This window comes from Lonchura striata, chromosome 1 (assembly GCF_046129695.1).
Source record: "Lonchura striata isolate bLonStr1 chromosome 1, bLonStr1.mat, whole genome shotgun sequence".
NCBI lineage: Eukaryota > Metazoa > Chordata > Aves > Passeriformes > Estrildidae > Lonchura > Lonchura striata.
The window spans coordinates 121,343,591-121,465,486 of record NC_134603.1 but is presented as its reverse complement, the minus strand read 5'-3'; the positions used below and the strand labels follow the sequence as shown (position 1 = coordinate 121,465,486).

Here is a 121,896-nt window from a genome sequence, read left to right as displayed (position 1 = left end):
GTCACAAAGGTACGGTGGCATTGCTCTGCAGTCCATGGTAAAGCCGTGGAGCTAAGGACAGCGCTGAAAATTTATCCTGCAATCCACTGTTTTCACCACCAGTAGTATGTTGAAGGGGGATATTTATGCTGCCTTATTCAAGCTATGTAGGATAGGTATCCGATCTTTGTGCCAGCAGTTCCAGGCACAGTCAGTCAGCTCCTGAGGGCAACTGAGGGAACCTAAATTAAAAGTGTAGTGGTTTCATTCGAATATGATCTGAGTCAAGCTCCTGCATTAAGCACTTCAGCCAAATGCTGAAGGTCAGATGGTGTGGGCCATCTTAGGTGTCTCTTTGCTCAGTTTGACTCTGCACTGTTATTTCTGAGATTTCCAATTTTGCTGATGTTCTCACTGTATTGTCTCCCCAACTGACTCAATTTCTGAATTTCAAGCAAAGGGCTAAGTGCCTCAACTATGGCATTTCATTTCCCTTCATTCAACTTAATCGTGAAATATCAAGCTCTTGCAACATGCAGCTGTGTTATGAGGTATAAATAAATATGTGGCTTTCTGAATTACTGCTCTTCCTCCAAGTCCCTCCTGTTTGTCTCATAGCAAACCTAGACGAGTGTATATGGGGTATGGGAGGGTACTCCGGCCGAGAACGCTGTGCTGCGGACACGAGCGAAGGTAACCATCGAGTGCAGTTTCCGTCAAGCTTTTAATATTCCAGCACTCCATCACATTCGTTCCTTTACTAATTAACGGTTCTAGTTGGACTAATTGGGCTCTCATTGGGCTGCCAGCGCCCGATAGGGCGCGGGAACAGCCGGTCCACCGCCGCCCGCCGCCCGCCGCCCTTCCTGCCCGCCCGAGCGGCCGCAGCCCTCGGGTGGGCAGGGCGGGTGAAGGGCCCGGGGCCCCGACGGGAGGGGCGGGAGGAGCCGGGCGGAGGATGCAGCCGGGCGCGGGGGCCCGGGGAGCGGGCTCCTTTGTGGCGGCCCGGAGCCCGGGCGGGAGGCGCGGGGCGGGAGCGCTCGGAGGAACGCTCCGGTGAGCGCGGGGCGCGGAAGGGGCGGCGCGGAGCTGCCCTCGGGCGGAGCGCCCCGCGCTGCCGCAGGGGGTGCTGGCGGCGGGGCCGCCCATCCGCGCGGGGCCGGCCCTGCACCGGCGGCGGCGGGAGGGGGCTGCCCGGATCGCTCGCTCTGCCTTCTCCGGAGAGTTTCCTCGCGGGGGCGGCCGGGGCTGCCGCTCCCCTCGGCGCTGCCGGCGTTTCCCCCCACGGGACTGCTGCCGAGCATTGGGCCAGGGAAGGCGGCGGCGGCGGCAGCAGTAGCAGCGGAGAGCGAGAGAAGCAGCCACATGAATCAGTTTCTCTCTGTATCCGGCTCCGGGCAGAGGCGGCGACCATAGCGAGGAGGAGGGGAGAGGGGGGAAAGCGGCTCCTGCAGCAGCGGCAGCCGGGGCTCGGCTCGCCGCCGAGGTGGGTAGCGGGGCCGCAGCGTGCGGGCGGGGGGCGGCTGCGGCCGAGGATGCCGCGGGGGCCGGGGTGCCGCTGCCCGGCCGAGCTGCCTCGGCTCCAGAGCGGCTGGATGTCGGTAGGCAGCGGGAAGGGAGAAAAGTTGCCGAGGGCGCCCCGGGGCTGCCCCGCGGGGCGGCGACGGCGCCCCAGCTCCCGTTCCGCCGCGTCTCGCCGGCGCTCGTGGCCGGAGAGGGGCTGCGGCGGACCGTCCCCGCCGTGCGTGGGACGGGCTTTCCCCCGGGCCGGAGCCGGAGGTTTTGGGGCGTGTTGTTCTGCAAGTTCTCTTTTCGCTCCCGCTTCGTTGCTTCAGCGATTGTGGGTGTCGCTGTGTCCGGGTGAGAAAATACCGCCATCAACGCCTCTCGTTTTTCCCGGCTGAACAGCCCCAAAAGCGCAGTTCCTTCGGTCCCCTCCAGCCTCCGCCGCCCCGTGGCGGCCAGGGCGGGCGGGCTGGTCCCTGTCCCCGCGGCGGGGCTGCGCTCTGCCCGCTCGGTGGCCCCGGCGGGTCGCGCCTGTGCGGGCGGGGACCCGGGCAGCCCCTCTCCTCCCACGCGTGTCCGTGTCTGCGCGCAGGGCAGCGCGCCGCGATGCGACGCTCCCCCGCCTCGTGTGAGGACCACTTGTCACGTTTCGTCTCCTTTTCCCTCCCCAGGTGCTGCGGGACTGGTGCTCGCCGAGCCGCCACCGACACGTTTCGTCCGTCCCCCCTCCCCTCTCGGAGCTACGCGGCCTCGGCTGCCAGATGCGCGGGGGAGAGAGACTTAGGCTCGAAATCCCCCGATCGTAAATAGAGAGAAAGCGGAAGGAGAGCCACCGGCGAGCGGCCGCGGGAGGAGGGGAGGGGGGCAGCGGTGGTGCTCCTGCCGTAGCCAGGGAGGCTGATGGCGGAGTTTGGCAGCGGTGGCGGCACCGGCGGCGGGGGGCTGCCCTCCTCCCCGGGGCCGGTCCAAGGCAAGGTGGCGTTCAAGGCAGGAGATGGGGAAGGAGGAGGAGGCGGCGGCGGGAGATCCCGCTTTGACAGTGCGGGCAGCCGGGTTTCCAACGGGGACTGTGCCCAGCCGGGAGCCGGTGAGGAGCCGGGATCAGCTCCTCCTGCAAGCCCGGAGAGCAGCAGCAGCAAAGAAAGAGGATTTTCCACCAGTCAACAACGAGAAGGCAAACCCGGCATCCCCCGGAGGAGCAGCATAATTAAGGTAAGAGCTCTTGCTCCTTTCCATCGGGGTCTTTTTCTCTGTGACAGAGGCAGGGAGATAGATGCAGGCAAGACATCGGGTTCACAGAGCCTTGGCTCTAGATGAAAGGACAGGCAGCTTTTTTCTTTCTCTTTTTTTCCTCCCCCCTGTGGTGAGGGGACTTGATTTTTCCTTTGTCAGAAGTGGACAACAGTGAGAGGATGTCTTTGTATATGTCCATGCTTGTGGGTAGCAGGGCGTCATGATTTGAGATTTATTAAAGTAGAAGGCTCTAACTCCTGTTAGGAAAGGTGAGGGAAACTAGCTGGCTTGTGACAAGACAACATGGGCACCAGGCTGGCAGAGAAAGACATGAATTGCACAGTAAGCTTGTTATTTGGGATGCACCTGTGCAGAGCAATTTAGTGGCTCCATTGGCTTGTGTGTGTGACAGGCACACAGCAGGTGATGAGAGATTCAGGATCTCATTGGGCTGGGGGTGGGAGAAGGTATAATAGGGAACATTCTTCTTGTTAAAAATGACAGCTCGTTTAGCAGTAGGCTGAGTTGTACTTCACCTATAGAAACATCTTTATACATAGCTGCATATTCTGAATGCTTATGTTTCAGCTTGAAAAGTAGGGGGAGCATTAGTGGTAGAATGTAGCTTGGGCAAAAAGGAATGGGATTTTTTAAAAAAATACAATTATTTCTACAAATATGCTCGTTTTGGTTTCTTAAATCCACAATTCCTGAGATATTGGGTTAGATTTCCCAGTTTCCAATGAAAATGTTGAGAGAACATAGAGAAATTGCTCCAATGGTATAACAGCTGTGAAATGAGGCACAACTTCAAGTACTTAGGATCTGAGTTTAATCAAGATCAGCTAGATCTAAATTAAGCTAGATGTGTTGTCTTCTTAGATATTTATATGCTTCCAAAATCAGCTATGGTAGGATGACCTTGGCTGTTTTCCAGACACCCACCAAAGCCACTCTATCTCTCCCCTTCTCAGCTGGACAGGGAAGAGGAGATAGAATGAAAGGCTGAAAGGCTCATGGGTTGAGATAAGGACAGGGAGCAATCTCTCAGAAATTATTGTCAAGGACAAAACGTGACAGTAATTTGTTAATTACAGTTAATTTGGGGAAGTTAATTTGTTACTAATCAAATCAGTATTGGATAATAATTAAAACCAAATCTTAAAAGTACTTTCCTTCCATTCTGCCCCTCTCCTCTGGTGCAGGGGAATGAGGAAAGGGGGTTGTGGTCAATTTGTCACATACTTTTGCTGTTCCTTCCTCCTTATGGGAGGACTCCTCACGTTTTTACCCTACTCCAGCATTGGCTCTCCTCCCATGGGAGGGACCATGAACTTCTATAGCCTGAGTCTTACCCACAGGGTGTAGTTCTTCATGAACTCCTCCAGTGTGGCTCCCACATGGGATCACAAATCCTTCCAGGAGCCCTCTCCAGTCTGGGTTTCCCACAGGGCTGCAGACCTTTTCATGCATCAACCTCCTCTGCTGTGGAGTTCTCCACGGGCTGCTAGGGGACAGCCTGTCTCAGCATGGTCTTCTCTGTGGGCTGCAGGGAAATCTCAGCTCCAGCGCCTGGGGCACCTCCTCCCACCCCTTCACTGACCTTGGTGTCTGAAATATTGTTTCACTTGTGTATTCTCTCCCCTTTCTCTGGCTGAAATTGCTTCTGATCAGTTTTTTTCCCCTGCCCTGTTAAGTATTATCCCAGGGCACTACCACAGTCACTGTGGGGCTGGCTTGGCCATCTGGGAGCTGGTTGGCATTGGTTATGTCGGTCACAGGTGAAGCCACTGGCAGCTTCTCACAAGAAGCCACCCCACTGCTACCAAAATCTTGTCATGCAAAACCAGGAGACATTCTACCCCTTATCACCTCATCCATCATACAATCTTCACAAATTTCAGTGAAATCAACAAAAAATAATTCTCCATGCCAAAATCAAAAACAACACCATCACAACACCAAACAAAACACACAAATCACCACAATTAGAACATAAATTTCATGCAATCAGTCCTTGTTTTACCCGTTATCTCTGTTCTGTTGCTTGGCTGATAGAAGACTAGTAGTGTATTGAATGTTGTGTTACTGTCTCCTGGGCCTTGCTGTAAAAACCAAGGGGAGAGCAAGGGCAGTGAGCAGTGGAACACATTTGACAGGCTGTACCCACCCTTCCTGTTTGAGCAGTGATGCTGGGTGTGTGTGTGTGTGTGTGTGTGCTAAAGAAATCATAACAATGGACAGGGGGCAGCTGAGTTCGGTATTGGAATAGCTTCATATTTGCTGGATTTGCCAGTGATATTTTTTTTACAGGTCTGATAGTTTTTAACAATTTCTTGATTCTTCTGTGGTAGCCCAAGGAAGACAGTAGTGTTGTTTGCAGTATGTACCATGCTGTTCTACTACTTTGTAGTGTATGATTTAATTATGCTGCAACCTTCTGCCTCTCTGGGGACCAAGCAAGGTCACAGTACCTAGGGATTTGTGATATATTAAGATCAAGAAGCATGAGATAAGGAAATAGGTTTTGAATTACATTTCATGGCTACTGAGTCAAGGTTCTTAGTTTCTACAGCAATGATAGCACTTTGGAATACAAAATTATTCAACTTTCTGCTATTATTGCTGCTGAATACTGTTTTGCAGATGTGAACAGTAATCTGTGCAGCAGCCAAGAACTGATTACTAAAACTTTCTGTTATTATTTGAATACTTATTTCGAGTGGAAAAATGTGACAACACTGAATTTAAAGTTATGTGGTCCATATTTATTTTAGATATGACTGTTTTTATACTTCTGGGAAAAATCACTTGTCTAAATATATTCTGAATATGATTCTGCCTTCTTAGTTCAGCAGTTCAGGTGGTTTGAGTCCAGGTGTGTTGGTGCCTGGTTTTCACTTGAAGGCTTCTGGAACATCTGGCATGGGTAGTAAGCCTGAAGATGTTTCTTTCCTGCTCTTGCAGAGCAGAAGTCTGTAAAGAGTGGAGAAAGTAAGATGTAATATGCTTTTGGAAAGTGTTCCTGGAGTTATAATAGCTTATAACCGCTGAGAAGATACAAAGTAACCTTAAGGAACAGGTCTATTCCATGCAGATATAGATTTCATGTGATCATGAAAAACATGACTTTATAGTTGACCTGTAAAATGCACCTTTATGGAATATCTAATACTGCCAATTACTGTGTAGGTGCTTCGGTCACAAAGGGAAAATTGACATTTGAATAATAGTTCTAGTTCAGATTAAATTCTTTAGAACCATATGTTTGTGCATGAAAATCAGGAGCACAGATCCATGTTTTATTTTGGTTTCAGTCTGTGCTTCCATTGGCTGTCTATTTTCATAACTCTGAGAAGAGCAGTTGCTGCCTTTTTCCCTTTCCTTTCTTACTTGCAGTCTCTGTTCCCTTTTTCCAGTAGCTCCATATTTTTTTCTGTCTTATTTATTTTGTGCACCTGCTAATTTTGACTTTTTCTTTCTTGTTTGGTATAAGATGATGTACTCTTCGAGACTGAGGTGTCACCTAGGATGATGACAGGTGGTACAGCCGCTGTTACTGGAAAAAGTAACACAGTCTTTATACATAGCAGTTTACTTGGCCTTTCACTCTCATGTATCAGCTGTGTTTAGGCTGAAAGGATTAAAGATTGTCCTCTTCATTTGTAGCAATTTTTATAGAATTGACTGTTTTATTGATTGCCTTTGTTGAACCAAATTTGAGGGCCGGGACTACATATGTGTGTTTATAGAGACTTTCTGTTTCTTATTCTGTATTTATGAGATTCTGATTTTTCAAGAGGCAATAGTGATGATACATTGTGCATCCCTGGGATTAAGGTTCTTGGATGCCTGACTTGTGAACTAATTTATATACCACTTGTTTGTATGTAGTGGGTTTTGGGGTGCCTGTTTTGTTTTTCCATAATATTTTCCTTGGTGCAGCTATCTGTGATTTTCTATTATGTAATTTCCTACAACATTTCCTATAATATTCTGTGCAATTAATTTACATCTTGCAGTTCAAAGTGGGTTTAAGCATCCTGTGAACTTTTCTTAGCTCCTCTGACAGTTGGCAGTGAGCTTGTTTTATTTTTGTGCGAGGTTCCTCCACGCCTTTCTTAAAGAGACTTTAAGGTGGTAAGTGTTTGAGAATCTTTTAAGGCAGCAAGTGACTTGTGTATGGGCATGTTTCCTCAGAGCTGCCTGCTTCCAGGGGTGTCCAATAAATGCTTACAAAACATGATGGTTTCCCAAAGCTATAGACCTAGACAGAAAGAGATCCATGGGGATAAATATGTCTTTATTAGGAGACAGGTTGCAGTAATAAAATGAGAAGAGATACACTTAGGAGAGACTGCAGTTATTTAGGAAGGCAGCAGTGAGAAACACATGGAGGAAGGTGGCTTTAGCATTCTGTGAGCAGAAGTGTTTTTATCAACATGTCTGTGGAAGCAAAGTCCAGGGTGGTTTTTTTGCATATACCAATACTGATCTCAGTGTCAATAAATTTATTGCCTGATAACTTAAACAAATTTGCATAGTTCTTTTTTTCTTAGGTGTCTACAATCAAGTTTTCATTCTGTAAATTCATGTACTCTCTGAGCATTGTAAACTCCTAACTTTCAAAGCCTGGATGAAGAGAGGAACCAGATTTAACAGGTAGATACTCTAGGGTATAATTTTCAGCAGAGCTTTGCTTTGAAATGAGACATATCCGTGTCTTTCTGTGACAAGGGATTTAGACAGCATGTACATCAAGATCTTCTTTCTTGTTAGAATAGCAGTAGATGTTGCTAACTTGTTCAGTCTTCTGTGATCTCTAGTTCATACTGTAAACCCATTTGTATCAGGTGTAAAAAATATGAAATATGAAAAATGTTGGAAAGTGTTTTCTCAACTATGATTGTTTTAAAGGCTTTAATATAAACCCTTTTGCATTCCTGGTAAACGCCAATGTAACATTTTCAGTGGACTTAGGTTCTCTGCAGTCTTAAATTATCTTAGCCACAATGTTTGCAAGTCTTCATGGAGGCCCAGGAGTAGGTCATACATATTTGAATTCCATCTGAAAGAATATCAAGGAATTAGGTTGCTGGACTCGTTTGATGTATATGAAATTCTTAATTTTCAATTATTTTTCATATTGCAAAGAAACTTGTGTAATGATGCAAATAAACTTGATTAAGCAGTCTTTGGCCCAAAGAGCTAAGATTCCTTAAGTCTGAAGAAAACAGCCATGAAGAGGGAAGAAGGAAAAAAACATATTTGGTTTACTCATGCCCTTTCCCTTGGAAACAAAATACGACACTATAAGTGGAATTTCTTCTAGTTACACAAGATTTTTGGAAGAAGGTCGTGGATGTCCTAGCAGTAAAAGATATTTTGCCTAGAGCACATGTGCTAATTGACACCAAAAATGACAGCACAAAAAAAGCATTTATTTAGGAAAGAAGGCTGTGATAGTTGAGCTCCCACTGCATCTTTCCCTGTACAGCCATTCAACTACACAGCCAAACTAGGTTTTTCTGAGAGGCAGTTTCTGGATTTGTTTTTGTTTTTGTTGTTTTTTTTTTTTTCTTAGTTTTTTTCTTTTTGTTTCAATGCAGATCTGTCTTATCTCTTTGATTTGTCAGTATGAGAGACCTGAATAGCTGCTTGCAGCTCCATGAGTCCTGGGGCTGTCTTAGAGGATGCTGTCTCTGTGATTTGTTAGACTTTCAGCTAGATTATAGAAGGTTACCAGCACCTATCCATATTTGTATTCCTTCTCCATCCTCTACTACTGATTGTGTATTGGTTTCCTATTTTTTTAAAAATAGAATATAAAAAAAAATATATTTAACACCATAAAGAGCATATCCTCTGTGATACAAAAGCTGCATAACTTAATATATATACATTAGACTTATGTATCAGGCAGTTTTCTTCTTGTTAAGTGTGACACTATGCCACAGCCACTGAGTGGGTATGTTGTGCAATCTAGTTTTTTTGCATGAGTAATTTCTGTAGACCACAGTAATCAAAATTTTATTTGAAGATATGCAACACATAAAAAAAAGTTGTTTGTAGAAATGTATACGTGAGGATACTGCCTGTGATTTAGTTAGCTTATGTATTACACCCCACAAAGAGAAGTACTTTTTCCAAAAGCTGACTTGGAGTGGAAGCTTAATTTAGATGAATTTAGCTTCTCTGACTTCTCTTCTGGAAGAGCTTGTCTGTCTATTTCTCTTGACTGAGTAAAGAGCTTGGCTCGTGTGAATAATAGCAACTCGTTCACCCCCTCTGCCCACAAAAACTTAGACTATCCACAAAACATGTTCAGTCTGTTCAGTAGTGAAAAATTAATTAGTGGAATTAAAAATCATTATGAATACCATTATGAAGAGGAAATGATAAAATTGTGATAAAATCAGCATTGTGTATGTGTTGAAGGAGGTTTAAAAATAGGGCTGGAAGAGACCTCAAGAGGTCAGTGTACTCTGCTCCACTGCTCTGCTACAGGATCAACTGTTAATAAATTTCAGTATGATGCTTTTGTCTTTTAATCACCTTTTCATTATGATCCTTCTATGCAGGCTGCTGCCCGATTGTTCCCCTTTGTAATGGGCAAAAGCAATCATGTGCAAAAAGCTTGTACTTGTCCTACTAACTGCATTCTAATTATTTCAGATTATACCTTCAACTTGCCAGTTTCTTTCTGGTTTTAACTTACCTTCTAACATGCATGCAGCTCTTCCACCTTCAGGTAGACATTCTGTTTTAACTATGCTCTCATTTTATCACACGTGGTATGTGATTTTTTTTGTTTTTTGTTTTGTAGTTGTTGTTAAGTGATTGTACATTTCCGTACAAGATCAAATTATATATTCCATGGTTAAAATAAAAATGGGTTATATTTATTCTTTACCACCTTTGAATAGAGCAATACGATGTTGCAGAATCTATTAAAAAATACAATTTATGAGAAAATATTGTTCATTCTAAATATATTAAAATAATATATATTAATATATATTAATATATATTGGCAAGTACAAATTGATATTATTATTATTATTACTGGATTGCAGCACTGGCACAAAAAGGACCCTTTGAAAGGAGCTGGTTTATTTGTCTTTAAGGAGAGTAAGTAGCAAGTGGCCTTTTTCCCTGCTGTGCAGCTGTGTTTATGAAGAGTATTGTTACTGTTTTACAGTCAATCTTCGCATCTGGCATGCCTTTTAAACAAGGGGCAGTGCCACACTGCACTTTTCCCTGTTGTGGAAGACTGTGCATGAAGCAGTCCTTTGAAAGGATTGTTGCCTATCCTCTTGACTGCAGTACATCTCTTAATATCTGCTTAAATGGCTTCTTTTCCAGAGCCGTCTGTATAGACTCGTCTGTCCCTTGTTTCTGAAGAGGAACATCCCTGATCCACTCACCTGTTCCCCCCTAGACCACAAAACATGAATGTTCAAAACACTGAAGGGTGCACTACAGCAAGTGACTGGAAATTGGCAATACTGAGGCTCACAGTGTTACCTGGTGTAGCCTTGGGAAAGTAAAATAGCTGTGATTCATTTCTGCCTCTCTTGGGATTCCTTTTAATGTCATTAGGTCTTTTGGATTAAGTAATAAAATATCCCTGAGTACTTCAGATTGTATACCATGCTCAGGGATCTTTTCAGATACCAAATATTCACATTCTGGAAATAATGGCATGCAGACAGGAAGTATCTTTAAACAAACAAACCAACTCCTTTTCAGAATAGCAGCTGACAGTTTTCTAAAGTGAACAATAAAAAATAGCAAGATATTAAGCTGGATTTCAAAATAAAGTATAAATATCCTTAAAAAATGAAACTTATTTAGGTGTTTCATTTTGGTATAAGAAATGGGCACCTTACAAGTATATGGCAGATACCTGATATCATGCCTATTAGTGTAATGAATGTCCTAATGCCTTTGCTAGAATTGATTAAAATGGTTTGATATTTTCTTTAAATGATGAGATAATCAGTATTGCAGAAGAAAAAGAACTGCTGCTTTTTTTTTTTTTTTTTTTTGGTAAAAAACACATCCACAGAATTTTCAAGATCTTTTTATGGCTGAGTTTCTGTGATTATAACTTTCCCTGCCTATTTTCTTATATTTGTTTTTTTTTTCCTTACCAGCATTATTATTTTGCTTACACTTAAAAAAGGCAGACCATTATAGAGCTCTGTGTGTGCTTTGATGTTTTAGCATCTGTGAATATATCCCCATCCTTTACTGCCCTTTTTAGTGTGGGATGGGAGAGGAAGAAGCAGCAGCAGAGTGGTTTCTGTTATGTGGAGTACCTCTTATGATGGAATATCCAGGATGCTTTATATATTTAATTACCTAGTTCCTTGTGATAAAAGAGTTTGATGCTGTCAACTGTTTGCTGTAGCTGCATTCTATAAAATAAAATGTAAATGACTGCTTATTTAGAAAAATATAATTCCATTGCTTTGTATTACCAAAGCGTAGTTTCGACTAAAAGGAAAGGAATTCAGCTTGTATTGAAGCTTTTGTTAAGAATGTTTTCTTTCTATTGTTGGGGGGTTTTAGGATAGGCAGTTATTTATTGATTTTAAGTAACTCCTGTGAACACCAAAAAAATGCAAGACAGTGACTTTGTATACTCTACCATGCTTCTTTTTTAGTCAATTTAAACAGAATGAATCTCTTTCATGCATATTGTAGCAAATGTTAGTTTCAGAATTTCTGAAATAATACTTGCATCATTGCAATATTCATGTTTGCAATATAAATACATACATTTTTACTACATAAGGCAGGAAAAATTCAGTAATAGTTGGAAATAAATCACTTCAGGAAATAGCTTGAATCAACTGAAATGTATTTTGCTGTTTACAGAGGATGGTCCCTAAATATATATATGTTTTTGAGATATATTGATGGCAGTTTATTACAAAAAGTCAGTGTTAATTCTAGAGTTCAAGACTAATACTTATGTGAAATGAGAATGTATTTAGTCATGGCACATTACTACCACATAGTGGAGAAAGCTAGGTCAGACATGAGTAGTTTGAGTCCCTGTAGTAATAAGTTTCCTTGGTTTTGAAGACCCCCTCAAGAGCTCTACATGGCTTATTGGATGTACTACATTTGTTAAACCCAAGTGTCCTTTAATTTCCCGTTGTTCTTTCTAGTCGTGTTAGTTGCAGAGATGTGTTTCACAAGCATTGTTTGAGGTTAGCACTTTTCAGCTTAAATAATGTCTTCCATGTGCCTCCTGCATGGTCCTTCTTCAGGGGGCAGCCAGCCCAGGCTGGAATCTGCTCTGAGTGGTGTATAGTATGAAGGCACCAAATGCTTTCAGTTGGTATAAGAATTATCTCGTGGTATTTTGTAGATTTAGAAAGATGCTGTGGAATTTCCAGTGTTGGTCTTTCACTAGCCTGCTTGGCCTGGATCTGGTTTGTGTCTGTCACCTCATCTGTTGTGTCACCCTGCCTGCTTGTCCCTCCTTTTCTTGGCTCTCTCTGCATCCTTCTTACAGCTTGGCCTTCCTGCCTCAGCACTGACAGCCTGGCCACACTCTGCTTTTTGTCTGGAACAGCTGGTGGAGAACCTTTTATTCCCAGCACAGGGCTGGAGCAGGGCAGAACTCGGTGTGCTCTGTGCAGTACTTGGTGTCTGCTTGTGGATCCCCAGAAGAGGAGTGATGAAAAGGGAGTGCAGATTCCAGTGCAGGGTGCCCAACCTTCTCAGTGGGTCGGAGTCCCGCGGGCTTTGGGGCTTGAACCTGTCTGTGATGAAGGCTGACTGCACAGCTTGGGGTAAAGGCATCTGTTTCCCCCAGCCTTCAAAAGCTCCCAGCCCTTGTGAATTTTAAGGATGGCTGCTGGGGTCAGGCTGAAAAGTCCACTTGGCTCATGATGCTGCCTCCAACAGGAAGAATGGAAAAAGTCTCCTTTCCTGACATTTGCTTCCAGCCTTAAGTGATCTGTGGCTAAGGCGCATTTAATCCTTACAGGTAGTTTTTCCCTACCATTAATTGTAAAAGGCCAGTTTGACTTTTGGAGGATTTTAACATCCTATGGCAGTTTCTTGACTAAGTGTTGTGTAAAGAAGTCCTCTTTTTCCCTCTTTCTTCTTTTTCTTTGCATGGTTTTACTAGGCAGCTGTTTACTTGTTTACCTGATATCCTCTGGTTCTTATGTTAGAACAACATTTTCTCTTTTCCACAGAGGAGCTGAGAGGTGTTCCTCACATTTGCCTTACGTATTTTTTTTTCTGAGCTAAAAAATATTGATGTTTTAGTGATGTTTTAGTTGTTCCACCTATTGAAACTTTTCTATGCTTTTTTAATTTACTCTGGTGCTCATATATTTTTTTTTTCCTTCCATTTTATTAATTTTTTGCAGTGCAGGACTAAAATGGTATTCCAAATGTGTGCCAGTCAAATATGTAAATCCATTATGACATAATGAATGTTTAGCAATATTGTGATACTAAATTGGACCTTAATTTATTTATTTTTAGTGTTGTTATCATCAAATATTTAAATGGTATCACTGCTGCTAATTGGCAGTGGGAGAGTGCTGTTAAAACCTTTTGCTAAATATTTAAAACCTTTTTAAAGAACTGTGTAAGAAGGGCAATGCTGCTGCTGATACTTTTGTTGGAAGTGGCTGCCATTAACTTCTTTGCAGGAGACAGTTCTGTTAGAAGACTTATAATGTGTTACAAAGTCTTTTCATGGTGCTGGTGACACCATTGCTGATTAGCACATTGAGCTTCTTGCTGTGGTTGACTTTCCAGGTTCTTGTCCAGCACTCATGTTAATGGATTTTTTAATTCAAGCTTTTATTTCTTTTGCTTTATAGTGTCTGAGGCTCTTGTGAATGCCTGTGTCAGAATCCAGAAGAGTCAAGAAGGCATTTTTATTCTTTAGAAAACTCACACAAAGTATATCAATGAGATCTGATAGCTTTCTGAAAATAGAATTTTTAAAGTTTCACTTCACTTCATTCAACCAAGGATTAAAAAGATTATTAAATACAGTAAGCAATGAAGGACAAAGATAACTAGAAGTTTCTGTGTCCCACAAGATTGATACAACAACATTATCTTGGAAGGAAATCCCAACATTGTTGCTTGTCTGTCTTTCTCCTTTGATGAAGAAAACTGGTTTTCCTTTCCCTTCTTCTTTACTTTCTTACTACTGAGAAGGAAGTTTCACTTCAGAGAATTATTCAACCAAGGATTAAAAAGATTATTGAATACAGTAAGCAATGAAGGACAAAGATAACTAGAAGTTTCTGTGTCCCACAAGATTGATACAACAACATTATCTTGGAAGGAAATCCCAACATTGTTGTTTGTCTGTCTTTCTCCTTTGTTGAAGGAAACTGGTTTTCCTTTCCCTTCTTCTTTACTTTCTTACTACTGAGAAGGAAAGTAATCCTTGTTTCCTTCTCAGTTGGGCTGCTGTGTTGACACATACCTTTGTTATTACTGAATTCCTGAGGATTTTTGAATTCTCATGCTTTTGTGTGACCATTTTGTGACAAGAGTCCAATGTCTGACTTAAAATTTCTGAGCATCCCTGTCAGCAGCATTATCTTTATGGAATTAAGTCTAAAAGCTTCAGTTCATTCTCCTGCTTGTTCTAAAATGTCTAATTATGTGCTATTTTTTTTGTGTAAATGACATACACTCAGCTGGAGTAGCAAGAATAGAATGTGACATGGCTTTTCATTTTTTCACATGTGGAAATTAATATTTCTGTCCATAAATATTGAGCTTAACCTCCAAAAATAGTAGTTTAGGAGTTCTTGCCTTGCTGGGAGAAAACTCACGGTTTTTTGTCCTCATAATTGCTGATGAATTTTTATATTAGTTGGAAATCATAGCTCAACTTTCAGTGGGTTCAGCTGCAGAAAAAATATTTTTTTCTTCTATATCTAATCCCAAATTCAACTCAGTCCTTAGTGAATATATAAAATTCACCATAATAATTTGAATGCCTTGTGATTAAAGCTTTGGCCAATAATAATGATTTACAAGATTAACCACTCGCCATATACCTAAGAATCTTGAAATAACTTTAAAAAAATATTCTAATTTATAATACAATCTTGCAAGCCATTTTTTCATGTATTAGAAGTATTCTGAAGTGAATTTATTGAATTACTGAATTCATTTCAGTTATTTCTCTCTTTTTCTGGTGAATTTAGTAAAATTACTTTAAGGGCTGCCATTAACTAAATGCATCTTTTGCTGGGAAAAACCTGTCACCTGGTGATGTAATGTAGTGCCTGATTATCCACCATCACAGAGGCTTTACGTAAATCTGCTCAGTGTACTTTATCAAATGGTGCCTTTGGCTGAGGTGATGGAGAAAGAAAAAATTTCTGATCATTCTGTTAAAATATAGTGTAGATGATAAATGTTTAAAAAGTTTTTGTGTGAAATAAATACAAATAATTTTTTTTAGTATATGAGACAAAGAGAGAATACTATTAATGAATCATGGTAAAAACTACTCCCTCCTTTTTTTTTTCCTCTTATAATTTAAACTATTTAGAATGCAGTTCTGTATTCTAGAAATGTACACCCTATGATTCTTTCTTATTCTAAATGTCTCATCTGCACTGCTTACAATACTTGATGGGAATAAGTCATGGACATCTGCTGAAAACTTCTCTTGGCTGCTTTTATCATAAGCAAGGTGGGCTTTTGTGTTTGCTTCTTTATTCCAGGATTTTTTTAAAATATAATACAGACTTAACTCTAGGTCCAAGAAATCTTATGTAGTTGTTAACATTGTACTTGCATAAACCTTCCTCTTTTTACTTGCTTAGGAGACTTTGGTGACAAACTTCTGGGAGTCCTTCTAGGACAAAGTAAATTGTATTGGTCTTCCTCTGATCAGGTGCTTATACAGTTAAAGATTCTTAAAATGATGTTGTTGACAGATAAAACTTCATAAAAAAAGAGCAAGGCCTCATTTCAAAGCTCTCAATTTATTATACTAGGAAGGATGAATAAAAGTTCTGTATTATTTCAGGCCAACAACTTGGCAAGAATTTAAATCTGAGTCCAAGGTTCCTGAAACCAGAGGCATGAGAATGCAAGCAGGTTGTAGGGGAAATACAATGAATTCACAGACAGCTGAGATATCACAGTCACAATGTTTAAAGGTGTTATTTGGAAAATCTAATATTCCATATGACAACAAACAGAAAGAGGTATGTTAGGTGTGGAATATGTTCCTTTCTGCTAAGTAGAGCAGTTTTTGAAAGCTGGTGGAAAAAAGAATGGATTTTTGGTTGTAGGTTAGGATGAGTTTTATGCAAAGAATAACATGACTGAAGGAGGCAAAATATTTTTGTGTCCTTTTCATACAGCTTTGGTAGCTCACAGTTTTCACAGATTTTAGCACCGTACAGCATTGTGGAAAGCTTGTATGTACTAGTATTTTGCAGTGGTGTTTTTTAAATTTTTTTTTTTCTTTGTGGAATATCAATCAATTTCTTGCTGGGAGGTGTCTTGGGAGATCTTATTGTGAAGCGCACTGTTGAGCACCAGCAAAATCCCTCTGTGGCCTATCAAATCTTTCAACACTACGGTGTATGAAATGAATGTGACATTTCTTAACCCTCTTTCTGGAAATATGATTCTTTTAATTATGGTTCTTAGTTTATAAGATTTCTTTTTTAATATAGACAGAATGAAATTTGTGTCTAATATTTTTGTTTTGTTACTTCCCTGTTTTTAATAAAAGTTACGGTCATCTTGGGGAGCAGGCTTCTTCCAGTGGGAAAACAAAACAAGACTGCCATTCTTGCACCTGCTATGTTGAGGAAAGGGAGAGAGGCAACATTTTAGAGAAAATAAAATATGTTTGAACTTGTGTCTTGCATTATACTACTGCTAAGAAATATTCTCATCCAGCTGTGTTCAGGTGATACAGGAGACCTCTCTTCACTATGTCTGTGGTCATTCTGTGCCTTACATTAGCTGCAGTTCTGTGAGGCAGAAATTGTACTGCTTAAAACTTCATTTCCATCTCTGTTATCTTTGTAGCTTGCCAAACTCATTACTTGTTTTAAATAAGCAATGAAAAGCCATTTCTTCTTGCCTCCAGGAAATCTTTGTTTTAATGTAATTTGTTACTGTAAAACACAATAAGAAATGTACTAAAACTCTAGGAGACTTTGAACCAAACTGTTACTGAAAAATTCACTTACTTCACATTATGCCTTTTCTTTCAGTATTCACAATAGATGACTGGGAGAAGGTGACATCTGCTAGAATTTTATAACACTGTTTTGCTTACATGTAAAAATTTAGAACTACCCCCTCCCTCTTCCCCAAAACATAAACCCCACATTTTAAGCTGTAACTGGAAAGATTTCAGAGGTTATGGGTAGCTTTTCTCGAGTTAGTTGCCCAAATTATTTTGGAATTCTTTACTGTAGATACTTGTTATACTTAGCTGTCATAAGTTGTTTTCCTTCAGTTATTGCAGAGATTTTCAGGTCTGAGACATTTGTTTTTCACTTGTGTATGGTAGAGAAACAAGATCTCAGAAATCTATGTCAGGGGCAGAAGCGTCATTAAGAAAATCTTTCCCAACAAATGCTTCAGAAAGAAATGGGGCAGTTTTCCAACTAGAGGAAATAAGCAAATGATGCAGAAAGCTGACTTTTAAGGTGGCATAATGTAAATCCTTCACTTTTAATTCTGTCCATGTTACCCTTCCGCTTTTTCGTGATTTTGGGGTTTTATGTTTTTGGGGTTTTTTTGTGTATGTGAGACTGGGAGGTCTCTTGTATGGCCCAAGTGTTATGTGAGTGCTAGTAGTTGACCTGTGTTGGTAGTGAAGAACAACTAATAGAGTAATTTTATTTATCTCTACTATAGCATTATTTTATTATATGTGGTTCTTGATTTTCTAGCATGTATATTCACTGTGTATCACCCCATGTTTTTGAAACATTTTCTTTAAAGGTAGTTGCATAAGGTGGTGTTACTTTCTTGGGTTAAACTTGTAAGCTTATTCTGTTTAGTGTGATGTGCAGGATTAATTGAATAGACTAGTTTTAGTTTGGTGGATATATATATATATAAAATATATATATAAGGGGAAGATGAATTTACCAGGAAGACAAAATACTCAGTTTAATATGAATAAACCAGAATTGTAGTTTTCATTATATTTTTTCTTGATTCATAGGAATGTTCCTGCTTCATAGGGTTCACTGGAAGAGCCAGATGTGGGAATAAAACAGAATTCCACTTGCATTTAAATGTGTCAGTATAAGCTTAAAAGCAGAGATATTTAAACTATTCCTTATTTAATTTGAGACTAATTAAAAATAGTTACTTTTGGGGTTTATTTCATGGCTTGGAGGTTATTAAGTACACGGGAAGAGAATATTGAATTGCTGTGATGTTCCTAATGGGCCAAGCAGCATCATGTCTATTTCGGTACCAGTTTGCTGTTCCAATAAGTTTGTATTGTTAAAAAACCATGCAACAAAGCAGATCACAGCCTTAAGGGAGAGTGCTTATTTAAAGGAAAGAGAGAAAGTTAGAGTACTGAAATTTCACATCTTTTGTTCTCAAGTTCTTTAACATTTCATTTTACTTTAGACTTTCAAGCAGCCAAGGATAAAGGATGGAAAATATCTCAAAACTACCCTTGAGCTACAAGGTGGAATGGTTTTAAATGAAAAGAGATGTAGAGTAGATGCTATGAAGAAATTCTTTATTCTGAGGGTGGTGAGGCACAGGAAAGGGTTGCCCAGAGAAGTTGTGGATGCCCCGTTCCCAGAAGTGTTCAAGGCCAGTCTGGATGGGTCTTTGTGAACCATATCTAGTGGGTGGCATCCCTGCCCATAATGGTGGTATTTAAGGTCCCTTCCATTGTCAGCCATTCTGTGATTATATATTCCTCTTGGGGCCATCCACAAAGGTGGTGGTATGATTGTTACCATGATTTGCTGCAAAGGCTCTCTATGCAGGTTCCTCAGTAAAATGCTTCTGCCTAGCTTGTGTTACTGTTGGAAAACAGAAGGTGGATTTTGGAAGCTCCTAAACTGGTAGTCATGAGCTGCTGTTCATTGGTGTGCTGTAAAGCTGGCATGGTGTTGCAACAATCTGCATAGTCTGAAATGGATCAGAGACTTAAAAACTGGAATATAAATTAAAGTCAAATACACAAATAAACAAATTCCTACATACACATAATTTCATAAGCTGTGTGAAGTCTTCTGTTAAGAATGGCCTTTTTACATCCAGCCCATCATCCTATCTCCAGCGGGCCTGCAGCGGAGTGCTTGAATGTGGGCTCTGAGAAGCATGGAAAGGAGACAAAGCTGAAGGTTGTTTAGGCAAAGGATAAGCAAGAAGACAGAATGAACTGATGCGTGTGCCCACTAAATAGATGCTAGATGGGGAAACTGCTCAGAAGAGTACAGGGAATGCAGTTGCATGGCTTGGTAAAGGCAGAACTCTCAAGAACTGAGAAAGGTAATAACTCAGTGCTGAACGTCCAGGCTTCACTGTCCCCAGTCCACAGGTGCTGGCTGGATTCTAGCCCTGGGAAGGACAAGGTATCACATTTAAGCCCCTCTAGACCCAGGTGCTTCCCAGTGGGGTCACCCTGAGGATACGGTCGGGCTGGAGCCGCGGCAGCCATCCCTCACTGCTGCCTTTGCCTCCTTGGCTGTTGATGGAGCCGAGGCTGCCAGCACAGGGCTCTGAGAGCTGCAGGAGCAGCCGAGCATGCAGCTGTGCAGCCTCACCACCGGTGTGCCTGAGAGGAGCTGCCCAGGCTGTAACAGCCTCAGCAGGAAGCAAGGACACCAGCCCCTGTTGTCCCAGAAGCCTCAGGGGGCACAAAGGAGGAGACAGGCAGTGAAGTGCTTTTACTTTTCATTACTCAAGTTTATTGTTTCCCCCTGCTCTGCTTTTTGCAGGGAGAAGTGCAAGGATGGACTAACCTGTATCATTATCCCTCAATATTGACCTAGTAGTTTTCAGTGACCTATTGCTCAAGGGTTCTTGGGGTCAGCAGTGGTATTCTCATATTTAGTATGTACATTTAAAGGATTGGTTTTGCTCCCATTTTTTTCCCAGTTTCTTTTTCAACCCTGTACACTTTGGCATCTGTGGCACAGCCCATGGCTCAGGGTTTTGTGTCTTGGGTATGCTGGTGAGGAAAAGGTACCCACTCTTCTTTATTTTGAATTTGCAACCTGCTAATTTCATTTGATGTATCTTTATTCTCTTTATAGGGTGAGATGGTGAGAATTAATTCCTTATTGTTCTTTGTTTTGCTTTGTATTCTGATGTCATGTTTGCTCTCCTATGAAGTAGTTAGGTATGATGTATAGATAAAAGATTTCTTAAGACTTCGGCATCTTATTTGAAACTGCCCTGTCTACTTTGAAAACATTGAAATATTTTATCAATAATGTGCTGTGTCCCTCAGCCTCTTTTTCCTCAATATGTGAAAGTAGATTGGTCACACTTGAAATCTCAATGCATAGGGATCTTGTAATATGTTTTGATGGAGTTAGTTTATCTGATTTAACTGTAAGGCACCTTTCATGGATAGCAGAACCCTCTACACTAACTTGTTTTGACTTTATGAACTTTTGTGCTGGCAGTAATTTCCTAGCGATAACCTTCATTACCTGGAGTTTCTGAAACATCTGCCACATCAACATCCTCATTTAAGTTTTGACATTCCTGTTTCTCCATCTTGTTTGTCTGCATTATTTAAATATCTCTTTCTGTTTTATCCTCTGTCTCTACTGAAATATAGTCACTTTCTATCCTCTCTCTTGAATATATAGTGTTAGTGTGGTTATTCCACAAAGGATTCATAAACTGTGATCTATTGAATCCTTCACAGCTTTTCTCAGGTATTAAAATTTAAAAGGTCACAGGAAAGTATTGAATTAATTCACTGTCACTGCTCTTTTTTGGTTTAGAGGAATCCTTCTTCTAGCATGTGTTCACTGTTTTCCAATTTCAGCAAATCTACTTGGAATTATTCTTCCTGGAATTGGACTCTCTCAGGAGATGGTATATTACTTATTCTCCTCCCTTTCCCTTCACCTCTTTCACCCATATAAGAAAAAAGCCCTTAGCTCTGAAAATGATTGGAACAATTTGATGTCTTCTGTGTGTGGGAGAGAGGAAAGTTATTTTCTTCATTCTTGATGCCTTTTTCTCTTTTTGAGGAGTTCAAGCTGGTCTTTTGTTAACAGAAATTGCTTGCTGCTTGAATCCATTAGCAAAGTTCTTGCATTGAACTTAAGGATACCTGTGGCAGTCTCATGGTGGGTACTGAAATTATTCCTTCACACTCAGCAGAAGTGGGAAATGTGGTGTGTACAAGAGAGGAAAATGAGCAGAAAATCTTTGGTGGTTGTCCATGGTGTTTAGTAATATATTGGTGGGAATTGATAAAATCCAGTTGATCTGAAGGGTCCTTAGGTCAATCTGAATTATTTGGAACTGAAGACTATTCCTCAGAGGTGACAGTTCTCAGTGTTCATCCCTAAAAACGGAGGCTGCAAGAGAAGTTTTCTTCCACAACTCCTGATAAGGATTCAGGCTTTAATGCTGCTGTGTATTTACTATGTGAACAAAAAAAGATATAAGAACTATTTATGGTATTTTTGTGCTTTTTAAAAACCAGTATTTTTTATTTTTAATTGTAATTCTAAGTTAAAAAACAGAATTAAACACACATCTCAGAATTGTAAGGAAGATGACCTTGTAAGTCTGTTTGCTTATAATGCCAGTTTCTGCCTGCAGGATTCTTAGGAGTTACAGTTTTGCTTTCAAATGAGAAATTTTTTTGTTACTTTTGAAACTAGTTGAATGCTTTGAACTCCAATCTATGTCAAGAAGTTTGGGAGAACCGTCCTTTCCTCCCAAGGGAAATACAGAGAATGGATAGTTCGTCAGAAGATTGTTGGACATGTTTTCTGTCTAGAGTACTAGAAACCAGAGATAATTTGGAAGTAGGATCTAGAAAAAGCAATCTGGACTGTGACTGGTTAGATTAAACAAATGGTAGTTTCTGTGGTACTGAGAAAAAAAATGGAAATGCTTTGGCAACACAGCTGTTGAATGGCATGGTAAAATGTCTCCTTCTAACTTAAGGATCTAAAATTATTTCCCTGACTTATAGAAATAGATAAAGGTTTAATATCAAAGTAATGAGAAGAAATTGAAGAAATGAGTTGGTAAGTTTTCTTAGTCAGATACTTACCCATTTTGTTATTTCTCAGCAGCATTTTTCTTGGCTGTTTTTTTCTCCATGTTTTTTTTCTCTATATATTGGTATTTTAAATACAAGAGGAGAGTGTTATTAATCCCAAGAAGATGCCAGTGGTGATCCTTTTTGCAGAAGTCAGGGTTGAAAAGGATCTTAAACTTACCACATGTAGTGGGTTGGTTGACCTTGGAGGGCAGCCAAGCACCCACACAGTTGCTCACTTGCCTGTCCGTCCCATGACTACAAAAGCAAAAAAAACTGCTGGTTTAAGAGAAAGACAGTGTAACAAGTGAAAAAAAGAGGAAAGAAAAAGAAGGGATGCAAAGGAAATTGCTTTCTACCTCCTGCAAGCATCTTGGTAGCTCTCAGCAGTCAGACCCTTCCTTACTGCTACCTGAGATTTGTGGCTGAGCATGAGGTTATATATGGTGTGTAATATCCTTTTGACCAGCTCAGGTAATTTCTTCTGTCTTTTTTCCCTCCCAGTTTTTTGTCCACCCCTAGCCCATTTGCTGGAATGGTGGCAGAGTGAGGGGGTGAAAAAGGATCCCTAAGACTGTGTAAGCACTATCCAGCAGCAGCCAAAGCATTGCTCTTATCCACACCCTTTTAAACACAGGTTTAAAACACAGCTCCATACAGGCTGTAGAGAAAATCAACACTGTCAGCCAGACCATGAGTTTCCCATGTGCCAGGGTGGAATCATCAGAGTAAAACAAGTCCTTAAAATAAATACATGATTGTATGGTCTGGAGTTTTTCTCTGCATATTTCAGTTTGGCACACTGATGTCTTTTAAATAAATCTCTTCTGGTGGTTTGATGTTGGTGAATGTAAAGGAGTATGATAGAACCTTTGTACAGCTACTATGGCTTTGAAAAGTGATGGCGTTTAAATGCTCAACAGCCCTCAGAATACTTAATTTTTTAGGTATTACATACATTAATTAAAGATTTTGACTCAATCTGTCATGGAGATTGAAAGCTAGGGCAGTGTGCAGGCCATCAAGCCTGGCTTTATAACTGCTCTGTCTTCAAACTTCCCTGGCTGCTGCCAATACCATTTTCTGTCTCGTCTGCAGTCATAGATGCATCTTCCTGTCATTTTGCCAGTTCAGGAGAGTGGCATTCATAACAAAAAAACTCTTGAGTCTGTTGTATATTTTCAGCCTTAACAAGAAAAAAAAAGACAGATGTTGGTCATTTGGAAAGGGGTAGTTTCATTCCTTTCAGTGCCAGAGAGCTAAAATCTTCATAGATTTTCAAAGTACTAGTTTTGTTAAGAGTAACAAGGGGAGACTTTGATCAGTTCTACGTTTCATTTCACAATCTATTGAGTTCGTCAAACTTCCTTATAACTTCAGAAATCATATGTCGGTTTTTAAGAATGTAGGTCAAAAAGTCTGATAAGATAATATTTTAATAGCATTGTAAAACAATTGCTTCTGAACGATAAAAATTTGTCTTGAATTCTAAGAGGAGGTGCTATGCCTTGTAATCTAAAGTACTTATTTTTGGGAAAAGTAAGCTTATCTTTCACATAAAAACTGTTGCACAGAAACTGTAGAGAAATGTTCATAATTATTGTTCCATTGTTCAGGCTGATTTATATCCTTTTTTATTATTATTCAGCTTAGCAGGAGTTAGAGAAATAGGTCCTGGATTTTGTATCTCCTGTTTTTCTTTTTTTGTGTATAGATATTTACAATAGAACCTTAAGTTGACTGGTACTGAATGCCCTTGTGTATTTTAGTTTGCATAAAAGTTTGGTTTAGGTGGTCGACTTAATATAACTTACAGTTAAAACCAAAAGTTTCTATCTTTGTGTAAAAACAACTAATGATTTCTGATTCTCTTAGTTATTCTTCAGCCTATATGGGTTTTTATAAAAGTATTATACACTTAGAGAAAATGCAAAGCTTGACTTGAAGCTGTAACTTAACTACATTGGCACAAATAGGTGCAATTTTATACATGAATGGTTTTGAATTAAATGAGAGATAGACCAAGTGCTAAATTAGCATTAATTGAATTGGCAGACATCTATTACTACTTTCTGTAGCCATCAGAATATTGCCAGCTAAAGTGCTCTTTGCTTGACATGTGAATGCATATTGTACACTCTCTGCTTAATGTTCCTTTGAATATTTTACAAAACAAGGCAGTGCTAATTTTACCTCTGTTTTGTTACAGAGCTCAGTGTGTGAGTGCCCTTAAGCACCTCAGGCTCTTCTTGTGCTTTTGTACAACACAGATGGGGGAATGGGAAAGCCCTTTTGCCTGATCTTGCACTTTGGTTTGCTGTGCAGCACTCTGGCTGTGCTGAACAGGCCAGCAAGCAGCTCATCGGGAGGCTTGAGAAGCAGACCAGGAAGGCAGCCGGACTCTGCGCTGTTACCGATGGAAAAGTACATTCCCGAGGCTGTCACAGCCAAAAACATCTGTGAATGCTCTGTCTGAAACAGTAGGGAGGAAAGGTTAAAAAGAAGCACAGTAATAATACTAGAAGCAGGAGAAAGCTGTGCCAAGACAGTGTTGGATTTATCCTCTGGTCAGTTGTCTTTCTCTCTGCAGTAGTGGTAGGACAGGGTGTGAGATGCAGACTGTGTTTCATTTACACCACACAGAAGCTGCAGGGACAGGAGTGCTGAGCTATCAAACAAGTTTTGATCAACTGTCTCTACAATGACAGATAGTTGGGGTTTTTTTTTGTGCATTGTTAGGAAAAGTCCTTTACTCCTACTAAGGCATGTTGGTCCTATTAAGCTTGGTGTCTTCAAACTGTAAAAGAGAAACTGCTCTTGTTTTAAGATTTGGGAACAGAGCAGTATTGTTAATGCTGGAACCAAGAACATTACACTGTTAAAAACAATACTTTGAAGTTGGTATTTTTATCATGTATTTCCTTGGCATTTTTACACTTACTCCTTAGTTGTTGCAACTTAACATATAAAACTTACCAAAGTTAAAGACTGTGGGAAGAGCATGGTTCTTAATTAGCATCCATTTAGAAGTTAGGGAACAGTGGTGGGGAGGAAAAATTTACTTTGCAGAATCTAATAGTTCTTCTGGATTCTAATACTTATATGCGTTACTGTGTTCAGTCTTTGAAGTATAAGATAATGTTGGTTTTTTTTTTTTAAATGCTTGGAAGCTTAAAAATAGAAAAAGATTACATTTAATAGATGAAGGTAGAAAGGATTTGTGAGATGTTGTTGCATGTTACACAGCCAGCTGCATTTTTTCTTGGTGGAGTGCTCTAATGAAGACAAACCTTACTTACATTGCACTTGGCACTCACTAAAGCACAAGTAAGTGGCTGTTATATGGCTCAGTGCTAAACATATTAGTGCAAGGGTCATACCAGTAAAAGCAAAAAATTAACTTCTGGTGTAGGGTACAAGAATTTTTGCTCATGCTGTTCTGAAAACGAGATTGGACCTGAAAGGTAGTGTTTGCTAATTTTAAACAATGAGATAATCATCACACTTTTCTGCATTGCCTCCAAAAGGTGTCACTGTGAGTAGCTGGCTCCCCCGTACTTCATTAAGCTTACCCGTGCAAGGAACCTTTCTTCTAGATTCTGAGGTCATCTGAACAGCACTGCTTTTTTGACTTGTAGTCAGAAACAATAAAAAAATTGCAGATAAGCTTCAGTACTTTAAAATAATTGCATGAGCAAAACCATTTCTCTGAGTTGCAGGAGTATGTAGTTTGAAGATAAATGAAATTAAAAATACAACTTTTCAATTTCTTTTCAACTTTTATCAGACTGCTTGTAGTATTTAGACAAGGAGCAGTATGTTAAAACACAGTAAAACAATAGCAGAATCATGCAAGCTTGAAAATAGATGGTTGATTCTTAGGTTTCTTGGATATAATTAATAAAGACAAGATTGCAGAAATACACAAATAAAATGACCACTTTCGGAATCTTTTGCATAAAGCTTTGTACTCCTGCAGAGACAATAGCAGGCCACAGCAGCCTGATTTGGTCTGCCTAATGCTATCTGATCTTGGTCACTGTATAAATATACCTTTTGAAAGGAGTAAGAAAGGAGGAATCTTTAGTTGGAGACCTACTCATTTAAGATGCAGATGTTTAAAACTACTGATTATTAATGATAATGGTTTTTAATGCTATTAATAATAGTTAATATCCTCATTCCAAGGAATAAGAAGGAAAATAGTTCTGTATTGTCATGTCTAAATGTGCCTGCACAACACCATTCTGAGGCTGGTGCATTTACTTTGAAAGGGACTTGTGTGCTGGGGAAGGAGTATTATCTCTGTCCTGAGGACATAGTTTCTTGGGACTGAGTTTCTTTCCACTGCTGCAATGTTTTTCAGTAAAAAGTGGCCCAAAGGTGATAGGTTAGTTACCATGTGAAATGTTGCTCACGAGTCACCACCTCCTTTCTTCCTTACCCTCTTTTCCTTGTAAGGCTTCTTCAGGCTGCCTTTGCCTTTTCCTTGAGTTCCATGGTCTTGCAGGTCAAGCAGAACTTTCCAATCTTCATCAACTGGCACAAAATCCAGTCCTAATTTCTTAAAATCAATCAAACAAAAACACTACAGAAGTAATGTGACTTTTGCCTTCTTCACCAGTGCTGATTGTTTTCCTCTGGTTGCCCTCATTATGCTACTTTCTATGGTATATAATAACAATACCTTGGTGTTTCCCTCACTTCTCTGTGCATTATTTTCCTTTTATTTGGCCTTTCTTTAGGTTCTACCTGGTTTTATCCTATTTCCCTAGGTTTTATTCCATTGGGGCACTCTCAAGGACTCTTACCTTGCTAATTGCAAATGCTGTTTTATTCCCTCTGTGCTGTTCATTCTGTGTGCCCTGTCAGCGGTGAAAGGCAGTATATCTGTACATGATTTAATATTGAAGGATCTGGTAGCTCAGTGTATGAAAAAAAAATCCCAATATTTTAATGACACATTCAGCCTTGTTGTTCAGCAGTTTGTAGACTCCAGAGCAAAACATATGGACTCTTGATTTATTTCTGTAAACTCTGAAACCGGCAGTGTCTAATAACTATATTCAGGTGCCTTTCCTAACTGCGCCTCTGGCATTATCACAACATACTGTAGTAATTGTTTAACTGACATAGTTTTGCATCCACTTCTGTTCAAACTTTGGAGGTCAGCGTAGAGGTTATGTCTCTTCCTACTGCTGGCCTTCAGGAATTAGTGAAATGTGTGCAAACATGTGTAATCTCTCACCCAAGAGCAGAATAAATTTCCTGGGATAAATCTGTAGTTAGTATGCTTGCAGTAGCTGTTAGTGTTTGCTTAGATTTTATGGCATGGCAGCTAGAAATGTGGGTATGTAACTAACAGAAATTAGTTAATTACCAAGCAGCAGCTTCTACCAATTGTAAACAATGATAGGTGTAGAGTGCAGCACTGCCATTAGCAGCCTGTTTTTGTGACATGTATGCATAAGTACACAATCCACATTTTATAATTTAGTAAAGCTTAAAATATTTATATTTGCCCTACTGACATCACAGTTTCCTGGTGTTTATTTCAGTATGTATGTGGTTTAAAAGAAGTTCATGTGAGATAATGGCTAAGACTGTTTTGAAAGCTACTCCTACTATTCATATAGAATGTCATCTTTCACTGAGGACTTTGTGGGTAGAGAATGCTAACGTTACAGATCACAAGGTAATCGTAATAAGGGCTTGAATTTGCTAATGTTATATACAGTGCGATGGCAGAAGAATGGGTAAGATATTGACTTTCAAGTTTCCAGGTATAATGAACAAATGCAAATCAATGTTATCCATTGTTATTAAGGCCTGTAATAGCAAACTTCCAAATCAATATAGGTGTTTAAATAGCTTCATTAGAAATCAGAACTTGAAAAGTATTTTGTGAGTGGTGTTGACATTTTAAGGTATGCTGGGTTACACCTAACCATTAATATAATGTTGTGACATATACTTAGTAAATGCAGAGTATCAAGCACATTCCTTACTGCTTTATTGAGAAGCAGAAGGATTTTTTTTTGGTATGTTTGATTGTCAGTGGTCACACAAAGTAACCCTCTCAACCAAAGCAATACCACATTTGGCATTGAAAGTTGCCTGAATTGCCCCAATATCTGAAAGACTGTTTGATACAGAATAAATTTTTGTTTATCAGATCTGTATTGTTTGTTTATTATGATCTATGTCATTAGAAGAACCATGTAATTGTTTTCATGCATTGATTGTGTCTGCAACCCTTGTGTTACTGTAAATAGGAGATATAATACTGAAAGTGAAGTGTGTGAAGTGCTGATTGCTTAATAAACATTATTACTTCAATTACTTATATTTATCTGGGTACTTGACTGTGCTGCTGATGCAGTCACAAGTTTAATAATATCTAAATGTGTTTACATTCTGTATAGACAAATATAGAATGGGAGAAGAGATCCCTGAGAAACATGATATAAATTAATTGCTAATGTAGATATTACTAAAATCGCTATAAAATGCGTTGAAGTTAAAGGTATCATTTTAGTGTTCACTGGGTTCTAAAGTCTTTCAGAGATATTCTGAAGTATTTCACATGATTGTCCTGGTAGGGATTGCATTCTGCTGCAACATTCAAATCTTGTTGGACTGGGTTGCCCGAGGAAATTTTTTTTCGAATGTAAACATACACCAAAAGATGAGTCTGCAGTTTTTTTACATTTCAAGTAGTAAGGTGCCTGGCCAACAAGAAGTCTTGATGCCTATGTGCTTCTTAATTGGTGAACTTTTGTAGGCTCATGTAAGAGTACATGAAAATGAAGTTTCATTTTGACCATACAGCCAAGAAAAACACAGAAATTGCAACTTGTTGCAAGAAGAGGTAACAACAACTGTTGACTTTGCCAAATTCAGGAGGTAATCGCAAATAACCATTTTGCTACATTTTCAGAATATGATGTCCTCACTGGCAAATAATATTTAAAGGGAAGAAATATATATTACTTTTTGATTTTTGGAAAGTAAAATCGAAAGAGCATTTCAAAGTGGTGTGATGTAAGTTTTGGTTCAGGTTCTATTTTTAGAAGCACTGTGTATATATAAGATTTCTATACATTTATGTGTGCATGGGAAGAGATAGAAATGAATAGAAAACATGTAAAAGCTGTACAGTAAAAACAGTGTAATGGCTGTTGGTATGTTTGGACTCAGCTTATACCCCCCCCTACTCCCTATTCCCCTGACTGAGATTAAAGTCAGGATTCTTTAAGGGACTCATGCTGAATTGTTCTTGAAGCTGTCTTGTATTTAATATATCTCATTACCTACCAACAGTGATCAAACCTCAGATGTACTATTTTCTGCTCTGAATAAGTAGCACTAGCTTTTAAAAGCATGGAGCTAATTTATTCTGCAAACCAAATCAGGTCATCAGTTTTCATTATTTTTATTCTTAGCTGACTGCAATTCTGTAAAATTCAAAATATGCCCATAATAGCAGTAGTAGGACAAAAGATGCTTTAAAAACTGCATTAGTAAATTGAGAAATTCTAGTTTAAAATTGAAAATGCATAAGTTACAGATGAATCAGACATTTTTTCTATGTCTGATAGAATATGATGTAGAAATATGTTGTATTCTATCAGACATAGAATATGCATTAACTTTGTCATAAAAATACTTCACTCAAAATATATGAGATATAAGTTTTGGCAGCATTGTATCTTTCTGAGTATTCTATAATCCAAATAAACTTCCAAAGTTCCATAATCAGTTGTACAGCCTGGGAGAAAAGGGTATGCCTTATTTATAGGATGATATAGCATGAGGATATTCTGGGGCTGATGAGAGATTTCTGATTACCATCTGCTACAACTACTCAAGTTTCAGAGTGGATTAACTCTGTATACCAAGACCTTAAGATCTTAAATCCAGCTGTAGGCTGTTTATCAGTAGTGGTAGACTATGTAAAATCTCCTTTAGTAGAGTGTCTGAGCCCTTGTCTACAGCAAAAGAAGCTTGGCTGTTGGAAGTCAGTGTTAATGAAATGGTTTTTCAGGCAAAACTCAGATTTTTATTTCTTGAATGCCACTTTTCCATTTTGGAGAAGATGAAACTGGAAATGTAATCAGTTTGGTCTAAAGGTGAGACACTGGCCAAAATGACATTGCAGGAGTTTGCCAAATCAGCAGCTACAGTTTTGCTGTCTAAAGATGCTGAAGATGAGTGCAGAATATGCCTTTGTTTGAAATTCTGAGTCTGAGACATCTGATTCAGTGCAGATCTTGAGATTCTTGAACACTTGTGCATCTTTCTGTTTAGGAACACAAGGTGTTTTACAGTTGAAGAAATGAGTCTTTACAAAAGTAATTGTAAAGTTTGATAGCTATCTTCAGGGAGCAGAGAACTTTAAGAACATGATGGTGAAGTTCTCATGTTAAGCCCCATTCTTGAAGAGGCAGCTGTATTAGGTAGCTATATATTGGCCAGCTGGGTGATAGCTTTTCATGGGCATCTTAATTTTGCCCACTTTTTCTCCCTCTTTTTCACACCAACCTTTAGGAAAACCACTGCAATAAAATAATGTTAAGATAGCTGTTTCCTTTTTCAGATTTCTTTAGCATAGGCTAATACATTTAAAAGCTCTAGGTAGGGTACTACAAGAGGAGGAGACAGACAGCTAGGTAGACATTTAAAGTATTTACTGATGATCTGTGTGTTCTTAGAGAAAGTCAGTTTAAAATATAGAATTACCTGTGTCTAAAGGAAGACACTTGATTGCATCAATAAGGATAAAAACCCCTTTCTTTGGAAGAATGCCAAGCCCTGATGTGACTTCCCTTGTGCTTCAGTTGTCAGTCTGTCATAAACTTCCTGCCTGACATTCTTCTGTAGGAATTGGCTTTCGTTTTAGGGAAGCTTTTTGCTATGGCTATATGATTGCAATATAACTCTGGTACTCCTCATGCTAAATAATTTTTTAATGTACTGTAGTTTGTAACTGTAGCCTGGCTGAAGAAGCTTCCTAGTTGAATACATTTTGCATTCCTTCAATCTGCTGCATCCTCTCTAACTCCTGATGCAAGGTTCCTCTGTCATTTGAACCCTACAGCCTGGGAAGTGGGGGCAGGGGAGCTTCTTAATTATTCTTGAAACAGCTGCAGCAGCAAAGAGAATAAACTGTACTTAAACTCTTTTTGGCCCAGTGCTTTACCAAGCTAATCTTAGTAAACATGTTTTGTAAAGCCCATAAAATTAAAATGCATGTTCCAAGAGGGTTTTTTTTTTGTGTGTGTGTGTGGGTTGATTTTTTTTCTTTTATTTTTTTAATTGCAGTGGTTGATTAATTAATGTTTGTGGTACAGTCAGTGGCCTTATGAGCGGTAGTTAGAGGATCTTGTGGTTGGGGACTTGGCAAATAATTCTAAATGAAAAACACTTGCTAGTTTTTGCAAAATGGGTGGTAATCTTTCTGGCAATCTAAAGTAGCATTATTAGATGAAAAAGCACATTTTCGCTGTTTACTGAAGAATTTGCTTTCTAACTCTATGTTATCCCTGGATTAATACAAAATTGGTTTTACTCTTTCTTGTCTTTTTATCTGCCAAGTCTTTCTTGTCTTTTTATCTGAAAAGTACACAATTGTGACATTTCACAAAACATAAAGGACCATGTTTAGGAAATTATGAGTAATTTTGACTTTCTCTATCATGATTATTGTTGTTGGAATGCATGCTGTGAACACTTTTTTAGTGTCTGCAAGGGAAAAAACCCCACACATGAACCAAAATGTGCATAGTAGAATAAGCTTCCTACAAAGTTATGTAAGGAAGTCCATGGAGTCTGTGAACAATAGGATCACCAGTTATGTTCTGAAATGTCTAGAACAAGCTAGTTCTAGTGTAATTTTAAGGCTGTTCAGTCAAATTCTGCTTACTTGTAGTGCATTGCAAAACCAGAGTACTTGGTTTTAACATTTGGTTTAAAAGCAGGTCAATAAGGGAAATTTGGTTGCTATTCTGCAGGTAGTAGTTAGAGAGTGCCTGAGCCGAGAATGTTTCCCTTGGGGAAATTAGAGACAGTCATCAATTTTGGAAAAGAAAATTATTATTAAAATAGCATTACAATTTCTTTTTCTCTTGTTTTCTAATTTCTACTTGATTTTTTCAGTTTTTGCCTGAATATTTTTATAACATTATTTCATGTGCTTTACAGTAACTCCTAGAAGACTTCAGGCATGTTTTAATTTTGCACATTGCTAGCACTTAAGAAATTCAGTTGAAGGCAAATAATATGTGTAATAAAAAGAGGGGAAGATACCATTGTTTGATTCATATAAAAATGTGATAGTATATTTGATTAGAAATGCAGCTTTTATTTTTTGCTGTATAAGAGGTAATTTTTTCACAGATAGTCATTATTATAACTGTTTCTTACTCCACTGTGTTTTCTGCTAATTTATGGATGTTGACTTCAGAGGTTTAGAATCAGTTGCAAGGATGGGTTGCAGAGTAGACATGATCTTCATTCTCTGGCATTGTCTGCTTTGTCTGAACTGGATAAACTTATTTTTAGTAATCTATAAGTTTTCAGTTTTGCCTGTTTTTACACACAAAGTTTATTCAGGTTAAACCTACAGAGTCATGTAGACATGGCTCCAAGCAGACATAAAGAATCCAAGAATTACCTGTATCATAGAAACTCCAAATCAGTCCCTTATGTATGTGTTTGTATATATGCTATGGCTTTCTAAATGCAAATGTTTCTAGAGGAGATTAGAAAACAATTGTGATTCAGAAGTACATGGATCAAAATATTCTTCCCTCTTTCCAGTCAGAATGTGTAGCTAATGCCCTTCAAAATGTTTGTTCTGAAAGTACAGGATGTTCCTTTGGGAGTAATTCACTACTCACTTGATAGTAATTGAATATGTCTTAAAATGTTTGCATTGAAATGTGAAGGGCTAACACTCTCTGGGAGGAATTTCAAGACTTAGAGAATGTTGAGAATGTCACTTTTTGCAAGAGCAAAGGAGCTTCTGCTTCATTCTGCTATAGGTATGATCACTTGACTGTGCATTCAGAAGTAAGGAAATGCCTGGGAAAGTTTTCTGACTCTTGCTCCTGAGAACAATATTACACATTTTCATTGTTATAAAATGTGAAGAATGTACTGTACAGATGTAAAGACATAGCGAGTATGTCTGGGTAATAGTTGGAGACCAATCTAAACAAACATTTATAATTCTGTTTTCATTTTCATTCCTTTTTGGTACATTTCACTGAACTTTCAGAATGAATACCAGCTATTGTTTTTTGTTTCCCACTCATATAGTACGTGCAATATTTTATGCATCATTTGGGCCTCAGATGTTGTGGGTGAACCTTGTAATTCAAATAACATTTTTCATTGGAAGGAAAGTACATTGTTTCTAGAAACTCTTGTAAACAGTTTTTTCCAGTGCTTATCTATATAATTTATTGAATGCACTCCCCCATAATTTTTAGATCTGGATAATTCTTACTAATTGTAAAGCACTGAAAAATCAGGTTGAAATGTGTTGTTTAAGTTTTGAAAGCTTGTTGCTCTGAAATTGGGGCACTTCTGCATATGACAAATGGTATAGAAACATTCTGATTCAATCAAAGCACATAGGGCAGAATATGTGTAATGCAGGTGGCAACATTCGATGGAATGCAGGATGCAGGGCCTTGTGCTTCTTTTCAAAGTAGTAACTATATGAGACTGGAAGATGGCTATTTGCCCATTCTGTTTGACTTTTTGTGTTTACCAGTATTTATATCTACACAGCCAGTATCCCCAAAATTTCTCTCCCCTTCCAGGTAGAATAATTTTTTTTTTTCAGTACAGTTGTAGATTAATTTATTAGAGCATGTGATAAGCAATGATTGGGAATCATGGCTTGGTTCCACTGGAAAAATAGGTACTTTTTCAGAAATTTGAACCTTTACTGTGAAGTGTTTTTAACTCTAGAAAATAAGATATATATAAGACATTATTTTAATATTGAAAATAAAGTGTATAAGAAAGCCAAAGTATAAGAAAGTAGTTAGTCCTTTTTTTTTTTTTGAATTCTCAAAAGCATATTACTTTTTAAATGAAAAAATTCTGAGAACGTTCAAAATTTTTATATAGATTTTAAATTCTTAATATATTGTGGAGGGTTTTTTGCTTTGTTTTTGGTTTTTTTTAGGCATCAGGTTTGGAGAGTGTGATGATCAGTTTTTCATCTGTTACCACTGTGCTGAAGAGGAATAGGGACAGCTATTTTGAAAGTGGTTCAGAGCTGTGCTTTATTCTGTCTGGAATACTGAGCTTGGAGGATGATGCCAAAACTCTTACTGATCATCTGAATGTGTTTTGTTGAAAGAATATATAGATAATGGAAGTCCACTGGCTTTTTTACTGACTGATGGCATCTTCTAGAAATGACCTTTTTTTTTTATTCTGCAGGCTGGCTTGTCTAGTCTCCTTCCAAAAACAGGACATCACAAAGAGCAGATACTCTTCTATATTGCTGATTAAAAATTGTAGCAAAATGTTTATAAACGAAACTAAATAGAAAGCTGTCATACTTTCAGAGAATAGTGCAAATTAGTTTCAAATGTAAGAGTGAGTATAGTAAAGTAAACAAATTAGAAAGTTCTGTGTGGCAGCATGACTTACTGTATGTGAATGGAAACATTTTTGATAAATGAGAAAACACCCAGGTTTTGCTGTGTTTTCTCCAAGCCTGTAGTCTTTTCTATAAAATATATCTGTTTTTTATAAAGCCAGCAGGAGACAGATCTTTTGTATGTGCTTCCTGTCTGAAGGGCTTAGACAATATGTTTGCCATATAATGTGTTTTCCCTTTAATGATCCAGAGATTCAGACAGATCTCTTTACTTAGCTGAGGGAAAAAAAAAAAGCCAAAAGAGGCAGTATTTATTTTTCATGGCAATAACTTGGGGAAAATGCAGTCACTATCTGTTCTGTCAGCATTGATGTACTGAGCAGGTGCCAGGTCTGCATTGCCAGGACTTCCAGCCCAGATGTTGTTCCAAGTGAGCTGCAACAGTCTCTTGGCTGTCCTGCAAGCCATGCAAGCAATGGAAAGCGTCAGGATTTGCATGAGCCAGGTTAGGAGCATTGCTGGAGTTGGGAGGGGACCATACAAGATGGGAAGAGGTTGGTGGAGAGGAGTGAGCATGCTTGGCAAAATCAAGAATATGGTCAAACTCAAGGCTTAGTGTGACATGAGACCATTGTGGAATCTGGTGATGCAAGAGGACATGGCTCAGGCAGTGGTCAGGTGTGTTGAGGCTGAGAATTACTGTTTCCCTCCCCATGTTCCCCTCTGTTACTTTTGTTGACAGGAATTCTCCCTGAAGCACCCTTTTGGACTTGGGCTGTCTTGTAGGGCTGCAGCAGCTGCGTGGGTTCGATGCAGTGCCGTGGGTCGCAGTCATGCATGGTACATGCAATTTTAACATAAAGTGTTAAAATTGTGTCTTGAAACTTCTGTAACTTACAGTAGCTTGTGTGACCTCAGAGGTTGCCCTGGTAACTGGTGTCCCAGGAGCCTCTGGAAATACACTTGAAAAATGTCTCAAAGTCTACATGCCAATGTCTAAAAATATTAATTATGTTTATATTTAAAACTGGTTATCAAGGTGGTTTTGGTAGCAGACTTCCCCAATATAAAATAAGAAAGATTGCATGCACTTCAAAGTTATGCGGCTTAAAAATTCCTAAAAAGGCATCATGAGCACTCTCTGAAATGATAAACCATTATTTGATGATGCCTTCTACTTTAATAACATAACTAAATAATTGAATTAGTGTAGTATTCATTAGAAGAATGAATTCTGCCTTCATATGACATGAAAAGGAGATGTGTGGATTAAAGTACTTTAATACTGTTGGTCTCTAAAAGAAGGAAGGCAAGAGGATACAATTTTTTGACTGGGAGACAACAATAATGCTGCCTTAAGCGCTTCTTTTATAAAAGCTTCAGTAGAAAACAGTTATGCAATGGCAGAATGTTCAACCTCTCTTCATCTTAAGGAATAATTCTCATAATTTTAAGCATTTCTTCCCTTTCTTTGCCTCCCACTCTCTTAGTTGCAGACCTGGAGCATAAACTGACTTAGCAGTGTTGGCAGCTTGCATTTGTTTATGCAGTTCAGAGGAAGTTTGAGCTGTGTTAGTACCAGCTTTTAGTTGGAAGGTGCTGAAGTCATAGAATGCCTGCTCTCTCATAGTTACCTTGGCTTCTAAAATGCTTTTTTTTTTTTTTTTTTTTTTTTTTTTTTTTTTTTTGGTTTTTCATGATGAGCTATAAATAAAAATGGTAGAAAGAAGTCTAGTTTGTTCCATGTAAGAAAAAGTGGGACTTCTGAATCCTTACTTAAATCTTGACATGTGGTGAGGATTTAAATTTAGTCACTGTACAGCTTGGTTTCAAAACATACCTCAATTGAATTTCCTTAGTAAAACAAGAATTTAGACTAGTTCTACTGTAATCTCAATAAAATAAGAAAACCAGAAAAGTATACACTGCTGACAATTATTGGATGGTGAATAAAAGAATTGAACAACAATGTTAAAATATCAAAGGGTGTAACAGTGTATGCAGCCAATATGTTTTTGCATTTTGTAGTAAAGTGAGAGTGGTCCATTCCTGAAGGAAGTGCTGGTTTATTTTTCAAAGGGCATCAAAGTGATATTCTTTAAACCAGTTTGTGGTTGCACAAGTAATTTGTACTAAATACTGTCTTTAAATAAATGAATAATCTTACCAGGTGAATGTTATGACTGTATTCAAACAAGCTTCACAATGTTACTCATTCTATAAATACCGGCCTGCTGGGATAACATGGAAATGAATGAAAGAAAAACATATACAAAAGTACTATTCATCTCTGTTGCTATATTTTAGGGAGATGACTATAGGTACAGAATATATGATCAAACTCTTTGTATTTCATGTTCCTGAATCTTTGTCTTATCTCTATATTTTTCATCATCTTTGTCATTCTTTGTCTGATGACAGCAAGTGACCCATTTTCCTCAAACTTTGGCTACAGTAGTAGCATTTAAAGTTAGTTAAAACAAGTGAATCTTACACAGTGAGGCAGAGTTGCAGTCTGAATTTGGAACATTTTCCTGAAACTGGTTAAAGTCTTAGGATGAGAAGCATCCAAAAGATTTGCTGTTGTTTAGCCTTCGGGTTCAGCTGTTCAGTTTGTTTCTGGAAGCAGCCAGCGGATGTGTCTTCAGTCTCACCAGCAGCACTTGCTGCCTTCCAGTCACACATTCTTGAGTTTTCCACACACTGCCAGATCCAGAGCTGTGACAAGTCTGCCAGGTTTGCTTGAGGAGTCTTGCATTGCTAATGTGTATCTTGTTCAGTTATGTCCGCGACAAAATGATATGTATGGCTGACTTGCTATTCATAAAGTTATGTTTATACCTGGAGTGGGGTTTTGGATACAGTAATTTATTTCTAATCTCAGGCAGAATTGCAGCCCTATTACCATACAACATAGAATTTTAGGAAGGTTGCCTGTGTAAACATTTCTTGTTAGCCACCAGTGTCTTATAAATCAGTGAATAATATACTTGCGTACATCCATAAAACGTATCTGTTTTCTCTGCATAACATTTTTTATATCTAGCATATGAGAACAAAACTAAAATTATATTTCTGTAGCTGTGATACATTCACACGAAGTGCAGTGAATAGCTAAATGGAGGAGAAAATTTTTGGATATGTTTTCGTGCATCTTAAAATATAATACTGTTGGTATGATGTTACTTCACCTACTATTAGTTAGTTAGGAACTGAAAAAGGATTACAGTCCTGTAAGATTTGCTTGAAATCGAACGTGCATTAATGAGGAACTGATGATGATGTTGGACTGTTCACTTTGGGGTTCCTTAAAAGAGTGACTGATTATTGCCAGGGGTCAGGAAAATGGATCATTTAAAAAGCTTTGCTGGAAGAGCTGAAAGTTGAACTCCAAAAATAAATAGTTGTTCCAGAAAGTTATGGTCTATGTAATAACAATAACATTTTGGAACTTTCTCATGGGTTTTTAAGTGTATTTTAGTATTGTCTAGCTTATAGCCATCCAGAGTTACCTGGTAGTGTTATACTAGGGAAAGTTGGTGCACGTGGTGCTACTTTGTGTTTTCTGTATTGCTTAGAAATTAACCAGAAACTCTGGGAGAAGCATAGACTGTAAGTCATAAGTCTTGAAGAGCACAGAAGATAATATCTTGAAGTTTTCAGAATGTTTATAATCATCATTAACAAGCTAATCAGTAAACTGTGGTATGTATAGTATGGCTTTTAAGGATTTTTCAACACTGTGTCTTTTGTTGTTTTCTCATTAACCAGCAGGAAGGTTGTGTGCTCAAAGGGTATCTTTTCTCTCTAATATACAGAATATAGAGATATTTATGTGCCTTAACTGATCATTGGACAGGTCTGAAGGGTGGTGATGAATGGAATTATATCCATCTGGTGGCTGATCTCAAGTGGCATTGCCCAGGGCTGAGTATTGGGTCAGCTCTGTTTAATATGTTTATCCATGATCTGGATGGGGGATGGAGTGCACCCTCAGTAAATTTGCAGGTGATGGATGCCAAGCTGGGGAGGAGCGTTGATCTTCTGGAAGGTGGGAAGGCTCTGCAGAGAGATCTGGACAGGCTGGATCAATGGACTAAGGCCAGTCATGAGAGGTTCAACAAGGCCAAGTGGTGGGTCCTGCATTTGGGGCACATCATCCCCAGGCAGTGCTAAAGGCTGGGGCAGAGTGGCTGGAAAGCTGCCCAGCAGAAAAGGACCTGGGGTGCTGGTCAACAGCAGCTGAACATGAGCCAGGAGCAATCCCAGGTAGCCAAATAGGCCAGTGGCAGCCTGGCCTGTATCAGCAGTTGTGTGGCCAGCAGGACCAGGGCAATGATTGTACCCCTGCATTGGGTAGGCTGATAATGATTAGTGAAACAAGTTATTAAACAATAAGCAAAGAGGTTTGTAACAATGGATAAAGAAGCTGTGGCCAGCATTGGCACTTTGTTGAGAACACAAACAACTGCTAAATTATACTGAAATTATAATAGGTTGCAGCCAATAAAAACCTTCTGCATAATGGATTTTCATTCAGTTTATGCCACTGAGCACACTATCTTTAGGACCAAACCTCCTAAAATGAACTGTATTTAAAACAAACAAATTACACGGAAATGGTTCTAAGTTGTGATAAAAATGATCAATAGTACCTGTATCACTAGCGTGTTAACTTTTCTTTTTCCAGTTGACAGTCCTTTAGCTATTTTTAAGACCTATCGATGAAAACTGTTCATACTTTGCTGAGGAGGACCTTAGGGTCCTGGTGGATGAGAATCTGACATTTGGTCAGCAATTCACCTTTCCAGCAGAGGGCTAATGGTATCCTGTATGTATTGGGTAGAGTGCTGTCAGCAGGTCAAGGGAGATGTCAGCTTAATTTATTGATTACTAAGTGTTCTTGGTATATTTGAGGCACAAATTGTGCAGGATTATCTATCAGCATGTAAAGAGCTCTCCAGTTACTGTTATCCTTTGAACAGATGTGCACTGAATTGTCTTAACAATCAGTCATCAGTAAATGTGATTCTGAGTATCCCGAGGCTCAAAGCCCCCTGCCCCAGAGGAGCAGTCTGCAGAAGACTGCTCCAGTCACCCTCGTATGGAGCTCTGATCTCCCTGAAGAAAATAAATCAATTGAGATTAGGGTAATCTGAGGAGAAGGAGAATTTCTGAAATCTTGTGGTTTAATTCGGGTGTTGCAACACAGATGAAAGTGTTTTCATACAAGGAAGTTTCATGACTTGCTTGTGTCTGTCACCTGTCAGTATCTGCTAAGGGCACTGGAATGGCTGGTTTTGGTCAGATGCAATTTGCAGCTATCTTGGTAGAAAAAGAAGGTGAGGAGTACAATGCTGGTTTTAAGCACTTCAGGCAGTACGTGAATTTCCTACATTGAAAAAGACACTGTTTACAACAGTGGGGATTTTGACACAGGTTAAGATCTCTTCTGAAACCTTTCCTGTTTTCTTTCAAAATTGCTGGGAACTTCTGTGGGAAGACAGCAGGTCAGGCTCTGATGAGATAAGCTTCTCTGCTGTCTTCCCTAGAAGCGATAAGGAATCTTAGTCTGTGTAGTAGCAGAGAACTTTTTTGTCTTTAAAGAGGCAGGTACTCTACACCTGCCCTTCTTGGAGCAGGGTTTGATTGATAAGTTAAACAACAAGCTTTTGTTTTTCTTATCCAGCCCTCAGGAGTTCTCAGCTGTGCTGTAATGTCTGCTGAGGAAATCTCAGTGAGAGGCAATAAAGACTTCAGATGTTTAGATCTCAACATCATATATCCGTTCCATTTAAGTGAAGCCAGAATGAAAAAAATTGAAGGGAAAAAATTTTACATTGTGGAAAGTACAAGGTGATACCAGCTCCAGTAGGATTGTGTTTTGTGGGTTGACTTGAGGATTGAAGGAGGCATGAACTTTTGATCTATGCTTTTTTTAATAATCTGAATTTTACTGATTCATTTTTTATTTCCAACTGTCTGGTTTTGGCAAGTCTATGGATCATCTTTAGATCTCCACTTTTATCAGATTTATTTGAAATAAAGAAATAAGTTTTAAAGTTAGGAGAATGTGTGTCTCTTATGCATTCTTAGATGATGTGATCCCTAGGATTATTTTCCTAGGAAACCATCTAAAACATAATATATGGTTCATTGGTAGCCCTGGAAACAGCCTGCTTCTGTCTCAATCACTTCTATCATCATGGAGCTTACTCTGCCACGATTTCCTTCCTTTTCATAAATCTTTTAAGAAATATTTTTTATTGTAACTAAATGCCATTGTACGAAGTGTGCAAATACTGTGGTAGGGGAATGATTCTGTATAAACTGGGACATTTCTGCTGTATTTGAGAGCAGATAATTTAACAGAGATATCTGAAGGTTCAGTTCCTTAACATTCTGGAAATAATATTGTGCTGGATGAGACTGGCAGAAGATGATAGGTATTTAAAAGAAGGGTATTTATAATAAATTACTGAGGCAAAAATTTATTCTTTATTATGTCATGTGTGCAACTAGAACTGTTCTTAAAAAATGTTAAAGTAAATAATCCAATGCAACAAGCTGGGACCAAATTGTTGTTGATTTTCCAAATTTGTAAAGTTTGTGTAATATTTCTGCAGGTTTAAATAGCTTATTTACACTTGGTTGGAAGATTGAGATAGAGTTGCAGCATAAAACAAGGTGCTGAAATAAGCATTCAACATATATTGAATGAGAAGTTATCAAATGTCAGTGTGAAATAGTTATACCACTTATTGTTTGTTCCTTTCTACTGCACTATACTGCCAATTAAAATCTAGTGATTAGATAAAACTGGCCAGCAACAAGCTTTTGCAACCAGGAATAGACAGTACTTCAATATTGCCAGAATATTTTTGCTGTGTTCAGTTAACTTTTTGTCTCAGAGAATTGATTGATTTATAGTATTTTCAATGATAATGTGACTATTTTTAGTTCAGGATTCAAAGTGGGAAATAGATACTGAATTATATATTCACATTTGTATATGTGTATAAAATGAAGTATTCAAATAATAAATATTTGAAAAGCTAACTTTTCAATTAGCTATTGCATCAAGTTAGTTCAGCATATGATTTTCCTTTGGATGTGTTTTTTCTGTTCTTAGTACAGAAATCTAAATCTTCCAAAGCAGCATTCCTTTAATGGCACATCTGCTTCCTCTCACTTCTTATGCTTCCCTTTAGCCCTTCTGTAGTTTTAAACTTCAATTCTGTTGAGTCCAATGGGGCAAGTCATGTTGTAGTATGAATTTACAGAAACATGTGGAAATATGGGTAAAGCTGGTTGAAGATGTGCTTCTAAAGTGTTTTGCATATAATCTATTTCTAAAGAAAACATTAAACCCCAAAAGTTTTGAATTTTAATGTCAGTGCTATTTGTTGCCTTTAAAAAAAATTAATAATCTCTCTGCTTTGGTAAGAAGTTAAGGATTTACTATTTTAGTTTTTATATCAGTTAAACTATTTGGAGGGTTCTTAAATATATAAAATGTTGTTCCTTCAGATTTCATTATGGCATTTGAATGCTTGCCTTTCTTTTCAGGGTTCAAGAGTAAGTAGTAATACCAAAGGCTTGTCTGCTTTTGACTAGATTTATTGGTGTAGGTGACACGAGGGCTGGCTCCATTTTTAGGGACCACACAAATTCTAAGAGCAGGCTTTTTTTCTTGGCATAATTCAACTACTGGGAGGAGTAAGGCAGGTAACCAAAAGACACTTTTGCAGATATAACTGTGTCCATTCTAGTACTTTTCCTGGTACACTGGTGACATTTACAGCTAGGATTTTCTTTACATTACTGTCCACTGTACAGACAAACTTTGAAGTACAATCTAAATATACTCTCCACCACATCTGCATTAAACTATCAGCATGCTTTAGGTACACAAGTGGCTCCTGTGACACATTTTCAGTTCTGATTAACAGTTTTAGGAAAAGAAAACATTTTTTTCACAAAGGTTTCCATGTTGAAGATGAATGTTTAAAAAATAAAACATGAACTATTCAAATAATATGTCTGGAAAGTGTTGTATAACCAGTAGTTATAACAAAAGAGAAGTTGGAAGCTTGGAGAGTGAGGGTGTTGACTGTAAGAGAACAGTTCTAGTTTCTGTCTCTCTGTTGCATCAAACAAGAATAAAACTTCTCTCCTTAATCATTTAATCACTGTGAGTTTTCATGGTGAGTGGCTATAATGTTGAGATAAGGAAAATTTATATAGTTTCTAAGGATTATCTAAACTTTCCTTCTTCAGCCTTTTCTTGCCTACCCCTGGCATGCACATTTTTTCATGTTGATTTAGGCAGGGGAGTCTTCATGGTGGGACCCTGAGCTGATTTCAGAGGACAGGGATAGCTGTGAACAGAATCAGTGGAGGCCTTTGGTTTCAGAGTGAGCAGAAAGTAATTAAATTTGAGGAAAATAGATGAGATCGTTGTTTTGCTTCTGTGATTGGTTTTAGTTTTGGATATCATGGGGATTAATTTTTATGCTCTACACTGTAACTTTTTGAGTATTTGTTATATGTAAGGAATTAAGAAACCTGCATACAGGGTACTGAGATGTGGTATGTGAACATAGTAATGAAAGATTAATGATATTTCCCTTGTATGACTTAGTGGTTTAAAACAGGAATCTTGTTTTCCTAGTAATATTTTTTCCTCCACAGAAAACAATTATGGTACTAACATATTTTCATTATTGCCTGTACCAAATATTAAATACAGCGAGTTTTGAAAATTTAAAGTTGGATTTTTTTTTGTCTCACATGTTATAATGAAGTTTGAGTGCACACTGTATCCTTAGCCTTCCTCCACAACTAGAAGGGTTATAAACTGTATTTGATAATATTTTTAAGTTCTTTTATACTCTTTTACCACCCCAAGTGCTGTAATTCTAATTTATATTAAGAATTTCTCAGCAGCTACTTGCTGAGATGCTGCTGTTGTAGATGAGAATTTAAAAATTGTCTTCAGTGTATTTGCTCTTGACTCTTGCATCCTTTAATATCTTGGAACTGTAATGTCCTGTAGTGATACTTCTTCAGCATTCCTCACAAGGAAACTTGTAGCAAGCAATCAAAATAGATCCCTTTAAAATACCAAAAGTCTGAAGAAAACTGGTATACCTGCCAATTTTTATTTTTTTGGTTGTAATTATTTGATAAAACATGCTGACAGCTTATTAGGTTTGATTTGTCAAAGCTATGAACATTTATATAAATATAAAGATCGCCTGCCTTGCTTTTTATTTTGCTAAGGATAAACAAATACTTTATTTGATTTTTGTAGTCTCTCTCATGTCTTTCTGTTACAGGCATCTTGTATTAAATATTTATAGTTCACTGTTCTTTCCTAAGTGCCTGTAACTGTTATGAATAATTAAAGTTCTCCCCCCCGAGTTAAGGGGGGGAGAAGGGCATTGATGTAGCATTCAGCATGAGAATTTCCTGTAATTTTTTGACAACTCTAAATTTCATACACCTGAAAATCAGCAAGGAAAACAAGAAACAGCCTTATGTGGTTAGAAAAGGTACTTGGGTACTCATGTCTTGTCTGCCCATGTGATAACCTAGTAAGTGTATTGTATCTATATCATAAGAATTGTCCTTATAAATCAACAGCTAGTTATCACTGTTTAATTATCATTGCCACCTAAGTAATAAGGCTGAAGTAGCAACCCAACAATTTGCAAGACAATATTAGTTTAGCAAGCTGCACGTTTCTAAAAGTTCCAATTTTTGTATTTCATTTAATACTGAATTATTCACATGAACTCTCTGTAGTGTTGAAGAGTTAATATTGGTAATAGTCACTCTCCTAATTGACAAAAAGGAGCTTAACTCAAACCACACAAGGAGAACAACTCAGTCTGTGAAGTTCCATTTCTTTCTTTAATGTTATTTTGTGATATTTGCTAATCCAATTAAAATTAGTCCAGAAGCAAATCTGAAGACGCCATTCATCAGTCACTAGAGTGAAGAAAATCAGTTGATGAGTTGAAAGCTGCAGGGCAGTGGTAATGATAGTTTTTAGAATGAAAAAGAAATTTACATTTTATTACTCTATATCCTGAATGTCTGACTTGGAATAAATAACCTATATATGATAGTTTTACTTCCTGTTGTTCCCTGGAAAACACTCAGCGACAGGAAAGGACACAAAAACACCAGGAGCTTTCCAAGAGAACAGATGACATTTAGTTTGAAATTTGGACAAAATACAGAAATTGATAGTACAGGTGGAAGTGAATGTTTTGCCACATCAGGGAAGGTAAAAATGCATCATTTAGTCATAATATTGACCTGTAGGGATGTGTGAAAAAGCCATTCCTGTAAATCAGATAGCACATTTGTGGTCAATCTGCTGTATATTTTTTGTCAGCAAGAGATGCTGACAGTTAAGGGAATATCATGTAGACTTCCTCTTACAGTAAAGGAGAGAGACGAGGTATTTTTCTGCTTTCTGACTAAATTTGTCAGTCATAACAAACACAATTATTTTCATTTGTTGGCTGCATATGCAGCATTGAAAATAAGAATCTTGTCTGCATGGAGTAAGGCATTGTTTTCTATATTATAGGGTTTTTTTAGTATTTAAATTTATGTAATTTCATGGAGCACATACCTGTAGTGACATCCTAAGGTGTACACTCTAGAAGCTTGTTTTTGTCAGGTAGTTTGTTCTGGGTTGTTTTGAATCAGGTAGGATAGAGTCTTGGCCTGCTATGCAGGAAAGTTGGTAAAAAAACAAGTAAACCAAAGCCAGCACTTTGTGGGAAAATCTGGAAAAGCTGCTGAGAAGGCTTTCCCAAGAGTGGAAAAGGGTTGGGAGTCTTGAGCCAGTGCTCAGTCTCACCTCTTGCTGGTGATGCTGTTGGCTTCTCTTTCCCTATAACACTGAAGGGCAGCAGCAGAGGGAGAGGTGAAGCAGCTTTCTGCAGAACCTGCATCTGAAATTACAGAAATCTTAAACATAGTTATTCTGTTATATTTCAGAGTCACCCACATGCTGTACTTTTTCTTTAAAGGCTGACAGCTGTGCTACATATTTTACCAATTTGGTCAAATTGCTGATTATTACTGAAACAAGAAATGGAAAAATGCCATTTTTCCAGTACCAGTGGAACAAACATGCAGCTAGGAATTCTTGAAGGGGATCTGATACTCAATTTCAGAGTGCTGCATATTAAATCTTGTAGATATGTCTTGATTAGAATGCCCCGAATGTATCTTAGCTATAATGTTTGGATACATAAAATGTTATCAAAGACCTGAAAATGAAAATGCTCAGTGTTTAAATAGGTGTGCATGTGTGCAGAAAGAGCATCTTGCTGGTCTTGGGGATAACTGGGAAAACTCAGAGCCTTCTTCTCTCCTGAGTTGTGCTGAAACATGTTGAACCTTTTTGTTGAGCCAGTTTCAAATCCTTTAGTACCATTACATGCAGCATCAGCTTTGACATCTTCAGTTATTATTCCAGCTAAAAGCATCTGTACCTTCTATTACTTTTCATGATAACTGATGGCAGAAAAAATAAATGGTTATAATAAACGTAAGTTTATTGGTAGTAGTTAAAATTACCTGTTTATCATAGTTTAGATATAATTTCTTAGTATGTGAGAAATTAGAAACCTAAAAAGCTCTCTACTTACTTACCTAGGGTTAAAACTCTTCATGCCATCAATGAATTTTTAACAGCTTTCTGTCAGTGCAGTTTCCTCAGTTTAAGGCTAAGGACTTACTAACAGCAGTTTTTCATAAATTATTATTGCAGTTTATATGGATTTTGTTAAGATGTTGGTTATTTGGATCTGAAATATGCATGTTCTGTTTTTGTTTGAGTTTGTGAAGCTGGGATACCTCTTTTGCTTCGTTGGAAATGCTCCCAAGAAGGCTGAACTGTAACCGATTCAGTGACACTGAGAACCAGACATTCATGCCAAGCCCAACTCAGGCCTTGGCTCTTTCAGTGCTCACAGCAGTCTGGGGAGTTTCCTTAAATGCTTCTTATTTATTTCCTTTTCAGATCAGACTTTTTTTCCCCACTTGCCCCTGCTAATCTGTATTGGAAATTAACCTCTGAAACCAAATGACCCTTCATTTTAATTTCATAAATATGCAGGTGAACTCATACAAGAAAGAATGCCTCAATAGTGTTTGAATTTTTGTTTTGCTACTGCGTTTTAATGTGCAGATATAATATTGTGTATACAATATATTAATGTGTTGTAGAATTATAATGCCATACATAGTATAATATAATTAAATTATAAAATTGTTATAAAATGACAGAAACTTAGAATAGTATATCCTAGTATTCCTGCTAGAATGCCAACATAAATGGCATAATGGAACTGCAGAATGTGGAAGTCTTAGTTGCCATAGACTTTTTAAAATTTAGGTCAAAGTCAAACATAGTAAAAGTAGCTCCAAGTCCTTTATTTTCAGCAGAGTAGGCAATATCAGATTGTTTACTTTCTCTTCAAAAGAATATGGAGTGGATTTGTGTTAGAGCCGAGTGAGAAGTGAGCAACATCATCATGCCCGTGGATGTCTTTGGCATATTTGTGGAAGAAGTGTCTGCCTTGGGCTTGATGATCCTTGTGGGTCCCTTCAAAACCAGAATATTCTGTGAAACTGTATCTGTGCCGTGGAGCACAGGGAAAGCTCCCCTGTGACATCCTGTGAGAGCACTTGAATAATGAAAAACCTGAAGATACTTGACACATCAACATAAACTTATTAAAAGATGGTTTCTTTACTCTTGGTAAGCTGATCAAATGACTAAATAAGCTCTCCTGTAGGAAGTTTTGCAAAGAAAGCCTTTAGTCTAGACTATATTTGCAAAACCATATGCAGTTATTTCTTGGCTCGTCACAGTCTTTTGAGTTAAATTGCTGCTATAACAGCAGCAAGGCCAGCACAGGCTGCTGTTTTTCTCTGCTGTTTCTAATAGGTGGTGTGAAAGTAATTTCTCTCATGTCATTGAATCATAAACTTTCTGGTGTCCTATTTTCTTGAAATGAGGCAGAACAAAATGAGTCCAAGAGCCTGAGAACCTCAATTCTGTCAGTTTATGATGCTGGCAGTTCTTTCTTAAAGCTTGTATTTATGTTTTATGTATTTGTGAAATTGTTGCTGTACTCTGTGAGGTGGACCAAGATGAGAGATTTTGTTTTCCCTAAAAGAATTATGTTGGAAAAGACCCTCAAGATTATTGAGTCCACCACAGAACCTAATGACATAAAACTCTACTGTCAGTTCACGTAGGATTGGATTTCAACAGAAGAGTTTCAGCTACATTGATTTTAATTGAATTAATTTCTTGATAAATTGAGTGATTCTGTTATTTCCTTCCATTTTTGATTGGTTCCTTGCTTCTAGTGGTTAATTTGAACCAGTTCTGATACTTAGCTGGTCACATGGAAAATTGTTTCAGCTCACTAAAATTGCAGAAAACTAATTTGGAAGAAAATAGATTTTTTGTTTCCTGAGGTAGTGAAGTAAATTAACTTACTGTGTGTTAGACAGCTGCTAATGAGGGCCTGAGGAGCTGAACTGGGGAGAAGGGAGATGCAACTGGGGCAGGAGGAGGAAGAGGCAGGACAGAAAATTAATGTTTTGAAGAGGGGCTGAAGAGAGAATTGGTTTAACTGTATCATGAACCATGCAGTTTGCTCATCTGAAATAATATAGGTCATTTTTGTTTGAATATTGAGCATCTGCATCCTTATTCCTTTAATCACAGAATTACTTTACTAAAAAAAACCACAAAGCCAAAACCAAACCAAAACAAAAAAACTCCAACCAAACAAAAAACAACAACAAAAAAGTCAACCCGGTATTGTTACTTCAACTAATCACAGTTTTGTTCCTCCTCATTGTTATTTATAACATGGTGTAACTTGTGTCTGGCTGGGGTCAACCTGCCACACATTAGAAAAATATGTTCCTCTTCAAAGATTTCTGCAAACAACAGATATGTCACGAGTACCAGTTTTTGGGGAAATATTTAAATGCTGAGCGCAAATATAGTGATTCACAACAAGTGGGAGGACTTGTGTTTTCCAAATAGCTGATGTTTTGTCTCTCCTCAGATAGCTGTTGTTCCAGTGGAGGACTCTGCTTTGTTGTGCACTGCTCGCAGCTGTGTGCAGTTGAGCAGCGGCTGCTCAATCTCTTGGCCACAATCTGATTTAACACGTGCCCGTTCTGGAGTGTTTGGGATCCTGTCAGCTGAGCTGCTGATTACTTGGAGAGTGTTTCCTTGTTCTGGTTCCCGCATGCTCTGGAAGCTTTGGGCAGCTGGCACAGCATTAAAAAGAACGTGCCTTTTCCTGAGTGTGGGTCACTGGGTTAGTGAGAATCTCCAGTAATGGCAAATGGAAAGGTGCTGACTGGGAAGAGAGGATGCTTGACTGGAGGAGAGGGGCTGAGTGGTGGCTCTCAGCAGATTCTTCTGCTGAGTTGTTGATTCCAGGAGAATTAGGCTGAGAGAGAGAGGGTGCATCGAAGACAAGGATGTAGAGCTCCAAGCTCCTGCCTTTGGGGATGTGGGTCCTGATGGTGAAGCGCCTTTTCTGCACCACCACCTCTCTCCTTCCTCCTCCCAGCTCTTTTCTCCCTTTTCCTCTGCATTCTTCCAAGGAAGAGTCTCACTCTGCCTTGAGCTGCATGTAACTTCTGAAGTCAGGGCTAAATTTAATTACCAGATATTTTCCTTCCTTTCTTCCTATTGCCTCTTTTACACAAAAACTTGCTTAGCTTCTTTTATAATGCTGTATTCTGTGTTGCAGAATGAGTTGGCAACTGTGCATCGGTAAACTATATATAATATGATTTTTTTTTTTTGTACATGTTGGTAAAAACAAGTGGTCCTGTTCATCATTGCTGTTTCAGTTACAGGTGTTTTTTTCAAAGAAAACCCTAAATATTTTGTGCTAAAAATATTTATAAAGATGATATGATATTGACATTGCTTTTGTAGTTAATTTGCTCATGTACACTAGCATTTATATCTCTAAAATCACAAGTAAAACCTTGGAAAAGACTAAGTTACTAATATTATAATACTTTTAAGAAAATGCATTAAGAAAATTAATATTTTAATGAACTAATTTAAAGATGTGCTTTTTTCCCCTTTGAGTAGACTTAATTATGTATAGATATGCTTCCTTAAATATCAGGAAAATCTATAAATTTCAAAGTTTTTGTTTTGAAGAAAAATGCTTAAGAATCTTAATTAAATAAACAAAGCACCAATTGTATTTTTTTAACTTACCACTTCCTGAAACAGGCTTGTTATACATCATGTCTTCAAGCTAGGTGATTTTGCAATTACTGCTGAATTGCATTTGATGAAAACAGCCAGTTCTTGTACTCAAATTGGCTACATGAGTATCACATCTACTATAAAAAAAAAGAAATCCATGAGTTGCATAGTGTCAGAAGAGTCGTGCACTCTGTGTTCATTATGTAGATCATCAGGCTGCCTGTTCCCATCATAAAGTATTGAATTTTACTGAAACTGTTGGCTACAGAGGTACATTAAATTGCATCAAAATAGCTTTCATGCTGTATTATATGAAATAATGGTGTAATTTGATAAAAATGAAAATTACCACACTTAGGTCTGGCCTTTCTTCTCACCTGCTCACCTGTAATTGCTCAGTGTTAGCACACCACTGGCCTTATATGCAAAAAAAAAAAAATAAAAAAAAAAATTGAAAACTCTTGAGATGCTGTACATGATTGCAGTCTTATTACTACATCTCTGTGCAGACCTTTCTAGGCTGAATGGTTCACATTTATCTTGTTTCTAAGCCTGTTTGGGATGAACTAAGTAGGCATTCTTGAGACTGTAGCTCCTACAGGCAATGTGCCATCATTGCCTCAAGGTGTGTGAGTTTTATCAGAGGTTGTCAAAGCTCAGCCCTTGGCAATCAAAAATCCTGCAGTGAGGCACTGCACTTCAGGGGGTGTGTTTCGTATTCTTGTTTTGTGTTCTTGTTTTTTGTGTAATTGCTTGGCTGGCAGAGCACCCAGCTACTTGTGGAGTGGCCGGGCTCTGTCCCCTCTGCCTGGGCATCTGTCCCCTCAGCCACATGCTTGAGGGCACTCAAGATGAGCACGGGCTTTCCATGCTTTGGTGCACTTCTGGTATATAGAAATGCATCTTTATGGTTAGAGCATAAACAAGCAGCCGCAGGACCTGTCGCCTGGGGAGGTGTGTATTGAGTGAAAAAAATTTTCAGTGTTCAGGTCCTTGCTACGTGGACTGAATTTTGCATTCAGGGTCACCAAGAGAAAAGTTTGTTTTGTGACATCAGGGACTTTCACTTCCTAGATGAGTGCTCAAAATCTTTCATTGTGTCACTTCCTCTTGTTACCATTGTCTTTTCTGTTTGAAGTCCTCTGTTCTGAAAAAAGCAGATGTCTTTAGTCATGGAGAGAGGCAGGATCACAGGCACCCATCTCCAAAGTTTGCATGGGCTGGTGTGAGGAGCATTCTGTACTGGCAGGTGGAAGGAGTGTCCTGCACTGTGCTCCAGCTGCAGCCCCACACTTGCTACTTTGAGGGGGTTGGCAAGCCCCTGCTTTGGGTTGTGTTCTTAATTTCACTGGACCAAGTGGTACCTAAACATCTTGGCAACTCAGTTTAAATATTTTTTAAGTACTGCTTCTGGGGCATGATTTTTTTGGGCATTTACAGGTCATAAAGTTCTTTCTCTTTTTCCTTTCCTCTGGGAGGTATTTACAAACCATACACTACTCAGCATTTCCTCTATCATCCTGATCTGTTACATTATCTGCTTGAACTCTGCCCCTATCAGTAGCAGTGGTTATTGCCTTTTAGTAATTTTATCATAAAGTTGCATAAATTAAAAGCATTGCAGTTAAGGAATGATGTGCATCTCTCTTTCAATGTCTGATTCAAGATTCTTTTTTGTCTCCAGAATTCTATTTTGTACGTAGTACTGTCTTAGTCACACAGCTATTTTTTTTGTTGGTACCTTGAGAGGAATAAAAAAGTGTTATCATGGATTTATTCTTCCTTCCTTGTGCTTTTGATGCATTTTCTCCAGCTGTCTCTGTCTCTTAAGTGCCACAGGTGACAGCTGGGATTATTTCTGTTTTTTAAACTGCTAGATGCTTTTCTTTCTGTCACTAGGAACTCCTGGATAAACTTTGTGTGGTTGCTTGTAGTGGTTAGGAGCAATGTTTCAAAACAGTTTTATCTGTGGTCTTGTCTGTTCCTCAAAACGTCTTGCAGGTGACCTTGGCTGGGGCACAAATAGCATCAGGAAATGTGTTGATGAGGTGGTTGTTCTGGTTTCAGTGATTAAGTCTTATGAAACACAGACAAGTCTTATGGGGAAATCCTGTAATGATGACAGGACATGCTATAAACTGTAGATAGACATGGTTCTTCATTGTGTGAGAGATCCTAGAATGACTGGAAGTTGTTTCAGCACAAAAGTTGTTGCTGCTGCCTTGGACTGAATTATGCATCTGTGCTGTAGAGTCAGCGTCACTTTGAGCATGTTGAACAGCAAGAACCCTGTAAGTCTTACGAATGCCAAGAAATCACTCCTGGGTTTGTTCAGATACATGCAGTTTTCTGCTGTGCTATTCTTTTTGATTCAAGGTAGACCTAAGGCCATGACTTTACCCAGTTCATGAATGCCACCTCACTTTTGGGGTGAAATCCTCCACATCTTAGAGCAGAATAAATATGTCTCCTCCATGCCAGACTATATTGCCAAGGCTCACAAGTGATTTTCAGACAGTTTGTGCATGCTCTATGCAATTGTGTTCTTAGCTTGTAGAATGAGAGTTTCTTTTCTGTGTTTTTTTCAGTCAGGTGGGTAATTCAGACAGGTGAACTCTTCTCAACAGTGTCTTTTATAAAATATCCTTGAGGTTACTCTCATCACACAGAGATTGATCATGACTTCCATGTCTCAGTCAGGGTGGGGTCTTGGCACAGACAATCTGGTAGTTCAGGATTATTGATATCTGGAGAAACAAAAATTTATGAAGGGTGTTCTGGAGCTCAGAATGTTTTCACAGTAATTCACACTGTGGTGCTGCCTTTATATAAATAATCGGAGTGGCTATACTCCTTTACCCTGCAAAAATGAAGAGTACTGCTGAACTGGCTGTGAATTCATCTGGCAGGTGGCAAGATAACTTTTCAGGTGATATATTGAATGGCTTCTCTGATCCACATGCATGAGCTCCAAGTAACCAGAACTGGCAGTGGAACTGCCTTGAGATGGGCTTGTTTACATCAGATGGCATCAAGGAATAGAAGATATTTCTTTTCTTTTGTGGTTCAGTGGCTTGGATCGGATATGGTCCTGATCATAGAGAAAGGTGTAGACCTTTCTTCTGTTTGTGGTCAGGTAAGGTAATACTTGCCAGGTCTTGATGGTTCTGGTGTCAGGAGGTTGTCTATCAGCTATCTCTCAATCAACAGTATTCCTCCCCCAGGTCTGTGGCTGAGAAATCTGGAGCATTAAGGAGTTCCAAAATGCTTAATTCCTAGTCCTGAATGTCATTGCTCATTTATGTGGGACTGTCCTTTGCCACTTTTTCAGATTAGGAGATATAAATAGGTAGACAAAAAAATTAGGCTCAAAATAGAACAAAAACCTCTGTAAACAAAAATCACTTTTTTTTTTTTTTAAAGTTAAGGAAATTTGCTGTTGTTTGAAAACAACCCTTATGCCTAAACTACATGTAATGAGATTCTGAGAGTCAACCCTGTGCAGTATACATTGCAGGGTTTGATCTGCAGTTGGAATTAAAACAGTCCTCTGCAGGGTTATTCACTTTTACTGGTCTCCTGAGAACTTGAACAAAGCAAATTCTGCTGTCATTAAAGGTACAAGAATAGTATGGTTGATTAATTTTCTCAAACACAGAACATCAAATATTAAGGCTGCTCACTTTACTAATCATTGTTTTCAGTGAAAGACTTTTCAGATGCTTATAAATTAAATTACAAAACCATGACTCTGCATTTTTAATTTAATGAAATTAAGCATACAGCACATGTGTACTGAGCTGGAAATGAATTTTGTAATAGATGGTTTTTATTTGAACATCTGTTCAGCATAGCAATCTTTAAAAATATTCTTTCACTTTCTACCGTTTAAGCAATGCTGATTTGCACTGGAATATACTTCAAATGGAAAACCATTTCAAAAAATATAAATTTTTAAAAATAAAGCTGGAAAACTAATTTTTTGTGTTGTGCTGGTTTATAAGAAGAACACTTCTAGTTAAGATATCTAATATAAAAATATTTTAATGCAAGTGTTATATTAGACTAAAAGTTAGGTCCTCAAGACACATTGCTTTCAGAAGAAAAATCCTAGCATTTTTCAGTCTCAGAAAATGCAGATAGTGAAACCACACAAGTTTCTTAAATTCAGTTGTTAGGAAATTGATTATACTTTAGTCATGACTTGCTGATTTATTTGCACTTGTTTTAATTAATATAAATAGGTACAATAAAGTTAGCTAAATTACCTTTCCCCACCTTTTTTATGCTTATATATTCTTATATACCCAAGCTTTCTCTAGGAAAGTAAGACCTCTGGGTTATCTTATTGCTTTAACAGCAATAGCAATGGTAAATCACTTTTGCTTCCCTTCCTGACCAGGTCTTCTATTCAAGTTCTTTCTAATGACATGAAGATTCTTTGGAAACAGTTAAACTTAAACTGTCTCAGAAGTTCCCTTCTGAGTCACTGCTGTATTTTCTGAGACTCAGAACTTGCAGAGTTACATCTACTCCAGTCCAGTTCCTTGTGTTTCAGTGCAGCTTCTTTAGACTGTCATGGGTATTTTCTTGCTAACGGGCAGGATGTGCGAGTGCTGTGGGCAGTCTGTAGGAAGAACATGAGTGGGTGCTCTGGTGAAGGGAGCTTTGCATAAAGAAGTGCTTGCTATGTCTTGTATGCTTAGATTAGGGCCATGTCCTATGGATTTTATGTAGTTAATTAATAATTAATAATAATATAATTAATAGTGACATAATTAATATTTCTCTGGTGTTCACAAGGGCCATGGTATTAAAGCATTATATTCTGTACTGACAGGTGCAGCAAGTATTTGTAGGAGACGGTGTAAGGACTAAGAGAAAAGCTTGCTTTCTACTGCATTGACTTTAAAGCCTGTTTCTCTCTAAGTAGGATACAACTAATAAAATAAAATGCATACATGTATGCAATAATGCAGCATTATTATTTTTGTTAGCATTCAAAACTCATTTTTTAAAGTTCTGTGTCCATCAAAAGTAGTAAAAATAAACTCTGGCAGATTACTTACGGAAGCAAGAGCAAATATTAAGGCATTATTAGTATTTTCATTGTGATATTGACAGTAAGAATTTCCATCTTACTGGTCATCACACAGACTTTATTGAGCCTCTCGATGAACTTTCAGCTTTAAGTTGAAACCTATTTCAATGTTGAGAAAAATCACACTGATAGATTGTTTTTTTCTCCCCCCCCTCCTTGTTTACCAGGATGGTACGAAACAGAAGCGAGAAAGGAAGAAGACTGTGTCATTCAGCAGCATGCCCACAGAGAAAAAGATAAGCAGTGCAAGTGACTGTATCAATGCCATGGTGGAAGGCTCCGAGCTCAAAAAGGTTCGATCTAACTCCAGGGTGTATCACCGATACTTCCTTTTAGATGCTGACATGCAGTCTCTGCGTTGGGAGCCTTCGAAAAAGGATTCTGAGAAAGCAAAGATTGATATCAAGTCAATCAAAGAAGTAAGAACAGGAAAAAATACGGATATCTTTCGCAGCAATGGAATATATGACCAGATATCAGAAGATTGTGCTTTTTCAATTATATATGGAGAAAATTATGAGTCGCTAGATCTGGTTGCTAACTCAGCAGACGTTGCAAATATTTGGGTTACTGGCTTAAGATACCTGATTTCTTATGGAAAACATACTCTAGATATGTTAGGAACTACTCAAGATAACATGCGGACTTCATGGCTTTCACAAATGTTCAGTGAATCAGACGTAGATAATTTGGGACATATACCCCTATGTAATGCTGTACAATTTATAAAAGACTTAAACCCTGGTTTAAAAACTAATAAAATTGAATTAAAATTCAAGGAGTTACATAGATCCAGGGAAAAAGCTAGTACTGAAGTAACAAAAGAAGAATTTATTGAAGTTTTTCATGAGCTTTGTACCAGACCTGAAATCTATTTCCTGTTAGTTCAGTTTTCAAGCAATAAAGAATTTCTAGATACCAAGGACCTCATGATGTTTTTGGAAGCAGAGCAGGGTATGGCACAGGTCACAGAAGAAATAAGCCTTGAAATTATTCAGAAATATGAGCCAGCCAAAGAGGGCCAGGAAAAGGGTTGTCTTTCTATAGATGGGTTTACGAATTACCTTACTTCACCAGACTGCCACATATTTGATCCAGAGCATAAAAAAGTTTGTCAAGATATGAAACAACCTTTATCTCATTATTTTATAAATTCATCTCATAACACATACTTGATAGAGGATCAGTTTCGAGGGCCTTCTGACATCACGGGTTACATTCGTGCTCTAAAAATGGGTTGTCGAAGTGTTGAACTGGATGTATGGGATGGTCCAGATAATGAGCCCGTGATTTACACAGGGCATACAATGACATCACAAATTGTCTTCCGTAGTGTGATTGACATTATTAACAAGTATGCCTTTTTTGCTTCAGAATACCCTCTTATTTTGTGTTTAGAAAATCATTGTTCTATTAAGCAGCAGAAAGTGATGGTACAGCACATGAAGAAAATTTTGGGGGACAAACTGCATACACAGTCTCCAAACATTGAAGAGTCTTACCTACCATCACCAGAATCACTTAAAGGGAAAATACTAATTAAAGCAAAGAAACTTTCTGCTAATTGTTCTGGACTAGAGGGAGATGTTACAGATGAAGACGAAGGAGCAGAAATGTCACAGAGGGTGGCGAAAGAAGGGGTAGAACAGCAAAACTCAATGACAGGGAAAAGATTCCAGCTCTGCAAAGATCTCTCTGAGCTGGTAAGCATATGTAAATCAGTTCAGTTCAAAGAGTTTCAAGTTTCATTTCAGCTTCAGAAGTACTGGGAAGTGTGCTCTTTTAATGAAGTGCTTGCTAGCAAATATGCCAACGAAAACCCAGGAGACTTTGTAAATTATAACAAACGTTTTCTCGCAAGAGTTTTTCCCAGTCCTATGAGGATTGACTCTAGTAATATGAATCCCCAGGACTTTTGGAAATGTGGTTGTCAGATAGTAGCAATGAACTTTCAGACACCTGGCTTAATGATGGACCTCAACATTGGTTGGTTTCGACAAAATGGAAACTGTGGCTACGTCCTTCGTCCTGCTATCATGAGAGAAGAAGTTTCCTTCTTTAGCGCGAATACAAAAGACACTGTGCCTGGAGTTTCACCTCAGCTGCTTCATATTAAAATCATTAGTGGGCAAAACTTTCCTAAACCCAAAGGATCAGGTGCCAAAGGTGATGTTGTGGATCCTTATGTCTATGTTGAAATACATGGAATCCCTGCTGACTGTGCTGAGCAAAGGACGAAAACGATGCATCAGAACGGGGATAATCCAATTTTTGATGAAAGCTTTGAGTTTCAAATAAATTTACCAGAACTAGCTATGGTGCGTTTTGTAGTATTGGATGATGATTACATTGGGGACGAGTTTATTGGGCAGTACACTATTCCCTTTGAGTGTCTCCAGACTGGTTATCGGCACGTTCCTCTGCAGTCATTGACTGGTGAAAGTTTAGCTCATGCTTCCTTGTTTGTGCATGTGGCCATTACTAATCGAAGGGGTGGTGGGAAACCTCATAAGAGGGGCCTCTCTGTGAGGAAGGGCAAGAAATCAAGGGAATATGCTTCTATGAGAACATTATGGATTAAAACAGTAGATGAAGTATTCAAGAATGCCCTCCAACCTATTCGGGATGCTACGGATTTGAGAGAAAATATGCAGGTACAGTTTTATAATCAATTTATTGGTCCATATGTGTTCCTTTGTATTATGATGCATATAGAATACCTGCTTCTTTAAGTATCTTGTATGTTGAACTATTTTAGTCTAATTCTGAACAGCTTTAAGAATGGATCATGTCAGAGCAGCCTTTTAGGTGAACTGTCTACTGATGCAACCTTAAATGCACACATGTATTTTGTTGAATGTGAAGTGGAAGTATGACTCCAGTGTTAGAACTCAACCATCATCCTATATTGTTGGAAGGAATATTAAAAATACACTAAAAGTATGGCGATATTTTAGTCTTAAAAAATTAAGTAAACATGTGGGAAGAATATACAACAGATAGAAAAGGGATTTTAGTGCTTGTCAGAGACTTTATTTGTACATCTAAGAATGTTTAGCATAGTTTCACCAAAGCTATGGTTTTTATTTAGCCCCAAATAAAAGGCAGTATTTTCAAGAAGGATCTATTTGCTTTCCAAGATTCTTCCTAGTTATGTTGGAAATACATGGCATCAGTACTAAGGTGTTAGAAGGCATCTTCCAGAAGAAGTTGTCCTACTTTAGATGTCATGTTAGTAAACACATTGAATTTAGGGAAAAAGTGCAGTCTGAGGTGCTTTGTTTTGTGGAAGTCAAGAGATCTCCATTCAAAAAATGTCTTACTTGGAGAGTAAAATAGTTACTTTTAACTATTATGAACTTCTGATGGAATATTAGCAGTGATCAACACAATTAACAATTGTAATTTCAAATGGACTGACTTACAAATCCTCTTGGTGTTATACAGTGTTAAAGGAAAAGAGATTACAGGAAACGTCTGAGACCTGATCCTGGATTTTAAAGGCGCATCAGTGTATACAAATTTCCTTAATTAATAATCTTATATTAAAAAGATTCTAATAGTAATACAATTTAAAGCTAATTTTATATGAAAGAAGACATTAGTACATCATGCAGCTCTCCCATTCCACTTGGTATATAAATTTGCTCTTTTAAAAGATAATTTAAAAGATACAGGGGTGATAATTTTAATTCATAAATGTTTCATATTAGAGGGTGCAATGAACTTTACTAGTAGTTAACCTACTGAAGGCTAGAATTCTGTCATGAAGAATACTGTATTTTAAGATACTTTTCAAAGAAGAACTGAATTGAGGAAGCAGTGAAAACATAGAATTTTGTGTAGCTATATTAACTCTTGAATGTGCATGCTGCAGTATGCACAGTATAACGATACATTGCAAACAGACTCTACAGTGGGCTTTCTTTGACCATGAAATAGTAAAAGGTATTTTATGTATGTTATTCTGTCAGTTGGAAAGATGTGCTATCAACTAAATTAATAATTATCTCAAAAAGCTATCAAGATGATATTTTAGGCACATGAGGGAAGATTAGTTTTTCTTAACTTTGCTAACGAATTATATAATGTGAACCATTTAAACTGTGTAACTAAGTTCTTGCAACTAATAAAAGCAAATAAACCACTCAATTAAAATAAGTACCAATATATGCCAGGGAATGTGAAATTTACTAATTTCTGTATTACTGAAATGTTGTGTTATAAATTGTTATGATTTTTATGGCCATTATATCCTCAGAAGCCAGATTATAAAGGGCAAAGATGGTTAGTTTGATTTTTTTTTAATATTAAGATGGAATAAGAGGAAAAAAGAAAATGTGCAGTAGCGAGCTTAATAGTTTCTCTAAATCTGTATAAGAATAGCCTTTTTTGTTATTTTGTTTCTATATTACCATGACAAAAGCTGATGTCATAACTTTTTACATATTAATCACTGACAAAAGTATAATATGGGTAATTGAACTGGATGTGATGTTACATGTTTAAGTTATTTAACAGTATGAGGAATAGCCTCTGGATACAGAACTGGAAGTCCAAAGGCAGGAGTTACAGCAGTAGTACATATTAGCCCTCTCCTGCCTGTCATTAATGAATATATACAATCCCTGGGTCCTCATTAATCTCTCTGTAAAATGGTTGTTCATAATGGCTTATCCATGGTACTTGTCTCTAGTAAAATCTGTTTGAATGGATTTCCCAATGTCTGTCTCTTGAGCTGTGTAATTATTGTGTTATTGAAATGTACATCAGTTGTTAAAAAAAGTTTCTGTTTCCTGGACATTTACTAAAAGTACACTCTTAAGTGACTGGGTAGGTGCAATTTAGTGTTCACATAATTTTGCATTAATATGCTGTATATAGATATTTGGAAGTCTGCTTTGGTATTTTGTTTGATAAAGGGACAGCAAAATACTTCACATTTGATTCCTGTTTGAGTTAAGGTTGTCATTATGTCTTCCTAGGAGACATGTCCACAAATGAGTCTTACCATGCCAGCAAGATGGAAAGTAATTTGGATTAAAACAAAAATTTGTACCAGATCCTTTGCCTGAGTGCAGCATGAGAGAAAGGAGCACTGAGCACATTTGTAACTTAAATATACCATATTTTTGTTTTTATTTCCTACAGGATCACAAACTCCAGACCTGCCATAGATCACCAGTTCCCAATTGGTACAAAAATCCTAAGTTCTGTACAGTGCTGACAATATTCTCATCATGAAATGTCAGTGGCTACTTGGAGTCACACTGTATTTCTAATGCTGTAAACTTTCTTTGAGTTTAAACTTACGGCTTTATATTCTACCATACTGGATATAACATATGAAGAAAAAAATCTTAGGGCAAGGTGCAGAATCAGTATTTAAGTTAAAGTACCTTAAAAAATTCACTCTATGATAGGAATACTTCAATAGTGGCGTGCTGGGTTTGTGAATCACACCAAATGGGAGCCCGCACATCTACAGCACGTCTGGACTGTAGTTCAGGTATGTTTAAAGTTACAAATGTGCTGAATTCCTCCCTCTGCTTCACTTTGCTTAATTGAGACATTCAACATAGATTTTTTTTTTCTCTTTGTGGCATTTTAAAAATGTCTCAAAAATTTTCAAAATATATGCCCACTATGTTTTAGAATTTGTTTATTCCCCTGGTTAATGCTAGCCATGATAGAGAGGAGGTATACTTGTTCTAAATGTTCTAAATAGATGTTTTTTTCTGCATTCCTTGAATTTTTAACATTTTTGTAAAATGTATGTGTAATATTGGTTCGTTTCGAAAATGCCAGTTCTTCAGGGATAAGCTGTGGTAATTGTAGCTCAACCATTGTAGCTCAAGTATAACAGTAAAGCATTTCATCCTGAAATGACAAGACTTTAAATTTCATATTTAACTGTAAAGGAAACTCTTTCTTTCCTTTTTGCAGAATGCAGTAGTTTCATTCAAAGAATTATGTGGCCTCTCTCCTGTAGCAAATCTTATGCAGTGCATTTTGGCTGTGTCTATGCACTTGGTTGGGCCTGATAATACCCCTTTGGTGGTAATGAATCTCAGTGATCAGTATCCCACCATGGAGCTCCAAGGAATTGTTCCAGAGGTCTTGAAAAAGATTGTAACAGCATATGAAATGGTGAGTAATTTTTCGTGGTTGTCTTATATTGTCTGTTTGAAAGACTTTTAAAATACATGTGTAATATACTGTACCATGCCTGTTTTAAAAGTAATTTTAACCTGTGACTTCCTATTTTGTGCTTCATTACTTGTGCTTGAGTGATTCCCATGAATGTACAGCAATGGAAATTTTCATACAGAGTAAAACATAGAGATTATTAATATACTGCATGCAAACATGTGCTTGTACACTTCAGAAGGTAAAGTGGTTATAATAAAGGGGATTTAACATGAAGAAGAGGATGTATTGATTTACCTGTTTTTCAGTAGTTTAAAACTTACTTTGTATCTATAAACCTCTTACTACTTTACATTTTCCACTTCGGGGACCTTGGTTTATTTTGGCTTTGACTCCACTGAATACAAAAATGTCAGGCATTTTACGCATTGTAGTTTTATAAGCACCTTGGCATGTAAAATTTGACACATGCTCTTTTATTTTCCTTTTCTCTATTTTTCTTACAGATGTCATTTGATTAGCCATTTTTACATATGTAAGCAACTGTAACTTTAACTTCAGACATTAAGTTTCAGTAAATACATAAACTGTGTCTTTAGAGACGGGAAATTAAACACGTTGCAAGAAAAAAGGAAGGAAGAACTAATATGCCAATAAATACTGATTTACATCTGCTTTGCATTAATTTAAGATGTGGAAAAAAGATCAAGAAGAGTGTGATTTGCAATGTCCTCCTTACTTCCACTGAAGTTATATGGCAGAATGTGATTGATTATTTATTCTTTTATTTAATCCTGTATTTGGTGGTGATAATTTTGCAACAATTTTGTGTGCTAAAATGAGAAACCTCACCTGGCAGCATCAAATCACTTGCCAGAAAAAAAAAAAAAAAGAGAAAAATTAACCAGTATCCCAGTTTCATACGTATCTTGTAACTAGCTTTCTAACAAAAAAATAGCTTTAGAATTATGCTATACCAAGGTAAAAAAACCACTCATTGATAATTAGCAATTTAGGCAGAGTTTGTCTAGTTCAGTGGTGCCATAAATACAAGAAAATCTGGTTGGAATGATAGCACAGCTACAAGAAGATAGTATATATCCTCTTAGTGGTGACTTACAGGGTATCGCTATAATTAGGATGTAAAGAAGCTTGACTATTGGGATTATAGCTGCAACACATAAAGTTCTGTTTTCTTGCTGGACATATCTCTACCTGCAGTTTGTTCTGATGTGGTGGTGCTGCTTGTTAGTTATTAAGCTAGTCTAAGTACTTAAAATTTTAGTTCTAAGTCTGAAGTACATTTTTTTTTTAATATCACTTAGTCAAAGGTGACTTGTGATTCCAGAAATCGTTACAATCTAAGTTTGGCTTGTTCTTTGGCTCTCACATATGTTTTTTTTCCCACACACACCTTATACTCTATATATGATTTAAATATTTGTGTACTTGAGAAATCTATACTTCACTTATACATGTGAAAGTAATTGAACATTTTTTACTGGGGAAAAAAAAAGAGCAATTTTTTTATCTTCTTGTCCCTAAAATATAAATACTCAGTTTCAAACAAAGAGTATGATAGTGCTTCCAGTTCTAAATGATATTGAAGATAAATAAATTTAAGGTTCTTTTAATCAAATATAAGTTATAAGTTAAAACAATGAGATGAGTTTAAATTTGTGACATTTGAGTTTTGCCATTACTCTGTTCAGTTTGACAAATGATTTTAGGCAATTAAAATCTGTAGGGTATGCTGGAAAATGAAGTCAGCCATGGGAGACATATTCCCATGCTCTTATTTCTGAAAGCACATTGTGAAATATGTCAAATGCTTTCCTCAAAGAGAGAAGAAGAAATGTGACAGTGTTTAGTTCATAAAATGATATTTGCTATAGTGGCAGATGTTTAGAGCCTGACAGTTCTATAGACTGTGGTGGGGGTTGTATGATTTTGGTGTGTATTTGTATAATGAGCCCTCAAAATGAGAAATCTTACGTCATTGGTTTTGACTTGGGATATTTTTGTCACTGCTAATTAATACGTGGGTGTAAAATTCTGCTTAATAGTAAGAGTTCTTTATGCCAAATTGAGAAAGGGTAGATGTACTCTGAAAGTAATGATTACCCACTTGTCTTATCTTTCTGCTGGCTTAGGCCTCAGTACAGATCAGAATAATGTAACTGTGTCAGGTTTTGGTATGAAATCATGTGGATAACAAAGATAGAGCTCAATGTTTTTGAAACTAACCTGGGTTGGTATATCAAAAATATATGCATAGGCCTTGTGTGTCCTTTCAATGTGGCACATGTAATGGCATTCTCAAAGTGTGATTGTGTCAGGTTTATGATATTTTTAGCTAATGAAAGGATTCTTATGTGTCAGAAATACTGTCTTTCCAATAAAATTATAATAAACATAGGAAGTAATATTTACTGTTTTAATTGTTTAGAATTTGTTTACATTGGGGGTGTTTGAAGGACTTGTTGCTCTGTCAAGCGAGAAAGGATGCAAGACGTTAACAGCAGGACAGTCAGTCCACCTTGAAATAATTGCAAATAAGTGCAATACTGCAGGGGCACATTGAAAGGAAAAAGTATCTTCAGTGTAACGTAGGTTTTTTTAAAGAAACAATGTGGTAAATGATAATAAAATAGTGTATTAGTAGATATTTGGGGTTTTTATCTTTAAGCCAATAGCACATAGTGCTTTCTTAAATTATCTGCATTAACTTAATGGAGAAGCTGTTAAGTGATCAAGGCTAGTAGTTGTCATGGGTTGAAAAACCCTCCTACCCATGTTATAGGAACTGGAATGTCATTTCTGGATAATAAAAATCAAATATAGCTAGGAATTTTTGAGAAAGGCAAAAGTTTTAGGTGTGTATTTTTATTTAGCTACTCCATCCTCCTGAGTATTTTTCATCCTACCATCTTTTCAGTGTTTAACAATGTTTTATTTTTTCCTCTTGTTCATGAACTTCAGCTTCCTTTATGTGATACTTCAGCATGCACTCTGTTGGTGTCATCACACCCATCACTGATCAGTGCTGCAGACTGAAGCTTGGAGTTAAGGCAAGTGCCTCTTCCACACCATTGCATGTTTTTTAAAATGTCTTATAACCTTTAAGATAAACAGTAAGTAAACCTTAAAGTCATACTATGGAAAGAGAAAAAATTATCTCACCCTCAGTCTGCAGCATTATTCAGTGATGAGTATAAGAGCACGTCAAAGATATACTAGAGTACCATTCAAATAAAGCTAGATACTGTTGAGAACTTAACTGTCTCTGTGTGCCCTTAGTGGAGGATGAAATGTCCCATCTGCTGAGAATAAGATTTTCTGAACCTTTCAAGCACGCATTTACTTCTAAGAGAAAAACTAACACAGAACAGGCAGGTAACTGTACCTGTGTGAGAAGGCAGTAGTGCTGCTACAGTAATTATGATTAGATGTTATTAAATCCTAATTAGATAATGCTGCTAGTTCCAAATTTTTTTCAGTTTATGGGGGTGGTTTTAAATATTTTTTTTTTTCATTTTGAGGTGATTTTGTAATTCAGAATGTCTGCAGAATGCAGTAGTGGTCTGTAGTTGATTTAAATGAAATCAAACGAGATAAATAGATTTTGTATATACGCCCTAGGGAAGGACTTGAAAGCAGGTTGTGTTTATTGGTGGTGGGGGTTGTGAGATAATGAGAATGAGAAGTATTAAAAGAGAGTGACACTATTAAATTGGAAAACACCTTATCATTGGGGATGAGCAGTGCTGTAGTAAGCTTAAATCTGGTTACCTTATTTTTGGCTCTTTCCAGCTACTGACTCAATACAGCAGATTGCAGGTGCAATCGTGCAGAAGTTCATGTTACAGAGCTGGAAATTTCGGCAATAAGATAAACTAAATAAAGCTGTATTTTGAGCTTGAACTGGAAAGCAAATAATTTGACACTATACCTGGTAGAGTTACAGTCTGGACTGATACGAATAAGGCTTATTAAAAGCCTATCTGAAAAGGACTTATTGTCAAGGTTTTGGTAAAATTTTAGTAGTCCTCTCAAACTTCAGCTACTGCTTAAAACTTTAAATATTCTTCACTTTTTAAACTCATCTTGATATTAATATAGATTAATTGAGTGGAGCACTTCTTTGTTGGGTATGGTGGATTGAACTTCATAATTCTGAAGGAAGCAAAGAGTATATCCATTGCCTCTTTCATTTGGCTTAAGAGTGATTAGCAGATCTGTTTTGATTTACATTTAGCTCGTAAAATCTGTATTGGTTTCCTGTTGTTGATGTAGGTCCTTGGTTATGGTTACTGTGCAAATACGGTGAGAATGATTACAGTCATGCTGTGATTATAGATTTGAGAAACAAGTAGAGCAAGACTTTTCTATTGCAACTCAGCCTACTAATTTGTCAGAGTTATTCAGCTGAGAAGCCTTAATTCCCCAAATTAGCCTTTGAAGTTGCAAACTTCTGGGGCAGCCAAAAAATGCTGGATCCAGTGCTGGTAATTCTCTCCTAAAACTGAGTATGTTGCTTCAACTCATGCACAGGCCAAAATACTCAGTTTCTGGTGGTGTCAGGGGATGCTGAGTTCAGTGTCACCAATCTCCTGTAGTAGAATCCAGTCTCTGGATATTAAATGTTTATAAATCACATGATAACATCTACTCACCAATTGCATTGTACACTTGAAGAAAATTCAGATTTGTCCATATAGTACCTTTCCTGAGGAATATGTGACTGGCATAGACCATGATGTTCTATGTGTTCTGTGCCCTGTTGGTTCAGAATCTTGTCACTGAGCCCATGACTGTTCCATGTTACAATTTACCTCTTAGCATTATCTGGCTTATGAAGAAGAGAATTTAATGCTTTGAACAGAAGATTGAAAAGCTATTATTCCTTGCTTTTATATTTGAGAGCATAACTACAGAAAACAAAACAAAAAGATTAAAGAAGTAGTCAAAAGAACAGACATCACAGATGCTAAAGATACTGCCTGGGGAGTTTGAAGCAAATATGTACCACTTATCAAAAAACACCTGGGGAGAACAAAATGGAGGAGGTTCTCATGAAAAGAAGGCATCTTCCAAATAGCTGAAGTCACATGCAAATGGGGAAGACAGGATCCATATTTAAGCCTGCCATGGTTAAATAAGAAATAAAAGAAAATTGAGAGTGAAGAATTCAAAAAATTATCTGCACAGACTTAAAAATAACACTAACCTCTTTTCTGGAAAAGCAGAAACAGAAGTCAAAGATTATGTAAGTTCACTAGCTGATCAACATTTAAAAGAAAGACGCAGCTAAAGAGGCAAAGCCACAACACTTAATTAGTTTTTGCATCCATATACCTATAGAGATCAAGGTTTCACATGAAACGCTTCTTTATGAAAGACTAATTGCAGAATTCATCTGTAACTGAAATGCTGGCAGAAGATATTACATAGGAATGGCAAAAGACTGGGAAAATAATACATCAGAAAGAGGATATTTTATATATATATATATTATATATAAAATATATAATTATATATATATATATTTATATTTAAGAGTTCTGAAAGATCTCAAGAGTTGATGTATCAAGACTGCTAATTGTTGTGTGTATTCTCTTGCTTGAAACTGACTATCAAAGTTGTTTGTGTGGTATCAGTGTTTTAAGAGATTTCCAGGGAAGATGATGAAATTACAGATCAGACAGGCTGACATGCTGACATCTGTACTGTGAAAATGAGTAGAAACTGTTTTGAAGAAGAAAATTAGAGGAAACGTGGAGAAATGTGTCATACTGGGGAAGAGTCAATGCAGCTTTTATAAAATGAAGGGCTCATTAATCCCTTGAAGTTCTTTGTTGTCATAAAGCATGTAGACACAGCAGATCTGTCTGGTTAGATTTTCCAAAGCATCTGACAAAGTTTCCTTTCAAATGCTCATATTAGAATAAAGTCGCCATTAAATGTTTAGGCTTTTAAAGTTATTAGATATTTTCTGATAGCTAAAGTGAATGTTGGACTCAACCTGGTGCTCCAGCAGGAAAGGAACTATTAAAGACAGTTTCTTGTGTTGATTTTTGCATTAAAGGTGTGTTTTTCCAGTAAATGGATTAGAGATAGTAGGTACATCTGCAACTTTGATCAGGCTCAAGTAGCTAAGCACTCTGGAAGCTGTATGAAATAATGCTGCCCCCAGATTTGCAAAGATCATTGAGGTGTGAGGTATGTAGCTGCTTAGACTTTCGACAACTTTCTCAGTCTTAGTGGTAGTTATAACATGTGTTAAAACAGTAAATTTCAGAGTTGGCAACACAAATGCAATATTTAAACTGTGATAACACACAGTGTCTCACTGTTTCTATTATTGCCTCTGGCTTTCTACAGTCTTGCTTACTTTCATTATCAGTCTCTGCAGAATAGAACTGTCTTTATTTAAGTAATAAATGGATATAGTTTGGTGGTGAAGAGATCTAAGGGAAAACATACATCATTCATTGCAATTTAGTATATCAAATAGCCCAGGTAGTGTTTTTTTGCCATGTTTAATAAATTATAGTAATTGTACATTCTGGTTTTTGAGATGAATTGAAATAGTTACTGATTGTTTAGCTGTTAGTCTATCACATAAACTGAAAACAAAGCATTCATGGAAAATATAGTGAATAGCTTGGACAGTTTCTTCAGAAAGAGTTGTGTTGCTTATTATCAGTTTTTATTTTCCTGTTTTATAACAGCATGAAGGTTGTAATTATGCTTCCAAAAACAGAGCTACAGATGATAACCTTAGCTTGTGCTGAGTTTTTTCAGTCCACAAAGCAAATGTCTAATTTTGGATACTCAAGACTCCAGTGCCAAATGTTGTAAATTAGGAGCTGTTTTGCATTGATTGAAAAGCTCTGATAATGACAATTTAATGCTTCTGTGAAGTCAAGATTTCTGCATTTCTTGTTGAGAGCATGAACAGTGAAGCTTTTTGTGTCCTCTCACTAATCCCATTATGTCTAATGGCTGACTCACAGTATTCATAAGAGCATAAAATAATATGGCTACTTAGAAGAGGAGTGAGTGTAGCTTTCTGTCCTGTTTTAATGTAGTCCAATGAAATGTTTATGAAAGAACATAAAAATAGGTCAGATGCATAGCAACTTCTCATATGTATTACATATTTCCAACAGGAGTTTTCTTTCTCAATAAATTTTAAATTTGGTTTTTTTGTCTTTTTGATTCCATCTGTGTGAAGAAAAAATTGTGGCTATTAGAGCTGCTACTGATAGTTCTCATTTCAGAAATAGCCTATTAACTACCTATTAATTTTTTCACACAGATGATAGATTTTTGCTTCTTATACAGATAGAGAATATTTTCATTTCATATACATGGTCTTACTTATTGTCCACTTTTCATGTGGTTTTTAATTCTATCAGCTTTAGTTTTAAAAATATGAAAATAATTTTGCTACAAAAACCAGACTATCAGGAAAGTGAAAAGCAGTGACTGTTGGATTTAAAGAGTTTGTTGTCCTTGGGTGCATAGTTTGGAAAAGCGCTGCTGATTATTAAATTTACTCTGTCTTCAACCTAGTCTTCCTCATATACTTGACTAACGAGCAATCAAGAACAAATAGAAGACTCTTTAATGGAGAACTTGTGGACTGTTTGTTCCTTTAGTAGATTTTCTTAAACTGGGGGAAATTAATTCATTTTGGGATACTGCAGAATTAAGAACAGATTATGTCCTATTTTTTCTAATCCCTGCAAGAATTAGTTTTGGTAAGTGGATTTCATATCTTTTGATCCTGCAAAATATTATGTCATAATCTTGTCTTGCTTCTTTCTGGAGAAAAAAAACATTTTCCATGTATGTGTTTTCTAGACTATAAGACATTTCAAAAAGAGGTGAGAGAGAGGAAAGGTAGGCTGGAAAAGTTAAACCATGAGTCTGTTCCTATGTTTTTCCCACATAAATGGACAAACTGCCACTGTCAGGTACAGCAGTACATTTTATTCATAATGTGCCAGTGAATTCAGTAAGCATAATGGAAATTTCATCTGCTTTTTTTTTTTTTTTTTTTTTTTGGAAGAGGGCAGCAGTTTAAAGAGAAAGATAATACTTGATTACATCATAAGTTATGCTGGAGAGGAAGTGATTCTTCTCTTCCATTCAGTGCTGTGTCTTGTCATGGGTTCCCCAGTGCTAGGGAGGCAAGGATGTGCTGAAGAGTCAAACACAGGGCCAATAAGGTGATGGAGCATCTCCTACACAGAAAGGCTGGGAGAGCTGGGACTGTTTAGTCTGCAGAAAAGAAGGCTGAGGGGGATCTCATCAATGTCTATAAGTGCCTGAGGAGAGGGTGCAAAGAAGCCAGAGAGAGGCTTTTTCCATTGGTACCCAGTGGCAGGAGAAAAGGCATGAAATGAAAAATAGGAGGCTTTGTCAGAACATCAGGTAACACTTTTTGGCTGTAAGGGTGACTGAACATTGGAACAGGTTGTCCAGAGAGATTGTGGAGTCTCCAGCTTTGGAGATACTCAAAAGCCATCTGGACATGGCCCTGGGCACCCAGCCATGGTAAGTGGCCCTGCATGAGCAAGGGGGTTTGAACCAGATGACCTCCTGACGTCCCTTCTAACTTCAGTAACTCTGTGCTTCTGTGCTAAATTTACTTTCTTGTATAGTTGAAGAAATATTTTTTAACTTAGACAATACATTTGCTAAAAATCTTAGTGTTTTGAAGGAAATTTGGCTTGATGTGATGAATCCTCTGTGTGTAGAGAAGTACCAGCTAGCAGCTTGATTTTCTTACCTTGGTACTTTGGACTGTATTTGGTAGGGGAAAGATCACCTTTTGTTTATAGAGCTTTGAACTTTCTGTGCAAAACTACACACACACACACACACACACAGATATATACATATATATGTATGTATATATATATATATATATGTATATATTTTTTTTTTTAAATCAATAATGAGGTTATTATTGATTGTTGTCTTGAGCCAGAAAGCTCAATTCTTTTGACTAGATGTCAACTTTACTATAATTCTTTTTTACATAGTCATTTAGGTTGGAAGGCAACTCTCGAGATCATCTAACCCCAACCACCCCTTGCTCAAAACAGGACCAGACAGACCAGGTTGCCCAGGACTGTCTAGTTGAATAAGCTGTTGGATATCATCAAGGGTGGAGACTCCACAGTCAAACTGGAAAATCCCTTCCAGTGTTTGACCACCTAAGATTTCCCCTGAGCCTTCCCTGCTCCAGGCTGACCAGTCCCAGCCCTCTAAGATTCTCTCATATAAAAGGAGTTTATATGAGGACTCCAGTTCCTTAAATCTGTGGCTTTGTGCTGGACAGTAGTCCGTATATTTATTGTACTGAAAAACCCCAAACTGGGATGGATGGTCCAGCTGTGGCCTCCACAAGAAAGAGACTGGAAAAACTCAGCATAGGTTTACAAAAGGGAAATCAGGGTTAGCCAATGTGTAGCCTTCTACAATGTGGTGACAGTCCTGGCAGAGCAGAGGAAAGCTGTGAATGTTTTTTTCTTGGTACAAGTTGGCTTCTGTTGTTAATGGTGGTCCTGCTAGAAGCTGGATGTTTCAAAATTCTTTCTGTGTGGTGTCCACACTGTTAGAACAATTCATTCGAGCTGTGAGGTTTGCAGTCTGATTTTACAATAGTTTCCTTTCTTATTTGGAATAACATCATTCTTCTCCAGCAGAAAATAAAGGCAGGACATACAGTTTAAAACAACTCCTTATGCAGCTGCATGGCAAGCTGACCATGGCAGTTGTTAGTGAAAGGACTAAGAACAGTTCTTCTGCTTGTTCTAGTGCCACAACAAAGATGCCTTCTGGTGCATTGACATTGAATACTGGACTGCTTGGGTACAATTTATACAGACATCCTATTAGTGCTGACCATATTTTGTTTGAGGTCCTGGTACCTATAATGGTTCTTAAAGGGCATAGAGTTTATAAGGAGTCCCTACCAGAGTTCCTTTCCTTGCTGTTACTGCTTGGGGCAATGGTGGCAGCTTCTGATCCTCACTGTGTAACACATCTTTTGAAGTAGGGCAGATGATATTAGCACTTTGGGATGCCCTGTGTTTGGTTTCCTATTTTTGTGAAGTGCTGTTTGATATTTGTGCTATTTGTACCATCCTGGACTTAATAAAATGTCTGGAAAATGCAAATTACATGTTTATTACTGCTGTTAAGAGCTCCAGTTTGTCTTCTGAATATTAAAGATACATACATTTATTAGAAGTGGTGTAGTTTGTGATTTCAGAAATATATCTAATATGCAGAGGTTTGGATGAAAGTAGAATGTGAGAGCCATTTTAATGAAGATTTGATTTATACCTACTGTAAGTATAGTTTCAGTTTTTCTGTTGTAGTGTAGATCCAGTTGTATTGGCAAACACGTCTACAGATTTTGAAATTTAAATGTGTGGTGTGCTTTTCTTGCTAAAAATAACATTTGTCCTTGGTGTTGCAGTTGTGTCAGTGAAGGTGTTGTCACTCACTGAGTTCCATCCAACACAGTTTATAGTTGGTCGATTTTTCCATTTTAAAATACAACTGATGCCTCCTTGGAACTGCTACCAAGCAGTTCCACATGCAGAGGATTGGATATCCTGGGGTTTTGGAAAGATTTCTTTCCCAAGGCCTGTGTTAAATGTGATATTTAAAATATTTATAGCTGAGTTCAGTTATATATTTTCCACAAGTTGAAGGCATAAACAGAATGTTTTATCTTCTACCAGAAGACCTGTCTGTGTTAACCTAGTAGAAATAGATCTTGTTCCAATTCATCTGAAATGAAATAAATGGTTTCAAATACATTCATGTTTACATACATGTGAGCACTTGCATTGATCTGCATGATTTAACTCTTTCATAAAACAGCAAATCAGACTAAACTTTGAAAAATAAAAAAAACTTATCTTAAAAGTGTAGTCCAGACAATTATATATATAATTATAAGTAACCATTTTAATGGGAGAGTTCTGTTTTGCTGAGAAGGAGGATGGATATTTTTTCAGTATATGAGTTTTTCATTTGGTTTGTGAGGACAGCATCATGTAAGTGATGAACTGTTAACAATGCAGCTCCATCTGTTTGAAGCAACAATTGTGATTTCTAATCATCATAATTGGCTTTTTAAGGCAGGAACAAGATATATCATAATACAGATCTCCAGTCCTCACGGAGAATTCTGGACTGATAATTTAGTGTTTATTTCTGAACCCCCCTTAATATTAATAATAATTTAATTAAAAATATATTTCATAACATTTATCCATTTGTTAGAATAACTAAGTAAAATACATGATTTAACCACTAGAGTTTATAGAATATAACAAACAGATTAAACTATTAACCTGGCCTCTGCAAAAATGTGATGACTGCAAGGCACATAAAGCATACCATTCTGCATTGCCCAATTTCCACTGACCATCAGCAAAAATAGGATAGTCCAGTCTGTAATGCATACCTGAGAAATTCTCTGGTTGTGCTGAGGTTGGGGTGTTGTGGTGGGGTGGGAATTGAAAGGAGAGTTGAAGCAATTTCAGCACTATATCTTGTAAGTTCTATATTTAAAATACATTTTGGATCTTCTTTGAATCTTTACTTCCAGAAAAAAGCAACATAGGTCATAAATGTGAATCAGTATTGTAAAAGACTTTCTAGAAAATATAGCTTACTAAGCTTCATGTAGCATGTGTTCTTTTCTTAAATATGCATTGGCTAATTTGCAATACATTTTTAATGATCAGGTGGTAAGTGCTTGTTCCCTATTACATTTGTTTCCATTTCTCTTTCCAGATTTGTCACTGATAATATTGTAGAAGTTAGATGTGGTTAGAAAATACCTGCTTATTGATTGCCTTGTTCAATATAGACTAGATTAGTGAAGAGCAGATTCTACCTGGTCTTTCTCCTCAATTTCCATGACTAATTTGCCTTGGGATTTCCATGTCTTACTCTGCTACAGATGTAGTGTTTTTCAGACTGAAGCTGTTGCTTACTCATCATTTTCTATTTCATTTTTATATCAATCAGACATATACATACCAGTACCATGTGGATTAGGCTAATTTTCTGTTTAAATATAGCCATCTATACATAGTTTTTCCATATGCTATGTCTGCCAAAAGTCTTTCAGTCTCTGTGAATGTCAACATGATTGTTTTCATGAGGTTATAACTTTGGCTTGAACACCAGAAAGAATTCATATGTTCAGACACTCAATAAGAGTAATCTAACAAATAGCTGAATCTATACTAAAAGATGACTGCGTGGTGGAGAGCAATGTAAGAATAAAATTATAACGAACTTTATTAATCAAGCACAACTAGAAGGTGACACTCTTGCACACAGCATACTGCTCATACTAATGCACACAGCATACTACTGCTATTTTCTTAGGGAAGGACATAAGAAAATTGGGGTGTTCCATAATAGTGACTGAATGTTAGTTGCAGTCAACCCCAGAATTATTGCTAGCTCAGCCAGTTTTGCTCTGCAGTGCTTTTAATTTTAAATACAGCTTTGTACATATTTTAGAGACCAAAGATAATGAAAGTAACTGTTGCTGGTCTTGATAATATAAAAGTGGATATTAGAATAATTTCTGCCACATGAAATGCATTGCCATTTTTCTTCAGAAGTTGCAAAGAGGGCATTCCGTTATATCTGGGAGTATTTAGCAGCTTTCCATTCTGGAACTGTGTAATATGAAATTGGGATGTTATTATAAATTCTTCAGCGTTAGCCTGACCATGATGAAAGAACACTGATACAGTGATTAGTTTCTTTTCCTTTCATCTACAGAACTAGTAAAACTTTCTTGTTTTGTCAATACAGAAAGTAAACAAAAAAGCAGTAATGTAAGCATTTTTATTCATCTTAGAATTCTCTTATTTCTGAAAATCAGTGCAGTGTCTCAGAGCAAGTTTTCTAATCAGCTGAGACTGGTTCTCCGCTGCTTCTAAATTGTCTGATGTTCATGTAGGGTATATGAAGGAAGAAGAGCAGATAGATATGTTCTGTGTCTGGAATAGGACCTAGCTTAGATGACTTAGAAATTAGGTTATTAAACACAAGGGGTCAGGAAAACAGAGTAGGGCAGTTGTAATATTTCTTACAATTCCTTCGAAACAAATACCATGAACAGGCAACACAGTTGTTCTCTTTTTCTTATGAACTCCAGTCAAAAGAGTGCTCAGGTGAAAGGACTCATATTGATAGGAAATCCCTCTCTTATTATTGTGTATTAACATCCTAGAAAACCCCAAGAGTCATATGTGCTCAGCATTTCATTTTTCAAGGTGATTTTCAATTCAGAAAAACCTGCTTTACAGTTTCAGCTAGTTAGCAAAATAACATCAGCTGCTGGAAGTATACATCACAGCTGACATCAGCTGTGTTTTGGTTCTCCCCATTTAAGTTAATTGCAGAAACAAATGTGTTATGTGACGTACATATTGAAACAGGTAAATCCTTGCCTGTCAAGCAAATTTACAGTGATCTTATTTCAATTTATGAATTCTCTTTTAGAGACTGAATAGTAATGAAACACAGTGAAATGGGGCTTTCCCCTTGACTGATTAGAAATAGTCAGTTTGCAGTGCTCCCTATATGGATGAGATACAATATTCTCTTACTTAAATTGTCTTAAATTTGTTACACTTAAATAGTGATCAGCATAATTCTATTTATAGAATTATGGTAGTTTCTGCTTGAGTGAAAATTGATATTTATATTCAAAGAACAATCCAGTTAAAAATGTGGTAAGCTAAAGGTTTTCATTTGCAGCTTAGCAACCTGATTTTTACTTCATATATTATAATTTACATTTATTTAAAGTAACCCCGACAGCTGACATAATATATATCAGGCTAAGTAGGTACTTTAAATAGAGATTAATTGGGATGTGAGGATTAAATTAAATTATCCAGTGTGATGACCTCCACATACTTTAAAGTTGCTTTTTCACATGCTGTTTGTGTGTAGCATGAGTAAAAATTCAGGGTTTGCATAATTTTCTTTATTGGTTCAAACTGAAATAATAGAAATAGAACTAGAATTATTTTTAAATGCTTTGTTATTTGTTTAAACCAGATTTTTGTGCTGCTGACAGTTACAGAAGCCTGTAGATTAGTTTGTCTGTGCAGGTGTTTTTACTCCTCACTTGCTTGCACACTTGTCACGATCAAAAATCTGAGACTTGCTTGCCTGCTTCTCACAATTGATTTATGCCTCACTTGGAGCAATGTTCAGAAAAACAGCCTCAATGTCATTCAGCTGGAGAAGGTTCCTTCTAATACGTGTGAGGAAGTCATGCCTCTGACAGTAATTTTTATCTAAGGAAGAGTGTTAGAGAGGTGTGGGCTTTTTTTCCCCTGTAACATTCCTTTTACCCTGTAAAATGCTTTTATGAGGAGAAGTGTTCCTCCTCATAAAAGCAAATTGTGATCTCCTAAGGAAAAGCAAATTCCACATGAACATCCACATAAGTAACATGTCAAAAATTTAGTCATTGTTTTAGTGGAGAGAAAATTGTCTGCTGGAGTGGAAACCGGAGACATCAGTGGGTAAGGTGTGAAGCAAAGTTGTTACTTCCCAGTACATACCCTAGGCTGAAAATTCTGCATGGTTCCATCTCAGTAACTGTGCATTCAGCTGGGATTCCCTAAAAGGCTTTTTGCTCAGAAAGATCAGCTAAAGGAATAATTTATTTTTCCTATCCTCCACTACCAGCCTCAAGTGATTTGTTTTCTTCCATAAAGCATTGTCTCATACATATGTGCAGGTCTAGCCACAAAAAGGAAGACGTAGAGGAAAAAAATCTGGAAAAGAAATGGAATGATGCCTAGGAAAAAGGACACACTGGGTGATGAGTGATCATCATCCTGAATGTTGCAATGAACGAGGAAGAAATAAATTGCATCCAGGTTATCTCACCCAGGCTACCAAAAGTGAATTGCCTGGTTTATCATTTCCAGTTCTTTGATAGGCAGTGAGCTGTGGAGTAGACATTTTGCTCTGGTATTCACAGATCCCAGCCCAAGACTGTTGTATTTTTTATGCCTTTATGCTACGTTTAGGGCACATCTCTGCCTCGTTATGAGCAGGAAAAAGAGTGTATTCATTATGTTAACAATAAATATTAGTTTATTCATTTCAGTTCAATTGTAAGCATCATTTACAGATTAAAAATTTTAATTAAAAATTTAATTTTACTGATATTCTGTATATTTTCATTTACTTTCTCTACAGATGATTCACACCATCAGGACTCTGGTTGAAAATACAGATAGCTTATATGAGAAGATAGTGCAGTGTCAGAAAGCAGGTAAGTACAAACTGTTTTTAAAAAATATTATACAGAACTTGCAGCAATTTTTTTATTTTCCAAAACTTATAATCAATATTCAACTATAGCAAAAAGCCCCCCCAAGCAGCCAAAACTCAACAACCAAACAACAAAAAACCTCATACAAAAAAAAAAGGATTATTGTAATTTTGGCACATCCAGTAAGAGTGAAATGCATTTCAAACCATAGAAAGCAAAGATTCATAGAAGTACATCTTGAATTTAGAAGTTGCAAGTATTTTACACATGGACAGTAGCTTATCATTTCCATAAATGAAAACACAAGGTTACAGGAAGCAAAGAGAATGATCTTTCTTCACACTGAAATTTTTTAACCATTTCCTCTTCTTTCTCTATGTGAGAACTTTTCTTCTTCTGTTGTGGTAGTCCAATGTCTTCAAGAGCCTTGTTGAAGCTTGAATTGTCAGAGGAACATTGCCTTCTGACAATTATGTGACGGTAGTTCAGGTGTTGGGTTCCTGTATTTCTTTAGATCTGTTGGGTGGATGCCCTCAGGTTCTGTGTTGTTCCCACAAGTTCTCTGAAATGTTTCCTGGGTCTGATATATATTTGAAATAGATGGTATAAGTACTTCTTGACCCCTTCACAAACTGACCCCTTTTTAATATGATATTTTGTAATTTTGTATTTTTGTCATTTGGACACAACTGAGTTTTGAAGGTTTCCTGCTTGTTTTGATAGCATATCTGACCTTGTTTTTTAAGCATGCTTGTTTTCTTTTGAACTTTTAACTGTTTTATAAATAATGTTACAAATTTGCTCAGTGTGATGCATCATATTTTGCATCAGAAACAGGAATGCTGCCAAGATTCAGCCAAAGCATTTACAGCTATGTCTTGCATGACTCAGTTGGAACAAAAGCTTTTTATATACAAATACATTTTTATCTATGTGATATTTAGCATCCTGTAGCTCCTGTTATCTTCCATGATTTTGTCCCGTTCTTTGATTTGCTTCTCTGCTCTCCTACAAATTCCAGTCCCTTTGTTTTGTTTCTTTTCCCAAAAAAGAAAAAAAATAATGCTCTTACACTCTGTCTTCCTTTACAAACTCTCTCCTATTAACAGTGGCTTTCAGATCAGCAGCAAGGAAGGTTTACCCTCTCAGAATTTCTAGATCTCCCCTGGATTCACAGCATATACTCCTCGGACACTGTGAACTTTAGTCAAACCATAGGACTGTCAAAATACCTGAAAATTTTAAGTTGCCCTATTTGCTTGAAGTTGTCAAACATAAATACCAAACATAAATACCATGAGTGACAAAATACTACTTCACATATCTTATTGATAGTTGCAGAGATTTATCTAAAATACTGTGGTGGTTTTGGCTGGGATAGTTATTTTTCTTCCTAGTAGCAGGTATGGGGCTGTGTTATGGAGTGCTTTAAAATGGGGCTGATAATGCAGAGATGTTTTTTGTTGCTGCTGAGCAGTGCTTACATAGGATGATGTGTGCACAGCTTTTGCTTTACCCATTTAAATGTCTGTATCTCAACCCACGAGCTTTCTCACTTTTACTCTTTCGATTCTCTTCCCCATCCCAGCCAGCAGGAGTGAGCAAATGTGCAGCACTTGTTGCTGGCTGGGGTTAAACCACAGCAGTACTGAACACAAAATGTATTGTGCTGTTCTAAGGATATTGCCTGGTAGATGTGTGTGCTTGCTTCTTAAATCATCTCCCAATTATGGGGTGAGAGTGTGCCTTTATTTTTTAGTGGCACCAGTATCTTAAGCAGTTTAGATCCTTGGTTTGAAGTAAGGCAAAAGCTAGTTGCCCAAATTTTTTTACTTTAGGACTGTTGCTCTTCAGAAAAGTTTGCTTTCTACTAGCTTATATGGATTCCTGTAAACTTCCATATATCTGACTTTCTTGAGTCTTACCACTTTATTTTACATGGGGGACATTGGGTCCAGGAATTCTTTGCTTAAGAATGCTAAAGACTTAAAGCTTGTGCTAAATAGTGGAGATTTTGATCTCCTTCAAATGAGAACCCTCCAGCATGGTGACATAAGCCTAAGTATGGATTATGTAATAGATCCTGCTATTTAGGGCAGCTTTAGCCCTGCAGGGTCAAGGCATTTTTTAAGATGAATGAGCTGAACTGAATTACCTTTTAGTATCAATGGGTTTTGAAGATTATTTTATGACTAATTGATCTCATTATCTCAGTAGATGCTACCCTAATTACGAGTAAAAGATTATACATTTTCCTATGTAGTTTCTTGATAAGGAAAAAGCAAAATCGTGCCTTTGTCTGGGGTTTTTTCTGCTGTGGCTCCAAGAGTGAAAAAGCTGCTAAAATAAGAAGTACACAAGCTGCCAGTAAGCAGTAAATTTTTGTTGTCATAACCAGGCTTATAAGATAATTGTGTTAAATAGGCAAAGTGGATTCACTCTATTGAACTGTTTTCTATCTTAAGTTTAATAATAAGACTTTTGACCTCCTATAGAATTCAGACCTATTTTGGAAATAAATGCAGTATTATTTCCTTGGTTGACAGTCTTTTGGACAAGCAAAGATACAATTACTGAGATTGCTATTTTCAGAATTCAGGTTTTTTGCTATTAATATTCTCTGAGCGCATTTAACTATAAACATCTCTCCTCATTTTGGTTCTTTAAAATTAAACTGTATTAAAAACCTCTCTGTTTTCTTCATACCAGCATATTAATTTCAGCTCAACACATTCTATTCTTATTTAAATAGCTATTGAAAGTATTTTAGATACATGAATAATGAAAAGATATGGGAACATGATATTGCTTTGCTTCCCAGTGAGCTTTTCTTCTTTTCAAAATTAAAAAATATCCAGATAACTTCAAGATGACTAAAGTGCCATTTATTTTGTTGCTATTAAGCCAGTTAAAGATGCTGCAAGAAAATAGAATCTAGGTGCTTAAAGGGAATTTGAAGATAATCTGGTCCATTCCCTGAATCTCTTAGAGTCCTAAAATGCTCCTGTATCTTTGGTAGAGTAAAGAATCTGAATGTTCAGGTCACCCTACCCCATTTATAGCCTCCTTTGTATTCAAATCACATAATTCCTTAACTCCTCTTACTGTCTGAGCTCATCCTTGGTTAAAAGACAGAACCATGACTTAGGAATTCATTTTGTGTTCAGCAGTGGAAGCTCGGAAGAATATTCCAAATATTCATTAAATTATGGGGAGTGATAGTTACTAAACACAGCTTGCTGGTGACAAAGAACTACTGAACTTAATCAAATGTAGATATGACTGGAGTATTTTTGATTCTATAATCTTAAAAAATACAAAATCAGTAATGGTAAATTAATGAGTGTTGGGGAAAAGACAGCCTTGACAGTACCTGCAAGGAATGGTCTCTGAGATTTCTGTTTTATTTCAGAAAATTAAGTTATTGTATAGAGTTCTAGCAGTGTTAGTTTAGTGTTAATATGATGCATAAATGTGTATTTCAGCAGTTTGCTCAAACTAAGGATAAATTCATTTTAAAGAATTCAGATTCATAAAAAACATACCTATTTCTTTCCATATGGTTTTTTACAGGCATAACATTCCATAGGCATCTGTGCAGCCAGAATTCTTTTTCAGATTCTTATTTTCTGGGATCTCAGCTACACTATCCTTTCTCTGCATTTGACCATCCTAGTTTTGCCTTATGCATGTCATTTTCCTGGTGTTGTTTTGATGATGTCTGTCCCTGGATGGATTTTTACACTTTTTTCCTCATTTTGTGTCAGGACCGAGCTGCTTTCACTTTTCTTGTGTTGGCTCATTTGGTAGCAAGACTTCCCAGTGCCTACTGGATTTTCAGTCCATGTCATGTTGTCCCACAGGCTCTCTGTAAACATCTACCAGGCTACTTCATTTGAATTTGTTTTTAAAATTATCCCACAAATATAGCTGATTGACACAAGTCCTCCTACCACCTTAACCAGAATAGTTTTCATTGTACTCCCCACTCTTCCTGTATCCATCTGTTCTCTTTCTTCCTGATACTTTGATTCTGAGTTGTTGGAGCAAAGTCTGTCTTATTTATCCCATTCTGTACAGTGTCTGACTTTATTTAATAATGTCAGTAATGAATGGCATAGAAGGAGTATATTTTCTAACATGTACTTCAAAGCAGTGTCAGTAACAGGATATGGTTTCAAGAAAGGAAGTATCCAGCCATTCTGGATGCCATTAAAGATAAACACAGTACATAGTATCTATTGGCAAAAGGTTAATCTGAGCTGCTTGCAGATAAATACTGGGATGATGGCCATACAAACACTTCAAATGCTTCTGGTAGTTGAAAATTAAAGGAGTAAAATCAAATTTGTTTGAATAGTTGGAATTATTACTTCCCCTCTGTTACTATATAAACTTTCCAGCAAATTGACACTTCTACTGAGCTGTTGAGCTTTTTTTTCTTGCTATTTGTTCAGGTTATTTGTATTCTAAGTAGGTTTTTGACTCAGGTTCACCAAAATAAAACATGTGAGGAAAAGTAATATTCTGGCAGATTAGGTAATCCACTAACAGATCAAAAGACATACTCAATTATTGAGAAGCACTTTTGGTATATAGGTAGGCAATTGAGTTTTTATTTAAACTGTGAAAGGCAATGACTATGTTCCCAATATTTCTGCAGTTATCCCTGACTTGAAAGAGAATTTATGGTTTTTATGGTTTTGGTACTATGGAGTTTAGCAGAACATGTAAATCCATGTCTTCTGAAATACTTCCTCTCATCAGTAGGTCTTGACTCGTGGTTAGAAGCCATTGCATTTAAACCACTGTTCTGTAACTAGGGAGTGAAGGAATGCCTCTCTGTTATTGTTGGACTTTGCACCTGAGAATATTTAGGTTTTTTAACTGCCATCAGTAGGACATGCTGATCTTCAAGTTACATCTTAGAATTGGATCTGTTACTGTATTTTTCATGAGGTCAAAATAAAGCAATCTATAATATTTATCACCATCACATAAACTCCAATGTCACCTAAAAGATTACTTGGAGACTCCTCTCAGCCAGTCTGCATGCTTTTGAAATACTTGCTTATTGTAAATGCAGGCGAACCCAATGGGAAGAAATGACGATGTCTGACTCAATTCAGAAGGCTGAATAATTTCTTTATTATAACTATGACTAAAATACATTAATATACTATATAAAAAGGAAGAGACTAAAACTACATACTACTCTATCTGTCGCTCTTAACACAACTTGTGACTCTCTCTTGAGAGTCTGGACACAGGCAGATAGGATTGGCCATCAGGCTCAAACAATCCTCACCAGAATCTAATTAAGCACTCACTCCAGGTAAACAATTCTCCAAACACATTCTATATAGGAAAAACAAGGAGTGTTTTCTCTTTCATTTCTCTCTGTGTACTTCTATGAAAAATCTTTAGAGGGAGAGAAATGTGCATACTACACTTGCTCTTTCTTGTTTTTTCTATGTCCCTATTTTTTAATAAGCCAGTTAGCAAATTGTTTTAACTCCTTTCTCCACACTTGTCACAACATCATTTTCAATGTTTATTAGCACAATAGACTTTTCCTGGCAGTTAAGGGAAAAAGGGTGTATTCAAGTTACTCCCTTTCTTTGTTTCTAAACTTTCTGTATTGTGTCCATCATTTTTACCTATTTTTTTTCTTGTATGCTCTTTGTCCTTTCTACTCCTTTCTTCTGTATTTTTTTCTTCCTATTTGTCCTTCCTCCTCAAATAACTCCACTAAGCCTCTCTCTCCAGGTACAGCTTCACAGCAGCTCAGATTATACTGTCATTGCCTGTACTCCCTGGGTCTGTAAACCTGTTTTTCTCCTGTGCCTTGAATAGTCTTGAAACCACATTCTGCTGGGGAGGAGGGGAAATAAAGAATTGCACTAAGATCAACTTAAATAGTATTAGTGAGTAGGTGATGAGTCATTTTTCTTTATGCTCACATGTTTGTCACCATAGTTATTCACACCAGTCATACACCACATTTTTCCTGTATTACTTCTCATACATAGCTTCGTGTAATACCTTGGATGGCATTGGATTTTTTTGTGAATCTGATATATTTTTTGGGTGGATGATTCCTAGGAGACATCTCACATACTTCTTAATGATCTCACTCATTGGTACAAGGGCAAATACTTGACCAGCACAGACTTTCGCATTACTCTCTTGAGTTTGCCTTTCACGTGAAGCCTTTTCCCCCCCCTTCTGTTAATGTAATGCTAGAAGAGAAAGATTTCAGTGCAAGTGTAAGAGATTCATTACTATTGCCAGTGAAACAATGTGGGCTCAGCCAAATCTGAACACTGGGATAAAATTACCGTGTGCCATAAATCAGTATCTTTGTTAAGTCTTCATTCTAACATTCAATAAAATCTCGTTGGTCTCCCTTGAGTATCAAGACTGATAAACAAAAGATGGAAACAGCAGTCTGTGGAAAAAAGAAAAATCCTTTCCTTTGTACCTCCCATGTGTTTATGCCCTTTATTGGCAGTCTTAATTCTTCATATATGGAGTGGCTAAACTTGACCCCCATTCAGAAATCTCATCTGTCTTCACACAGGAGTATATTTGTGGAATAAAGTTTTCTGTACATTGGGGGTGGAATACCATGAGTCAGTTTTCCAGAACAACTGTTTTATTATGTGAAGGTCTGCTTCTGTGTGAATTTTGTAGAAGCATTGTTTTGGAGGAACAGGAAAAGTGTTGGTGTGGGTTTTATGAGTTTTGTCAGTTGATACTGTTTTTGTTGACTCTGGTATGTAGAAGGGTAATTTTACATAGGATTGTTCTTGAAAGTGTTTGGAAGGGTGGAGTTGGTTTCTTAACTTTTGGAAGTAACAAAGTTGTAGCATAGTTGTTACACATTTGCTCTTTTCAACTTCATTTGGTAGTGCAGCTACTTTGAATCTATTCTGATGGTGTTTCTTGAAGAATTTAGTGAGCATCTGAAGTCCTCAGTGGCTCTCCAGCATTAAAGCCTCTTACATGGAGAGCTGGATTACTGTGATTGCCCATGAGACTGCGCGAGTCTGGACTGGAAGACTAAATACTAATTTAAAGGAAAGGATGGTGCTCGGCAGGCTGTGATGCCATTGTTGTTTGGGATGTTGGAATAAGAAAGTTCTCTTAAGTATGCAATTTGTCTTTACTGTTTTTCAAGAATAATAGGGCACTGAGCACCAAACAGTTTTTAACCACTTAAGTAGAGGCAGTACCTACATGTCTGTCTGTGTCTGAGGAACCTTTCCACTTACTACAGAGATAGTGCACAGTGCCAAAGAAGTCAAAGTAATTAAAAACTACTGAACAACTAATTAAGGTACTGTATTATTTTGTCAAGTAATTATCTGAATATATTGAATGCAAATAATTCATGCCTTGAGCATCTTAAATCTGCAGCAAAATATTCTTTGAATCTGCCAAGAAATTTTGATTCTCTAGTTATGGCGTGACATTTTTTCAGTTTTTCATTTTTTCAGACTCCATTTTTGCAGTTAGTAATGACTTTTTAAAAATACAGAGGTACGCTAAGCATTAGTTTATGAAGGTTCATTTTAAATCTTTGTGTGAATAGTGTTTTGTAAGCAAAATAGATGAGAATTTACAAGTATAGTGACTTCTAATGCTTCTCTAACGTGATGGATTTGATTTATTGTTGATATGGTCTGGTAGCCAGCCTCTTTCTCCAATCTCATTTTCTGATAAAATGAATTTTAAGAGGAAATTGTTTGTGAGGCTGAAATAGCTGACTGTTTAAGGAATATAATCTAAAATAAAAATATGAAGAAACACACTTAATGCTGTAAAAAATTAAAGCTGTGGTTTTCAAAGAAGTGGCAAAGAGTAGCAGCTGTATAAGCAAATTAAATATTTATATGTGAAATGAATACTTACAGCCTAAATCCTTTCCTAGAATTTTTCATTTCCTTTATTACCATTTAACCTACACAGTGGAAGAAGAAATATTTGAATATATTAACTGATTTCTTAGATTTTTTTTTTCTTGTAAAGGACAAATTGGTATATGCAAATTATTCACAGCATCTTTGTAAGTGTTTGAGTTGAGTCTACATAGTAGTAGACCTGCAAGGTGTGGTAATCTAATTAAAAACTGAAAGGTTTTAAATGTAAGGTATTTTCCTTACATTTAAAAATTCGTAATATTTATTTAATTTTATTTTGTATTTATAACTCTTATAGAAAGTATTTGATTTGATTTTAAATCAAAGAGCTCTGTGAGAAATGAAATAAACTATATTTGGCTTGACTGAATTTAAGTGCTTCATACCTGGAATATTACCAGTGTTTATTTCATATAGATGTAGTCAAATTTTGTTTGTTACTAATTTCATGTTAGGCGTACTCAGTATATGCATTGATTGCCAGAGTTTCATCACTGTGCTATTTCACTGATAAAGTTCTTTTTTAAGAGAAAAACATTGAAGGAGAAGCCCACCTGCTGTGTAGTCATGTCTCAGCTAGGTTATAAATCATCTCTTGGCAAGAAAGCTTTCCTCAAAGAAAACAAATGAGCATGTCAGGGAAAGATTTGGCTTTAGAAATACAGCTAAGCAAGTGTTGTGCTGGCTGTTTTGCTAAAGATTCCTTGAAAAATTAGTATCTTGGTTCTCAGTTAAAGAAAAGGTGTGAATTTTTTTGCTATAAACTGAGATTGACTGCCAGGGCTTTGTGATATGCCAGGGCTTTGTGATAGGAGTTCTTACGAAAGCAAACAAATCTCAGAGTTCCAAATGTTCCTGAACTTGTACTGTACAGGTTTGTACTCCAGTTTTCCATGTTTCAGTTTCTTTTCACATCTTGATTTTAATAAATATGTAATTATCATCAGACAGTTCAAACAAAGATACATATATTGTATGTAAAACCAAAATTACATGCAGCTCAGTGACCAAAGGCTACTTTCCTTTTTAATATATGCTTCTTAACTAGTTTAAAAATAGCAGAATCACTTATGCTGCTTTATATAGCACATTTTAATGAATATCTTAAATATGGTGCTTTGGAGCTATAGTGAGAGCCCAGTAGTGGGAGGAATTGCTAACCAGCTTCCAACAGGTGTCATTTTCTAGTTAGTAATTACGGATAATGAATTTCATATGAAGTAGCTTCATTTTAAAGAAAGTGTTTTTTCAAGCTAAATACAGTTGAAGATGAGTGTTCTTTATTAGTATTGTTACAGATAAAAATTGATCTAGCTAAATTAAAAAATAAAAATAAAAATTTTATTACAGCAATCAAATTCTCTCTGAGCTAGCCACAAGGAAAAGGACAATGCCGAGGCTGGGATCCACGCTGGGTGTGTCACAGAATGACAGCCTCAGCAGAGGGTCACCCTATGCACACACATCACCCTTCTAGTACAAGTGTTTTTTCTAGGGAATATTTCACCTGAAGCTGGGATTTTGGCAATCAGCCTTTTCTTTCCGTTCAAAGTCCTACACATTCATAAAGTCTCTTTTCTCTGCACTGGGTTGGAACAATTCGGTGTCAGGTGGTGATGAAACTCCCTGATGTAGTCACAGGAACATGCATTCAGATGGATCAACCCAGAGGGTTTCAGTGGCCAGGGATGGTCAATGCCTGGGCGTTCCTGTATCACCTAAAGGAACGACCCATCTCTGGACAAGCCACAGGTATTAGCTTGCAAATGAGGTTTTGTCAGAGACTGGTTTTCGAGTATGTGGGGGCAACTCCCAGTACCTACTTGTGCATATTCCAACAATATCAAATATTACATACATCATATTATACTGGCGTGAATTATATTCATTACACATAACAGTATCAAAAATGTTGCTTTTGAGGTATATCACCAAATAATATTTTTTGATGAAAATACAATGTTGGGATTACAACAATATGCAGGGCATCTTTGTTCTATCATTTCAAGCATCAGTAGAACAGTGACACATATTTTAAGCTCATATAAACGTTTTAAGTTCTGAATGGTTTTGTATCTACTGAACATCTTTGTGAAAAATTAAACACTAAGAATCCAGAACATAAAGCAAAGCTGAAGTTCCAGTCTAGAAGCTATTCTAACAGGGCATGACTGAAAATTATTGTCCTGTCAAGGCAATTATATTGCCTTGTATGTTTTATTTAGGAAAATTTCTTGTTATTAAAGTATGTCATAGCAATAAGGCACCTTGCTCTCTGTACTGTCATTTAGTCCTTGTTGAGAATATAAACATAAATGTTCCATCAGAATATGGCAAGCATAAATACAGGTTTGACATCCTATGCATGTAACACTGTAGGTCATCCTGCAGCTGGTTGAGAAAACACAGGACTGTAGGGTCCTTAAGTCTGCTTCCCAGTATACCTCTTGGAAATTGATCATGTTGAGCTGTATTTTAAAATGAATATGAGGTTTTGATCTGAATAATTTTCTCATTTTAAAATTGATCACATACCTACATCTACAATGGTAGTATATTTTACATAAATTCTGATTTTTCTGGTGAATATCCATCCTAATACTGTCCTTTAGCTGCAATGATCCTTTGAGGTCCGAGGTCTTACCTGACTGGTCTAGAGTATCTAGGGAGCAATTGCTCCTCTTTTGGTTTTCTTTTTGCAAGACTAACCAAGCAAATTTTTGTTAGTCTTCTCAATGATACATGGTTCTTACTGCATCAAGTAGCCTCCTAGTGCTTCTGTTTTCTTCATGTCATTTGAAGTTATTGAAAATGGGAGAAGAGAATTGTGTGTAAAATTTCAGAGTGGCATCTTGAATGTAAGGTATTCCTGGGGGAATGAAGAAGTGTTAAAGCCATCTAATGCATTCCAGGGCTGTGGGAATGGGTCTGAGAGAGCTGGAAAAGCTGAGACAATTCAAACTAACCAGAATTCACTGGGGAACCAGAGATTCAGCACTGATGGGGAAAATATTATTTAGAAATACTGAGGGATTGCTTATGAGAATGCTTTAGAATAAGCAAGTGTACTGCAGAGAAGAATATGCTGTGAAATCTCTGGTTATGATGAGGAAAATTTGTTGTCAGTGTTTTGTTCACCGTTTGTTCACAAACCTGCTGTTGAATCATGCTATTGCTGTTTTGCTACATGTATTACAGTGTATTTACATGCCTTTTGAAAGTTGGGATGAATGTTTCACTGGAAAGCTGCTCTTTTTAATGTGGAAGACTTGAATCAATTATCATTTTGCAAATGCTTAGGAAATTGTGTGGCTTCTGTCAACTCACCCTTACTTACGCAGTGATGACCAGGCTTCTTAATACAGGTTATGCAAACTAAGTGCCCATAGTACCCCCAAGCAGAAACTCAGAAGGAGATCAAATAATGATGTTTGAAACCTCATCACACTGTCATAAGCAGTAGAGTGAGCACAGACAAACAAGTTAAAGAAAGCTAGAAAATAGGACTAATCCAGTCAGCTTCACTTCAGTGGAACAAAAGGTGGGATATCCACCCTCAGTGATATTGAACAGCCACCTCAACAGGGTCCTGGGCCACCTGTTCTCTCTGATCCTGATTCTGAGCAATGGGGTCGGTCCAGAGCTGCCTTTCAACCTCAGTGATTCTATGCAAATAAGGATTTTAGTAAAGAGTTTCCAGTCAAAAGAGCTTTTTAGATCTGAGCTTTCCAGCTCAAGGCAACAATCAGTAATAATTTCCTTGTAAATAAATACATTTATCCAGTGTGCAAAAATTAAAACACAGAAAATACCATCCAAATAGAAGAGCACACATCCTATGTATTCTTCATGGTCACTCAGAAAGTTGTGAATAATATCTTCCTTAACATCTACCACAATAAATGGAAACTATGACTAACTTGTGCTTTCTTTGATTGAGGTGGTATACGCAAAAATATAATGGATGATACATCAGGTTAATAGTATGCCTGTTATCATTCAAGAGCTCTCAGGCAGTTAAAAATTACTAATTGACTAATAAATCTGGAAGCAATTAAGGCTCATAAAAGTGACTTGTTTGCTATATCTTAATGAGAGTGAGAGCTGAATTTTTATTTGCAAGGAGACAAAATTGTGTATATAAAAAAGTAATTTAACATTGAGTTTTCTTTGTAAGCATATCCTAAAGGCATGTTTACATGGGTTTATATGGACATGTAATTTATTTTATTAATTTAGCTGTACATGAGGGTGTTTTTCCTCTTTTTTCATTTTTCTGTTATCTTGTAACAAGTTTAATTTTGGAATTTGACACTTGTGTTATTCCTTTGTCATAGTTAATGCATGAAATAATTCCAAGGCAAAGTGGAAGAAAACCAAGTGACAACATACAAGAAGAATGCCAAGAGGGACATAGTCAACAGTTAAATGTTGTACTGCATTCATACTCTAAAGTTTAATTGTCCATATATTGCGTAGCAAATACAATTAATTCCTTGCAGCAGATGGAAACACTGAGACAAAGAGATTAAATAATTCATTTCAATTAATCAGGCAAGAGCTAGTAATGGAAGCAGAAGTAAAATTCAAATCTGCTTGTCCCTGCTTGTATGTTTATGGTTAGTGTAGCATGATGATGAGGAGTTGGCCAGTCTGTGAGAGATGTTGAGGAGGCCCCTATCAGTGTCAGTGATCAGTGATGTTTAAGCAGGAGGCACCTGTTAGCTGAGGGTTTACATGTGTGTGCCCTGCTAGGATGATATGACTGTTTCATTTTCTGAAGAGGGGTGATGAGATGTTCCTGCCAACTTCCAAGTGCACTTAGCTGTGGTGGAATGGCTTTGGCAGGGCAGAAATGTATCATAGCATGAGTGTAGACTGGGAAGAGCATCACCACAGAAGGTTATTGGTGAACATAAAGGAGCTTTTCTGGCTGGCAGAATACACTGTCACCATTGTGTCCACATCTGTGATATCAGGATCTTCATATACATCAAAATAATCTGAAACCTACGGAGCACCAATTCCACATTTAACATGCAGGCACTCAGCATTATTCTTAGTATATCTCTGAGTGGCTTTAATTCAAGCTATTATCGATTGCCAGTGTCCACTGACTTAAAAAGCAGTAATTGTTAAGATGGAAATGAGGTGCAGAACTTCAAAAGTTTGCCAGTACATCTCAGAATTCATTGTACAGATCAGAAAATCTGTACTGTTGTGATGGCTCTAGAAGTGTAATACTGTAAATAGAGATCTGTGTATAATCTTGCCATAATCATATTGGGAATTTATTATTTTGGTTGATGTGAACAGGAAGTGGATACTTACAACAATGATGGGTTTATGTACTTTAATTTCTCTCCTGTTATTTTGGGGAAATACAACGTGAACATTATATTTGATACTGGAGAGGCAGAGCTATAGAAGAGTGATTGAAATAAAAATGTTACAGTATGTTAATTCAGGGAAAATATTTGCCATTTATTTTTCTTGTAGCAAAATTTAAAATAGCAAGAAAAGGTAGAATGAACAATTTTGCCTTTCAAATGAATCTATGAATACTTTTTAAAATGTGTGTGTGCATGTGTGGGAGTAAGGTAAGGGAGTGTACAATGAAAACATTCAGTCATCTCTCTTTCTTTTAATGAGACATGAGTGTAGGATAGAGAGATTATGAAGAAGAGATAATGTCCTTAAAAGCCAGTCTTCTCTCAGATTGACAGCCAACCCAAGTTTATGTGCTTATTCATGGTAATCAAGTACATATAAATTTAGAAGTACATACACTCCCTGGGCAAATAGAAGATCACAACCAACATAGTTAAAATTATAATTTGTGCTTTAACTATTTTGTTCATAGGTGTATGTCACAACCACTTGCCAACTTTTGACCTCAAAATACCCTTTACATTATTAATGATAGAGATCCTGGGAACACAACTGAGCTATGACTTTCATAATCCATGAAATCTATGTTAAGTAATCCATGTTAGGTCACTCTGTGTACCCATGGAAGCACATTTGACTTCTCCTGAGTAAAGGAAACTCTTTAAAGTTTATTTTTATATGGCTCGTAACAGCAGCATAGAAAACAAATTGTTTCTGCTATCTTTGCAGTGTAAAAACAAACTTTGGTTGGTCTGCTTAGTGCTTAGATCACATTAATCTGAATTTTACCAATAATTTTTGATTTGGAGATTGTCAGATACAGGTTTTATAGACACAGTAGTTTACATGCTGTGGTAAAATGTTGTTGGCATTCCTTGGCAAGTTCACTTGCCATTCCTCCTTCACAGTTACTCCTTTATTCTGTGGGATAAGGTTAAGTGTTTATTTTCTGGCATGTTTACATGACAAACTCCACCATGTAAACTGTAAGCTGGATAACTGTGATGTACATGCATAAAAGAGCAAAGCACAAAATAAATTTATTGGGCTGGAGTGGTTAATAAAATTGCTGTTTCCATCCTATAGCAACTACAAAAGGGTTTTTACATGTGGTACAACACATTCAGTTGTGCTTGGAGATTACATTTCTATAGGAAATAATTGCTGGGCTCCATCTTTGTATAGCAATCACCTAACAGGTGCTTCGGTGGATTTTGACTTAAGAGAGATTTGTATATATTGACATGTTGTAAAACATTGCATCTTACTAAATCAGATAGATTTGTGCTGGAAGAATAAAAATTCTGAAGCTTTTTCACTGTCTTTTTGCCTTATTAATTTCAAGTTCTATCTCTCTATGATCACAAAAATGCACTAAAATAGACACTATATTTGTCCCTCTTTTATTTTCTACAGCAATGGAGTTTCATGAAAACCTGCACAATATAGGAGCAAGAGAAGGCCTAAAAGAAAGAAAACTGCAAAAATCAGTAGAAAGTTTTACGTGGAACATTACAATTTTAAAGGTAATGTGCCTTCCTTTAGTTTGTTACTGTATTTTTCTGTTCAGAACTGTCCTTCTAATATTGTTACTGGTCATTACTGTGTGTCACAATTCAACTGGGTTTATTCACTTCTATAATCATAGTCAGTTAGGTTTATATAACCTGAAACACAGCAGAGTCTCAATGTGACTTGTTATTCTCGTGTAGTGTTATGGAAGCTTATTTAATTTAGGTTGTCTGACATTTTCTTCTTGCAATCTTTTAACATTGCAGGATCCTTCGTAATCTTTAATACCTGGCTGACTTTTGCAAAGTGGCTCATGCTGGAAGGCAGCTATGCCATTGTTTAAACCCTGTTCTGTGATTTGAAGGGGAATAAGTGTTAAGGTTAATGCAGTTACTGAAAAACAAAAGGGAAACTGTTACTGCTGCAGTCAGTGATTAATGTAAGAAGCAAACTATGTTCATAATCCAGGCTGGAATAAATTGCCTGTATGAGGTAGAGTCTCTCTTGACATTTTGTCCAGCACATTTGCTTACATTTTGATAAAAGAGTAAATGGTAAAGTAAAAGAAAAGCTTTCGGCCAGAGACCTTCAGGAAACTAGAACATGGAGCAGTTCAGGTTTCTTATTGGTGATCTTTGATCTCAGCAGAATATATCAAAATTTGTAGAGATAGCAAAACTGCCTCCCTTAATTTATTCCCTCAACTCTAGCTCAAATTATTCAAGTTTGATGTTTACATCCACTAATGAGTTCTTCTCTCCCACTCAATCAAATACTTCTTCACTACATTAAACTATAAACTCTGTTTTAATTATAAAGAAAATAATTTCTCCCACCTAGTTTTTATTTTTAGCTCTTCTTGACAATACAGTTCCATACTGCCTCTTCTTACAGTGAACTATGAAAGAATAGCAGTAATGCATATGTATTTTTCCAGCTTTCCATGTTGGTTTGAACTGTTAAGCTTTTCATGAGATCACTTGGTACTCCAATCCCTCTTGTGTTATACTGCACAAATCCAATGCGGGGGAGAGTCAAAAAGTGGTGAAATTTGCTACAGCATGTACAGTTAATACATTCTAAAAATATGCATGCAGGTTCTGCTTATAGGTAAAGGACCAGAATATGATATTTCCTGTATCAGAACAGAGTTTCCTGAAGGCAGTGTATGGGATGTGTCATGTATCAGTCCTGTGCTTCTGAGAGGATAGAGAAGAGTTAGTTCAGTGGCTTTGAGCAAATGTCAAAGAAATAAATTCCTATCCCTCTTTTTCTGTCAAAGGTGTCAGATACCAGCTTGGATAGGCAAATCTATTTTAATGCTTCCTGAAACAGCAGTACCTTTGCTTTGCATCTCTGCTTTACATTCTGAACATAAGGGTTGGTGGGGGGGAGGTTTGCAGTTGGTGAGTGACTGAATGTGAAGTCGTGATTTCTGCGTTCGCCAGGAACTGGAGAAGCCACATGGTAGGTCTGGCTCTGAGGAGCACTGAAGGGCTTGTATACATGTCCTTAGGATAAGCATAATTATGATGTTAGAAGGCCTTCCTTTTGAAGAGATTATTGAGAAAATCTCATCAACAGTCATTGGGTGGTATTTTTCTACTCAGAGATTAACATCCTTTCTTTTGGAAGGCACGATTTGTCCCATAATTAATACTTCAGTTAAAAAAATTGGCGAGATTTTAAGCAGCCTGTTGTTGAAACTTTAACAGGAGGCATTACAGAACATCTTTAAAGTTATTTACAGGTACTGCAGTTCAGATAGACATCTGCTAAGTGCTGTTGCTCATGTTTAGATGTACAGAAAGTTAAAGTCTGAAATTTATTTCAAGTGACACACTGAGGTCTAAACTCTTTAACTGTGGGCTATACCCATACTTTCGTGTCATATAGTTAAACAATTTCTAATATATTATACTTCCTGTCTGGAGAAAAAGATCTGCAATCATAATTTTGATCTCACTGTCTTTCCATTGCCATGTTCCCAGTTCTCAAAAAAGTATGAGAGAACAGGGATGAAAAGTGAACATCTACATTTGAGTAGAAATTGAGCAGAAGAGCAACAATCTGAACCACTTTAAGTATTTCTTTTATGTGTTGAATTCCCTGCCTTCTTCAAATTAACTTCCTTCTCAAATAGTACAAAAATGAATGTGAAAATACACAATAAATATGTGGACTCTTAGTTGTGATATAGGAATTATTGTGGGGCTCTGAACAGCCTTACTAAATAATCCTACATGAGTGCCATCCTCAGCTCCTGCACAGCAGATTCATGGCATGCTCACATGGTGTGGCTAATGTATTTTCCAAACTGATCAAGCTGCATTTTACCCTCGAGATACATATTGATTGTTCTCTTTCAGTTGGGACATTTTGACTGCAGTTGATGCAATGGAAAGTTTGATAAAATAGCAAAATTGACAGCTTAATTCTAGGTAAACTTTGTTTAGAACATCTGATGCAGTTATTGAGTATCTCTATGTGTTTTGCATGCACATGCATTACAGTTACTTCTTTAAAGGATTTAATTTTTCTTAATTTGAAGCCATGTGGCCAAATTTATGAGTGGTAGTATATTTGAATTCAGCTGAAATACTTCCATCCAATTTGTGTATGTGTGTATGCACACATGCCCATTCTTATTCACCCCATATATGTACACAGATAGATTTAACTTCACAATATCACTTGGAGTAAATTTGGTCTGTTGCCTGTCTCAGAGGTTGTAAAATGCTAGAATATTAATCTCTTTCAATTAGACATTTATTTGCTAGTAATTTATTTATTGTTACTACTTAGGCTGATAGAATTCATATTTTCTAAACATAGATAATCACATTTTCTGCCAAAAGTACACTGTTGTAGGAGGAAAATCACTCTTATGTGCTGTTGTAGGAAACTCCTACAACTTACTGTAAAAATTTATGGACTTATCTGGCATAGAAAAACTTTGATAAAAACCTTCTATAAGGCTCAGAATTTGAGATGCCCATAGGAAGAAGATAGCAGCAACTGTAAATTAGTCTTGGCAATGAACAGCTGCTCTAAACACAAAGGGAGAGGTGAATGGAAATATCTGGAATTAACGTGGGACTCCTAACTTCAGCATTTGCTAGATGTTTCTTGTTGGCTATGAGCTTTTAGGCATGTCACATTATATGATGTGCATTACTTTCTCTTTCAAGGCATGCAGTCCATGGCATCTGTTATCTCTGTAATAGCATTAGTTCTGTACCTACAGTATTTAAAAAAATGTATTTATAAATGGCACATTCAAAGCACTTACAAGACTGCAGCTTCTTACTATTTAAAAAATAATCTGAACATTTTCAATCAAATTTCCAAGTGAAGTCTGGCAGCCACGGAGCATTCATAAAGACTCTGAGAGTTGCTGGCTGGTCCTGTAGGTCCTCAGAAGACATCCCAGTTCAGTTTTAATATCTGAAGCTACTAGTCTCTTGATGTTGCTGGACTGATGGGATTTTGTCTCCTAATTAACCCCTTATTTAGAAGTTAGGAAGCTAAGGCCTTTTGTCCTGATTCCAAAACTGCACTCAGATCACATCAGCTGGGCATAGAGCATTGTAGCATGTCACAGAATAATAGAATGGCTGGGGTTGGAAAGAACCTTGAAGGTCATCAGTTTCAGCCCTGCTGCCATTGGCAGGGACACCTCCCACTCCACCAGGTTGCTCAAAGCAATGTTCTGTTGTGCTCTGAGGAGCACTTTGAGAAAGGAATAGTGGCTTCTTAAATTTCCTGATAGGAGCTTTGGGTTACAGATCCTTAATTGGTTTACAATCATTAATTGGTTTACAATCATTAATTGGTTAATTAATTGGATTGGGTTACAATCATTAATTATAGAGTTTCTTGGGATTTTTTGGGGGAAAGGGTGCTCATGCTCATTTTAAATGTCATCTGTGCAATTTTACTTTCAGTGTGAACTTTCAGGTTCACATAATTAGTGAAGAAACAGTTGATCAAAAATCATAAGTGAATACATAATAGTTTATGAAGGTAGCTGTGCTGAGACATTCTAATTGATTCTGTATCTGTCTGACTCTGAAATGGTACCTCATTTTGGATGTACAAGAACTGATAAGGACCATTTTAAATTTGTTTTCAGTTACTGTTATGGAGCTATGATATAAAAACACTACCTCTTAGCCAAAAGTTTCAAAACAAACAGAATGTTTTTAACAATGATTTAAGAAACAATAAACCAGACTAGATGACACAGACAAACTGTGCCAGAGAGATTTAAAGGGTACTGAGTTTGGCTTCCAAATTAATCCATATTCTTTATTGCTGCTGTTTACTAAAAGCTTTTGAATGAATATCAGTTTTGTTCTTTGACTTCTTTAAGGTCTTTTTCTGTGTCTGCCTAGAAAACAACTTTTTCTGCAATCTGTAAACAGGAAATATTCAAGTTACATAGTGCTCAGTTCTGTAACTGAATTGTGACCATGGTGAAGGAAAGGGAGCCATGGTTGCCTTGTGCTGCTGTGAGGAGAGCCCTCTCCCAGTGCTCTGCGAGGCTCAGATCCATCCTGCTCCCAGCTGGGAATTACCACAAGCTGCCTGATAACCACAGTGCTGGTTTTTTTTGTGTGCTTGGCAGGCAACACTAAGGGCTAAATTAGTTTACATTTTGACCTAATCTGAGGTGAAAGCCTTGTGAAGACAGCCCTTCCACAGGCAGAAACACACCGATTTGCTTTACAACTGCTTCAGATCCCAGTATTGAGTTCTCTGTGCAAACCAGCTTTGTTTCTTGGAATGTGGATATTTTGGGACTCCCTTAAGATAAATCTGCTTGCCTAAAATTTGAGCTCTTTGAAATTCTCTTGTATTGACTTTACAATATGCATTTTATCAAAGCAAGTTGCTACAGTCATTTGGGTCTGCTAAGAACGGGAAAGAGCCCCGAGTAGTCCACAGATCTGAGAGATTCCCATGTTCCAGCTTGCAGTCAGCTGACCTTCCTATTAAGTCAACAGCATCCACTGTGAAAATCAAGATGCATAAAATAGAAAGAATTGAAACTGAATCTTGAGAGCCCTTGGAGAAGAGATATTTGATACCTAACTAGAAAGAAAGCCGTTGCAATTGTTAGATGGCAGTTTTTTTCCAGATCTGGATGACTTTTTAAATTTTATGCCGTTCTGATGCATTGTATTGCTTTTCAGTGGTGTTCACTTGAATCTTTGAGGTGCATGCTGTTTCATTTCCCCAGCATATGTCTTCATGATGGTGTATCAACAGAACTAGGCACTTCATGTGAATTGTGCAGAGCTCTCTCACTTGAGCTCATGGCATTTTTGGTAGTAGTGGTTGGCTCTTGTTTTATCTTGAGATCAGGATATATCAGCAGATAATGGCAACGCAGGTGGGTTTACAAACATTTTTTGAGTTCAACAGCATTCAGAAATAAATTCTGAGCATTGGAGAAGGGGGTAATGAGCACTGATACATTTTTCTATTTCACCCTGGTCTAAACATGATGCCACTTGGTCAACAGTGTTTAGTCTGAACACTTTGTCTGCAATAATCCAGGCTTTATCCTAGATCCTGTTTTGTCTTCAAAGTTCATCTTCCCTGATTGGAATTGTCCAGACACTCACAGTTCCCTGCTGAAAACCAGCCATTCCTGCTAACCCCTGATTCCTTCTTCCCCACTTCCCTATAGACACTATTCTGTTTCCACTTGGTGCCTAATATTTTCTTCTTCCTCCTTGCCACCTCTAGAGATCCTTCCCAATGAGTGTTAATTTTCATTTTCTCATCACCTTACTGAATTTGTTGCATTCAGCAGCCTTCTCCCTGCTCATTGTTTTTGTTTCTCTTTCTCACCAGCTTTTATTCTCATTACCAATCTCTTGCTCTTTTTGAGTTGTTAGTCCTACTTGTATATAATTTTCAGGCTACTTTCAATGTGGTGAATTTTGTCAATCTGTTTTCTTTCTGTATTCCAATCCCAAATGTTGCCTCAGTCTTTCCCTTTCTCTACTCACCTGTCAGATCCAAATTTAGTGTTGTCACGCTGTGTGTGTTTCACAATCTCCTCTTGCAGTAAGATCTAGCATTTGCCTTGTATAATGCAGTCCAGTTTCCCTTTCAGCAGCCCTAGGCCTCTTGCCAGGTCAGTCCCAGAGAATGCTCTTGCAATCCTTTTCCCCATCCACTTCTTCTCCAGTCTGTCTCAGGCTCTTCTTTCCTCCCCTCTGGTCTGGCTTTCACCCTGCTGGCATTGCAGCCCAATGTTGGTGGCTTGGAGAAGCCATCCAGGAAAAAAACCCAGCTTTTTTCCTAATGCACATTCATTATCCTGTGGAAATGGAATACTGTATTGCCACATTGCTGGAGCTGTCAAGAGATGAAGGATGATCAGGAGTGGAATCCTCAGTGATTTTACTAACCACATTCAAAATCTGATTTTTGTTTATTAAAAGCTCATAACTTGGATCTACTCCCCTGTAGTAAATTAGAAGTCCCTACCCCAAAAGAGAGTAGGGAAGTAAGTATAGAAGATTGTTAACAAACTTCTGATGGCAATTCTCCATTTTTATTCTCAGAACTGAATGAACCATATGGATGAGGTTAAAGAATAATATTAAGCAGAAATAATAATAAAATATGCCAAATCTGCCAATGGCAAGAATCCTACACAGAAAGTGTCAGCTTCAGTAGTTAAAAGTTTGGCAAGCATATAAGCAACTGAAAGTGGGGTGGTTTTTTTAACTGAGAAGTTTTGGGCAACCTTATGAATAGACTGTTTGCTAGCAGCTCTGACTGTAATAAACAACTTGATTAAAATTCCAGAACTATATTCTACTAATCCATGTAAACCAGAACTTGGGTTAGAAACAGATGCACTCCAGATATGACTCATTTAGTGTGCTGGAGTGTTTTAAATTAGCTTTTAGTTATTTGTTAGTTTGGAAAAAAAGTAAGTGAATTTAAAAAAAAAAAGTAGCCCAGTTTTCTTTAGAAGAAAATATTACTGAGGCTTGTGCTATGATTGATGACATTCTAGATTTTTTTCCTCTCTGGTAATCAGAAGGAAAGACTTTGGCTATTATAGTCTTGGGTGAGGAGATGGGGAAACATTATTTCTTTGAAGAAAGTAAAATTTGTTTTCAATTTGTGTGTCTCAAATATATAATTCTACTCACTTCATTAGATAGTATTTATGTTCTGAATTGCTGAAGATGCATCAGAAGTACCACACCATGAGTGCACATGTTTTTGTCTGTCTGCTATTCTATCTCTACTCCTATATTTTTAAAATCAAGAGGTAAAGGTGCATTTCAACCTTATTTGGCAGAGGAGAGGCAGTGTATTATCTTTGAAAAAGATACTAGCATGTTGTCAAGAGAAGTGTTTGTCAGGAGGCAGAATTTACCCAGGATGGACAGACATGACAGGAGAAGGTACAGTCAGTGTTCATCCCTCATTGGACACTGGTACTGGCAGTCCCCAGGAACTACAGTACCTGGACTTTTTTTGTGTGTGTGTGTGTGTAATTTCTCCCCTTCAGGTATGCATGTCTCTCCTTTAGATATTTTCCTGTGAGCTGTGAGCAGTTCTCCCTCAGGAGCACGGGCACAGCACAATCACTTTGGCCCTTGCAGACTTGCTTTTCCTGTTTTTGAACTTCTCTGTGCACACCAGTAAGACAGACATGCTCACCATGTGCTACAGCCTCACTCATTCGCTGCAGGTGGGCAGGGTGGGCAGAAACCAGCTGCAGGGAAGGCTGTCCACAGTCTCCCAGTGAGAGCTGTTGCTATTAGAGGGCTTTAACCAATATGAAGAGATGGAGGACTGTAGAACAAGAGCCAAATGACCTAAGCCTGGGACAATTTCTCTTACAGCTTTGCTTATAACTTAATTGCTATGAAGAGGAAGATTGATGTGGCTCTTAAGGACATGGTTTAGTGGTGGACTTGGCAGTGTTAGGTTAATGGTTGGACCTGATGGTCTTAAAGGGCTTTTCCAACCTAAACAATTCTATAATTTTGATAAGGGATAGCGATAGTGCTGAACTGCAGACAGCCCTGTGAAGTCTTTGTCATCACTGTCCTTTTTATGTATTGCTTGCCAGCCTGTGTTTTCATGTGGCATGCATTGACAAGCATTGGTCCTTTACCATCCTGCTATTGAGTAAATCACATAGCTAAGGAAAAAAAAATCCCTAGGAACCAAAAAAACAGGAAAGCTTTAAATGCCTGTCTGAGGTATTAAAATCAATCGTCACAATTTTCATTATGCAGAAGCATTTATAGTCCCCATGGATTAAAAATACAGCACAGATTACTTTCTTGAAAACTGTTGGGCAGAAATTGCCCCTACCCCATTTGCTGATGCCATTGATTGGCTTCAGAGAAAACAAAGAGCTTGATTCTTTCTAACACTAAATTATCAGTATTTGAGTTTTGTTTTGGTTTTTGAGGAATTTTTTGTTTGTTTCATTGGTTGGTTTTGTTTTTGGTCTTTCTTTTTTTGTTTGTTGGTTTTTTTTAGCAGGACAACTATACTTTTGATCTGAAACAAGCAGAAGGGTAAAAGAGAAAAGAATGATGTTATCAAATGTGTATTCTGACTGCATTTTTTTCCTTACAGGGACAGGCTGATCTTCTCAAATATGCTAAAAATGAAGCACTGGAGAATCTGAAGCAAATCCATTATGCCACTCTTTCATGTGGACTTAATAAGCCAGGCACTGAAAATGCAGAAATCTCAAAGCCTCGTCGAAGTCTGGAAGTCATACCTGAAAAAGCAGGTGATGAAAATGGAGAATGAGAGAAGGCTCTTCTCGTAATTTTGGAGTTTATAACTCTGTGACCAATTGTAGCTGCATAGGACATTTGCTTTGCACTTACTGTTGGAAAATATTCGGAATTTTTAAAGCACAACTGGAGAAGCTAATTACAATCTATTGAAACTGTGAATGTATGTAGCAACTCTGCTTGTGAAGGCAATGATTTTGTGTAACATGGAAATTACATTATTGGCCTAAATATAGCATATATATGTAAAAGATACTGTAATTCAGTAATTGCGTGCTGAAAAGTTCATTGTAGTGCCATCAGGAAATGAACATTTTTAAAATGATCTAGCAGGAAATCAGTTGACAGAATTTGGCAAGATGCCTTGATTTTCAAACCAATTCAATTCAAAGGTTGTTTCTTTCTTTGCACAGTTTGCTAATTGTGCTAGTGAGATATATAATTCTTTTGAAAATCAGGTCTAAAAAAGTGGAATCCACAAGTTTCACACTATATGTAATTCAGCCGCTTGGATATTTGGGTTTGAAGTGGTATTGATTTTATTGTTGAGCCATAAATTAAAATGAGAATGTAATTAGACAGTGATCACTGACTTCAGTGCACTATAGGAGAGCCATTATGTAAAAGGAAAATGTGCAATCAATCTGATAGCCTATGTCAGAAGAAGATACCTATTTTGCCTAAGATCTTCTGCAAATGTGTGTAGATAATGTGACCAAACCGCAAGCAAAATGATGTAAATAGTTTTTCATTTTGTGAAGTGAAGTGCTCATATTAAAAAGAGTTTTATGAGATTGCTCCCAAACAAGTAAAGCTTTTAACTAAATTTTAACTTTTTTATTTTTTGAGTATTTTCTTCCTTACAGAATAGGTGATATCTCAATAAGCAGGTTTGTCAAAAAATAAATCAATTGCTGTTCTGATCTTTTTTGGTTTTCTGACAACATTAGGTAAAGGTATTGTAGCTGATATGCTCATTGTAAAATGACTATACCAACCTAGAGTGTTCTCTTACTGTTTCTGATTTAACAATAAAATGGACTATATATAATTACAGAAGCTAATAAATTTGAAGAAAAACAAGTGAAATCCTCTGGAGATCAAAATGTGCTTTTTGTTCAGTTGTGGGGGAAAAGAGAAGATGGTGATGGTTGTTGAAAAGCATTCTTTTAAGTAGTAGTCTTCAAGACATGCATTCTACATGGATTTTTGTTTTAACCAGTTCAAGATGCTCTTTCTGCACTTAGAGTGTAATGAAATCCACGTAGGTTTAACATCCCATAAAAGTCAATGGAGCTCTGAACAAGAACGCCGTTACGCTTGCACCTCATTGAATTATTAGGGACTTCATTTGTTTTCTAGTCATTATAAAATTAAAGTGGGGATGGGGTGGGATGAAAACAGTTTGCATACTAAATGTCACATCTTGAGCCTGCACTTTTAAATGTCAAACTGTATGGGTTAGGAGCAGTTTTAGAAGGTGCTAAGCTCTTTCAGTGTCTAGTTACAGACTGTGTGCCCTAATGTTAGGATCTTGCTAGGAGTGAGTTCTATTCTGTGTAGTACAAAATGAAGCTTTTTAGGCAGTCCTTTTCTGTGTTGGCAGCTGAAAGTCTTCTGATGGAACCTGAAGTTGATGGGAAACAACTTGAAATTCACATTGTTAACTGTGTTCTAAGCCACTGTGAAATTAGTCTTCCAGGACCAAATATATCACATCTAAATCTGTTTTAGGGTCAGATTTAAATTTATCTACAGCCAAACAACTGCTTTGGATCAAGATCCATCTGTACCATAAATATGCAAGGTCAGTTTCACTTAATCAGAAATTCCAAAACCTAGGCTGCTGGAATTTTATTTCTGAACTTAAGTCCTAACTGAAAGATGTAGGCTGTGGGAAGATGTCATCACTGTTCACATTATGTTTCAGAGAGACCTAAAAACCAGTAAGGCCCCTTTTGCAGTCCTGCCCCAGCACTGTTTTTATGGCATTTACAGAATGACATAATTTATATCACAAATGAAGCATTTCTGTAAGAGTCTCTTCCTCCAGCCAGGTTATCAGAACTGATGTCTTGGGCATTCTTAGCATTGACATATTTCTGTTTAGCACATTACAACCTGAACAGAGGTGAGGGAACATTGAAAGGGTTCAACACAATTTGATGGTTTTTCCTTTGTCTTAAGGCAAAAAGTAGTAAGTGAAAATTGATTATCACATAGACAAGATTTTGCATGTTCCACTCTTACAATATATGTAATTGTTGATTACAAAACGGATCATGTTCTGCATTGTTGTATAATTTTTGAGCAATATAGATGCATAATATATATTTTTAAAAAGTTAAAATACATGCATTTAGCTAACTGACCCTTTAAATCTGTTAGCATCTGATTTTAGTGCTGATTCCTTAAAATGGAAGTCACTTTTGTGCATTATTCATTCTCGATCCAAAACTGTATGTACTATAAAATCATAAAATGAGCTGTCATCATCTTTCTGAAAGATGATGTGTAGCTAAAAGTGCTTCAGGAAGTTTACATGTTGCATGTTAAAAGAGTTGGATAATCACTTGCAAGCAAAGTATCTGGCTCTATTGTTAGTCCAGTGATGATGATTTCAACACCAAATGTATGTCTGGTTTTTTCAGTTGTATTTTCTTAAAGCATTCTTTGCATCCATATTATTAGTCCATTTTTTTTACAATGTTTATTTTAGGATATATAGAGAGATGCAACCAAGCCCCAGCAAAGTATTCAAAACAAAATTAAACACAGATTGACTTTGCACTTTTTGGGGGGTCTTTATTTTCTTAAAAGTGTAATGCAGTTGAACTGTTTACGTAGTCTTTAGCTGTGGAAGATTGATCCAAAAGATGAGTGACTGTTTACATGACTGCCTTTTAGCTTTTGTTTGGCTTCAATAATCATTGAGTGACTACAGGTATATGTCAATATATAACTCAATTTAAAATTAAAGGGCAATTGGGAAAGGAAAATTCACATACAGATTAATCATATAGACACTAATAGTTAAATCTTTTTTTGAACACAAGAAAAAGTTTAAACAGTGCCTGTTTGAAAAATGAGCACCTCCAAACCTCATCTGCATTCTTCCTCCCTTCCTCATTGGTTTTGCTTGGTGTGGTACATAGCAGCCATTGGATATTTAACCACAGAGCCAGGACCATGCCTTCCATCCTCTGTACACACCAGCCAGCTATAGCAGACAACTCTGTTCTCCAGGCATTCCCCCAGCAGCAGTTACCAAGGGGCACTCCTGAGCCTAGTGATGCCACCAAAACTGTGACAGCCTTCAAAGCAGAGCTGAGGGCAAGGCTGTACTGTTGAAGCTGTGGCCTTTCTGATGCCAGTGGTGCTCTTTACTCAAGTCAGTATGACTGGAATTTAAGTGTAGTTTTGCAAAATTTCCCCTTTTTCTCTACTCCTTTCTTTTTACACCTTCATGTTGTTCTGTTGCTGAACAAAGAATGCTAGAATGGTGCCCTGCACAATTTCACAAGCTGGCCCATTCAGCTTGAGAAGATGCTGTATGAGTCAACCATTTTTTCAGCTACTTTGTACAGCACAAGAATAATTTTATAAGACTCCATGGCTGGTTACTGTAGTCACTTTCTCCTGTTTTGAAGTTGAAACAGCAGAGAGAGACGATTAAGAGTTGCCAGGATGAAAAATGGAAGTGAGTTCCAAAAATTTTAACACCGGTCTATTAATTAAATAAACTAATCTGAAAGGACCCAATCCTTTGCCCTTTTAGTGCTTGAGTATCCCTTCCATTTATATGATTTCCTGGTACAGTTTTCTCTGGCATGGATTTTAAAAGTAATGCTGATTTCTTCTTGCTATATCCATTTGCTGCACAGATCAGGGAAGCTCCTGAGTGTCCTGTGCAGGGTGTAATAATCTTCAAATAAGCTTTAGCCTACCTAGGTTTGCATTTGTGTCAACTGAAGGTTAAAAACTAATACAAAGAGTGATATTTGCAGCTTAGAAGGGTAATCATACAGCCATAATCATGGCACAGTGTGCCCTTGCAAAGGCATGTTCTTCACTGTGAAATCATTTTATGCTTATATAGCTAAGAGTTGGAGTGCTGCTGCTGAAGGATGATGAGCGCATGGGGTTTTGATACCATGAGCAGAATTCTGAAACTGGTGATGTCCCCAGCTAGCTTCTTTTGACTTTACCGCATTTTTTTTCTCTATTCACACCTACTCATTCTGACCAGTTAAATTTTCTAAACTGAGTATCTAACAACTTGGTTTAAAGATTAATAGATCTGCATGTATCCTATAAAGGACCTTCAGTCTTTTGAGTTCCTTTAAATACGTCAATGAAACTCTCCACTGTTCTCAACACTCCCTGATTCCTGTTGCTCTCAGTATTATGAAAGCAGCTGTGGGACAGATCAGTTTGATAGTTTTCAAAACTAATCTGTGTGATGTTCTTTAGTCATTACAACTTGTTTGTTCTCAATCAGAAAAAGGCAGTAAACTACCTAAGTAAAACTCCTGAGGTTTTCTTGTTATTTCTGTTTTAGGACCCTATTAAACTTCCCTTTCTGACTCATCACCTCTTCTGTGGGTGGCTGAGGAAACACAGGGTAGCAAAAAGGAGTACAACAGAAAGATTAGAAATAGGACAGTATACAAGAGAACAACAAGTCATCACAGGCTTGGGGAAACATCCATTGTAGTCAACCAAAGTGAACAGCACTTAAGAATTGAAAGGCAGCATTGAGGAAGAGAAAGACAAGCAGAACTGGATGTTAAAAAAAAAATTAGTCCGGAGGTGTGGGTAGCCAGAGGATGGTATGGTCCCAGTACCATCCTGACAGATCCCTAATGTTTCCCATTGGTTTCTGGTACTTTGAGACAAAAGATAGTGTTTCTTCCTCTTACAGTATCATCTAGTGTGCTAAAGAGAGCAGTGATGCTGGGAGAGTGGTCAGGTACAAACACCAGACTTAATTTCTCTTTTTGGGCTTAGGTGAATGCACTGCTATGAGGTTCATACTTTTGCCACTTGAGCTCATAGGACTTCTCACTGTGTGCCACTTTGGCACAGCAGAGTTGAGAGGAAGGAGGATGTGTGTGTCTGTGATCAGGAGGAGGGTGTTCAAGAGGTGGTGTGGGAGAGTGGTATGAAAGGAGGCAGCTTGAGCTGGAGTGGGAGTAGCATGACCAAAGAGTGATTCAGCTGTCATGAACCTCTCCTGTTTGTCAAGAGCAATCCGGCCTCATTAAGCTATCTGCAGTCTGTGGAAGAGCTTTCTGAGTAAGCTTGGGTGTTTAATTAGTTACCTCTCTTCCATGGAGATAAATGTGGGGGAGCAGAGGCTCTTCTTGGCTGGCTGCAGCGTTGGCTTGTGTGCTGGGGACTGTCTGGGAGGGGGAAGCCGCACGGCCAGGAAACAGTGCGGGAACTCGAAGCCCTGTGCTTTGTTCTCCGGCCCTCAGCTTCCTCCATTGATAAATTGGAGGAAATGACATCTACCACTTTTTAAAGTAGCAGGAGGAACATACTGTGTAATGGCAGAAAAAACCAGCCCCCTCAGGAGGAGGCTGGGAGGGAAATAAACTGACACATAAATAAGTGCTTTGCGGGAAGGCAGCACTCTGTGTTTGAATGCTGTGTACACCAGGTTTCACTAGATCCTGGTTTACAGAGTGCATTAATGCCCACGTAGCTGTTCCGTGGCATGTACTGAGCAGGCACTCTTAAACTGCTGCTGATTGGTGAAGAGGGTTTTGAAATACAAATCCTATCAGTTGATTACAAACTAAGCATGTCTGTGTGGGGTCCCAGGTCCTGGAGAGTTCCAATATTTTTCCTGTCTATGAAGAGAGTAAAAAAGAATTTGTTATACTCTTATAATACAGACTTTAGGCTGTGGCTCACGGCATGATCACTTCTTTTTTTCTCAGATGTGTTATTCTCTGAATAAAAAACCCAAAAGCTCACAAAAATCTTGGAAAAAGCCTTAGGATTCAGCTGTCTCTGTTATGAATTCCAGATTAATGCTGTGATTTGGGTATGTCCTTATCCAAATAATGATTAAATTTTTCAACTATTAATATTTAACAAAATATTCAAATATTTTTTATATTACTGATGCTGTCACTTGTGCCAGGATTACTGAAAAAAAAGCAATTTTGTTGGATGGAGAAATAAAGATCCCATCTTGGACCAGAAGTCTAATTGTGGAGGAGAGTAGTGAATTTCCCAGGAGAGTGATGGCTGCTGCTGCTGTTCAGAGCCCCATGGCTGTCAGGGAGCAGTCAGCAAGCAGGACTGGAAACAGCATTTCACAAACAGCATTCTCTAGAGTACAATATTTTCAATATTTTTTGTTTACATTTATTGGCACACAATTATACAGAAGCATACACCTCACTGGTTTTTGTTTTTGTAGGTTTTTTTTTGTTGTTGTTTTGTTTTGTTTGTTTGTTTGTTTGTTTTGAGCCTGGATTCATAACCAATATTTAAAGTTTATCTGCTTGGAGAATGTTGGATTGGTTTGCTAACTGGATATTTTTACACCACTGTTTCCAACATGATTTTAACAGCTAATAGCTGACAAGTAGTAAGAGCTGGAGTGCATGAAGAGCACTGGTGATGTCAACATTGTGACAACACATAGTTCTGGACTAAAAATCTGGTCACTATAATGTGAGCACAGCCTAATGCTCAGGGAGGCTGCACTGGAGATATTAACTGAGGAGACCCACTAGCCCATGATGGGGAGGTGGCAGCTGTTACGAGATTAAGGAGAGAAGTGGGTATAAGAGATATGTTCAGTCCTGGGAGAGGAATCAGCTACTAAATTCAGCTCCTTCCACTACCCCATGTCACAGCCAAGATTTCTCAGACACGACACTTCAAGATAAAAACTCAATTTTGTATTGGAGATAACTCTCTGTAAGTGATGATCTGTCACATGTGATGGAGCACTCTGACAGCATCTCCCCAGAAGAATTCTAGCAAAAGAAAAATGGCATTTTCTACCTACATAAAAGATCTGCTACAGCTCAAAACCCAGAGGAAAACTACAAGAACAATGATTAAATATGAACAGTGTTTCAAGCTAATCAGTGATGTACTTTGTCTACCATAGCTACATTACCAAAAGTAGAATGATCCAAGAGTAGGACCCTGAAAGAAAACTTACACCTATAAAGGTGGAGATGCACATGATGGGTGGGAGCACTATGTGCTCTATAGTCCATCACCTCCACAGTTTTCATAATCCACACAGAAAAAGCCAACCCCAACCCAGTTTTCTGCAGTGCTATATTTGCCATGCACTTACTTCCTTGTATAGACACAAGCTAGAAAGTAGCTAATAAATAACACTATAATAAGAAGGCTGGAATTGCAGCTTTTGTAGATTGCCTAAGTGTATAACATGGAAATGACATTGGTGCAATTCCCCCAAGTGCTGAATCTCTGAAAATTAGACCCTCACATTTAAGATTCTGTTCACAAACTATTCATTAGGGGAGCCAGATTAAAATTACCTTATGATCTGTGCTGCAAGTAATAGTATCTGTAATGCTGTAAGAATTGCTGTATTTGATACTCAATATTGCTGTTTCATAGGTTCTGTGAGCTGTTTCAGATACAGATAAAGTAAGTAAATGGTGAAACATTAATGAAATAAAAGGCTGCAAAATACTGAAATCCATAAAGGATTTCTTCATAGTAGCTAGTAGTCACAAGCCACAGGATTTCATTGAGGCTTAGCAAGCTCAACAAGGATACCACACAACTTATGCAGAATAACAGAGTTATAGTGTGTTGCACTAAATAAAGAATGATTATATGTCATGCACTAGGGCCTTAAATAATCTCTATTTCATCATATTTGAGAGGACTTTAGGCTATCTACTGAAACAACTAGTACATGTCAAGGGTCATGCCAGTGAGATCTCCTGCTGCAGGAGATCTTCTGTTTTCTGTATAGGTATTTCTGTGTCACATTTAGCACATAACTTGCAGTTATAGTTTTTGTACCTTAAACATATTGAAAACAAGGCTCCCTCCTCCAGCATCAGTGACAGGAGGTGGGACTTCCCACAGATTTCAGGTCCTTTCAGAAGCACATGATTGCACTGAGTCCCATGAGTTCTGCCTGTACAGTGGAATTCAGAGACCAGGTTGTGTATTTAAATGTGTTTCCCAGTGGTATAGCAAAGCATCCATGAAACACCTGACATCAAGAGACGTCTTTAGCTTAGCAGGGCTGCTGATGGCTGCTGTGTACAGACTCTTCTCATAGACCTCAGAAACATGATTTGGTCACATTCTTTTTTTCCCCAATGCCAGTAGCTTCCAAAACTGCCGTTTCCATTGTGGTTACTGTTCTTTCCTGCAACAACTAGCGCTGACCTGGTGTGGGCTGCAGCAGGGCTCAAAACACCCTGCAGAGCAGTTTTGAGGCAGAGTAGAGCAGTTTTTGAGTTGTAGAGATGAACTATGGTTTTCATGAGCTGCTGCTAAACTGTGGGTTCCAGCAAATGCAGCTTTATCCCAAGGCCCTGGAGGCAAGAGAGAAAGTCTGCAGAAAGGAAGACTTTTCCTTGGTTGAGGAGGATTGGGTTAGAGATCATTTAGGCAAACTTGATCTCACAAATCCATGGCATACGCACATGAGTGCTAAGGGAGCTAGATGTTAAACACTGTCACCTTTGAGGGGTCATGGAGAACTGGAGAAATGCCTGAGGGCTGGAGGAAAAAGAGTGTCAGCCCAGTCTTCAAGAAGAGTAAAAAGGACCCAGAAAACTACAGGCCAGTTACCTTATCTCAATCCCTGGAAAGGTGATGGAACCTGTATGTCATCTCTTTTCAGTGGTTCCTGTGATGGGACAAGTCACAATGGGCACAAACTGGAACACAGGAAGTTCCACCTGAACATAAGGAGGGATTTCTTTCCTGTGAGGGTGACAGTGCACTGGGACAGATTGCCCATAGAGGCTGGAGCTATTCAATAGTCATCTCAACATGATCCTGTCCAAGCTGCCCTAGGTGAACCTGCTTTAGCAGAGGTGTTGGAGTAGATGACCTCCAGAGGTCTCATTCAACCCAGCCATTCTGTGATTCTGTGATCAGCCGCAGGATGGACTGTTCTGCAAGATCTGAGAAAGAAAGGGGCTAGGGACAGTGAAAGCACTTCTGAGACAGGAGTGAGGAAACCCTGCAGTATGAAGGAGCAGAGGGTCACACAGAAAGGCATGTGAAATCTAGTGCTCTTCAGATGCCCTTCTGAACCTTTCTTCTCAGTGTCAGTATGTATTCAGAGGCTTGTAATATCTTTGTTTAGTCTGGAGGGAAGACTAATAATTTTTGAATAATCAATCCAGAAGAAAAACAAATTATATTTGGTAATGCAAAAAACAAGATAAAAATACTTTTATATATAATCATATTTATATTTATGATGTTCCTATATGGATATAATTAAAAAACCAGAAAGGGATGAGAATGATCCTGACCATACATTTGCAGTGTGATGTGGCACATTCATAGCTTGGACTTAACTATGGTTTAGGGAAAGACCCTAAAGAGAAATTTATCACATTCTGTCTTTCCAGGCGAAATCAACACCTAGATACAGATAACCATTTTTTGTCAAAATCAGGCAACAACTTTGGCCTGGGTAATTTCTAGCTGTTTTAGACTGAGCATGGAGAAAATAACAAATCCTTTTGCAGTAATTTGTTCTGCTACTGTACTTATCCCCACTTTTCTGAACTGTCAAGCCTCATTTCTTCTGTTATGTAGATTGACAGTCCTCTCCATAGTAATTCTCATTATGGTTTGAAGGACACCATGGTCTACTTTTCTGGGGTAAGCACTGACCAAGGGAATTGTAACCATTGTCCATGGTGTTCTGTAATGCTGGTAGTGATATTTGGTTCCTTCTTCTATGCTGGCAATTTGCTAGACAGGACGATTCACAGAGCTGTAATTCATCAGCCAAAAGCTTGGGTGTAATAGACTGTGACAAGGTGACAAGTGTCCCAGTGCAGCTGATTCAAGCTGATAAAAACAGGGGGATTTCAAAGGTGCAGCTGCTGTTTTAATGTATTTGATGCAACCACTTTGAATAATAATGCACTCAGGATTACAAAGGGATGTAAAAGGATGGGTTGCTGAAGAGAGAGGAGGAACTTCCACTAAACCATGTGGTGGAAAGCAGGGTTTTCTCTGTGCTTGTCAGTCTCCTCTGAAATTATATCCTTCATGGAGTTCTATAAATTCATTACTAATTCAATATGAAAAAGGTTATGTTTCCAGCAAGCCTTTTATTCTTTAATTAGATTTTTCTGTTATTGATGCTCTCATAATAAAGGTTATATTTGAATGGAATTTATACACTTACATGACATTTAAAACTTCATAGAAACTGTGTGAAGTAATTGCATGCAAAAGTGCTATTAACTGCATGTCAGCATCAAATAAACTTTTAATCCTTTTTTAAGATCTTGAAGTTTATCTGATGTAGTGACATTTTATGGCATTTAAATGTCTCATCAGTAGGACTTTTCTCATGCACACAGCTCTTCCAGGACTGAAAGAGCAAAAGACATTGCAGATGAAGCAGGGAAGATGACAAAATAGGATGGATTGCCAACTGTTTCTCAAGTAAATTGTTGTACTCAGCTGAACTGCAAACATAAGCTGAAAGCTCAGGCTTCTCCAGAGGTTTGAAGCATGCTGAGGTGAGTTGGAAGGATGCTTATGCTGAAACCAAAGTTAAATTTACATTCAGCTGGAAGGCCTAAAGAGCAGAAATATAAAACATTAGTCTTGGTACCATAAAGCCATATTACCACATACTGTATGATCCATTGTGAAACTGTTCTCAAAAGTTTCAAACTGCCAACTGGTTTCAGGCACAATATAAAATGAAACCTGACACATGTGAAAATAGTTTAAATGACTGAGAAACAGAATGAACTGATTTTATTAACTGTTTTCCCTGCAGTGCTTCAAACTCTAATGTCACAGCAGTGGGCAGGTGAGCAAGGAGCCCAAACCCCAGCCCCAGCACAGCAGCTGCCTCTGCATCCAGCACACGCACGGAGCGAGTGGAGAGCAGGGCAGGAGAGTGGCCAGGTCTTTCCCCTTTGGTAACACAGGGAATGGGATTGGATATTTTACAAGTCACTGTTCTGTCACTGACTCCACACACTTGTTGCGAACACACTCCCCACCAACACCAGAGTTTTTGGCTTGGTGCTGTCAGAAGCTCACACGTGTGTGGTCTGTCTTCCACCAGGCCACGTACGGTCTCAGGTAGGGAGGACTGCGACCAACCAGCTCATCCATCCTGTGCTGCACCTCGACCTCACAGCCATACAGAGGACTCAGTGAAGGAGGAGCAGTTAATAGAAAGTGCAATGAATTCAAAAGAGTCACAGAGTCACAGCAATGGTTGTCTTTGTTACTTGGGTGCTTTCCTTGGTTTGTTCTGCCAAGCTGGATGCTGGTGTGCAGCACTGATGAAGGAGAGGATGTTGAGGCTTGTTGGACCTGGCCTGCCCCTAATTAAAGGAGCTTCTAATATATAATCTGTGCAAATTCATAGGAACATGAGATGGGTATGAGCAGACCTTGTGCACGGGTCTTGCACATATCATGTGCATCAGAGATATTTTGAGGTGCAATCCTCTATGTGTTCTTCCTAGTTTCCATGTCTGCCAGCTCATTGCAGAGCTGTCTGTCTCCAGAGACCTTCAAATGCTTGCACTGGTTTATTGCTTGTCCTGTTACTAAGCCAGAAAAGCTCTGAAATCAAATGGTTTTGTCTCATAAAGAGTGGCCAACACCCTTCTAAGAAACAGAATTTCATCTTTTTCCACGTAGTGTAAATTTTGTGCTTGCTGAGCTCAGCCTCCAAATTGCTTCCCTGAGGAAGCCAATCACACGTAAAGAAAGAGTTGTTTAGTGCCTGTAATTGAGAGGAGAAATGAGATCTCAGGGGTATTTGGAGACTGAACTGAGGCTGGTCTGGCCTGGAATATTTTGAGAAAAAAATATACTTTTGTAGACCTCAAACCATACCGTGTTGTTGAGCCCAGCTGAACACATGACTGAGTGTCTGTGGGACTGAATATAGGTGTGCTGGCATCCTGGGATGTGGCAGGAAGGCTCTGTATGATTTATGTGCAACATGTTACTTGGGGTACACCACAATCTATTTATGGCTACCCTGTGGCAGAGCTGTGGATTGTTTCCCTGAGGATACTTAACAAAACTAAACAACTTCCTCACTCACTGAGAGAGGTCATGTGCTATTTAGAAGGAACTCAGCTCTAGGTGAGCAAAAGCTGGGTCAGATAGATGTCATCACTGCTGTTGGGAATGGCTATACACAGACCAAAAATTCTCAAAATGGAGAAGCATCACTGAATATTAGGGTTTGTGGGGCTACACTTCTGGGACCCCATCTTTGAAATTTATTTGCATCAAGTCATGATGCAAATAGCCATCAGATGTTTTCCCTGGGATGCTTTACTCATGTAAAACATCCTGACTTTAGCCACTGACACCTATTTATATTCCAATTTTACCACACATTTTGTGTAAATATTAGTCTGTGGTCCAGGCTGAGGCTGTTTCTAACTTTGTCTCAGTTGGTTTGCCTGCCCCTATTTATAACATTCTTGCCTCCTTCCCTGAAAGTTGCCACACAGCTAAATTTATGATATGACAAGCCACTGTTTACTCTGCACCTCTGCAGAAAAGGTAAGAAAACATCACAGCTCCATCTCCTCAGCTCCATCCCTCATGAGGGATGCCACAATGCAGGCTTAAGTTGGTCTCAGATCCACTTTACTGAAAATTTCTGGCAAATATCCTTTCAATACATGAGAAAAAGAGGTATTCAGAAATTTAGGTTGAGACACTTCAGGTAATTTAGTCTGCCTAACACCACATATAAACACCAGTTCACCTAGTTTTCCTGCCTAGATTCTTCACCTGCAGCAGTTTTTTGAATCTACATCCCTTCCTTCATCAGAACTCTGAAACAATGAAAATTAAAAACGGAAGAATTTTTGTAGGTTATGTTTTTCAAAGGCTAGTTTTTCTCATGGTAGAATTTGCACTTTGAGATTGAGTTTGTCTGCCTTGAGCTTTCACTCATCCACCAAGATCACAGTTCCCTCTATAATCTGAAATCTTTCCTGTAGTTTAACCATGATGGAACATGTATTGTGTATCAGATTGAAGCATCTCACTGAAGTGCATTGTCAATGCCTCAAGTCACTCTTTTGCTTTCATTATTAATCCTTTTGGATCTCTCACCATAAATTTTTGATCTCTCAGCATAAATTTTGGTGTTGACACTATCAAAATGTTTTCAGAAATGACAGAGACATGATCCCTGCTAGAAATATATCACATGAGCTTCCATTACTAGTCACAAAGTTTTTCCTTTTGTAGATGTGTTTAATGATGTGATGTAGTCAAGTGATATAAATCCATCTGTACACATGATTTCATCTTACTTTCATTTACACTTATTTACACAGTTATATTTGTTCTCTGTAAATAGGATATTTGATTATATTGTTTTTCAGATCAGTATAAAGAAACTGAAAACAACCATCAGGAACTACATGGCACTCATCCAGAGAAACACTCCTCAGTGGTGTCTACCTATTTGAAATTAATTACATATCAGTGTCATTAAATTAATTTCATATTGATTAAAACTGAAGAGATTAGGCATACCATGGAGCATAGTAAAAAAATTACCAAGTTAAAATTGTATCAAAGAAGAATGTAAGCATACTTGACATTTTGCTTGGTAAAATACCTTTAACTGAAATCAAGTAAGTTGTCACTCTTCGATTGCTCCTCTATCCCCCTACCCAGCTGACCAATGTAAATAACACATTATGTTTTTTTCCATTATGGCCCAGATAATGAAAATTTCTATGTTTACTCATTTGGAATACTACAGGTCTTCTGGCTTTTCTGTCCTGGGAAAATTATCAGCTTACTACACTTAGTCATAAACAAAGTCAAATGTTCAGAAAGTTTCTGAACAAATCTTTTAATATTTCTACATAAAGAAAGAGATCCAAATCTATCTTTCTTACTTAAAGGGTACCACTTCTTTAGTAATAAACATTTGGTTGAAGTAATGTTGTATGGAAACATTGATTGACACAGTAAAAACAGATGGCATCTTCAGTGTGAAACAGGAGTTTATGCTCAATAAACAAAGCACAGACCAGGACTTGGGTTTTGCTGCTGAACATCATGTGAGTGTTGATGCTCCCCAGCAGGAAATATGAAACATAACATTGACTCACTTTGGTGTGTACTGCAAACCCACAAAACATTATTCTTTGAGTCTCACACGTCTCCGGCTTGGCAAAGACCACCAATTTATGCGCTTCTTTCATTTTTTGAAGATTGTTTTTTCTGAAGAAATCAGTAAAGCTTCTGCTGGCAAAGGGCTATGATGCTGAGAAACTGTCAAAACCACCTCATTGCCTCATGCTACCTCCCTTTACAGCACCCCTCTGTTTAAGGATGGAGTCATTGCCCTGAAACACTACCCTTTGGAAGGACAGAAACAAGCAATCCTAAGTTATATTCATTGCAAGTATCCATCAAAAAAAGAGAAGTTTTTGAAACCTATTTTTCTGATTTCAGAATAGACATGAAAACAAATTTTTAATTATCAAACCACAGCAGTTACCAGTTAGTATTTAATGAGTGACAGGTTTCATTCAGACTAATGTACGTGATTTTTTTTGTCTTTTTTCCCCCCTCCTTCCTTTCTGGCGCTGAAATACAGAGCCAGACTCTTTATGATAACTCTGTTTTGCTAATGAATCTAATTAAGTGCTGTATGTAATTTTGCAGAGTAGAGCAAGCTATTCAAGATTGTCATCATTAGGTTAAAGAGCTGACAATTGATGGAGATAATTTTTTCTTAACAGGCTGTAACCTTTCTGCAGGCAACCCCCTCCCCCAGGGGAGTTCTTCAATTAAATCAATAATGCTTCTGGGGAGAAAGAAGAACTTTGCTTTTTAAGAATCATGTAAACAGATCTTCAGCAGCTTCTCATTGCTTTTCTTGAGAAGAAAAGCAACAGCTGCCTATTAATACCTGCTGTGCTTTGACGAGTTTGCCTTGAAGAATAGCAACTAGTATCTAGGTATGGTGCAAGCTGGGAAGTAAAGGTTTTGAATGTATTGTGTGGGGTCTGGAGAAACCTCAGCAAAATAAAACAGCTTCTGGATTAGGTAAATGTCAGGACTTGGAGTGGTTTGTAGGCAGGCTGGGGAAATGAGTTTTAAACTGCTGGCATATTTGTTATTGTTTGGATACAAGAAGGCCTGACAAGAAGATAAATGTTACTGGAGGAAGAAGTGGGAAAAGCTCATTGTGATGACTTTTTCCAGCCTTAAGGCTTTAATAAGCAGGATGTGGTTGAGGCTTTTTTGGTTTTTTTTTAACACAATTCCCAAATGGCATTGTTTTGCCTGCAGAATACCCAGTGGGCTCAGAAGTCCTGGAGGACTGAGCATTCCTCTGTCCCTACAGGAAGGAGTCCCTCAGTCCTCAGTGATGACAAAATGCTGATGTCCCTGGTCTAAGCAAGCTCTAGGCAAGTTCAGTGGTGACTTCATGCAGGCAGGACAGAGCTGTGCCCATGGAGTGACCAAACCTCCATGTGCTTCTGATGGCTCTGGGGGCCTCTGTAAATGGAGGCACCTGTAGCAGCCAGAGGGAGATTTTCTTGTGCTTAGTCTAGTTAAGATGCCTGGTTATCTTCTCTGAGAAAAGGGTGTGTAACAGCTTGCTGTGGCTAGGTTTCCCCTCTTTTCCTTGGCTCTACTCCTTTCCTCTGCTGGCTCAGGGTGTCCTGAGGATGTGGCCACAGAGATGCCTCTGTCTCCCTCTCTGCACAGCCTGACCTCACTGGTAAAAAGCTTATCTTTGATAGCTCCTTCTTTTGTGTGAAATATCCCCTTGCTTGTAGCAAGGATGGCTACTTTATCTCTCTTACTTCCCAGCCTGATCCTTTAACCACAACAGTTCTCAGGCTGTCAGGCACTGGAGCTGTGTCTGCTGCAGAGCCCATTCTCCTCAGTGGACAGGTGCCAGCTCTGTTGCACAAGGATTTCACCAGTTTGGAGAAGTACACAGGGGAGAAAAGCTCACATGAAGTAATAGGTAACAACAAAACTTGGGCTACAAGAAGCAAGCCTGGAATACCACAGTAGCTTTTGGTTTTGGTCCATTTCGTACCATGTTACCCTTAGCTTGTTTGAGGCAGGTATCTGTCATCTCCACTTAATACTGTTCATTAAAAACTCCATCAATATGATGTGGGGTACACCATGCTCTATAAAAGGTCTCTAAGTATGGGTTCCCAATACTGAAAAAGGAAAGTTAAATGAAAGTCCAGACCAGTGCTAAACTAGTGTTCAGGGATCCCATTGAGCAGGGAATATTTGGATTAAATTAATTTGGAGAATTTTTACTATGAATTCAGAGACTGTTTTCATTTGAATCCTTGTACCTTGATCTATTGAACAAATTTCTAGCAGGTGCCTCAACTCAAAAGATTGGGCTTTATTTTTTTGCTATGTCTGCAACCATGAATACTACAATAGGTAATATACCGAAGCATGCCATTGTTTCTTGTTCATTTGTTAAATTGGAATTTGACTCTGTTAAGGACATTAGAAGTATTCCATTCCCTGTGTCATACAATTAAAGTAGTTTTTATTTTATTTGGTTTCTGTCCTTGGATGTTAGAGCTAGAAATTTACTTCATGTAATAAGGAAAGAGAATTACAGCTTAAAATGAGAAACCAATTTTATAAGGGTTTTGAAGGTTTTATTCAAGTCCTTACTACATTACCTTCACAGTATTCAGCTAAATTTCTCCTACAGATGCACACAGCAGATTGATCATAGAGGTGATGTCCCAGCAAAGCTGACTGTATCACCAAGAGAGGCAATGGCACAATGTAACTTCTATGTGACTACTATGCTATGGTGCCAACTGAAAGATTTCTGTTTGCATCCAAAAGAAAGTCTGGTCATAAAAATTAGGAAAAAACCCTCAACCACTTACTTTTCTGTTGCTGTTGTGTGTTCAGTGTGGTTTTAGGGACACAAGGACTATTGACAAAACTCAGAACTGATATCACAAGAGGTTCTTCATGCAGCAAATGTGGTACCATTAGCCAAAAGAATGATACTGAATCTGAAATGTTTTTGGGACTGAAAAGTGGGACTGCAAGTTGTGCACTGGACACCACTTCTCCTATGGGACATTTCCACTAAGTGCAACTGTAACTGTGCTCAGCATTGTTTCTGCTGAGGGATTGAATCATGAGCTTGTCAGAGCACAAGTGCTGCTGCAAGGCTGTTTGTGTAGCTCCTTGTCTGTGACAGATGCAGCGAAGGAAAGGGGCTGCTTTGATCTCAGGCGGGAGCAGAGTGGCGCACACGCGAGACACGAGCTCTCTTCCTGGCGTTGTCATTCAGCGCGTCAAATTGCGCCGGGCAAATCAGCTTCCGTATGTCTCTGCCTCAAAAGTGAAACAGATGGGCTGTATCAGCTTCCTCCCTCTGTTACATGAGGATGAAGCACAAACTGATGAAAACTCCCCCTGGGCAGATAACTTTGAGAGCTACAGGCTCCAAGGAGCACAAAAGGGTTAACCTTATAGAAAGGTGACTTTTTCCTGTGCTGTGCTTTTAATTTAACAAGAAGGGACATTTATTTTTAATAATTTTCTATTTAGATTTTGTCTTAGATTAGGTTTTGAGGATGGATCTACATTAACAGAATGTTCATCATGGTCACTGCACATGGCCACACAGACAATTTTGCCTTTAGGAGGAGGCAGCACATAAATGGCAGCACTCACTGGACATTTCTTCTGCTGTACTGGGGTTACAAAAGTGAAAACTCATGCCTCTGTGTGTGATGCTGTGTGTGATTTATGGGGAGCTAGATGGACATCAGTTTTTAAAATCCAGTTCTTTGTAAAACATAATTTTAGTAAGAAAATAACATCCGATACAAGTCAGAAACCAATTCAAGTCAAAATTAATCTAGAGATCATAGGTCTATACTACATAGTGATCTTGAAATAGACAAAGCAGCAGTGTAGATTTATACATTCATGTATCTTGCTTAACACTGTTTACTTCCTCTAATGACTTCAGTTTACTCAATCAATTTTCCTCCAGCATGGCTTATGGCTGCAGGGTGTTTTGGACTTATTCAAGCATCTCAAAATACTTTACAAATAACACAGAGGCAACTGACCGTAAAGCATATTATATTACCAGTGGTGTTATTAATATTTTCTCAACAGAAGTGATGGAGGAGAGAAAAGCCCACTCCCCCTGGGGAATGAGAGCTACATCTCAGGCTGGGGAGACCTAAGAAGGAAACTGGACTTGTAAATACTTGCCCTGCATCTTCAACACATTGTTTCTCAGGCCAGGACTGTGTTTTGGTAAAGTTACTGCAAGACCAGCATAAGCATTCTCTGCATTCCCTGGAAATCATGCAGGGATTACATGTGTATGTTGTTTGTGATCACCTTGTCCACAGAGTTGTGCTAAGGGTGACCCAAAGAAGCTGCTTACAGTGGAAGCAGGATGGATTTCCTGTGCAGATAAATCTAGGACAGGGGATGAATCTATTTAGTGTTGAACTGGCAAGGCAAAATAAAACAAAAAAAGGCAAATGCACTACATGAACGAAAGAAGGAACTTATTCAAAGCAAGAAATAAGATCGCTGGAATCTTGTCTGTTTTTAAAAATAAAATCTCTGTCAGAGTAAGAGGAAAGAGTATATTTAGAGCCTGAGAAACAACTTTGCTTTTCTGGTTCTATTTATACACAATTTTGCCAGACTCCAGCTAAAACCACCCAGTTTTTCCCCTCATAAAAAAAACAACCCTGTTTGCTCCCAAAACTCAAAGGAAACTTAATTCGCTTTAAGCTGCTAAAAAACCTTCCTGCATCTTGGGTTAGCATTGTGTGCCAGGCTTCAGCATGCTGAGAAATGAAAAAGTGCTTTGTAATGGAAAAGCTAGCTCATTCCTCACTATGTGGTGCTACAGCAATAAAAAAGAAGGTTGCAAACCTTTTGCTGGTAAAGAGGTCAGAAGGAACAGGGGATTAATTTAAAAAGTTCAGACTCAGGATCACTGTGATCAAAACTATAGTTTCTGTCTCTTCCCAGTCTCAGAGAATCTGGTTTTCTTGGATATTTGTTAACTCAATGAATTGCATGATAGAAAAAGAAAGCTGCACAAAGCTACACATTGTTATAGAGTGGGTGGTTAATGAAGTTAATTTAACAGACCAGTGGTGCAAACCTGTTATCAGATGGCTTGTGCAGATCCCAGATGGCTTGAGTAAAGCTGAGAGCTTGAAACAGGTACTTCACATTTTGTCTTTGGATTACTAAAGCATCCAGATACAGCTCTTCTGCAGCAAGGTTAATGACTTTCCACAATTATGTGTTTTCACCAAGAAGGAACACATTTCAGCACCTCTAAGCCATATTTTTTTGTCAGATAATTGAATTATTTTTCTCATGGTAGAACAGTATTGGAAAACCTCAGACCTTATCCTCAATTGCTACTTTGTGCATGAAGTAGGCATCATGCTGAGCATGAGCAACTCTTCATCCTTCCTTGCCAGCACTGAGGAGCCACTGGAAGGAGAAACCAAGAAGTCCCCACCTTATTGCTGGCTGTGGTAACTGCAGAGCTGGACAGGACAAGATACTCTACCCTAGCCGGGCAGTATGTAAGATGCAGAACTACCTCAGTTTCCAGAAGTCTCTTTGTATCTGTGACTAAGTTCCTCAGACTGTCATGTACCATTAATGCCCTGCCAGTTCAGTCTTTGCACCACCTAATGCTTGTAACACCAGCTGTCATACTTGAATATATGTAATATTATTGTTTGTTTGTAAAGCAAACTGTATTAATTAATTCTGACATTGCTCAGTTGGCCACACCATTCAGGTAAACCAGCAACTCTTCTTGACAGTCTTGGATCCCCCATCACAGCAGCTATGCAGTGAGCTACCATCACTGGCTGTCCTTTTGCATACAGCTATCCCCATTCTCTTCTGCAGATCTGTAGGCAGTGTTTTGATAATGCTGTTCTTCTAAGAGCAGAAAGGAAAGAAATCAAGTGTTTTGTTGCCCGTCTAGAAAAAAAATTCAAGGCAAGGTCTTGCAAGAGCAGGTGTGCTTCTAGGTTCAGGCACAGGGTTGCTGTGAGACTATGAAAAATTTGGTGGGTGTAAACTGTGTGTATATACATACACACATTAATATGTATCATCTTCATGGATATCCCTTTCATCCCCAGGACCATGTTTACTATAAACAGTTACAAAGTCCTGATGGCTGCACATAAGCCACCTGGATGCTTTGCTGTTTCAGGGGTGAGCACCTTGAACCACTACATCTGCACATGTGTTGCTTGATGAGATGCATGTTGGTGGAGGGCTGTGGGGAGGTGCCCCAGGAGTGACCTTCAGGTGGGACACCTACCTCCAGCTCCTTTGGCCACCCAGCAAGAGCTCTCTAGCACAGACCCATGTCCTGCACTTACCTGGACACTCCCTGGAGCTGTGGCCAGCACTGCTGCAGAGGAGACTGGGCTGGGAAGGCCAGAACCCTGTGACAACAGTGCTTTCCCTGCATCTCTTTGCAGATTTTCTTGGCAGCCATTGGAGGACAGAATGGCAGGCATCTACCCCATGAGCTGTGTCTATGCAGTTTAAATGTTTGCAGATGTCTCTCTTCCTCCACACTCATCCCAGCAGGCTATGGTCACATCATCCCTCTGGCCAGAATAAGCCCTGTGCCTGCCTCTCCCTGGGGACCTTAGAATCAGTCCACCCCTAAGGACAGAGGCACAGGCACTGGAGAGAGAACAGGAAGATTGCTAGTGCCCAGGCCCTTCTTCAGGGCATCAAACAGCAAGACCTGATTTCTGGAGACATCAAGAAACATTCCCTCTGAGCTAACTGCAAGAGCAAAGCATGCATGGGGGTCTCAACAACACCCTTTCCTGGCACTAGACCAGCAGATCCTGTGTGTGAGAGCAGCCCCTGGCACAGCCAGGGAGACAGAGAGGATAATACAATCACATAATAAATGTAGGTAACAGTAGCATTAACTGTAATAATCTATTGCTTTCATGGGCAAAAACACAGCATTTTAGTTAAGACATTGCATTTCACTTGCATCTGGTGTTTACACAAGCCAGTGATTCAATGCCAGACAAATAGTGCATAATCTGTTTGGTAAAGAGCTGTTGAAATAGCTACCCGCAGCATTTCTTCTCTGTCATCTCACTAGAGGCAGTGCCTGGTTCTGTGGGCAAGAAAAAGGCAATAACAGTTCCAGCTTAATCAGTTCATTCACCCTTTCAGGAGAAATGCCCAAAACCCAGCAACCATTTTATGTGTCTCCAAAATTGGATGACTTGGTAAAGTCATGTCTTCAAGGTGGCTCTCTTTTATGCATATTAAGGATGATATCATATGGCATCTAGGAAAGAGGAGATTTAAAGCTATGAAAGCTAGCTTTAATCTTCTAGAAGACTATAAAAGGATGCCTCAGCAAAGCTTTGTGGAGGTCACTAAAAGGACTTCTGCCAATGTTGCTTAAATAAGAGTAAACTC

General features: G+C 37.8%; 1 protein-coding gene across 1 annotated transcript; it reads left to right on the top strand.

The window, feature by feature from the left end:
* The first annotated feature begins 1,265 nt into the window (after window positions 1-1,265).
* On the top strand, window positions 1,266-101,244 carry PLCL2 (phospholipase C like 2). The gene is made up of 7 exons (XM_021538140.2): window positions 1,266-1,465; window positions 2,157-2,697; window positions 55,177-57,663; window positions 60,956-61,159; window positions 76,451-76,526; window positions 91,259-91,368; window positions 99,989-101,244. Exons 2-7 carry the CDS (start codon window positions 2,386-2,388, stop codon window positions 100,166-100,168), a joined length of 3,369 nt encoding a protein of 1,122 aa, XP_021393815.2. The 5' UTR covers window positions 1,266-1,465; window positions 2,157-2,385; the 3' UTR covers window positions 100,169-101,244.
* The last annotated feature ends 20,652 nt before the right edge of the window (window positions 101,245-121,896 follow it).

What these genes read in the sequence shown, in the direction of transcription:
- PLCL2 (XM_021538140.2), top strand. Translation starts at nt 2,386, where the DNA reads ATGGCGGAGTTTGGCAGCGGTGGCGGCACCGGCGGCGGGGGGCTGCCC. An exon ending in GGAGGAGCAGCATAATTAAG is followed by an intron (nt 2,698 to 55,176) that starts GTAAGAGCTCTT and finishes CTTGTTTACCAG; the next exon opens with GATGGTACGAAACAGAAGCG. An exon ending in GGAACATTACAATTTTAAAG is followed by an intron (nt 91,369 to 99,988) that starts GTAATGTGCCTT and finishes TTTTCCTTACAG; the next exon opens with GGACAGGCTGATCTTCTCAA.